This window comes from Mirounga leonina, unplaced genomic scaffold (assembly GCF_011800145.1).
Source record: "Mirounga leonina isolate KUSES-001 unplaced genomic scaffold, KU_Mleo_1.0 Mir_101609, whole genome shotgun sequence".
Taxonomy (NCBI): Eukaryota; Metazoa; Chordata; class Mammalia; order Carnivora; family Phocidae; genus Mirounga; species Mirounga leonina.
Window position 1 is genome coordinate 3,098,424 of NW_023270164.1, and position 124,232 is coordinate 3,222,655.

Genomic DNA, 124,232 nt, shown 5'->3' on the forward strand with positions numbered 1-124,232 from the left:
AGATGGTCCAACATCCAATTAATGAAAATCACAGAAAAATGGCACAAAGGAAATGGAGAGGAAGAGATTATTAAAGAACTGGTAATAAAATGCCCTGTAATTAAAGGACATGGGCTTTAAGTTTATTGGGCTTATCAAGTGCCTAGCAAAATTTATAAAAGATAGACCTACATCAAGGCATATCATAACTAGTTTTCAGAACCCTAAGGACAGAGATGATCCTACTTGCTTCCAGAGAGAATAAACTGTTCATATTCAAAAGGCCAGAGAATAGAATGACTTCAGACCTCTCAAAAATAGCCCAGTAGCTAGAAGGCAATGGGGAAATGCCTTCAAGATTCTAAAGGAAAATTATTCCTAAGCTAGAATTCTATTTAATTATCAGTGAAGTATCAGAATAGAATGAAAATATTTTTGTATAAGCAAAGTTCCCCCAAATTTACCTCTTTTATGTCCTTCCCTAGGAAACTACTAGAGGATGAGCTTCATCAACATAGGGAATAAATCAAGAAAAGGGAGATAAGGAAACTAGGAAACAGTGGATGCAACTGAAGAAGCCAAGAAATTCACAGGCAAAAGGGTGAGAGATCATAGGATAACAATTGTGCACCAAGGGTAGAGACCCAGCTGTACAAATTGGAGGTGATTGGAAGACTTTAGAGAGGGTTATTCAAGATGTTGAAATGTAGAGAACACTGGATTATCAAAAGTGTTAAGAGGAGATTTTGACAACTAATGGAGAGTTCAGGTTTGAGTTGGCAATAAGAATGTAGAAAATTAAGCAAGCAAACAAAGAGTGGCAATCATTAACTCCAGGTAAAATTAAAAGCTGTGCAAATATGGAAAAATAACCATAGTATTGTATGGGGCTCAGTTGTGAACAGTATTTATATAGTCAAAGAAAACACTTAATATTGAACTCACCATAATTATGTTATAACTGTATGAAGATGATAGATGATGAGTGCATGTGTGTGGTGGATACTGGAAGGGTGAAAGTGAGCTAAATCCTCATCTTGAGTAATGGAAAGTCAATAGAAAATGCCAAAAACTGAAAACAAAGAAGCAAAAAACAAGTTACTTAAAGATATCAAATTAATTAGCTAAAATAATTAAAAATTGTTGCTACTGGAAGAGGAAATGGGGAAATGATTTGACTTTTTATACTCTGTGCAAATATAGCTTTGATATAAATAAAAACTCAATTACAAGAAAGAAAGGGGACATCAATAAGAATAATAACAATAATTAAAGCACATCAAATTTGTTTAAATTTATGCCAAAAAACCAACTAATTATTTTAAAAGCTGGAAAATAAAGGGAAAGAACCAAGCATTTATCTTGCTTTTCTTATATGCACTGTATGTCAAAGTAAACAAATAGTTGATGAAGGAAAATTTCTGTTTTTAGAAGTATTCCAGCAATAAATGAATAAGGAACAACAGAGTTAGAATATGACCATTTTGTGACCCTAATGATATAATGAATCTGGAAAGTGACCATCAGTGTCTGCTAACTGCATGAAAAGCGAGAAAATCAGACATTATGAGCCTCATGATGGAAGTACACCACCCACCTATAAATTATTCTTATCAAAAATTCAAATCAAGCAAACTAAATTCTAGAGAAACTTGAACACTGACTGAGGATATAAAAGAATTGTTATTTAAGCATGTCAATGATATTGAGGTTTTTTTTAAGTGTTCTTATGTTTTAGTAGAGGGGTTCTTAAACATGAATGTACATCAGCATAAATGGGAGGCTAATTTAAAAACAGATTGCTTAGCCCCTACTCCCAGAGTTTCTGATCTGGTAGATCTTTGGTAGAGCCTGAGAATTTGCATTTCTGACTAGCTCCCAGGTGATGCCAAAGCTGCTGATATGGGGACCACCGTTTTAGACCTATATTCTGAGGTATTTACAGATGTAACTATATGATGTTTGAAATTTGTTTCAAAATTATCTGGGAGGGAGAGAAAGGGGTAGTAGAGGGTAATATATTAAAAAGATTAACCATGAGTTGGTAATTGTGAAAATTGGAAGATTAAAATATGGAGGTTTATTATAATTTTCTGTCTACTTTTGTATATGTTAGAAATTTTCTATTATAAAAGTTTTTTTAAAGGAAGGAAGGAAGGTAAAAAGACAACAAAATGAAATAAACTAAATAAAGCAAAATGTTTACAAGGATTTTCTCTGATACTTTCAGTTGTTTTTTTTACAGTGACCATGTATTACTTTTATATTCAGAAAAAGTATTAAAATTTATTCATGCTTTTAAATGTTACTAGTCTGATATATTATTACAATAAATAAAGGAGAGTTCAGCAAGGTTTCTGGACATATGGGCAACATACAAAAATCAGTTGCATTCTTACATACCAGCAATAAAGAGTCAGAAAGGGTAATTTCCAAAAAGGACTGTCAATATTACCAATGAAAAGCTCCTTGGAAGGGATAAATCTAACAGAAGTTGTGCAAAACTTCTATGCCCAAAATTTTAAAATTATTGAAAGACAATAAAGGTCTAAGTAATTGGAGAGAAAAATCATATCAACAGATAGGAACACTCAATATTTTAAAGTTATCTACTCCCCATATTAATCGATAAATTCTATGCAATTCCAATCAAGATTTCAACTGTATTTTCATGGGACTTGAGAAGCTGTTTTTAAAATTAATATGGAAGAACAAAGGACCAAGAATAGCCAGGATTATTTTGAAGAAAAGAACTAGAAAGAACTTGCTTTACCAGATATCAAAATTTATTAGAAAGCTATAGTATCTAGTAAACAGTATTGGTTCAGAGATAGATAAACAGACAAATGGAACTGAGTAGAAAGTTCAGAAATTGATCTGTGTGTTTACAGAAACTTTATATATGGTAGAGGTCATATTGCAGTTCAGGGGAAAAGGATAAATGGTTTAGTAAATGACATGGGGTAGTTGGTTAACAATGGAGAAAAAATTGAATCCATACCTCACATCATACACCGAAAATGATTTCAGTAGATTGTGATATTTAAAAATGAAAAAGCAAAAGTTTGAAACTTTTAGGAGGAAATTAACAGATAATCTTTTTAAGAAATTTCCTTTACGATGGGAGGTAGAAAAGCGTTTTTAAACAAGATATTAAAAGTATCAACCATGGGGAAGGGAGGGAAAACCAAATGGGAAATCATCAAAGAGGGAGAAAAACCATGAGAAATTCTTAACTATAGGAAACAAACTCAGAGTTGCTGGAGGGGAGGTGGTGGGGGGTTAGGGTAATTGGGTGATCGGCATTAAGGAGGGCACGTGATTTGATGAGCATTGGGTGTTATATGCAACTGATAAATTGTTGAATACTACATCTGAGACTAATGATGTACTATATGATGGCTAATTGAATTTAAATTTTAAAAAAGTATCAACCATAGTGGAAAAAACTGATAAATTTAAAGTTTAACTATATTAAAATTAAAAATGTTTATGCATCAAAAGATATCATAAAACATTGACAAGACAGACTGTGAGAAGATTTTTATAACACACATCACTAATAGGATTAGTTCTCATAATATATTAAGTTACTACAAATAAATAAAAGTCAAACAGCCCAATAAAAAATGGGCAAAAGATATGAACAAGCAATTCATACACTATGAAAACTCATTGACCAATGAATAAAGTAACAATGCAATAACCTAGGAGACATCAGATTGACAAAAAATAAAAGTTTGATAATACCATGGGTTGATAATGATATAAACCAATGCAACCTCTCAGTTAGTGCTGGTAGGGATTATAAATTGCCTCAACTATTTTGGTTTAAAATTTGGCAATATCTAGTAAGATGTATGATCTCATAACCCAGCAATTCTGATCTTAGGTATGCTCTTTAAAGAAACTCTCATACATAGAAATGAGTAGATGTTTATGCATGATTTTAGTAGGAAAAGGAGTAAAACAGCTCTAATATTCATCAGTGCAAACTGGATAAGTATATTGTGGTATAGCATGGTCATATAATATAATACTATACAGCAATTAAAATGAATGAATTGGAGCTACATGTATCACTAGAGATAGGTCTCAAGACCTATGATGATCCAAAAAGTAAGTTACAGAGGGTATGTACAGTATGATACAATTTGCATATAGTTTATCAACATGCAAATATATATACACATATATAAATTATATATATATAAAGATACAAATAGAAATAAAAAATGCCAAATTTAGGGTTGTAGTAACCTTTAGAGTAGGAAAAGACAATGTCCAATAAGGATATAGTCTTAAAATCAACCAACTAAAAATAATAGTAAGGGAATGATTATAACACCATTTTCAAAGTCTCATCACTGATTATTTTATATACATGAAGTATTCAGGGAGTTTTAATGAAATGATAAAGCCACCAACTGCTAGCCTGAGCAAATTGTAAAAAGCCATTACTAGCACCCTATCAAACTAAATAATGAGAGTTACTGTTCAATTATTGCTAGCAATAAGAAAGATGATTATTCCTCCTTCAGACAGCTTAGAGCAAAGCTGATTGCACCTTTTCTACCAAAGGCTATGTCCATCACTTGGCTTGTGATATTTTAAACATCTGTCAGGTCTTGAGCAATTTCTATATATCTCTTTGCAGCAGTCCCAACATTCAAATTAGCAACTAGATGTATGATTAACCAAGCAAGATAAGAAATCATCATGTGTGTTTAAGCTAAGCCCCATTTGTCCAAAGGGAAAGTAAAACCCAACCTACTAACAATAACAGAAATATTCCTATTTTTAAGAATCAACACTCCAGTGTGTGTGTGTGTGTGTATTCATACGCTCAGGCACATGCCACATGTATAAATCTCAAATGAATAAATATTTATACTCTTAAAAAAAAAGAAATATTCCTGTATCATAGTTTAGTTGTGCTGTCATTTATAGAGTTACATAATTTTCATATTGAAATTTCACAATAGGTCTTTGCTTTTAGAAATGAGAGAATATGGCAGTGTAGTGAAAATTATTTAATTGAACTATTTAAGTTCTGTTGTGACTTATATTATGATGAACCACTCTGCCAAAGAAGGGGAAAGAATACTACGTCCCATCTTGGCTTATAAAAAAAATAATGAAATACTAGATAAACAACAGTAGAAGAATGCAGCCATTAAAAATTATACTTTTAAAGGGCTTTTAATAAAAAATACAGCAATTCCATAGTTCTGTAAAAATCAAGAAACCCTATGCAAAGCCTTAAAAATTATGAAAGGAAATATATGAAAATATTATATTTCTCTAGATGTTGGGCTATAGTTTTCAAATTTTCTACCATCAGCACATATTGCTTTTCTAAATGGAAAAATATTTTTATTAAGAATTCAGTATTATAATGTATGTAAATGTTTAAAGGATATACTTTCGATTCTAATTGCTAAGTTATTAATATGAATGATTGACTACTGCAATATGAAACTTAATTTGCATGCCTTAGTAATCTTTGTTTAAATATGTTAAGTATTCTATTCCAATCAGAGTGATAGTTCTTCCATTTTCCAAAATTATCTCTTCAACAGATTTTTTTCTTCTCTGAACTGTGCTTTGTCCACATGTCAGATATACTCCTTAGTCATTTACCTGCACATTTATAACTGATTATAGTAATTCTCAATCTTTGCTGCTTATTGGAATCACCTTGGGAATTTTTAAAAATTCCAATGCTCATGCCACACCCCTGACACATTAAATCAGAATTTATGTGGGTGGAGTCCAGGTGTCAGCACTTTGTAAAGCTTTATGGTGATTCCAATGTGCAGCCAGTGAACTACAGTCTTATTACTCAAAATGTGGTCCGTAAACCAGAAACATCAGCATTACCTGAGAACTTATAAGAAGTACAGAATCTTAGACTCCACCCCAAACCTACTAATCAGAAGCTGCATTTTAACAAGATCCTTAGATTATTCACGTACATGTTAAAGATTGAGAAGTGCTGTTCTAGAGTCCTCAAGTGAATGATTGAGGTTAATAAGACCAAGGTCATGAGTATGAACCATAGCTGCAACCAGTAGTTTGACTATATTGGAAGTAGGTAGTCAGTCACTAGCATTTGCATTTAATATTTTCTGATTTTAAGATCATGTGTGTGGATAGTCTTTTGTGTCCACAAGTAGATGCATGCTTGTAAAGACCTCCCAAAGTTAAGGATGTTTCTGTTCTTGTTAGGAGTTCCTTATTACCCCAGGAAATCAGTCAGTTAATGATACTAATTACTTTCACACCATTTATGAACCTCATCACACAAGACTTTTCACAAACAGATTCTACTTACTTCAGTCACTTTCCTGTTGGACCCCAACTTTTACATATCCATGATGATTCATATTGCACAGGGGAAGCCTTCAATAAATATTAGCTAGATATTATTATTATTCCTGCCTTCAAATGAGCCATCTCCCCGACTAGTATGTCAATTCTCTCCTTCCTCACCTGGCAAATGTCAACTTAGCTTTCAAATACCAACTCACTATGGAGACTCACCCTAAGTATCCTTGGGTGAGGAGTCCCTCCTGCATGTGGCCTTCTGTGATAATAATCTGCTGTGAGACTGTAGTTCCTCCTACTCTGAATGCTCTTTCAGGAGAGGGACCACATGTCCTTGAACTCATAGGCCCTCCATAAATACATACATAATGAATCAATAATTGAAAGAGAGAACCATCTCCCCTCATGGAGATTTGCCAAGTGCATGGCAGAGGTTTTATTCAGGCAGAATAGAAAACCACTAAAAAGCATCTGGGTTTTAAAATGATAGGGTTATGAGATGTATTTTTTATGAAGCATTTACTGTTTAAAGGAAAAATTTTAAATAATGCATTCTTTAAAGCCCTAAACTATAGACTCTTATTTCATCTATATGGCTCCCAAGAAAATTTCATATTATGAGAATCGGACTTTTATCTGTTCCTTATGCATCAATTAATCTACCCATTCATTCAACAGTAAATCATTTTAAATATCTACTCTAAGGCATTATGTTTTAAGTGCCTACATGAGGGCATAACAACATGAATGTATCACTCCTTAGTAGGATTAAGTAGAAATAGTATCATCATATCATAATGCCTTACAGTAGGAGATAATGTATATTTTGCAATTAGGCAAAACAGCCTACACTTGCTGTAGAGGGCACAATGATCCCTTTTAATGGGTTCTTCTATGTCCCTGCCTCAACTTTGGTGTGCTTTCAACAGCTAGGCTAACACCTGCAGCTCTCCTTCAGGAGGAGGACTCCCCTCAGGCTACTGGAAATGCTTTGCAATAATTGTGGATGTGGAAGTATGAAAACACAGCTACTAAGCTTCAGGTTGAGATGACTCTAAAAAGTGTAATTTACACTCCAGAGCTCCCTCATGAAAATAGGTTGAAGCTACTCTTTATGTAATTCGACCTAAAATGGCGCCCTTACTTGGCATTTTCTCTTTTTCCTTTCTACTTGTTCCACTCTCATTATTGATGTCTTTCCCCAGCTCCTCTCATCCATACCACACCCTGTCACAGGAGCATATCCTTAATAAATCACTTGCATGCAAATCCTCTTCTCAGGGTCTGCTTCTGAGGATCATGACCTAAGGCGGTTTTTTATGCTGTATTTCTATAGAAATACACACACATGCACACAGAGTTTTACACACTCAGCACTCTTTAGCCTATATTTTATTTTGCCCTTATCAACTAGTTATTAATATTATTTATACATCTGTATTTCCCACTGTGTTAAAGGGTCCTTAAGAAAGGGAAATGTTTTAGTCCCTTTGTGTCCCCTGTTCTCTTTCCTCCCCACCACCACCACATCTCATAGACTACCCATACAGAATATAAGCTCGTTAATGTTGTTTGTGTTTTTTCAAACCACATAGGATACATACACATTTTATAGGTATGTACATTAATTAAGAATAGTCAAAGAACTTAAACCATATGTTATTAAAGGATTATTTTTCCAGGCAGGGAGAACATTTATTTAAATGTCTTATAACTTAAAAATAACCAAGTGAATTTTTCTTTAAAGTGAATTCATCATCAAAAGGGTTTTAAAGTAAGAAACAGTGAAAATAATTACACCACTACAGAATCTGTCCCTCGGACCATTTTGTGATTAATGCTACTAAAATTACTCAAATATAATCTGACACAGATTTTTCAAAAAGCCATAATTAGAAACAAAAGAGGAGATAAAAGGTTTCATCAAGTCTCTTTCTTTTGCCATCCAATCCAGTCCTACCCAATTCCTTTTCTGTTTCCCTAACATCCTTCAGCAAAACCCCATTTGGGACACTTACATGCAAAATTCTCACAGCAGGCAAATGAGCTTGGCAATCTGGTTGGCCTGCAAAATGCCCCTTCTTATCATTTTCCAGCAATGACAGTCCCCAGAACAAGGGCAGTGGCCCTTTCCAAGTCTGTTTGCTTTAACTCTGTTACCTGCAATGCCTTAGAATGTTCTTCCCATCAGGCACTTGTACATTGAATTTCAGAAGTCGTCTTAATTAGAGATAAAATTGATCTTCACCTTCAACGAATTTCCATGCAAATTAGGCTTGGTTAAACACGTAGCTTGAAAAAAAAAACAAACAAACAAGCAGTTGCAGAAATTCCAAAGACTTGAAGTATTTTTCATCACTTGTCACATGTGGTAAAGAAGTTATTTTTCCATAAGCTTCCCCACGCCTGAGTTATTGCCTCATGCTGACTCTTTACAAAAGTCCACAACTGTTTCAATGTGGCTGTTGCTATTTTGCTTCTTTAGTGATCTACTTCATTTACTGTTACGGTTGGCCTTTATTGCCAAAGATCCAGACAGTGTTGTTGGAGGAGAACACATCTTCTAGCATTAGAGCGTCTGAATAGAGGTGTGACATTCTAAGCAAATGCCAAAAATTATGGTGCCTCTGTGCCAGAGAAAAGTGTTTCTTGGTTTCTTTCAAGAATCATCTAAATCAGAGCTGGTTGGGAGAGCTTGTTAAAATTGCAAATTCCTAGGACCCACTGAATGAACCCACATTTCCGGATATAGAGCCCTCCTCTTTATCAAGCTCTTACCTGACCATCACTGATTGACCCAGGAGTGAGCCCATGACTAAACAGAGCCCATCAAGGCTCTTCCTTAGAATTTTAAATTTGGTGCCCTGCACTGGAAGGTCCATAAGGATCAGGAACTTTATTTTGTTCTCTGATGTATCTTTAACACCTCAAATCGTGTTAGTCACATAGTATGAGTTTATTAAATTGAATTAATAGAGTGAACATTGTGAATGGTGAGGCTACCATATTCCCCTATGTTTGAAAGAAGGGGATAGAGACAGAATAAGACTGTCCTAGAAATATTCAAGTCCATAATTCTAGTTGCCCCTGAGTCCTAGCTATCTACCTGTCCTTCCCTTGGTTTTGTGAGCCAGTAAGTTGCCTGAATTTATTGCCCAAATTTGCTTGATTTGGGTTTTTATCACCCGCAACCAAAAGTATTCTAATAAACATAGCCAGGATTTTAGAATCTCTTATTTGTAAATTATTTTATTATATTGTATCATACTTTGGCCTACACCAACTTCTGAAATAGGTTTTTAAAAACCTGAGATACAAAGAGGTTAAGGAGAGTTGCTTAAGTTACATGCTATTGTGTGGCAAAACCAGGACTAAAATTTATAATGATGCTTCCTTTTTGGTGAAAAAGAATACATAGATAAAACTTGGAAGAGATTGAGAGCTTTGAATTGTTTTTACCTCTCCTGTTTTCCAATTAGCTTAACATTATAGCATAACTGGCTCAGTAATGAGGGAGAGTTTCAGCCCCCAGGTACTTTCAGAAATCTCATTGTCCTAAAGATAGAATATCTGATAATTCTTGTCTACTCCTGGTAAAGGTTTCAACTGTCAATGGAGAGTGAGTAAAAGGGAACAGCTCCTTTTCATTTAATTCTAACCACAAAGAGTTGGGTGGTGATGATGGTGACGCAAAAGTGTTAGGGATTTGAAGAATATTACTTTGTTGTCTTAGAAATTGCCTGACGTAGACTCTGGATATGTCTGCATACATATTTGGGAAGCAAAGTTTTCAAAATTTTCACAGAAAAAAAAAAAAGACAAACAGAAATGAACTCTTCTACAGTTGTGCAGTAAGTGTGGGGGTGAAAGACTAAAAAGAGTTTGGGATGTTTTGTTTGGCCAGCATCCTTTACCCTTTGCTTTGGCATCAACGCCTTAATTTCCACTGGGAATCACTTCTCTTCCACTCCCAGAATATGTAGTTTGGTCCCACACATGAGCATATGACCAAAGTGTGGCCAATCAGATTTGTTCTGGAAAGGGCATGTGACCCAAATCAAGCCAAAGAGAGTCAAAATCTAAAGAGAAGCACTCTTTCCTATAGTTAACAAACTGAGGGTTGTTTGAGGGGAAGAAGGTGGGGGGATGGGGTACCTGGGTGATGGGCATTATGGAGGGCACTTGATGTAACGAGCACTGGGCATTATATGCAACTGATGAATCACTAAATTCTACCCCTGAAACTAATAATATACTATATATTAATTGATTTTAAATAAAAAATAAATTTTATTTTAAACAACTTTAAAAAATAAAGAGAGGCACTCTTTTTTATTAGGGTTGTTAACCTGTAGAACTGAAGTGTCTCCACTGTCTACTGGCAGCTATTTTGTCAGCACAAGGAAAGAGCCTGCCTAAGAAGGAATCCAATCTAGGAGGTAGGGTGGAGGGAGGGATGTGAGGACAGAGAGAGAGAAACAGAGAAATTAACCTCATTATTTTAGCACCTGGTCCTAGCCATGCCAGGATAATTAGGTTATGAGGCTGTAAGTTTCCTTTTGTTGAAACCAGGTAGAGAGGTTGAATTGGGTCCTGCCTAATACAGAAGCATCTAAAGAAACCAATGCAGTCTACATCTGAAAATAATGATGTACTATATGTTGGTTAATTGAATTTAAATTAAAAAAAAAAACCAATGCAGTCACACAGGGAATTTGCTGGGTAACAAAGATTTTTAAGACAAAAACAAGACGGAGGAAATAACCAAATATGTATAAGAAGGAGTATCATGAAGCCCTAAGAATGGCATTAGGAGGGGCGCCTGGGTGGCTCAGTTGGTTAAGCGACTGCCTTCGGCTCAGGTCATGATCCTGGAGTCCTGGGATCGAGTCCCGCATCGGGCTCCCTGCTCGGCGGAGAGTCTGCTTCTCCCTCTGACCCTCCCCTGTCTCATGTGCTCTCTCTCTCTCTCTCATTCTCTCTCTCAAATAAATAAATAAAATCTTTAAAAAAAATGGCATTAGGAAGACAGACTGTTTAGGCTCATTATGTAAATGTAAAAAAGAAGACATGATCCTTTTTTAAAAATTATTTTCTCAACAAGAAGATACATGAAATTATAGGAGTATCAGTTGGATCATAACAGATGATAGAAGGAAAGCCGAAACTATTCCACTTCTATGATGTTTCTATTATTTTTCCACTGAGGAAAATTATTTTCAAATTGAAAAGTTTAGAATAAGAAAGATCAGAAGAAAAGAAACTCTGGACACTTAACAGAGATTGAAGGTTATGCCAGGCTAAAAACAACTCTGGCTGATTTGAATAGAGAAGTGATTTATTAACAGGAAATTGGGCAGCTCATAGAAACTCTGGGAAGGGTGGAAAGCTGCACACAGAGACTAAGGGCCAGAGACATTGACCTAAATGACCCCACAGAATAGCCTATTGAGGATTCAGCTGCCACCATCACTGTACAGTGGATACTAAAGTTTGTGCCACAACTACCATGGTATTGGACATTATATGCTGCTACCAGAACCCTGTCTCTGCTGCCCTGGGAACTCTGTCTTGATGCAACTGTACTTCCCACCTGAGATGAATCTCATAGCCACAGATTTTTGTGCATTATTGGCTTCAAATCAAAGACTGAATTCACTGAGAAAAGTATCTGATTAGCAGAATGTACTTATATACTCACATTCTCAGTGCAAGGAATGCTGGGGAAAATCTGAATACGGTATTTTTAATTCTACAGGAGGAGGTAGATTTTGCCTCTCACTAAAACTCACAAAGTGTGAATTCCTCAGAGGAAGGAATTCAACCAGTGTGCAGCCAAGACAACTGGCAACACCCTCCACAGACCACATTTAGTTTGCTTTGAGGGGTTGGTTTTTAAGAGGATTATTGACAACTAGAATTCCTAGGAGAACCAGAAGCATTTGAAAACCAATTTTTAAGAATAATAATTGAGGGAATTGGCAAACTTTAGTCTGAAGAATCATCCATTTCCTTTAGCACTGTGTATCCTGAGATGAAAGCATCACTTTTTCCAGGAATACTATCTAGTCCAAACCCCACATGCACCACCCACCCAGCTCTTCCCTATTGATCTGTTGCTAGATTTTTTCTAGGAGATAAAGTTGGGATAATTGGAACCTATTCATTACTGACAAGGATATTTTAACAGATGCAAATTCCTCTCTTGGCCTAACTCTAGACTCACAATAAGGCTGCATTTCCAGGGAAATCTTGTAAAAAAGCCAGAGAATCATAGCTCCTGGCAGAGACTAATATATTTTGAAGTATGGGTATATGTGGAGCCTACAATAGCATCCTTTCTCCATTTACTCCTTAGTAATAAAATCGTAGTTTTATGTAGAGTAGCAATACATCTAACTAAAAGACTGTTCCAGGGCGCCTGGGTGGCTCAGTCGGTTAAGCGACTGCCTTCAGCTCAGGTCATGATCCCAGGGTCCTGGGATCGAGTCCCACATCGGGCTCCCTGCTCTGCGTGGAGCCTGCTTCTCCCTCTCCCACTCCCCCTGCTTGTGTTCCCTCTCTTGCTGTGTCTCTGTCAAATAAATAAATAAAATCTTTAAAAAAAATAAATAAATAAAAGACTGTTCCAGTCATCCTTAAATTAGGGCAATATGACTGACAATTAGAAGGAAGCAGAAATATTTTGTGGGATTTCAAAGAGGGCACTTTCAAAGGGCTAACTCAGTGTAGAAGAACAACCTTTTGTCCTCCCTCAATTCATTTCCTTGCTGCAAGCCTGGAATTTAGACTTTGTGGCTGGAACTGCAGCAGCCATCTTCAGCTGTGAAGTGTCTCAGAGAACGGAAGCCATGTACTTAAATATAGTAGAGCAGAAAGACAAAAGCAGCCCAGGTCCTTGGTGTCACTGTGATGTTATCTTATCAGTCCTGCCTCCATGCCCTGGGCTTTTTCTATTATGGTAAAAAAAACATGTAACATGAGACCTACTCTTTTAACTTTTAAGTGTATGGTACAATACTGTTAACTATAAGCACAATGTTGTATAACAGATCTCTAGAATACTTCCATCTTTCATGACTGAAACTATACCAACTGAACAACATCTCCCATCCCCCCCCCCCAGTTGAGCCCCTAGCAGTCACCATCTACTTTCTGCTTCAATGAGTTTGACTACTTCAGATACCTCACATAAGTGGAATCATATAGTATTTGTGCTTCTGTGACTGGCTTATTTCACTTAGCATGATTTCTTCAAGGTTCGTTCATACTGTAGCATATGACAGGATTTACTTATTTTTTATGGCTGAATAATATTCCACTGTATTTATATATGACATTTGCTTTATCCATTCATCCATGGGAGCACATTTAGGTTGTTTCCACCTCCTGGCTATTGTGAATAATGCTGCAATGAATGTTAAAGTACAAATATCTCATTGAGATCCTAATTTCAATTCTTTTGGATAAATACCCAGAAGTGGGATTCCTGGATCATATGGCAGTCTATTTTTAATTTTTTGAGAAATGCCATATTGTTCTTCACAGCAGTGGCACCATTTTGCATTCCCATCAGGAGTGTGCAAGGGCTCCAATTTCTCCATGCTTGTTATTTTTTGTGTTTTGAATCATGGCCATCCTAAGAGGTGTGAGGTAATATCTCATTGTGGTTTTAATTTACATTTCCCTGATTATTTGTAATGTTGAGCATCTTTTTATATACCTGTTGGCCATTTGTATGTCTTCTTTCGAGAAATGTCTATTCAAGTCCTTTGCCCATTTTTAAATCAGGTGTTTTGTTTTTGCTATTGAGTTGAAAATGTTCTTTATGAATTTTGAATATTAACCCATTATCTGACACAGGGTTTGCAAGTATTTTCTCCCAATCCATAGGTCATCTTTCCATTCTGTTTTTTGTTTGATTGTTTCCTTTGCTGCACAGAAACTTTTTAGTTTGATGTAGTCCCAAAGCTTTTGTTGCTAGTGCTTGGGTGTCATATTCAAGAAATCATTGCCAAATCCAACGTCAGAAGGTTTTTCTCCTAGGTTTGCTTATACTTGCAGGACTTACATTTAAGTCTTTAATCCATTTTGAGTTGATTTTTGTGTGTTTTGCAAGACAAGGGTCAAATTTCATTCTTTTACATGTGGATATTCAGTTTTCCCGAGACCATTTATTGAAGAGATGATCATTTCCCCATTGTATATTCTTGGCACCCTTGTCAAAGATCATTTTACTATATATGCGTGCATTTATTTCTGAGCTCTCTATTGGCGTATATGTCTGCCTTTATGCCAGACCATATTTATTATTTTTATTACTCTAGTCTTGTGATATGTTTTGAAATCAGTAAGTGTGAGACCTCTAACTTTGTTCTTCTTTCTGAAGATTGTTTTGGCTATTCAGGGCCCTTTGTGGTTCCATATGAACTTCAGGATTACTTTTTCTATTTCTGTAAAAAATGCCATTGGCATTTGATGGGATTTCATTAAATCTGTAGGTCACTTTGGGTACTATGGGCATTTTAACAATAATTGTCTTCTGATCCATGAACATGGGATGTCTTTCCATCTATTTGTGTCTTCTTTAATTTCTTTCAGCAGTGTTTTGTAGTTTTCAGTGTACAAATCTTTTGCCTTCTTGGGTAAGTTTCTTCCTATGTATTTTATTATTTTGCTGCTATTGTAAATATGGATGTTTTCTTCATTTCCCTTTTGGATTGTTCACTGTTAGTGTATAGAAATGCAACTAATTTTTGTACATTGATTTTTATTCTACAACTTTACTTAAGTCATTTATTAGTTCTAAGGGGGTTTTTTGTGGAAACTTCAGGGTTTTTACATGTAAAATCATGTTATTTGTGAACAGAGATAATTTTACCTTTTTTTTTTTCTGATTTGGATACTTTTTTTTTTTTTTTTGGATACCTTTTATTTCTTTTTCTTGTCTAATTGTTTTGGCTAGGACTTCCAATACAATGTTGAATAGAAGTGGCAAGAATGGGCATTCTTGCCTTATCTTGATATTAAAGGAAAAGATTTCAACTGTTCACTATTGAGTATAATATTTGCTGCAGTCTTTTTATATATAGCCTTTAATATGTTGAGGTAAATTTCTTCTACACCTAGTTTGTTGAGAGTTCCTTCTATCATGAAAAGGTGCTGCATTCTGTAAAATGCTTTTTCTTCAAATATTCAGATAATCATGGAATTTTTATCCTTTATTCTGTTAACCAGGTGTATCATATTATTGATTTGGGTATGTTGAACCATCCTTGCATCTCAGGGCTAAATCCCACTTGATCAAGGTGTATAATCTTTTTAATGCAATGTTGAATTCAGTTGCTAGTTTGTTTTGAGAAATTTTGCATCTATGCTCACTGGTTCATCTATTTTTCTTCTCTGGTAGTGGCTTTTTCTGGCTTTGTTTTCAGGGTAATGCTGGCCTCATAAAATGAGTTTGGAAATATTTTCACCTCTTCAAGTTTTTTAAGGAGTTTGAGAAAGATTGGCATCATTTGTTCTTTAAATGTTTGGCAGAATTCACCCATGAAGCCATCTGGTCCTGGGATTTTCTTTGGAGGTTTTTGATTACTGATTCAATTTCCTTACTAGTTGTAGACCTATTCAGATTTTCTATTTCTTTATAATTCCATTTTGATAGGCTGTATGTTTCTAGAAATTTATCTATTTCTTCCAGGTTATCCAATTTCTTGGCATATACTTGTTCTTAGAAGTCTCATAAACCATTTTATTTCTGTGGCATCAGCTGTAATGTCTTCTCTTTCATTCCTGATTTGAGTCCTCCTTCTTAATCTAAAGGTTCGCTAATTTAGTTTTCCTCTTAAAAAAACCAACTCTTTTGTTGTTTTTTCTATTCTTTTTCTATTCACTATTTCATTTATACCTGCTTTAATCTTTATCATTTCCTTCTTTCTGATATCCTTGGGCTTAGTTTGTTTTTCTTTCTCTAGTTCCTTGAGGTTTAAGTTAGGGCTTTTATTTGAGATTGATCCTTTTTAATGTGAGCATTTTTTGCTTTAAGCTTCCCTATTTGTACTGCTTTTGTTGTATTCCATAGTTTTAATGTTTTATGCTTTTATTTTCATTTGTCTCATAATACTTGCTAATTTATATTTTGTTTTCTTCTTTGAGCTATTGTTTGTTCAAGAGTGTGTTGTTTAATTTCCACATATTTGTGAATTTTCCAGTTTTCCTTAAGCTACTGATTTCTAATTTCATTCCATTGTGCTTAGAAAAGATACTTGGAATTATTTCAATTTTCTTAAATTTGTTAAGACTTGTTTTGTGACCAACATATGACCTATCTTGGAGATTGTTCCATCTGTGTTTGAGAACAATGTTTATTCTGTTGCTGTTGGGTGGAATGTTCTATATATGTCTGTTAGGTCCATTTTGTCTATAACGTTGTCAGTCCTGTGTTTCTTATTGATATTCTCCCTGGATGTTCTATCCATTATTGAAAATGAGATACTGAAATCTATTATTATTGTGTTGCTGTCAGTTTCTCCCTTCATTTCTGTCAATGTTTGCTTATATATTTATGTCCTTTCTTCTTGGATGCATATATAATTGCTATATCTTCCTGGTGAATTGGCCATTTTATCATTATATATTGTTCTTTGTTTCTCGTGACAATATTTTACTTGAAGTCTATGTTGTCTGGTATAAGTATGGCCACCCCTGCTCTCTTTTGATTACCATTTGCATGAAATATCTTTCTCCATCTTTTCACTTTCAGCCTGTGTCCTTAAATCTAAAATGAGTCTTGTAGACACCATGTAATTGAATCCTTAAAAAATCCATTCAGTCACTGTTTTTTTGATTGAAGACTTTAATCCAATTACTTTTTTTTAAAGATTTTATTTATTTATTTGACAGAGAAAGACACAGCGAGAGAGGGAACACAAGCAGGGAGAGTGGGAGAGGGAGAAGCAGGCTTCCCGTGGAGCAGAGAGCCCGATGCGGGGCTTGATCCCAGGACCCTGGGATCATGACCTGAGCTGAAGGCAGATGCTTAACAACTGAGCCACCCAGGTGCCCCGTAATTATTGATAGGCAATAACTTATTGCCATTTAGGAAACTATATTCTGACTTGTTTTGTCTCTCTCTTGTTCTCTTTATTTGTGTTTCATTGACTTCTTTCTATGGTAGCATGCTTTGACTCATTTCTCATATTCTTTTGTGTATCTCCTAAAGGTATTTTCTTTGTGGTTACCATGGGGCTTACAAAGAACTCCTTCTAACAATCTACTATAAGATGATAGCAACTCAACTTCAAACAAAATACAACTTTATACTCTTACTTCACCCCCCCAACACTTTGTTATTGATGTAACAAATTACACTTTATTTTGCATATCCATTAATATATTTTATAGTTATTTTTTATACTTCGGTTTTTAACTTTTATACCAGAATTAAAAGTGATTCACACATAGCCACTTTAGTATTACACTATTCCATACTTGTTTATATATTTACCTTTAACAGTGAGCTTATTTTCCTATGCTTTTATGTTACTGTTTAGCATCTTTTCATTTCAACAGGAAGGTCTCCCTTTAATATTTCTTGTAAGGCAATTCTACTGGTAATGAGCTCTCTCAGCTTTTATCTGGAAAATTTGTTTAATTTTAAATGATTGTGTGGCAAAAAGGAATATTTTGCTGGATACAGTATTCTCGTTTGGCAGTTTATTCTTCTAAGACTTTGAACATATCATTGCACTCCCTTTTGGCCTGCAAGGTTTCTGCTGAGAAATCCACTAATATTCTTATAGGGTTCCCTTGTATGTGATGAGTCACTTTTCTCTTGCTGCTTTCAAAACTTTGCCTTTGACTTTTGATAACTTCATTATAATGTGTCTCAGTTTGAAATTCTTTAGTTCCATCTTATTTGGCATCTGTTGGGCTTCTTGAATCTGGAAGTTCATTTTCTTCCCCAGATTTGTGAAGTTTTCAGTCACTATATCTTGAAATAAGCTTTCAGCCCTTTTCTCTCTCTTCTCCTCCTGGGACCCTAATAAAGCACAGATTGGTCTTTTGATATCCCATAATTTCTTTAGGTTTTCTTTACTCTTTTTCTATCCCTTTTCTTTTTGCTCATTTGGATAATTTCAAATGACCTTTGCTTCAAGTTTGCAAGTTCTTTCATATGTTTGTTCATGTCTGATGTTGAATCTAAGGAACATCTCAATTCAGTTATTGCATTCTTCAGATCTAAAATTTCTGTTGACTTCTTTTTCATATTTTCTATCTCTTTGTTGAAATTCTCACTTTGATCATTCATAATTTTCCCAAGATCCTTGAGCCTCTTTATGAATGCTTTGCCATGTAATTCATATACCTTTGTTTCTTTAGGGTCAGTTCCTGGAGATTTACTTTATTCCTTTGATTGGGTCATTTTTCCTTGTTTATGTTTCTTGTAACTTTGTGTTGGTATTTGCACATTTGAAAAAACAGTCAACTCTCCCAGTCCTTACAGACTGACTTCATACAAGGAAATATCTTCCCCAATCAGCTTAGCTAGAGATCTGGGGGCCTTTCAAGTCTTTTCTTGTAAATGTGTGTTCTTTGGCCTTGTACCTGTAGATTCCTAGTTAGAGAGATTTGTTGGATTTTTTTTTTTTCAGGAGTTTGTAATCTCTTGCTCCCTCTGGTGTGTGTCTGTTATACTGTAGGTCCTCTGAAGCAGCAGCATGTTGCCCAGCTCTTTGTTCTCTGTAGCCCCCAGGCATCTAGAGTATGCCAGTTCCTGTGTCTTTTCTGAGACCAGTGAGACAGAAACTAGTCCCTCAAGCAGCCCTCCTCAAAAGCCAGAATGTCAGATGCATACTCCACTCCCCTCCCTTGGAGGGAGAGGCCACCAAACTATATCAGCCTTTGTCTGCTGTGCCATGGGCCTTCTGGAACAGCAGCATGTCACACAGCTCTTTTTTGTTCATGGTGGCCCTGCAGCATCTGGAGTATGCTGGTCCCATCCACACTCTGAGATAGGCAAGATAAAAGCCAGTCCCTCAGGAAGCCCCCTGAAAATCCAGAATGGTGGAGACATGTTCCAGTCTCCTCTTCCCCCACTAAAAGAGAGGCTGCTGAGTTATATCACCTCTGTCTATTGTACTGTGGTTCCCCTAGAGCTCTAGCATGCTGTACAGCTCTTTTTTGTTCTCAGCAACTTCCAGGCACCTAGACTATGCCGGGTCCCATCAGTGCTCCAAGACAGGTGAAGCAGAAGCCAGTCACTTGGGCAGCATCCTAAAAGTCAGAACATTGGATATTTGGCTTAGTCTTCACTTTCCCTTCCTAGGTTAAAGCCAGGATCTAGGAGTTTATTCCAGATTACATGGCACTGTGCCAGGGAGAGGGGCTATGGCAAGAAAGTACCACAAATGTTCCTATGGACTTCAGTGTGATTGGTTTCATGCTTGGCCTCGGGTGCAGAAACCTCTTCACTGGCCTTCAGATTTCTCACAGAGGGAATTGGTTCATATATTGTTGTGGAATCTATTTCCCTGGGAAGAAGGAAGGTCTGGGGCTTCTATTCTGGCATCTTGCTGACATCACTCTCTGTACCTTTGACTTTTTTTTAATAGGTGAGAGAAATTGTTGTGCTTAATTTTTAATATATTTTTCTTTTTAAGCAGCTAAATCTAATCCTAATGGATGCAGATAGATGCCTGCTTTAGGTGGTAGGTAATATTATATGAAGTCTTAAAACTTTATATAGGATGATATAAATCTAAGATTCAAGGCATTTTTCTTCTCCCAAATATTTTATGAAAAGGAAGAAGTTTAGAAGAATAATGAAAATACATAAAAGTGTAGTTCTCAGGAAAGCAAATCTTCTTTTTGTTTTTACCCATAGGAAAACAATGGCTCTCATGCTGTTTTGGTTAATTAGGAAGAATAGGATAGATATCCAGATGTTAATCCCTTAGCCAATCTCATACTCCAGATCTTTTTTTTTTTTTTTTGGTCTAGATACTTAGTCTGCATCACAAACCAGAGTGAGCTTGTACTAAATAAATGGCTTCATTTTATTTATATTTAACCATTTGGTAAATAAAATAAAGCCATTATAAGAGATAATAGACCTCAGATTTAAAAATAAATATTGAGACTAGATAAATATCTCTGCTTTTTCTTGACATTTATCTGGCAGCAGGAACCTTAATAGGTTCCAAATAGACTGTCATGATGTTCTATTCCATTGACTTATTTCCAGGCTCCCTTTTATAGAAGGCCAGTCTTTTGGATGCTTTTGCACTCATCATTTATATATACTTACCTACTTATCTCTTCTGAATCCACTATTCCTCTATATCTGAATTCCAATTTTGTATGTACCATGCAAAACTCAAAATCCAAACGTATAATGCCCTTGACAAAAAAGAGGTTAAATGTCACTATCTGAATAAAAATCAATTTTACTGAGTAGTGGTGACCTGGAGATTCAGTTAAGTGAAGTTCTAATTGCCTGCATGTTAAATAGATAATACTGACAACTTTCTGGAACATCTTAATTGAAAGAGAAAATATAGAGACTGAATATACTTTTTTTCTTTTTAAACTAAGTTTGTGCTATACAACTCCTAGCCAATAATAAACTAATTTCTCTGTCAATCCTTTCAGAAGCAGTTCAAATAACCACAGCAACCAAAGACATCTTGCAGGGTTGGGTTTTGTTTTTTTTTTTCAAAGTTGTGAGAGTTTGGTAAAGTAAGGAGAAATTGTGGAAAGTTTCCATTGTACTTAAAAGATTGAAAACCACTGAGTCAAACATCCCCCTCATTTAGTGCCTGCTTATCCTCCTTTGCAGATCTGCTCACCTACATGGCTTTATGTCACATGTTTTTACTTTCCTGCCTACTCTTAGCACTGCAGAACCAGACAGCCTTGAAAAAGATTAATTTTATTCTGTCTTATGCATCAGCAACAAAATTTGTCAACTTGAATCTTTATTACCAGCAATCACATCAAAGCTGAAAAAACGCAGCATGATTTCTTTTTCTACCTTAGAAGTTGAATTTGTCATGGTAAAAAAAAAAAAAAAGAAAGAAAGAAATCTTTAGGCCTGCAAATGTAACGTGTTTGATTTAGGAATCATTGAGAAAGAATAAGCAAAACAAACAACCGCCCCCCCCCCACCCCAACTCTTTTCTAAAGAAAATCAGCTTAGGAAAAGAGGAAGATACAAGAGGTTAGGTGGTAATCAGGCAACAGGAATACACTTCTTGAAGCAACTACATGTAGAATAATGATGGTTTTGGACAAATGCTAACATTTATTCAGAGCGAGACATCAAGATAAACCCTTTATAGGCATTATCCTAACCATCCTATGAGACAGATTCTCTTATTGTTACCAATTTATAGATGAAAAAACTGAGGCTAAGGAAAGTTAAATAACTTTCTCAAAGTCACACAGTTAGATTTGGTGGAGCAGGAATTTGACATCAGGTCTCATTTCAACACCTCCACTCACTCATTGCTCAAGAGCTCTTCTCAATCAGCTCTTGGTCTTACTCATCCCCTCAAACCTGACTTCTACAACCTCTCCAAACCTTTTTCTTGCTTCCCTCCCTGCCTACCCATCTTCTCTAAACAAATCACAGCACATTATTTTTTTAAAGATTTATTTATTTTAGGGGGAGAGGGAGGGAGGAAGGGAGAGAGAAAGTGCACACGAGCAGTGGGGAGGGGCAAAGGGAGAGGGGGAGAGAGTCATAAGCCAACTCTGCACTCGGTGTGGAGCCCCATGGGGCTCGATATCACAACCCTGAGATCACGACCTGAACCAAAACCAAGGGTCAGACGCTTAACTGACTGCACCACCCAGGCACCCCCACAAACTACTTTATCAAAAACCCAAATTAGTCCAGACCTCTTTCTTTGTAAGTGACAGACACCCACTTGAGCAAAAAAAAAGAATGTACTGGGTCCCATAACTGAACAGTTCTTCAGGTAAAGCCAGGCGTGGGTGTACCAACAATGTCATCAGGTCATGTTTTTTTATCTGTGACTCAGTTCTGCTTTCCTCTCTGTGCTTTACACCTGCTTTCTCCTTGCATTCACAGGATGGCCACCAGCAGCTGTAGATTTAATCCTACTTTAGCAATCCCAGCTTTCCCGATGGTTCTAACCTCTCAGAATTGCTTCTCCATGGGCAGGCCTGGGATATATGCTCACCTTGGGGACACAGGAATGGTTCAGCTCCCTTCAAATTACATGTTATGGGTTGTTTCTCCAAGGAAATTCAAGATATTATTGATAGGAGAAAGGAACAGAAGCTGGGTTGACAAGCACAACAGACTTTGCTCTGAAGTCTAGGTGCATGCCTTTTCCCATGTTCTCACTATATTAACCGATTTCCAAAGCTTGCCTCCATCAGCCTCCTTTAATCACACTTACTGAATTTTGACTGCATCTTTGGGACTTAAATACTGAAATTATATATATACACACACACCATATATATATTTCCCCATAATAAGACTGAAAGTCATACTCAAACGTTTTCAAACTGCATTAGCCATTGTCCTTCTTCTCATACCTATTCTACCACCTATATCCTTTGACTTGGTGTACAGCACCTCCACTGGCCCAATTGCCCAGAGCAGAAACCAGCCATAATCTTTGATTTTTCTTTCTTACTCCCACATCCAGTCAGTCATCAAACCCTGTAAATCCTACCTGCTTAATATCTCCTGACTCCTTCTAAGTCTCTCCATGCTTCCTGCCACTGACCTAACTCAGATTTCCTCATTTCTTGATTCTACTTACCATCCTGATAAATCTTCTGCCTCTCAAATATATCCTCCAATTTTCTAGAAAAATGATCTTTCCAAAGCACAGATATGATCCCATCACTCTTCTTTCCCACCATTCAGTGACTCCCTATTGTATGACTGCAATGGGCCTAAATTTCCCCATTGTTAAAGGAAAGGATTAAATTGATGATTTCTTGGATCTTTCCAGCTTCATGATTCTGTTAATCCTTGTCAACCTAAAGCAGTTAGCTTTCTTTGGTTATCTGGTAATGGATTTTTCTACCTTTTGGACTATGGGCTGGGACGTCAGTTCTTTCTGGATATCACTCCTTATTATATCTCATGGGAATGCTGAGCCAAGATATATTGAGAAATCACTTCATATTGAGGACAGTTGGAAAAGTGTGAGCATGAGCATTCCAAAGTCATAATCAGGATCAATTATTTGAGACATATCTGATCTTCTAACTACTACCCAATCTTTTGCATTCATGCAAATGTCTACAAATTGTATCAGAGAAAAACTCTACCTTATATTTCTCACATTGAAACTTCTTCCAACAATGAGAACTATAGATGTAGAAATAGAAATATTGCTTTATCATAAGACAAAAAGAATATTAATTAATGCATTATTCATTACTAGGTCATTATTTGACATCTGTTGAACTATACCACAGGGATTCTCAATCACTCTTCCCCTCCTAATCCTGAATATTGGAGAAAACCTTAAAAATGACTACATGTAGGAAACTGTTAACATTTTTAAATTGAAGAATTTACTCTAACCAAAGGAACATCCCCATCTTCACTTGCCAATTTAAGGTAACTTTACACAGATTCATTAGTGTAAAATAGAAGCATATCTATTTTAGTATTTTGCCCCACACAGCAGTAATTTATTATAGTGCATTCGAGTCATACATCCATACACACACATTATAGTACCCAAAGGTATAATTGACATATATTATTCTCATATCCAGTAAGGTAGGGTGTACATTACTTGTTCTTGGCCAATGTGACTGATCATACCGGGCTGTCCCTCCTTCAGAAAGAGTGATGGGTGACAGTTTACTTACTTCTTTTGCCTAGTTTCTAATCTGCCATTACATTGTGTGCTGGCAATCATGTTTGACATGTAATGGCTAAAAATTGCTTAAAATGGATAATGTTGGATATAGAGAAAAAGAGACAAGAAAGAAAATCAAATCTTATGTCAAAAATGCACATATTTAGGGCTGCTTATACAGAGAAGCACTATCAAGAAATTGATCATGAAAGTAGACTACAAAGCTCAGCCATGAGTTAGGGATTGGTGGAAGTTTTTGACAGTAAGAAGGGTATCACCGACATTGATAAATATATATTGAGAAAAGACTGTGTGCCAGGCATTAATCTAGGTGCTTGGGATAAAGCAGGGAACCATGGAGACAAAAATGTCTGTCCTCGTGGGGATTACATCCTAGGAAAAGGAGACAAGAAACAACATAAATCAGTAAAAATATATAGTGAGTAGATACTAATGGTTGGCAGGGGAAGGTTATAATTTAAATAAGTTATGGAAGACTTCATTGAGAGGTGAAGGGGCAAGTATATCTTTTGAAGAGTATTCCAGGAAGAGAAAACTGCAAAGAAAAGAGAGACAGAATGAGTGAGAGAAAGAGAGGGAGAGAGCATGAGAGGAGGGAGGGTCAGAGGGAGAAGCAGACTCCCTGCTGAGCAGGGAGCCCAGACGCAGGACTCGATCCTGGGACTGAACCGAAGGCAGTTGCTTAACCAGTGACCACTCAGGTGCCCCCAAAGATTATTTTCCAAGTTAAGGCTCTGACTAGCATGTCTGAGGAGTATCAAGGCAGCCAGTGTGGCTGGAATTGAAGGAACAAGGGGAAAAAGAATAAGAGGGGGGTTAGAGAAGTAAGAAGGGCGAGATGGCAGTGGGCCTTTTGGGCTGTCCTATGGGCTCTGGATTTTACCTTGAGGGACAGGTGCAACACTGACATAAATCAGAAGATAGGATCTGACTTCTTCAGGCTGCTATTTTGAGAAGGGTCTTCAGGGGACAAAAGAGCAGAAGCAGGAGAGGTCTCCAAAGTTTAGGTAACTAAGCTAAAAAAACCAGAGCAGCATTTCCAAAGAGAATGTACTATAAGGACTAGACATAGCTCTGATTGAGTCAACTAAACCATTTCTAGGATGAGCCCTTGGAGCAAAACTTCAGAAAACTTTCTGAAAGTATTTTTAAGATCGTTTATCCCATAAAATGTACTAACCCTTAAGTGTTGAGGTTTGACAGTTATAAAATTACTGAGTTTTTTTTTTTTTTCCCCCATATTCACCCTGAGAGAGCAATGATTTGCATCAGAGAAACCCTTTAATATTTTCTTCCTGGATAGTTTTGCATAATTTTTATGTGGCTTCCTTGATGAACCCACTAAAACTATTTTCCATCCATAGTTTTGCATAATCTGCATAATAAGGAAATCCTGAGGAAGAACTAGGAACTGGGCAATTCAGCAAGATCACAGAAACCATGTGTTGGGAGCTGCTTGTCAGCAAATGCTGCTAGAGATTCTGTAAAGATCAGGACAAATCTTGCAGATAAGGGCAAAATAACTGCCTTTGGCAAGATTTTGTATAGGCTGCAAATTTCTTTGTGGGGTCATTGCTACTTCTAAAGAATCCATCTAGAATTATTATTTTGGAACACAATTTTCTGTGTGCCTCCATACTTCCTGTCTCCCTGTGCAGAGTTCCCCAAAATATTCCTCTTCCTATTTTTTGCCCTGTTGAGGGGGCAGTACAGATTATAGGGGACTTTATGGCATTGGATGATGGGAAGCTAGCAAGCTATTCTACTTACCTTTGCTGCACAACAAATTACCCTAAAACTTAGTAGCTTAAAACAACTACTTTCTTTTGCTCATAATTTTGTGGGTCAGGAATTCTGGAAGGGATTGGGATGGTGGTTCTCATAGAACTTCTGTCATCTGAGGGCTCAGTTGGACTGTATATCCGAGGTGGCTCATTCAAATGGCTGTCAGCTGATGCTGTCAGCTGGGCTGTCAACACAAGCACCTGTAAGTGGCCTCTTCATGTTGTCTGCACTTCCTCACAATATGGCCGCCTCAGCATAGTCAGATTCTTACAAGGTGGTTCAAGGCTCCAACTAGGAGTGGTCCAGCATGTAACATGGAAGCTGCACCATTTTTTTTTTAAATATTTGGATGCCATGCAGTATAATTTCACTCACATTCTACTGGTTATGTTAGTTATAAGTGCACTCGGATTCAAGAAGAGGAGACACATACCCTACCATCTGATGAGAGGAATGTCAGTGTCCGATTGTAGAGGAACACGTGGCATAGGAGATGTCATTAGGGCCGTATTTGGAAAAAGAAATCTCCTACACCTGGTTAGTTAGTAAAAACAGATTGTGTGACGTCACTGTAAAGTGTATAGGTCACCAGCCTGTGGAGACAAAGAAAGGAAGCGGAAACTGCAGAATGTTTACATTCTTGCATTCATAAGAGCAAAAGGATCCAAGAAAACAGTGAGGGTTTCATCAAGTCAGGGTAAACTTTCAACAACGTCTTTATTCTGCATTCTACACTCCAGGTTCCCTTGCTGTGATGCTCTCATAGTAAGTCATTCATCATTTCACAAACCTTTATTGAATGCCCAATACATGTGCCAGGGACTATTCTAGGCTCTTGGTGCCTACCAGTAAATAAATGTAACAAAAAGCCCTACCCTCATGGAGAATGTATTCTGGTGGAGTCATGATATTAAAATAAGCAATACTGCTTGTGAATTAAGTAAATGGCAATGGGAGGCAAGGCCTCATGTGGTCTAAAGAGCTAGCTCCACCCTGAAGGATGCTCTGGACTGAAGTTTTGCCAGGTGATTGTGCAACAGACCAAGTGGTAGGGTCTTCGGGAAAGACATTTATAGGGAAAAGGGTTAATTTGTCCTATGAGTTTAAGAGGGCTTCTGGATACCGCTAACTTCTTGCTTCTCCCAAATCATGCTGTTTCACATCCATCTGGTGACCTCTGTTCTACTTGTTGGCATCACTGTCCAAAACCCCTAGAAGCCCCAATAATTCACCCCACCCTGTATACACACCCTTTGTCATATACTTTACAGTTCCATAAAGACACCCTGCATTTTTCATGTGATTTACCAATACATTAAGGCAGGTAAAAATGTGTCAGCTTTAAGACCAGACCTAAAGAAGTCTTGCACGTTTTCACCTGGGCTCTTACCTCTCTGCCACTGCCATGCGGGCATGCTGGGATTGGCTGGAGGATGAGAGACATGTGAACTAGAGCCCAGTTGCACCAATCTCCCCAAGCAACAGCCAGCCCACCCCCAGACACATGAATGAGCCCAGCCAAGATCCCAGATGCATGAGCAGTAAACTTATTGTTACAGGCTACAAAATTTTGTGGTTGCTTGCTATGCAGCATTTTGGGGCAACAGAGGGGGTGACACAACTGGGAAAGGGCAGAGCGCCTTCTCTTGAGACCTGCTCACTGGTTTTTTTGTTTTTGAAGTCTGTGAGCACAAGGCCCTGTCATTGCTGCTGGTGCTACCCTCGTGCTGGGATTTGTGAAAGGATAATCGAAGTCAAAATTAACAGAGTTGCCTCTAGATTCATGACAAGGGGGAGGTGTGGAGCAACGAAGTGGAATAAAGCTTCATTCCTGCCTGTGAAAGTTTGCATTTTAGGTCTCCTTGTTGGAAGGGACAAAAGTCACTCCTAATGTTTACCACGATTGAGGCATGAGGAAAAAGGCCCAAGGAGAAGCGAACTATTCCAGTTGCTTCTTTGATACCCTTAACCCATCAAGCTCCCTGCCTAAAAGTGAACTTAGCTTTTTTATAATTCAAAATAAACCTGTTTTGGCAGTGTTATAGGAGGATGGAGGCCACAGCATCTACTCTGTGGATGTGTTAGTCCTGGCAGTAATCCTGGCAAACAGAGCTCCTTTTCCAGAATGCATCGACAGAGGGGCAGGCTATTTAATCTCTGCTTCCAAATCATTGTGACAATTACCACTTTTGAGGAAAAAACTGCCTCCAAACAAAACTGGCCCTTCAAGTAAGTGGAGCATTTGTTCTCCCCACCAAGTGTCAGAAACTTTTCCAAGAGCCACTTATTCTTTTGTGTCTCGCAGTCCCTATCAAAATGCAAATACCCCTGGGAGAGGTGACCTCTTTGGCCTTCACTTGTCAACACTTTGGGAATGGAAGAATTATTTTAAAACAGCTGAATGAAAGAAAGGCAACTTGTTTGTGTAATTGTTCATTTTCTGTCTTTCCCAGTGGACTGCACGCTCCAAGAGGTCTAGGACCGTGTCTACTTTGTTTATCCATCTATTTCCAGAGTCCAGGACACATAGGAGACCCTCAATAACGCCTGCAGAAGGAAAGCAGAAGGGAAGAAACAGGAGGAGGAAGGAAGGGAGGAAAGAGGTTAACTAAGGAACCGCAGAAAAGGGTAAAAATGCCGAAAATTCTCACGCAGCATTTGCCCTTATATTAACTAGTAAATGACGTCACCATATTTACTAGGCTCTTACTATGCATGCATGGGAGGGAGGGGTCTCTAGAGTAGGAGAAAGACAGAACCCCCCACCCTCTTACCTTAACCTGGTGTATGTAGTTCTTTGAATTTTTACTCCTGTGTACTCCAAGAAAAGCAACACGACAACCAAGGCCAAGAAAATTTCCCTATGGGGCCTTCCACCGATTCCATGCTTGACACGTGATGTACTCAAAGCCCTCAGCCTTTGGGACTGAAATATTCAGAATGAGAATTCCAAAGTGACCAAGATGACAAAACAAGTTTCAGGAGGGCGCTCCGTTTTTTCCTAGTTTCCCACCTCCCACCCCCAGTTCAGTGGCTTCTCAACCTTTAATGTGCACGTGAATCACCTGGGGATCTTGTTAAATATGCTGATTTGATTCGATAGGTTTGGGGCGAAGTCTGAGCTGCTGCGTTTTTAACACGCTCCCAGGTGATGCTGATCTGCCGACTCGAGGACCACACTTTGAGTGTACTAGGGACTCGAGGTCTTCACCTCCAGCGCCAGGTGTGTGTGTGCCCAGCCTCAGCTTTCCGGATCGGTGTCCCGCACGTCCCCGGCCTTCCGCCGGGAAGGGAGGAGCCGGGGGCGGAGCGGGAGGAGTGGCGCGGGCCCCGAGTGGGTCCTGCCGGAGATCACCTCGGCCCCTTGGAGAGGCGGCCGAGCTGCGGCGGCGCAGGAGGGGGCGGGTTCGGTGAGGGCGCGGCCTCTCGGAGGGGGGCGTACGACGCGCATCCCCCGCGCCGGCCCGGGCCACTCGCGAGCTTCGCGGCAGCCCGGTGCCCCACTTGGCAATCCGCTCCCTGCTTCTTCCTCGCGCCCGCCTCCTCTAGTCACCTCCCGTCTCAGCCTCCCTGCTCCATCCCCGCCGCATCAACCGCCAGCCGAGCGCCTCCGAGAGCGAGAGGTGGTGCGCGGCGCTGCAGGGCGCGCCCTCCAGCGGACCCCGGCCCAGCACTGGGGGGCACGGGCAGCAGCATGGACACCAAGCGCTGCTTCGCCAACCGCTTCGATGACTACCAGGGCAGTCTGCTGGCGGGCCAGTGCGAGGAGGCGGTGGCGCCCTTGGTCACCGCCACCATCGAGCGCATCCTTCAGGAGCTGCCCCCGCTCGGGGGCGGCGCCGAGGCCCGGGGGGCGGCGGCCGCGGCCAGCAGCTGCCAAGGCGGGCTGTACGGCGGCGTGGCCGGGGTGGCCTACATGCTCTACCACGTCTCGCAGAGCCCGCTCTTTGCCGGGGCCCGGGAGCGCTACCTGCGCTCGGCCAAGCGCCTCATAGACGCGTGCGCCCGCGCCGAGGAGTGGGGCGAGCCGGACGCCGACACCCGCGCTGCCTTCTTGCTCGGGGGAGCGGGCGTGTACGCCGTGGCCACGCTCGTGTACCACGCCCTGGGCCGGTCCGACTACGTGCAGCCGCTCGGCAAGTTCCGGGCTCTGTGCGCCGTCTGCGCGCCGGTCTCCTTCCTAGAGTGCGGCTCGGACGAGCTGTTCGTGGGCCGCGCGGGCTACCTGTGCGCCGCGCTGGTGCTCAAGCAGAAACTCGCCCAGGAGGTAAGAGGCAGCCCCGGCCGCGGGGGGGCGCTCGCCGCCTGCCCGGCCCTTCCCCGGACTCCCGGCTGCGGGAGCAGCGCCCCCGACTCTTCTCTTTCTCTTTGTTACTCTGTCTGGCGCTGTCGTTTCCTCAGTCTCCAGAGGTTCACCTCTTGTTTTTGTCCGTCTTCCCTCCTCTCTTTTTCAGTCTCTCATTTGTTGGGATTCCGCGTCTTTGCGCTTTGTTTTTGTTTTACACCGAACGTGGCATCTCCCCAGATGCCTCTTTGCCCAACAGCTTCCTGGAGGCCCTTTCAAGTGAGGGAGAAAAAAAAAAAAACTCCTCGAAAATGAAAGGGATTTCCCTTCCTTTGACCTTCCTGTCAAAAAGCTGAAGCACCCTCGAATGTTAAGAGTATTGGAAGTTTGGGGGGCTGGTTAGACTATCATTGTTTCCATCGCTAACGTGGAGGTAAATGGCTTTGGCGACTGCCCCCCCATCCCCGCGCGTGCGCGCGCGGGCGCGCGCGCCTCGGTCTGTAATCCAGAATTACTGCCCAGCTGCGGGTCTGATGTGCTGACTGTGGTTGCTTACTATTCAGTTCATCTCAGGGCTCTTTTAAAATGCCTATCTGATGGGGGTGTCCTCTTTTAAATGCATAAATGTAGACGGAAGTTTACCCCATTGGAATCGAATGTGCATTTTTCATTCTAAAACGCGTAGATAGGATTGTCTAGACGACAGCGTTCTGAATAGGGCAGGTTTTCTTAATGAATAGCTTTCCAGTGGCTCCTTGAAGTGAATTGGATTTCACAACTACATATGGGTTTGCTTTTTTTTTTTTTTTTTTCTGGATTCACTTTGAATACAGCATGTGACTATTAGAAGAGAATGTGCCAGTTCCTGTGGAGTAGGGGGAAAAAAAATCCTCCAAAGGATCATAGTAACTAGAACTGAAAGCGAGGCATTTTCATTCATAACCCAGTGGAGCCAAATATTGTTCTAGGGAGGAAGTGACACATTGAACATGACTTTATTTGGGTGAAAGAGGCGTTTGAAGAAAAATTAAAGGTACACAGTATTTTTAAAGTGTAATTAACTTAGATAACTTCTAAGATAACAGAGGCAGACTTGATTTTTTTTTATTTATAGAAGGTGGGTTGATCCAAGTGAGAAAAACATCACTAAAGACTGTGCACTATGCTAGAACAGCAGCAAAGATCTGTGTGACAAAGTTGTCTTGAAATAGTTCACTCTGCTTCTGAGTCACTGTTATCTGCTAGCAGTTCCCCAAGGGCCCTTCCAGTTGTATAAAACCTTTTAGAAGGCCACGGGGCTATTTACATATCATTTGCATTACATTTGCATCTGCTCCTCAGACCTTGCTGTCTGGTGGTAGGCAATTTTCAAATTCGGGTTTTTTTTTTCCCCCTGCTTTCCCTTTTTGTGCCTTGGGGCCTTCTCTCCAGAATGGAGTGGCAAAGAGTGGGAGACCCATCAGGTCATACAGGTGGAAACAGACCTCAAGGACTCGTTGCCCCAAAACTGGTGGCCCAGGGCCAGTCTGCAACACTGATCCAAAAAGACATTTATTAAGACCTCTCTCCCAAAAAAAAAAAAAAAAAAAGACCTCTCTGCCGCCCTCCTGCCAAACCAAATCTGTCTTTTAATACTAATCAATTTGAGGTGCTTTGGCCCCTACTCCCAGGAGACAGAACAAGTTCTGAGGGTTAAACCACCCCCCCCCCAAAAAAAACAGCTCTTAACCTGAGCAAATAAGCCAGTCTCAGTGCCAGCCTCAGCTGCAGTAATCTGAGAAATTCAGGCTTGAAAAGTGCAGGGCAGGGGCTAAGCACGCCTGGCTGGAAGCCCTTATGAGGGGAAAATAAGTCTTCTGCGCCATCCCCACTCCTGCATCCTAGCCAGCATATGGCTTTGCCCTCAGTAGATGATCCATAAATGTTGATTAAATTGAGTTGCCAACTTCTGTCATTTCTCTATAAATATAATCTGTTATTGTGTCCTGGGTTTCTTTCCTTCCAATGTCATTTATGTTCACTTTCCTCTGGCAATTCCCTCAGTTATCACCCTACTCTAGATCCTCCCCACACTACTTGGCACAGCTTTGGCACCTAATAAATCAATGAATGAATGAATTCCCATTTACTGGGATTAGTGCAATATACTCAGCTGGATTCTCTCAAGCCATTACACTTATCTCTTAGAAACCAATCTTAAAAGCACTTCATTATGCCATTTCCCCACTCAGCATCCTGCAGAGGCGCCCTATTACCTTTCCTCCAGTGATTTCTCATCTTTCTCAGAGCTCAGAGCCTTAATATGGCCGAGAAGGCCCCACATGATTTGGCCCCCCCTGCATACCTATTCCACTTTTGCTCACTCTGCTTCAACCACACTGGCCTTCTTGCTGTTTTAGGCATTTATTGTCTCGGGGTATTTGTACTCGCTGTTCCCTTTGCTTGGAGTACTCTTCCCCTAGCTATTTTTATAGCTAGCTCTTTGACCTTGTATAGGTCGCTACCTCTTCAGTGAAGCCTTCCCTGTTCACCCTCTATGAAACTGCAACCTTGTCCCCTGACTTGATGCCCTTTACTTGTTCCATTTTACTTGTTTATGTCTTTTCCAATTAGAAGGTAAGCTCTATATGTGTAGAGAGTTTTTATTTTATTGCTATATGCCCATCATTAAGATGGTACCTGGGACATATTCAGGTTCTCACCTTTTCTTTTGGGATTATTGCAAATATTGTTTATGGCTTGCTTTGCCACTCATTTTGAATGGTAACCCATTTATCAATATTTTCCTTTATGGTGGTGCTTTTGGTGTCATACTGGTAGGAATATGCCCTATTGGTAGGACCTCTTTCCTGTCACCAGGGTCTCAGTAAATATGTGTTGCCGGAATAAATGAATACGACTTTCTTGGAAATTTTGCCTCAGATCAAGCTTAACCTTTAGACTGGTGCTTGTTAAACTTAACGTTCACGGGAATCACCTGCAGATCTTGTCAATAGAATATGGACTGATTCAGCAGGCCTGGCATTGGGCCTGAGATTCTGCATTTCTCACAAGTTCCCAGGTGATGCTGCTGGTCCAGGGATCACGCTTTGAAGAGCAAGGCAATGCCATGCTGCATAGGTTTTGGCATACCAGTCCTGTCTGTTGAGCTATGTATGCTATAAGACACCATTCTCTGAAGCCGGATATATTTTTTTTATAAGGCTGTAGTTGAGAATACTGATTATCCTATCATGCTTTCATTATAAGGACCCACAAGGGGAATTTCTCTCAGTACTTAGAGTACAGAAATAGTTGTGCTCTTCCTGGAAATTTATATATTTTTTTAATCTTCAGAATATGTCACATAACTGACATGTTTCTCTCTTGAGGCTGGCTATTAGGAAGCCTATGGCCAGAATTGCCCACATAAGCTGGTGTAAAGTGCCTTATATACTTCTCCATACTAGCGTTTAATTTGGGGTTTAGATTTTTTCTTCCTTAGTCTACCCTTTTTTGACTTGTCTTCCTTCCATCTGATTTTATTGTTTGCATTGATAAGAATCAGAGATGAGAAAATACGTGTGTCAATGTACGTAGAGAGACAGCGACAGGAAGAGGCACTCTAACCAGGTAAGATATTTTTGTTCAATTTGGCTCTCCTGGAAATACTCAAGGGAAGTAGTTTTGATGGTTTGTTAAGCAGATATCCTTGAGCAATGGGGCACTGAAGCCCTATGAAATCACACCATAAAAACTTATATTGGGTCCATTCTGCTTTCTAGATGGGTGAAGATGTAGCAGGGAAAGGAATTTAGAAAGAAATGGTGGAGGGATAAAGGGACCACAGTTAAAATAATAACTTTGCCGCTGGATGACCTTGGACAAATAATTTAACATGTCGGAACCTCAATTTCCTCACTTGTGAAATGGATGAATGATAGCTTCCTTTTCACTTACTTCTGTCGTTTATTCCTTCATTCCATGAATGTCAGGTTTTTACATGTGCCAGGCCCCTTGCTAGATGCCAGGACTTAGTAGTGAACAGAAGTCAATATAATTATGTTGTGGCAAGTGCTCTGAAGGAAGTAAACAGGAAATACCTGGGGACGGGGCAGGATAGGGGAGGGGAGGGGTGCTGCTTGGCAGACAGTAGCGAGGAAGACTTCTCTGTGGAGGTGATGTCCTGGTTCATCACTGAAGCCTGAGCACGAAGCTGCTGCTTTAAGAGCAGGCATTCCAGGCAGAGGAGACAGCAAGTTTGAAGCCCCCCGAGTTGGGAATCTGCTTGGAGATTTCAAAGAAATGGAAGGCTGCCTGCGTAATGGGTGCAGAGTGAGCTAGGGCTAGAGGGATGGGAGAGCCCCCAACCGGGTAGGAGCCTTGAGCCAGCTTAAACCAGATCCTGCAGAGCCAGGTCAGTCAGGAGCTGGGGCTTGTTTCAGGTTTAAATGGCCATGTCTTCATCTTACTTACTTTTAAAAAAGATCACCGGGTTTTCTGCATGGACAGCAGATGGAAGGGGCACTAGTTTCAGGGGACCTAAATCCCTTTTGTGCCAAGGACTCCTTTGTAAATCTGGTGACGCCATCGATACCTCTTAGAATATCATTTTTAGGGGCATAAAATCAAACACTTAGGATTACAAAGGAAGCCAGTTATATCGACATTCAGTTACCAAAACGTTTAAAAAATTGTGATGCAGTAGCATTTGTGTTTCTTTATTAACACGTTAAATAACAAGATTTTGCAGCAAGCCTAAGGATTATGGTACCTTTGAAAGAGTGATGAGGGTCAATGATATTTCAAGCTGTCTTCAACAACTGCCGTGTGATAGGAATCTAGCTGTGATTTCTATAGGTGGCAAAGTCACAAGTACTTGGGTGGTTTGTGGTCTGCATTTGTAATGAAAGGAAATGCTAAATTGTTCAAATGAGATTTGAGGAAATACAGATGTGATTTTATTTCCCCAGCCAAAGGGGACTGGTCTGGAAGTTGCTGTGGTGACTCACTTTAGATAAAGTGCCTAGTATAGTGCTTGGCACACAGTAGCCGCTTAATGGAATCAATGCTGTTCCCTTTTGTGTCTACTAACAGAAAATCAAAGTGATTCTGAACATCATATAGAAAATCGTACCGAATACAAGGAATCTATCTTCCTGCCGTAATTATATGTATCTATTGCTAGATTGTTAATTGGGTCTTGGGCTCATTCCTAAGGCAGGTGGTTGGCAGCTGTGTAAGTGGGGATGCTTTTAGCTGCAAATCATAGAATGTCCAATAAAAAGTGCTCTGAATAATGGGAGCATTTATTACCTCACTTTCTAAGGGGTGTAGAGCTAGGCCATTACAGATTGGTCCAGCAACTCGAGAAAGTCATCAGAACCCAAGCCCTTTCCAACCTTTTTCTCCGCAATTCTCAGTGTAGGAGCGTCCTACTCTCTAGGGTTGCAGGATGGCTATTGTCATTCCAAGCATTATGTTCCCATACAACTAAAGTAGAAAGGAAGGGTCTGAGGCGTTTTTCTTGCATCTTTAAAAAAAATCATATAAAACATTTTATACTTGAAGAATTTCCCTTCTGCCTTATTGTCCAGCACGTAGTCACTGGCCACTTCTGGTTTCAGGGGAGGCTGGGAAGACTAGTGTCCTTCATTTTTAACCTGGATCATTGAATGCACGTTCTGACAAGAAAAGAGGAAGGAGAAGGAGAAGCTGTTGAGTGGATACCAAAATGTCTGCCTCCTGACGCCCCTTGGCAAGGTCTGTCTTATGACCTCCCACTTCCTTGGCTGTTGTGAATAATGTTGTCATGAACATGGGGATGCATACATCTCTTTGAGATCCTGTTTTCATTTCCTTTGGATAAATACCTATAAGTGGAATTGCTGGATTGTAGTAGGGTAGTTCTGTTTTTACTTTTTTGAGGAACCCCCAGACTATCAATTTACATTTCCAGCAACATTGCACAAGGGTTTCCTTTTGTCCACACCCTCACCAACACTTGTTATTTCTTGTCTTTCTGATGATAGCCTTCTAACAGGGGTGATGTAAGATCCTATAGTGGTTTTGATTTGCATTTCCCTGGTGGTTAATGATGTTAAGCACCTTTTCATGTACCCGTTGGCCATGGGTATGTCTTCTTTGGAAAAATGTCTATACAGTTCCTCTACCCATTTTTAAATCAAGCTGTTTGTTTTGCTATTGCATTGTATGGAGTTGTTTATATATTTTGGATATTAGCTTCTTATTCATAATATATTTTGCAGATATTTTCTTCTATTCCATAGGTTGCCTTTTCATTTTGTTCATAGTTCCCGTTGCTGTGCAGAAGCTTTTTAGTTTGATGTAGTCCCATTTACTAACTTCTACTTTTGTTGCTTGTGCTTTTGGTGTCCTATCCAGAAAATCATTGCTAAGACCAATGTAAAGGAGCGTTTTCTTTGTTTTCTTCATGTTTCACAGTTTCAGGTCTTATGTTTAAGTCTAATCCATTTTGAGTTAATTTTTGTGAGTGGTGTAAGATAGGAGTTCAATTTCACTTTTCTGCATGGGGTTATTCAGTTTTTCTAGCACCACTTACTGAAGAAACTATCTTGTCTCCATTGAGTAGTCTTGGCTCCCATGTCAGATACTAGTTGACCATATATGTGTGGATTTATTTCTGGGCTTTTGATTTTCTTTCATTGGTCTATGTTTTTATGCTAGTACCATACTGTTTTGATTACTATAGCTTTGTAATATAGTTCAAAATCAGGAAGTGTGATGCCTCGAACTGTGTTGTTCTTCCTTAGGATTGCTTTGGCTATTCAGGGTCTTTTGTGGTTTCATGTCTTTTAGTATTTTTTCTAGTACTATGTGGACTAGGCATGGTGAGTGTGAGCACCCCTGTGTCTTGCTCCTGATCTTAGAGGAAAAGCATTCAACCTTTTATCATTGAGTATGATGTTAGCTGTGGTCTTCTCTTAAGTGGCCTTGATCATGTTGAGGTATGTTCTTTCTATACCCAATTTGTTGAGAGTTTTTATCATAATTGGGTGCTGAATTTTGTCAAATACTTTTTCTGCATGTCTCAAGATAATCCTATGATTTTTTTTTTGTCTTTCCTTCTATTAATGTGCTGTATCACATTTATTAGCATATGTTGAATCATTCTTGCATCACAGAGATGAATCCCATTTGGTCATGTTGTATGATCCTTTAATGTGTTGTTGAATTTGGTTTGCTAGTATTTGTTGCAAATGTTTGCATCTTTAGTCATTAGGGGTATTGGCCTGTAGTGCCTTTATCTGGCTTTGGTGTCAGGGTAATGCTGGCCTCATAAAATGAGTTGGAAGTATTCCCTCCTTTTCAATTTTTTGGAGGAATTTGAGAGGATTGACATTCTTTTTTAATTGCTTGGTAGAATTCTTCAGAACCAGTTGGTCCTGGTCTGTCTTTGATGGGAGATTTTTGATTACTGATTCCATCTCCTTACTCCTTATTGGTCTGTTTAGATTTTCTACTTCATTTTAAAGATTTTATTTATTTGACAGAGCACAAGTAGGGGGAGCAGCAGGCAGAGGGAGAGAGAGAAGCAGACTCCCTGCTAAGCAGGCACATCTCCTTGCAGGTTTAAGAACTCTCTTAACAATCTGTGAATGAATGTATGGATTCCTTTTTTTCTTCCTGATAAATATAATTTTGCACTATATATACAAGGGGTTGTGTGGTTTTTTTTTGGTTGTTTTTTTTTTTAGAATTTCTTTAAAGGCCCAAATAGTCCAAGTTCCAGCAGTTTTAAATTAGTTCATAATAATAGAAGAGACATTTTATTACATTTCCAGATCAGATAGAAAACATGATCTTGATGTTCAAGGAACCACTCCCATTTTAGGATCATTTAATTAAATTTACTTGTGTGACATAAAGTAGTGCTGCCCCCATTCTAAATTAATTTAAATGGAAAATGCTTAGACCTTTTCCTTTTTCTTTTTTACGATACAGTGATTTAACAAACCTCAGTAATGCACATTTCCTTAGAATTTATTTATACCTTTTCATCTAATAAATACATTCCACTAAAACCTAAGCTTATTGTTTGCATTGTAATTATTTGGCGAGAACATGGCTTGTAATTTTTCTTATTATGGGATAAATTGGGGGAAAATGTGCATAGTAAAAATTCTTTTAAATGGATTGAATTTTTTTGCCAATAATTTAACCTCCCAGTGTTCTATAAGAGGTTGTTTTAATGGAATTTCACTGTATTTATTGACCTCTGAATGTGGAAATGATAGGTTGTATTAATTTTTTATTAACTTGGCTGTTTTCATTTTTGTCGGTTAATTTAATGAGTGATGTTTGTCATGTGACTGGCCCCTACAAAACGCACAGTAGATTTCCTCCGTGTGGTAGGGAGGTCCTTTAATATCCCCACATGGTGATGGTCTCTTGGTAAACTGGCCAACAATCTGTGGTGTGGTCAAGTAAGTGTTTTTCTTCATGATTGACTTTCGCTGATTGATCTCTGACCTATATTCATTAAGTACAATGCCTTGGATGTTTGGTTTGTCCCAAAGAAAAACATGTTTCCATGAATTATTTATATATAAGTACCACTTACCTTTGCCTAATTATTTTCTTTATGGATTGAGCTACTAGGGAAATGCACCAAGTTAACAGACTCATTACTTTTGGGGTGCTAGCCACTTGGACAAGTTAAATTTTCAAGAAGTCATTTGATCCATTTTTTCGCAAGCTGAACAAGGAAGTGTTTTGTTTAAGATCAGGTTTTCTTTTCTGAATAGCTTTACCCATCCAACAACCCAGACAAACGAATGACTTTGACACATTGAAGTGTGAGTGTTGCTACCTGGCCCATAAAGAAGCTGTTTCTCAGATGAGAGGCAGTCTTACAGACTTGATGGGTGAGAACATCATCTAAATTAGAGGTGGCAAAACAAATATTGGTCATAGCACTATGTGCAGTTAGCTGTCACTGTGCCCATCTGCTGGCTCCATTGCTTTGCATGGAATGGATTTCCCGTGCTCAGTGGTGTGTTGAAATCTGGTGTCCATGGCAACCAAAACATCACCAATCTCAAAGCACTCACTGTGGGGACCAGCTGAATCTCCACTTATACGATGACTTTAGGAGGGAGCCACATTCCTAACAGACTATACAGCTATCTAAGGCTGAAGAGATCCAGTGCTCAACCAGAAAGGAAGTATTATCCTCATGCACATTTCAATAACATAACCTTACTATTTGAAATTTTCTTTCCTTGTGAGGCAAAGAGAATTGCACGTGCATCACAGATTGCAACTGTTGAAATAGGTTGGACTCTCAATGAAGGCATTAAACATTGTGTTTAAGAGCAGAACTTCCAGAATCCGATAGCTCTGGGATTGGATCCTGGCTCCAGCACAATCGTTGGTTGACCTTAGCCAGGTTTCATAGCATCTTTGAGGCTGAATTTCCTCATGTGCGAAATGCAGTACAAGCAGCACTCACCTTGTAGGTGTGTTAAGAAGATGCAGTGAGAATGGGCACGTAATGTGCTTAGCAGAGGGTCTGTTAGGCACAGAGTAAAGACTCTAAGTCAGCCATTATTAGTGTTTTAAGTATGATTGTTGTTAATGTGAAGCAAGACTCTGTGCTGGCTAAATAATATAGGTATGGTTTTTGGACATTCAGCCAGTCTGTCTAATGTTCCCTGTGGTGGCATTCAGAGCTGCTCTGCCCCCGAACACAACAGCAGAGCTTTGAGATCTTCACACACAGGCCATAAGGGCTGGAGGGAAACCTCCTCTGCTATGCCACCCAGGAGATGAAGCTGAGCAGCTCAGAGAGATTGTGTGTCAGAGTAAATCGAGGGGCTGGTCATCAGCCCTGAAAGACGAACCTATGCGTGCTGCCCTCTGCACTTTGCTTTCTCTGGGAAAAGGGCTGTTCTTTTCTCTTCTGAAAATTTCAGGCCCTTTGCAGACTTATTCTAGGAATTGGCTTTCCTGTGTCTCTGACTTGTGCTCCTCAGAGTAAATGGCCTAATTGGCTTTCAGCGACTGGAAATTGCTATGCAAGTGATGGTGGAATGTTTCTTGGTCTGTTCCCCCAGAATCTGAGTGGCAGATTGAGCAAACTCTTAAGTTGTCATCTTTGCTTCTAAAGATCATTTGCTTGCATGGCACTAATTCAGAATTTGAGCCGAATTTCTTTCTTTCTTTTTTTTTTTTTAAAGATTTTATTTATTTATTTGACAGAGAAAGACACAGCGAGAGAGGGAACACAAACGGGGAGTGGGAGAGGGAGAAGCAGACTCCCTGCTGAGCAGGGAGCCCGATGCGGGACTCGATCCAGGGACTCCAGGATCATGACCTGAGCCGAAGGCAGTCGCTCAACCAACTGAGCCACCCAGGCGCCCTGAGCCGAATTTCAATAGTTGTATCTCTGGTGAAGTGACAACGTCAAATGAGTTTTCCTCAGCAAATGTTCCAGATCATGTATATTTGGTAGCTTGTTTCAGAAAAGGATTAATACAATTAAGGATTCTTTCAAGTGTTTCTTAAGCTTCTGGGCCCAGAACTTATGTTTTTTCTTGCATTAATGCACTTTTCTATTTGCGTTTCAAGACTATGTCATATAGGCTCACTGTCAATTCTACAAACTTAAATCAACATTTTACTCTTTAGCTCCTAACTCCTGTTTATATTCATTTATATCATGATCTTAAATATTTACATTGCTCTAATAATAAAAGTATAATTGTGACTTCCTCCTATCACTAATCATTGAGTGGTTATGTATATTCATTAGTTCTGCCTACAGTCTTCAATACCACACTAACTGGCTCTAGGTCTTGGCCTTCATCTTTATGGGGGTCTGTTCTATTTGTCTCTGATCTGTGGCCTTAGGTCAGTATTTCTCACATGTGAGCACACATTAGAATCCCTTAAAGGGCTTGTTATAACTCACATGGCTGGGCTCCATCCCTAGAGTTTCTGATTCTGTAGGTCTGGAGTGGGGCCTGAGACTTTGCACTATTAACAACTTCCGGATGCTGCTGCTCATTTGGAGACTACATTTTTAGAACCACTGCCTTAGACTATTCCCTTAACCTTGAGCAAACATCTCAGAAATGGTGAGAACTAGGTGAAGGCATAGGGTGATAGTACCACAAACTCGTTATTACCAGCGGAAAATAACTCAAAGGACAGGACTTACTGTATGACAGGCACTGTGATAAGCATATTATATGACCTATTATATGACTCAGAGGTTCAGTAACTTCCCTGTCATCACACAGCTGGTAAAGTTGTTTAACCCTATACAACTGCTTCACTTCTAGAGCTTTAAGTCAGGTCAGACTTCTGCATGTTTTTCTACTAATGTTTACACTGCTAAGAGGAGAGTGAGTTGTACCTAAGACATTGGGAAGAATAGACACTATGAAGCTGAAGGTGTCACTGAAGTGTAACTTAAAATTGAATAAAAATGGCAGTACAGGAGAGTGTTCTACAATTGTCACAAACTTCCAGAAGCCATGGCTTCCTGGAACACTAGAAACATTCAGGATGGGAGGTTCTCAAAACCCATGCTAGTGTGGGGACTTGAGTCAGGTCTGAAAACAGAAGAACTAGTTGCAAGTTTGATAGAATGATTAGACATCTAGATCCTTTCCCAAACCCACGCAACTAGATGATGGTCTTAGGCTAGTTCTCCAAAAGCTGACTCTGGGCTGTAGATTGATGTGGAAGTGCTTCATTAAGAAAGTGCTTCGGGCACCTGGGTGGCTCAGTTGGTTAAGCGACTGCCTTCGGCTCAGGTCATGATCCTGGAGTCCCGGGATCGAGTCCCGCATCGGGCTCCCTGCTTGGCAGGAAGTCTGCTTCTCCCTCTGACCCTCCCCCCTCTCATGCTCTCTGTCTCTCATTCTCTCTCTCTCAAATAAATAAATAAAATCTTTAAAAAAAAAAAAAAAAAGAAAGTGCTTCTAGGGACGCCTGGGTGGCTCAGTTGGTTAAGCAACTGCCTTTGGCTCAGGTCATGATCCTGGAGTCCCCGGATCGAGTCCCACATCGGGCTCCCTGCTCAGCGGGGAGTCTGCTTCTCCCTCTGACCCTCCCCCCTCTCATGCTCTCTCTCATTCTCTCTCTCAAACAAATAAATAAAAATAAAAAAAATAAAAAAAATAAAGTGCTTCTAAGGGGCGCCTGCATGGCTCAGTCGGTGAAGCATCTGCCTTTGGCTCAGGTCATGATCCCAGGGTCCTGGATGGAGCCCCGCATCGGGCTCCCTACTCAGCGGGGAGTCTGCTTCTCTCTCTCTCTCTCTCTCTCTCTCTCTGCCCCTCCCCCCTGCTCATTCTCGCTCTCTCTCTCGAAGAAATTATTTTTTTAAAGAAAGTGCTTCTAGGAGAAACCAGTATGGGAGGAGTGGGGGCAAGAGCAAAGTGCAGGAAGCCAAGCAAAGGTGAGATTTAGGCTGAGTCCCAGCTCTGTCTCATCCTGTTAGGGGACCTCTGGAGTGTAAATTATATCACAGGGTTTGTCCTGACTAGGGGCACACTCTCGCACCAGTGATTCACTATAGCTGGGGGTATGGGCTATCATCTTCACAGGTATGTCCACTCTGTTGGCATGTGTCCACTGTGGCTCTTGCAGCCTAAAAGTTGGGCCCTGGAAGAAGGCTGCAGGCAAGGGTTGTTAGAAGTAAAACATATGGACATGGTTGGGGGGAAGTGGATTCACAGACTCAGTGGAGAGGATCAAGGGGATCGGGTAGGAACACCCGGTTTGTGTTTGGGGGCCCTCCAGACCTTAGTAGAAGCCTTGATAATCACTTTCTTGACAGACTGAATTAGAGAAGCTCTGAGCTTTGAGGCCCAGGTCACAGTCAAGGGCAGAGATGAGGTACTTCACAGAAAATAGCAACATTACATGTTGAATGGTGAGACCCCCACCACCACCATATTACACGCCTAGCCTCTCAACTCAGCCCCCAGCACACTAGCAGTCACACTCACCCACCAAGAGTGGGCAGGCTGAAGGACGGTCTTTGGTTGTCATATAGATTCAACAAAAATAACCACAAATACTGACATTTGTAGGTGTATCCCCTCCCAATGACAAAGCAGTTACACTGCCTTGTCACCCTATAGTCAGTGCCACCAATTGGCTAGCACTCTTCCCCACCCCAGGTTCCCAATGAGCTTTTTAGGTTGAGACTCTTAAATAGGACCTGTCAGAAGACATTTGAAGAAAGCATCTGATGTGAAAGACAGTGATCACAACATATAGGAAAGCCAAACTTGGGGTAAACAGTTAATATTGGGAGCAGGAGAAAACTTCCTGAGTGCCCAAATCTATAATTAATATTGCCAGAAGGAAAGAGATCACATGTATGAAATAAAGGCAGGATGTTATTGAAAGCAATATTCAGAGGACAGAAAGAACTCTTCGGAATTAAAAATACCATGGCAGAAGTAAAAATAATTCAGTAGAAGGATTAGAATATTAAATCGAGGAAATGTCCCTGAAAGTTCAGCCAACAGACAATGAGATTGATAAAAAGAGAATAGACTAATTAGAAAAAGTCCAACCTCCGTCTAGTAGTCAGTCCCAATAAACAAGAACAAAGTAAATGAAAAGGAAAGATGACAAAAAGGACTCAAAAGTATTTTTCACAGGTGCAAGACTTGAGTTGTCAGATTTCAGGGGCCCACCAACATGTTGGATGGAAAAAGAATAAAGAGATTGTAAAGGCTTCCAAGGAGAAAAGCAAAACTGGTTCCATAGAAGGATTAGCATTGGGCTTTGAATAGCAATTTAGGAAGCTACAAGACAATGGACTGAGGCCTCCAAAATTCACAGAGAAAATTACTTATCAACCAGAATTCTATAGCAACCAAAATGATCAAGTGTAAGAGTAAGAAAGAAATAACCTTGCAAAGTCTGAAAAGAAAAATCAAAACATTTTTTTTCTTTCAAAACATTCTTTTTTCTTTCAAAAGTGTTAGACAGAAATAATCTAGCCTCACAAGACATGTGTTAAAAGAACTTAGAGGCCAGAGGTTGTAAATAAACCAGCCACCATCTGGAACACGGCAACAACTTTATAACTGGTAAAAAAATATATAGATAGATAGATATCTATATATATAAAATATTGGTCCATTGTAAAGGGGGACTGAACCAAGAAATAGGAAAATGCGGGAATCTCAAAATCTGGAGCCACGGTGCAGGTGAAATGATAGGAAACTTCCAGAGTGATGGTAAAGACAGCCCCAAATGACAGCTGGGTATCCAGCCTTGAAGGCAGCCAGTGAGTACTGAAGCAGAGCTACAGCTGGGATGTTGCCAAGAGGAAAAAAAAAAAAAATAGAAAGCTTACCTGATGTGTTTGGATATACCTAGGGGAGTTTTGTAGGTCAGTTGGAAAGTTTGGGCGTGCATTTATTACAGACAGAAAACCAAACAACATAAAAACAAGCAATTATTAACTCTGAGGTGGGATAAACTAGGAGAAAGGAAATGGTAATCATTGTACCCCGTTTCACTGAGTATTGATTTAACCAAATACTGTTTTGGTAAAAGATGTAATATAACTAGGGTGTTTGAGAAAGGGAATGTATGTATGGAGAGGTAATAAGAGCTGAGTCTTCATCTTCCATGTTAGGAGATTAATAGCACCTAAAATGGAAAAGCCAGGTTATAGCTGTATAAGAAGAAATATGAAGATAAGTAGCAAAAATACAGACAAGTGTTTTACGTTTTTGTCTCAGAGGAACAGAATGTGGATGGAGAGGGGTGCGGGGCAGGAGTCTGATATTTTTTTTTTTTAAAGATTTTATTTATTTATTTGACAGAGAGAGACACAGCGAGAGAGGGAACACAAGCAGGGGGAGTGGAGGAGGGAGAAGCAGGCTTCCCGCTGAGCAGGGAGCCCGATGCGGGGCTCGATCCCAGGACCCTGGGATCATGACCTGAGCCGAAGGCAGACGCTTAACGACTGAGCCACCCAGGCGCCCCAGGAGTCTGATATTTTAAGGAACTCTTCCTTTTTTAAGCTACACACATGTATTTTTTTGAGAAATATGAATACCAACAAAATAACTTTTTTTAAATTAAACTTTCTTGTGCTTTTTAGCTGTGACTTCTCCATATTCTGTTCTATTCTTCACATTTATGCTGTTCCTGCTCAGTGATTCAAAAATGTTCTGAGAGAATATTTATGGAATGTTACCTAGTAATGAAATAATGTGGTCATTTATAGGTAAAGTTTGTCAACAAATTCTTCCTCATCAAAAACACGGCTTGAGGGGCACCTGGGTGGCTCAGTCGTTAAGCGTCTGCCTTCGGCTCAGGTCATGATCCCAGGGTCCTGGGATCGAGCCCCACATGGGGCTCCCTGCTCGGCGGGAAGCCTGCTTCTCTCTCTCTCCCACTCCCCCTGCTTGTGTTCCCTCTCTTGCTGTGTCTCTCTCTGTCAAATAAATAAATAAAATCTTTAAAAAAAAATACGGCTTGATATATCCTTTATATCCTTAGAAGTCATACTAAATTAGGATGTAATGATATTTTATTAGTTTGAATGGTCGAACAGCTTTGTGTCAATTAAAATCTTCATCTGGTTCAATTTCATGTGCCTTCCTTGTTAAAGTATCGAGGAAAATGAGGATCAGAGCTACATTTAAGCTTCTACCCCAGAAGGAGAGGAGAGAACCTAGTTAAAATAATTAAAAGTGAAAAGATGATTACAGTACAGTAAAGACTGGCTGAACCACTTACCTAAAGCAGAGCAGGAATAACATTTTTTTCATGGCAGTGGCTCTAAGATGCTCCAAGATCCTAAAATGCTTCCGAGTTATTGCAACCAATGGTAACTAATAATTACATAGAACATTAAGTCTGCTCAGTACTTTTCACATAAACTGTCCCATTTAATCCTCACAGTATCTCTTCAAGTTAGATATTATTACTACTTCCATTTTCAGAATAGAAAATAGAAAACATTGCAGAGAGGTTAAGTAACTTTCCCAAGGATATTAGGGTTGATAAGTAGGGTAAAGATAACATTTCCAAGCACAATACTTTTGATAGGAACTAACCAGTTGGAAAGAGACAGATATAATTAGAGTTTACCTATGGGACTTACAGCTCCCAGTTGATAAGGGACTGAATCTAGTCTAGAACTCATGTTCTTCTCCAAGGTCGTGATCTTTCTGCTGCCCTGGGCTGCTGGTACTATTAGTGTAAACAAAATTCCCCATTCACTAAATATACCGATAAATGTTAACCAAATGGCAGATAATAGTTGCAGTTTATGGAGAGAACCCTTGAGGGAGTTGGCAGAGCCTCGAAATCTGTCCTGGAGATTCGGGACTGAATTAGTTGCTCACTCTCACCACCACCCCCCCCAATTCCTCACAGCAGCTTGAAAACTCAAAGAGAGGTGGTGTCTGGAACGCTTTCATGTACAGGTGAGAAGTGCCCAAATAGAGCATTGTCAACTGGTAGTGTGATGCTCAAGACCAGCACGGATGTTAATGAGTGAGGATCTAAGTAGATGGCAACTTGTGAGATAAATAATCCTTAGCAGAAAGTTTCTAATACCACATTTGTTATTTTTGTGAGTTGCTTTTGTTATTTTTCTCACAAACCTTTTTTTCTTAATCGATCCCTTTCCCCCCGGCATCTCTGCTTGCCCTTCTGGGTATACCGTTCACTGCACATTTCATGTTTGTTTTCATCCTACACGTTTCCGAGGGAACCTTTCCTGCAGCATACCTGGGGCAACTGTGAGCCGCTAATCTCCGCTCCCTTCTCACTACTACTGAGCTGAATAATAAGCACATGCCTGGCAAACAGAAGATTCTTAATACTTACTGAAGGAAGGAAGGAAGGAATACAGATGAAACGCTTTTAATTTTATGAAAGTAAATAACCCCTTTATTTGAGGCTCCAGAAGGAGCAACTCACGTTGTAAAAGCAGCTCTTACCTTAATTCGTTGTAGCTTTTATGGGTCTGACAGCAGAGCCACTTAGGATTAAGTATTTGATGGACAGGATCCTTGGTTAGTCATGAATATTGGCATATTTTCAGTCACAATCAGCTTTGTGACAGCCAAAGGATGGTAAAATTCTACCACTTTCACATTACAAAATGAGAAATTGACCCAGCTTGTGACAGGTCAAAATGATCCACTTAGGCATTTCTGGGCTGACACACAGAACTCTCTGATTATTTTTTTTTTTCATTTTTTTTTTGTCAGAACTCTCTGATTATTAACATTAAAGATAGCTTTTAGGAAACTGTAATTTTGGACTTGTGTAATACCTGACATCTAAAAAGCTTTCTATTTTGTTTTTTAAAAATAATCTGTTACTTTTATATTCATGTGGGTGATAAAACCTGTATGTTTTCCAACCTTTATCTCCCTCTTTAAAATTTGCATTCGTGCTTTATAAACACTGACAGATGTAGACACTTAATCAGCCATTAGAATGCCTTTTTTTGTTGTTTTGAAGGACTTAAGCTTTTCCTGTAAAGAATAACTTAGCGAAGAAAACTGTCAGTTTAATCACATGTTAAAATACCGTCCCTCAAACAGTTGTCAAATATTTATGAACCATGTATGTATAGGAGGAGAAGAGTCAAAGGCAGTTTTCAGTAAGGCAGTTTTACTACAGCTAAGGAATGAATACTTCATCAAATCCTTCCCATGCAAATAAACAGATATGTGAGGAGATAATTAAATCTAAGAAATGAGAAGGAAATATGAATCTGAATTTTTATACGGCATACTATGACAATATTTCTCTTCGTGTTAGCGTGAGCTTTTGATGAACAAGGTGGCACCTGGTATGGCACAGCTGTTTCTGATTTCTGCCCTTGCACCTTGACCTACATGTAAATAACTCCCCATCAGCATTTGCAGGAGGGAACAGTCCCCAGTTCTTCCTCTTGGTGCCGGGGACTTCTTAGAGATTCTAAGTAAAACGACTGTGTCAAATGGTTTTTAACATTTAGCCTTGAAGCTTAAAGCATTGTGTTTTCCATCAGGCAAGCTGTGTTCCTGTCCAAATGTGAATCAAAGACAGAACAATACTGCTTTGATTTCTGTTACTGCCTGGCATTTTGTTTTTTCTAGATTTCAGGCCAAACGTGGTACCTTCTGAGTAGTCCCTTGTTCTGAAGTTCCGTTCCCTCGCAGTTAATGCTGTGATGCTTTCAGTGTGTTCACAGTCCCCTCTGGATTTTGATTGCCAGGGATTTCTTTGTTTTTGGCTTTCTGCAGTTTCACCATCGTGTGTTTAGGAGTAGATTTCACTGTAATCCCCCTACTTGTTTCTGTTGTGCTGCTTTATTTGTGGATTCTTGTCTTTAATCTGTTCTGGAAAATTCTCAGCTGTTGTCCCTTCAAATATCACCTGTTCTCTATTTTTTAACAACTTTATTGATAGAATTCACATACCATACTATTCACACATGTGAAGTACACAATTCAGTGGTTTTAATGTGTTCTCAGGGTTGTGCAACTGTCACCATGATCGATTTTAGAAGATTTTTATCACCCCAAAAGGAAACCCTGAAGCCAATTAGCACTCCTCCATTATCCCCAATTCCTCCTCCTACCCCCACTGCCCTAGGCAACCCCTAGTCAACTTTTTGGTCTTTATGGACTTGCCTATTCTGAACATTTCATACAAATGGAATAGTAGAATATGTGGCCTTTTGTGACTGGCTTCTTTCACTTAGAAAAATGTTTTCAAGGTCCATCCAGGTTCTGGCATATATTACTCCTTCATTCCTTCTTACTGCCAAATAATTTTCCACTGTATGGCTACATCACATTGTATTTATCCTGTCTTCAGCTGATGGACATTCGAGTTATTTCCAGTTACTGACTATTTGTGAATAATGCTTTTGTGAACATTCTTGTACAGTTTTTTTGTGGACGTATGTTTTCATTTCTCTTGGGTATATACCTAGGAATCAGATTCCTCAGTGAAATGGTAACTTTATGTTTAACGTTTTAAAAAACTGACAGCCTGTTTTTCCAAAGCAGTTGCACAATATTCCATTACATCAGCAATGTAAGAGGGTTCTAGGTTTTCTACCATCTTGTTAACACTTGTTATTATCAGACTTTTTGAATATAGCCATGTTAAGAGGGTGTGAAGTGGTATAGAATTGTGGCTTTGATATGTATTTTCCTGATGACTATAATTTTGAACATCTTTTCATGTGCTTATTGGCCATTTGCACATCTTTGGAGAAATGTCTTTTCCACCCTTTGCCCATTTTTAATTATTTGGTTTTTTATTACTGAATTGCAAAAGTTGTTTGCATATTTTGAACACAAGGCCCTTATCAGAAATAGGAATTGCAAATATGTTCTCCCATTGTGTGGGTTGTGTTTTAACTATATCAATGAAGCACAAAAGTTTTAATTTTTATTTTATTTTATTTTATTTTTTTAAAGATTTTATTTATTTATTTGAGAGAGAGAGAATGAGAGAGAGCACATGAGAGTGGGGAGGGTCAGAGGGAGAAGCAGACTCCCCGCCCAGCAGGGAGCCCGATGCGGGACTTGATCCAGGGACTCCAGGATCATGACCTGAGCCAAAGGCAGTCACTTAACCAACTGAGCCACCCAGGCGCCCAAAAAGTTTTAATTTTATAAAGCCCAATTTATCTACTTTTTCCTTTGTCACTTGTGCTTTTGGTCTTATATCTAAGAAGACTAACTTGAGTTCATGATGTTCCCCATTTTTTATATCAGGGCTTCTCTACCTTGGCTGCACATTAGAATCACCTGGGGAACTTTAAAACTGCCTGAAGCTCAGGTGGTGCTCTAGAACAATTAAATCAGAATCTCCTGGAGTAGGACCTAGGCATCAATAGTTTTATAGTTCCACAGGTAATTCCAGTGTACAGCCAAGGTAGAGAACCAGGGCTCTGTATTCCTCTGGGATCCGAATGGACACACATTACCTTTTGTATCACTTCCTTTTGCTTATCCTCTCTTTCACATTTGCCATTCCCTTGTTTCTCTGTGCTGCATTCTAGGTAACCTCTTCAAATCTATCTTCCAGTTCACCAATTCTCTCTTGAGCATTGTTTCACCTGCTGTTTAACCAGCCTCTCCATTGAGTTTTATGTCTGTCAATTGTATTTTTCTTTTCTGTAAGCTCCAGGTGAACCTTTCTCAGCTTTCATATTGCTTGTTAAGTTTCGTGATTTTTACCTTTTTTTGGGAACATTTAATGCATTTGTTAGGGATACAGTATCTGTTCATTTAAATATTGGACATCCTTGGTGGTCTTTCTTGTTTGTTGTTTCGGCATATTGTCACTCATGGTGGCTTGTTTCCTTGGGTCTTTGGTCTTTCACCATGCACGCACATTTGGTTGATTTTAATATGTGGTGTCTAAATAGAGGATGCCCCCTTACAGAGATTTGTGTTTGCTCCATCTGGGATTCAGGAATACTGTTGGCCTGGAACCACTTTGGCCTTTTTCCTGGGTCCCCAGCTTAATCCAGGAGATACCAACATTAGCCCTCAGGATAGCCTTCCCTTGCTTATCACATATACTTCAGCTCAAATTTTTTGTTTTGCTTTACTTTTTTTAGGGGAACTTGGGGCTTCCCTTACTGTATTTGAGTCTAACTATGTATTGGCAAGTAAGCCTTGTGAAGGATATGCAGAATTTAATCAATTGTAAGATTTTTGTCCTTTATAAGATGCATTTTGCTTATGTACCAATGAGAAAGAGAAAACCCTGTCCATTAAACGGACACAGTACTTTTTATCAGGATTTTATACTTCTTGAAAGAGCTCTCTTTAGAGCTATTTAAACATTGGCCTTTATCATAGATCACTCTTGTGTATACCTAAAAGGAAAATACAAGCAAAATAAATTTGTTATGATATTCATAAAACTTTCTCACATTCACAGTTACGATTCTGAGACACATTCTAATTTCAGAGATGTTGAAATGTAGAACATAGGTGCATCTTAGAATCGATAAAATTACAGTTCCTTTGTTAAAGGGAAAGGACTTTCTGTTTGTCTAGACCAGTGCTACTCAAACTGTAGCTTGCAGGCCAGTACCATTCTGCACGTTTGTTACTGGTCTAAAAGTATGTAAGTACAGAAACAGAGAGTAAGCACTTCAGAACTTTTTTAGGAATTACACCAAATAACTTTTGTCAGTTGGATCTAATAATAAAAAAAAAAAATGGGACTTGTATTTAATATGTGCTGTCATTTAATTTTTCTTACAGTGTATCAGTACATTATTTTAGAAATAAAAGAAACGGAATTGGTCCTTTACCAGTGATAGTTTGACTAGCATTGATCTTAGTGGTTCTCAAAGTTTAGCTTCCAGCAGAATCACCTGCAGAGCTTGTTAAAAGGTCACTGTGAGGGGCGCCTGGGTGGCTCAGCCATTAAGCGTCTGCCTTCAGCTCAGTTCGTGATCCCAGTGTCCTGGGATCGAGCCCCACATCGGGCTCTCTGCTCGGCGGGAAGCCTGCTTCTCCCTCTCCCACTCCCCCTGCTTATGTTCCCTCTCTCGCTGTCTCTCTCTCTCTGTCAAATAAATAAATAAAATCTTAAAAAAAAAAAAAAAGGTCACTGTGGGTAGGTGTGGGGTGGGATGTGAGAACTGGCATTCCTAAGAAGTTCCCAGGTGATGCTGATGCTGCTGTTCTAGGAACCACACTTCCAGAACCACTGGCTTAGCCCACCACATTGCTAGAAGCAGGAATCTTATTTCCAAGAACTTCCAGATTGGTTTGTAGGACAAGGAATCCCGACGCTCTCTTGGGAAGTTCCTGCTTCCGGTGATCACTCTTCATGAATTTAAAGTAAGTTCTCTAAACTTCAGTTTCATCTCCTTTCCTTGGTGCACTGTTGAGAACACCACTGACTTTTAGGCCTGGCACAATCAATGTAGGCTGCAGGGTACATGTGATCTTATTAGATTAGATGTTCACACTCTTAGAAGAGCAAAATGTGCATTTTACTTTTTAAGCAAACTGGTTCCATGATTTGGGTGTAAATAAGCTCCCACTTCTCTTTGATAATGCCATGGACAATCTGTTCAAGCATTCTAGGGTCTGACCAAGTAGCACAAATGCCCAAGATAACCCTTTGCAGTGGCATGGTGGCATAAACCAGACAGCATACCAGACTTCTGAGACATTTGTGTTGCTTTGTTGAAGTGACAGGAGGAAGCACCTTTATGAAAAGTGTGTCTTGCACATCCACAGCGTAGTTCCCGACAACAAGTGTTATCATTGTCTTTTTTTTTAAGATTTTATTTATTTATTTGATAGATATAGCACAAGGAGGCAGAGCGGCAGGCAGAGGGAGAGGGAGAAGCAGGCTCTCTGCTGAGCAGGGAGCCTGATGTGGGCCTTGATCCCAGGACCCCGGGATCATGACCTGAGCCGAAGGCAGATGCTTAACCGACTGAGCTACCCAGGCACCCCGTTATCATTGTCATCTTGAAGAATATATATTAACCTTTAGAGACCTTGATAAATGACCTTTTAGGGGGGAAATTAATATCTTTGGACCAGTTGAATATATTAATCATCGGTGCCACGGGCAGAGTAAATTTTCTTCCTGCTGCCATGGCAAATGCTGTAAATCATTGCAGTGTCCACAGGCAACGTTTATGGCCCTCTGAATATTAGACTATGCCTGCCATTTGCTGAGGTGGGAATAATTTACACCTCCCGATTTCTGGTGGTGTAGCATGCTAGCCATTTCATAGAGTTTTAAACCAGTGCTTCTCCACATTTGATGCATCGGAATCACCTGGATAACCTATTAAAGACCTAGGATGGGGCCTGAGATTCTGCATTTCTGAGAAGTTCCTGGGTGATGCCACTGTTCCTGGTGTGAGGACCACACATGGAGTGGCAAGATGCTAAACACTTTTGAACCACCTGCTTTCAGAAGGGTACCCCTTCTTTCTTTTTTTTTTTTTTTTTTTTTAAATTTATTTATTTGAGACAGAGAGATACAGAGAGAGAGAGAGAGAGTAGGAGCAGTGGGGAGAGGCAGAGGGAGAGGGAGAAGCAGACTCCCCGCTGAGCAGGGAGCCCGATGCGGGGCTCGATCCCAGGACCTGGAGATCATGACCTGAGCCGAAGGCAGACGCTTAACGACTGAGCCACCCAGGCTCCCCCCCCTTCTTTCAAACTAGCACGTAGGGTGCTGGCATAGCTCTTCACCTGGAACCTTGGCCTGCTGACCCAAAGCAGTCATTGCCTGCATCCCTTGGTTTACTTGAGAACATTCTTCTTACCCTGTGGACAGTATTTTCATCAGAAACCACTCCTTTTATGTCTGTGTCCTTTAAGATCTTTTTACTTTGCTCATTAAAAATGTCAATTTTATTCTCGTCGGAAAATGCTGTTGCGGGAAGAGTTGTGATGAATGTCATGTTGAAGATAATCACATAGCATCGTATCAGAGGGGGAAAAAAAACCCAAATCCCAAGGAGAGACCTATGATGCAGGCTCTGTGCTATGCCACTTAATAATGTCCTCAGAAGGCCATAGCTTTCACTTTGCAAACCCAACTTGTGGTCAGTGGTGCATGAGGGTGAGTGCTGCCTTAATAAAATAGTTTCATTGCTTGTTTTGGTCCTGGGCGAAATAGGAGTGATGAGAGATATTATTAGAGCCTGCATGCAGCCATTGCTCACTGTGAGGCCCTCATATGCTTCTGTTCCCAAGGAGCAATGTACGGTATTCTAACAGGGGTTTTTCAAACAATGAAATCTACTCAGATCTGAGTGTGAAAGCTGGATTCCTTTCCTACCTGAATGTATCAGTTAGCGATGCTTTTAGCTATAAGTGGTAGAAAACCTGACCCACAGTGGCTTAAACCCATAGGGTTATTATTTTAACGTGCAAAGAAGTCTGCACTTAGGTGTCTGCCTTTCCCACCTGAGGGTTGCAGAATCTGTGTGGAAGCTTCAGATACAATGTCTGTGTTCAAGGCAGAAAGAAGAGGGAAGGCCAGACTATGTCTGGACTTACCAGGGAAGCAGTATCTGTCCGCGAAATCTCCAGCAAATTTCTCCTTCTGTCTTTTGACCCAAACTGTTGCATTGTACAGAGAGGAGCCTGGGAAAGCTTGCATTTACCTGGACTACCTTGAAAACTGTTGGGGTTCTGTCAGGGAGAAAGAGATATTGGGTAGACAACTAATTGTATGCCAACCTAAAGTAACTACAAGTAAAATTTTTCAGCTTTCCATGACTTAAACTTTGTTCTTTTCTTAGCAGAATACAATATTCCTTACTAGGAAATAAAATATATGCTAGGGGGAGGCTTGGTAGAGGGAAGAAGCAGAAGTCAAACGACCTTTCAGCATCCAAACTTTATTCCTTCCGGTGAGATACATATATACATTGGGTTTTGAAGGCACAAATTACAGCTAAAATCGAAAGGAATGGTAAATGGACATTGTGCACACAAAGTAGCTTGGAGATTCAACAACAAAATTTCCAAAGGCAGAAATATGGCGGCACCCCTTATCCTACAGTTTTATTAGAAAGTTCAAGTATTAAACAGCTTGTGTTGTCAGCTTAATGAATCCCTAATGATTCCGAAAGAAAACCTTGTACTATTAATTATAATTAGAATGCCTCTTGGGACACTTCAAGATTCACTTCTTGATAGGGAGCAATCAATAAAGTCTCTTGATAAAGAATGAAACAACATGGAATGTGAAAATCAAAGGGGTATTTCCCTTTTAAAAATGTTCTTTGGACATTTATTCTTAAATAATATGTTTCCAACAATGTTAGTGTATGTTTGCTGTTGATTTTTAGACATTTTGCATCGAGTTAATTAGACCTGTGTAAGATTATGATTTTCCACACTGTTGAGCTGGGTAACTGCTTTTGCCCCCTCTTCTTTTTCGTTTAACCTTATTAAAATAATTTAGTTGCTAGGAGTTAACTCTTCTTTTGAAGATGAAGAAAAATGCAATTTTGAGGAGAGAGGGTGACGTATTTCTCTGAATTAAAAACACAGGGCGTATGGTCAAGATCAGGCTTTTCAGCTTGGCTTTGTAACATTTTGAAGGTGATTGCCTTGTTTAATCCCCTTTCTCTGTGCTTTCTGGCTCTGAATTCACTCATACATTTTTATCTGTAGCCTGGTCACTGGATGAAAGGGAATGATGATTTCTGTGTTGTGCAGATTTTAGAATTTGGAGGAGAACAGTGAGATAAAAGACAACTTTTAATTTCATTTCATTCATCTAGAGGAAATAGAAGTGTTTCACAGGTTCCCATAGAAAGTCTGGCAGGAGGTGGTGATTGGGAAAAGATACGGGTGGGCCTCCTTTGAGCTCTCTTGAATCAGGAGATTAGTTCTTACAGAGAATTCCCTTTCCAAAAGAGTGTAAAATAGCTCGTGTCCAGGTATAAAGGATGGGCAGGGTCCTGGTAGGATTGTGTGGCAGAGATATGACAACATAGAATTTCAGAGGTTTTTGTGTATTCCTCCGAGTGAGTGAACGGGACTCATGGTCCCTGGGAGATGTGAACATTGGAGTGCTGGGCTCTAACTTCACATTGGTTCCTCTGCCCTTTGGACATACTTGTAAGTGTTACAGACTCTTTTGTGTTTGCACAGAACTTGGAAACTGCTTCCATCACTGCACTTGGCACTTTGGGTTCTGAGCTCTGCCAGGGCTGAGCGCTCCTTGTGGGCCGACCCAAGAACTCAGTCTCCAGAGGGCAGGGAGTATGTCCTGTCTTGTTTTCCATCATCCTTGGTACCAAATAAATGGATGCATGCATGCAGAACCCCACTGCGATTCTTAGTTTGTATGTCATTTTATGATCCACATTTTCACTGGAACGTTGTACCTGCTTTCACTGTACTTATTCAGCTCGTTTTGAGAGACTTCTTGGTATGACTTTGAGGGGTACTTGAAATATCTTGACCTTTTCTTTTCAAAGTACATTGATTAGAGAAGATACCTTGTGCAGCAGTAAAGCAAAAAAAAAAAAAAAGAAAGGAGTTGAAGAGAATGTAAAGAGCATTGAGGTTAACAGGCACAGACTTATTCAGATTTTGAATTAGCCTTACATGTTGCTGCCTAAGAAACAAACAATAAAATGGGCAGCTCTGTTGTTCATAGGAGATGAAAATATTCTCTCAGCTCCATGCAGGAAAGCTGTGATCTTGAAACGCTGTCAGCCTCCCCTCTGGGCAGCCTGCCTACACTTCACCCAGGCACTGAGTTCTTTCTCAGCTGTTCTGGCGTCTGTGCCCTTCCTGCTGTTCCCCACTTTGCCAAAGGCCAGCCTCCCTGAGCCATGTAAGAATCTGCCCTTCGTTGTACTTGAGCAGAGATTGTTTCCCACATTTCAATTGCTCTCCTTCTCGTGAGCCAGAGAGAGAGAGAAGCAGCGTGACAGCTGTTGGACTCTCAAGCCAAAATGTAAGGGCTGTTACGAAGTTAAGCATCCCATCCTGGAAGTGCGTGGCCTCCCTCCAAGTCCTTCTGGCTTTAAAGTGGTAGTCAGGTCTGCCTTTGTCCAAAGAGCTACTGTGAGAGTTTCTGCAGTGCTTCGAGCTCTGGAGCTCCTGTGTGGAGTCACCTGGAGAATTTTTTCAGAGATGCTCAATCTTGGGCACATGTGTCAGCTATTGCTGCAAAACAACACTACCTCACAACTTAGTGGTTTATGTTTCGTTTGTTATTGCTCACCAGTCTATCTGATGGTTCTGCAGATCTGGGCCAGGCTTGGCTGATCTTGGCTGGGCTTGCTCATATTTCTGCAGTTAGCTGAAAGGTCAGCCAGGGCCGGCTGGCGGAGGATGGCCTCACCTATATGCTTTTCAGCTGGCCAGCTGTTGGCTGGAGTGATAGGGGTCACTGAATTCCAAGAGTGGGAATAGAAGCGTGCAAGGCCTCTTGAGGCTTAGGTTCAGAAGTGGTGCTTCATCATTTCTGCTGCATGTTGACTAAAGCAAGTCACATGACCAGTCCAGTTTAGAAGAATAGAGCATTGGACTCCACCTCTTGCTGAGAGGAACTACAAGGTAAAATTTCAAGGGCATGGATGCAGATGGGGAAAGGCTTGGTGGCAGGCTTTGCAGTCTGTCACAGTGTGTGATATCAGAGACATCATGATGTAGTGTGTTGGGCATGCATGTGTGGATATATCTTCTCAGGGTTCTAGATTTCTGGGAAGCGTGGGAAGATGTGTGTGTGCCAGAGAAGGTACGGACAGGTGCTGAGTTTTCCACACCCCCACATCCCCTTTTCCCTCAACATGTCTCATTAAGGTGCCACAAATAATCCGAAATACCTTTCTTCACCTCACAGGTATCATACCATCTCTTCCTCTGCCCTTCCATATGGCCAGTGCTAGGTATTAAATGTGTATAACTGCAAGGTTTGGCCAGAATGATTCGGTGGTGTTCAGTGATGTGCTTTTGCTGTTTGTTCACATGAAAAGCAAAAAATGGATGGTGATTATTAATCCCAATTATTAAGCTATTATATGGTTGCTTTGGACATAATTCTTGACCTTAGATTGAAATACAATGACTCAACACCTGAGATTTTCCTTCTCGGAGCAATACAAATTTTCATCTTACTTACCAACTATGAAGTTCCATGGTGCGTCTATTTTTATGTATTTACCTTACCCTTAACTTCATCTTAGTTATCTTACTCTAATTTTTATTTCTGGTTAACCTCATGGTGGCCTACAAGGCCCTCTATGATGGGCATCCTCCCTTCCTGGCCTCGCCTCTCTGACCTCCTCTCCTACCTGTCTCCCCTTGGCTCTCACTGCTCCAGGCACACTAGCCTCCTGACTGTACCTCAAACACACGGGCACACTGCCATGTCAGGGTCTTTGCATGAGCTGTGCCCTCGTCTAGAAAGCTCTTCCTTCACATATCACTTTGGCTAATATCCTTAACTCCTCCAGGTCTCTGATCAAACGACACCTTTTCATTGAGACCTACAGTGCCCCTCCTGTTTAATACAGTACGCTCCGTCCCTTCACCACATCCCAGTCTTCCTTCCCTGCTCTACATTTTCTTCTTAGCATCGATCCCCTTCTAGTGTGCTAGATAATTTAGTCATTTATAGTATTAATTGCATATAGTCTGAACTTCCTCCTCCTGTGTGTTGGGGGTCCCCAAGACCACCCGAGGACTGATGATTCAGTAGGAAAACTCAAAGACCTCAGGATATAGTCATAGCCATGGCTATGGTTTATTGCAGCCAAAGGACACAAAGCAAAATCATCAAAGAGAAAAGGGGCCTGGAGTGAAGTCTGGGGTCCAGAGATCCTCTCCCAGTGGAGTCCAAAAGTACGTGCTTAATTCCCCTAGCAGGGCGTTGTGACAACACGTGTGAAATGTTGCCCATCAGGGAAGCCCATTAGAGACTCAGTGCCCCAGGTTTTGATCATATAGGGGGCTGGTCATGTAGGCATCCTCTGCCTGGCATGTACCCAAATTCTAACCTCCCAGAAGGAAAGCAAGTGTTCACAAATAAGCACAGTTTAGGCGTAGCGAGCCACTCTTACTAGTCCTGGGAGTGGTTGTCTGGAAATCTAAGTTCTCAAACGCCAGCTGAGGGCCAACCTCGGAAGCAGACCTTTCTAAGGATGGCAGTCTCAGGCCTGCTGTGACAAATCTTTTCTCACACCATGCAAGAATATAAGCTCCTTGAGGACAGAGATCTTTGTTTTGTTCTGTGATATACCTATCCCCTGGAACAGTGTTTGACACATAGTAAGTGCTTGATAAGTATTTATTGAATGAAGAACTGGAACCCACACCCTTGAATGGACTTTCTCTGTGGCAGAAATACCATGTCAAGGAAACAGAATCTCCTGATTTACACCTGTGAGGCTTCGCCCGAACCAGCAGGCTCCTATACTCCATGTCCAGGGGGCTTGAAACAAGCTGAGCTTCCACACCCTGATCTGATTCTCTGTTTCACATGTAAGTCCATCTCGTCCACAAAGGGCCATTCTTATGATGGACTCATGCAGCATGGGAGCTGGAAAAGACCTTCTCCCTCATGAGTCCACTTGTCCAGGGGCAACGTGTGCAGAGGGACCCTGGTCTCTTGATCCTGTTTTTCCTCTTTACCACATCTGGTTTTTTGCCATCCCACAGTGCCCAGCACAGTGCTAAGGAAATGTTATATTTTCTTTAAACATTATTAGCTTATTTGGACTGAAAAGTGGCCTGGGTGGACTAATTGACTTGTGTCTGGTGGTGATATTTATGCAAGCAATGTCAGTTTTTTCTATCAATGTTTATCTTTAAAGGCAAATGTGCCATGTTAAAGGACTTTTCCCCCCACACCATACACGTGCCCTTGTTTTTCTGTTTCCAGATCCTGAAACCATTTTTCACTGTGACCGTGTGAGCTCTTTAGTTGACCTCTTATCACTGACTCTTCAGGTAAAAACCTTATTTTTCATTGCCCGCTCCCCCAGTAATAGAAGGATTAAGCTAATTTCAAAACTACTTGTATCAGGATTTCATCCCACCTGGAAAGTCTATCCATTTCATCAGAGCCTTGCTTGTCACATTCTGAAGTTTGACAAATGGATGGAATGAATCATGTGTTGCAATTCGACAAGAAGTGCCCAGCCCACATTCTATGTCCCTACTTAGGTTTGGTCTCAGCTCCAAAATACTGAATTGAACTTATCAGGAGGAAAAGTGAAAGGTTTTCAAAAGGAGTATCATAGGACCATCTTAGAATATAAATGTTATGTAGCATTTGCTATCAAAATTTAGTCTTAATATTTTTGCAAGAATGTGTTGAAATATCATTCCTATCAAGAGAATATCCTCAGTTGGCATCTTAATAACAGTCCTAATGAATGCTGAGTCACTTCTGTACAGGGAAAATATTCTTCTGAACGGAAGGGGAATTATGAATCTATTTTTAGCACGAATAAAAAATAATTGCACATCAAGATTCCTGGACTGATCAGATGAATTAATATTTCTGGCTAAGAAATGATAAATTCTGAGGGAGATAAACTGTCAAGGAGCATTCACCAGCAACTTTAACAAATGACTTGGTCTTGACAGAAACATTTTAAATACAGCTTCTAGCTGTTTAAAGTATTTAGTCATTTTGACAAGATTGGGTTAGCCTTTCCTGAAACTTTAAAAAATCTGACATGAAAAAAATGGAATCATATGCCATGATATTACAGTACTTGCCTAGTGCTCTTGAAGGCAGTGACTTTGTTACTTTGTAGAAGTGGTAAGGACCTAAGAGAAGTTCTGTGTCAAGGTCTTCTTTCTATAGATGAGAAAACTGAGGGCCAGAGAGGTGCGCTGATTTGATGAAGGCCACATAGTAAACTAATAGCAGAGCACAGAACAGAACTCAGGTCCTTTCAATTTCAGCTCACTGGACCATTCTGATCCAGTTTTGTTTTGTGTTTTGTTTTATTTTTTTTTTAAGATTTTATTTATTTATTTGACAGAGTTAGTGAGAGCAGGAACACAAGCAGGGGGAGTGGGAGAGGGAGAAGCAGGCTTCCCGCTGAGCAGGGAGCCCGATGTGGGGCTTGATCCCAGGACACTGGGATCATGACCTGAGCCAAAGGCAGACGCTTAATGACTGAGCCACCCAGGCGCCCCTGTTTTATTTTTTTTTTAAGATTTTACTTATCCATTTGAGATAGAGGGAGAGCGAGAGAGCACAAGTGGGGCGCAGGCAGAGGGAGAAGGAGAAGCAGGCTCCCTGCTCAGCAGGGAGCCCTACCTGGGGCTCGATTCTCCATCCCAGGACCTTGGATCACGATCTGAACTGAAGGTAGATGCTTAACCCGCTTAACCAACTGAGCCACCCAGGCGCCCTATTCTGATCCAGTTTTATGTTCTAAGGCAGGGGTTCTCACAGTCCAGCAGGCGTCAGAATCATCTGGAGGGCTTGTTCATATACACATTGCTGGCCCCTACTGCAGTTTGTTTCTGTAGGTCTGGGATAGGGACAGGGAATTGGCATTTTTATTAAGTTCCCAGGTGATGCTTGATGGTCCTGATCCAGTGACCATACTTGCAGAACCACTGGGTTAAGGGGTAGAGGGAATGTCAGGAAGCCAAGAATAAATGTGGAATTTTCTTGAGGGAAAGAGGAAAGACTGATTTTAGCTAGTCCTGAGTATCTTTGTACTCAGAGAATAGAAGGTCTATTAGTTATTTTACTTTTCCTATTGCACTTGAAATTATTGTTAAGTGAGATTTCTACTGGGGCGCCTGGGTGGCTCAGTTGGTTAAGCGACTGCCTTCGGCTCAGGTCATGATCCTGGAGTCCCGGGATCAAGTCCCGCATCGGGCTCCCTGCTTGGCAGGGAGTCTGCTTCTCCCTCTCCCACTCCCCGTTTGTGTTCCCTCTCTCGCTGTGTCTTTCTCTGTCAAATAAATAAATAAAATCTTTAAAAAAAAAAAAAAGTGAGATTTCTACTGTTTGCACAAATACTGGGTAAATTTCTTACCTGACTCAGAATTATGACCCATTGGGTGCCTGGATAATGGGTTAAAGGGACCATAGCAAACCAAGGCCAAGGAAGAGAAAATCCTTGAGAGCTACCTTAAAATATGGAATGATGGCTAGTTGTAAATACCTCTTCAGAATCTAAACCCCCACCAGGAAATCATCAAATTGCCTTTATTCATCTTGAATATTCACATTAACATAGGAAAAAGGAGAACCAGAAGTGATGATTGAAAACAAACAAACAAAAATCAGGTAATTGAGTTGACAAAGGGAATTAAACTTAAAGCAGGAATTGGATTAAATTGCCAGAAATGTGCTTTCGGTTTTCCTTGGTGCTACAGAATGAGAAGACTCTCTAATATTAAGGTTAAATCTAAAAACTAAATTATTTCAATAGATTCTAAGCACATCTTTTCATTAACATAGTTTCTTATATCCTGTTTTTATCCTTTTGTCCGTATACATTAGCTAGATTAAAATGGATGCTTTATAATACATTGAGACAAAATCAAAATTTGTGGTAGCATCCTTCCCTCCCATCTCCTTCCAGAAAACTGCCTGCTAAGAAGAAATCCATATTTGTCTGCTCAGAGTCCCTCTTTGTTGTCCTTTTCACCTTCCTAGAGTGGGTAAAAATTATTCTTTGCTGACCTAGAGGCTAAATCAAGGTTTTGGGAGAAGGGGAGAGAAAAGAGAAGAGGAAAAAAAGAACCCAAGTGGATTCTGGGGCCAGATAAATCATTTGTGTGTAAAAGGTTCTGAATCAGCTGTGAGGGACAAAAGGATTGGAGAATGGGGAAGGGGTTTGAGGAAGTGTTACTGCGGGTTATGAATAGATTTATTGTACTTTGAAAGACAAGAAAAGAAAGGAGCTGCTTTCTGATGATCTGAAATTGCCAAAAGAGACATTGCTCCAGGATTGGACCACATGGGTCCTTGGATTTATTAAGTTTACCCAAAATACCTAAGACTCAGTCTCTGCTTTAATAAAATTTGTTTGCAAGATGCAATCAAGGGAATCCATGGAAAATTAGGTTTCCAAGGAAACATGCCTGGATGGGATAAGAGGAACACTATACCTATCTATCAATTAACAAATATTTACGGTCACATGAAAGCTCTTGCTGTTGGCAAGATGGGAAACTTTCCCTGCTGCTCTAGCAGAACTAGCATAAGAGGTGAGGCTATGGAGGTCCAGAAGAGCACTTGAGACTACAAGCTTCAGAAAGGGGAAAATCTACTTTGGCTTCCAAAAGAAGGTTTTGGTAAAAATTCTGACTCAGCATTCCATTCTCGGGAAACTGAGTGTATCAGTTACCTACTGCTGCCTAACACTGCCTCAAGAAACTCAGTAGTTCAGAATAACGATCATTTATTTTGGTCAAACATCTGAAATTTGGGTAGGGTTCATCCCAGGAGAGATGGCTTCTTTCTTGTCCTTCTGTTATCAGCCGGGAGGGCTCAACTTGGGGCCAGGGGAACGATTTTCAAGATGGCTCACTCACAGGGGTAGCAAGTTGGTGCTGGTTGTCTACTGGGAGCTCATCTGGGGTTGGGAGCATTGGTTCCTTTCCACATTGGCCTTCCCATGGACTGCTTGGGCTTTCTTACAGTGTGGTGGCTGGATTAAGTGAGCATCCTGAGAATATGGCAGAAGTGCATGGCTCTTCATGTCCTAGCCTTGGATGTCATATAGTGTCGCTTCTAAAGTGCTCTGTTGGCCAGAGCAGTCACAATGGACATTGAGGCTCAAGGGGCAGGGGAATGCAAAGGAAAAGTACGTGGATGGGCTATTGTGGACATTTTTTTGGATAATGTAACCTGCCACATAGGTTAACATAAGTTAACCTAAGGCATGTCCTAAGCTTTGAATTAGTGTCTCTATTTCTCACCTTGTTCCTTTTATCCCTGTAGACAGAATGCTTGGCCCTTACTAATAGTCTAATCTCAGAAACAGCCCCATTTTTTGCTTGCATCTTTAAGAAGCCAGTTTGGGCCATTTTCAAACATTTTGGGCCACAGACCTGGAAAGGAGAGAATAAAAAAGAATTCAACAAGAAAAGCAGAAGCTTCTAGTGTTCATCAGTGGCTTTTCCAGCCAGCAGTGGCCATCCTCACACTCTAAGGGATTCATCAATTTCAGAACTTCACCTGTAGTAGCCACTATGTTAATTGTAAGTACTCCCTGTCTTAGCTCCGTTTCCCCTAAAGTACACTCTGAGACAAGGTTTTGGGAGCACCTAGTTTACGTGGGAGGTGACCCGGGGAAGCACAGTGAGGGAGTAGAAAGTGAGGTAAAGAAGGGAAGAAAGCCAACGGAGTATGATGATGATGATGAACAGGTTACTTCTGGGTGGCTGGGGCACAATCCCATGAGGACCTTTCATTGCTGGTGTCGAAACACAACCCAGAGTTGTCCCCCAGGAGGACTGAAGAATGTGGTGTCTTTATCTGCCGGTTCCTGTCCCTTATTGGTTGAGGACATTAACTCTAACACCTCCAGCCTACCCCATGTCCAGACCAAACACACTCCTAAAGCCAGGGAGAGGCGTCAGGCAGAGCGCGCCAATCTTTACGTGATCTCCCAGATGATCCTGCTGCTTCAGTCCAAGACAGAGAAGCAGAGTGCTGAATGCCAATTAGCTTTTTACCTCTTACCACACAGCACCCCCATGCCTTGTCCATCTGTTCCATGGCTGTGGCCATTTCTTTTCTGTCTCCCATCCCAAACCATGGTTTGAGGTGCCTTTGCTTACCAGTCTTACCATGGTTTGTATTCTGTTCCATCCTTCTCATGGATATAGACCTAGTCATCATTTTAACCACAAGGATAGGGCCTGTGGTCCCCTTCTGATGTGGGAAATGAGAGAGTTCCCTGAATGCACAGGGTCAAGGTAACAGTAGTTATAGAGGGTGCAAGAATTGAAGGGAAAGACTGCTATAGGCCAGTGTTCCTACAATGGTACCTGCAGACCACCAGCATCACCGGCCTGCTTGATGTAAATCCATACCAGATGGCAATACACTGAGGAGCCTCAGGGCATAGGCTTTGGATCCAGAGTGCCTGAGTTTGGCTCTCAGAGCTACTCACTTGTGTGTTCCCAGGCAAGTTACCTGAGCCTTCTGTGTCTCGTTTTCCTCATCTGTAAAGTGTGTCATGTGATTATGCTGTGGATTAGCTGAGATAGGACATGAAATGCATTTAGAACGATGCATTTAGAATTACTAAGCATTCAGTAGTGTTGTTTTATTATTCTTGCCCATGTCTCAGACCTAGTGAATCATAATCTCTGAGGATGGAGCCTGGAAACCTGCATTTCTAACTAGCCCCTGAAGTTTGAACACCACTACTCCAGGCTGAGAGGCAGAGACAGAGAGAGATCAGGTGATGTCAAGGCAAGATTGATTAGCACAGTAACACCTCATTTCCCTAAGAACTTTGGGAAATGAGGAGTTTCCTGTGAGTTCTCCAGATCCAGATGGCTGACACTTTTGTTTTAAACATTCAATCTTTTTTTTTTTTTTTTAGAGAGGGGGATGGGGGCGGGGGGAAGGGGCAGAGGGAGAGAGAGAATCTTAAGCAGGCTCTGTGCCCAGTGTGGAACACAAGGCAGGGCTCAATCTCACGACCCTGAGATCATGACCTGAACCGAAATCAAGAGACGCTTAAATGAGCCACCCAGGTGCCCCTAAACACTTAATCTTAAAAGTTAAAACTTGATGTATTATTCATTCTGAAGTCTAAATTCTATTACATGCTTACACAGAGAATTCTGGAAATAGTAGTGTTGTAGCAATATTTTCGGGGTGACTCAACATCAGACAGCCAAGCAAATAGTAAATATTTATTGATTCCTCCGCTGTGTCCCTTCATGGTAGTAGGTGCTGGGGATACAATGACAAACAGGACCAAATCCCTGCCTTCAAGATGCTGTCTAGTGGAGGAGAGGGCAGGAAGTGGGGATGACACAGTAAGAGAAGTGATAGAACAGAAGGCTGTTTTGCACCTTATGGAGATGTCCTAATGAGGCTAATGAGGTGGGAAGGTATGTGGCCCTCATGCTGGGTCATTGGAGTGCTCAGGCCTGCTAGTTTATAGCTCCTGCATCCTTCCCTTGTTTTCAGTGGACAGCCTTTGCTCTGTCAATTTGTCTGCCTACAAACGACATTCCCATCCTCATGTAATGCACTGCCTCTAATCTGCTACAGGGTGGAAACCAGGTGCCTTGAACTTGCTGGAACATTCAAGGCCTTCTCTGAGAAACACCTTCTCTGACTTTCCCATCTAAAACAGCATGGCCCGTCCCCCTGCCCCCCCCCCCCCGCCACATACATTGTAGCCCCTTACCCTGCTTGATTTTTCTTCGTGGCATTTATCACAATCACAACCTCATGATGACCTATTACATGTATTTCTTTATGTTCCACGTTGTGTATTTTCATTAGAATCTAAGTGCCAAGAGGGCAAGGGCTCTGTTGGTTTAGTACACCTCTCTATTCACCTAACACATGGCCAGGCTCAGAGTAGACCTTCAATAAATACTTACTGAGTGAGCAGTAATAGCAAATAAGTTTCTTTTTCTTTATTTTTTATTGAGATACCTTGCATATGGTCAAGTGCACCTATCTGAAGTATTCACCTCAGTGACTAGTGTATATATGTGCACACATTATAAAGCCACCGGGACCACGATATAGAGCATTTCCAGCACCCACCCAGCAGGCCCCCTCAGGCTCCTCCCAGTCAGTCCCCCCTCCAAAAGAGAACTGCTCTACTGACTTCTCTCACCACTGATTGGTTTTGCTCATTCTTGAATTTCAGACAAACGTAATCGTGTCATTTGTGTGCTTATGTGTCCACCTTCTCAACATGATATGTCTGTAAGATTCATCCGTGCTGCTGAGTGTACCTGCAGTCCATGCTTTATTTCATCACTTGCAATAGTACCAGTATATTTATTGCGATGTGTTTAACCCGTTCTACTCACATGTGGGTTGTTTCCAGGTTTGGCTGATGGGGAAAATGAGTCTGGGGGATGGTCCTTGCAAAAAACTTTGAGTAAAGGCCATAGGCTTTATGGCAATTATTTTGGACAGTTTCCTCCTTACCCCATTTTCTCAGTCCTACATTTCTGGATCTGTCCCCTTTTGTCCTGCTACTTCAGGGTTCTGATTTATGCTGGACCTGTGCTGAATGTCTGGAACTAAATCACATTTATAAAACCCCTAGTTGGCCTGGTGGAGAAAAAAGCCACATTTCTGGTGGTTTATCCCAAGACATAGAAGCAGAATGCTGATTAGCTATCCCTTCTGATATGCTTCCCTTCTTTTCCTCTTTTGTCCTTGATTCTTCTTCACTTTCTGCTAATTCCCTCCACTAACTGGGGGCACCTTTGGCCTAATGTGTTTTATAGCAGTGTTTCTCAACCATGGCTGCACATTATAATCACTTGGGGAACTTTAAAAATAATACCCATGCCTGAGCTTTATTCCAAAGCAATTAAATCTGTATTTCAGCCAGTGGGGCCTGGGTATTAGTATTTTGGAAAAGCGCTCCAGACGATTTTAATAGGCAGCCAAGTTTAAGAACCATTGCAGGACACACCTTATCCTAGGAAATAGTGTAGATGTGTAGAATCAGCTATAACAACTAAGCCCTTTCCTCCCAGTCGAGCAGAATCAACTTGTTTCCACATAATTTACTAGATAGATAGGGCTCTTTTTAATGCTGTCCACTTTATAAATCTGAGGGAGCAATATATGAGAACTGCTTGAAAATGAGAGACCCAAAGAATGTGGCTTTTCTCCCACACCATATTAGTCACTTCATGGTGTCTAGAGCAGTATTAACTCAAGTTTGGCTCATGAATTATAGTTTAGATCCATCATTTAAAATCCAGGCTGTGGCATGAATGCCTTGACTACCACTGAGTGGGTGCTTCAGAAAGACTGTTATTGTGATGGCTTTTTTTAATGGGCACCATGTGTAAGCAGGATTAGTACCAATAAGTCCTAAGTGTCATGAGGTCAGGGTCTGTTTTTTTTTTCCTATTTATTTTATAACTATGCTCCATGCCCAGCAGGGAGCCCAATGAGGGACTTGAACTCACAACCCTGAGATCAAGACCTGAGCTGAGATCGAGACTCAGACGCCTAACCAACTGAGTCACCCAGGTGCCCTAGTTAGAGTCTATTTTTAAATCCTCTTTCCTGACAACACCCAACAGCATTTTGTCCACTGCAGCAAATATTTACCAAGTACTTTCTATTTATTTACTGCATTTACAACTCAATTAATCCTCACCATAACCGTAGTCTTACTGAATACTTACGTGCTATGCCCTTTTATAAGCTCTTCACATGTGTTCATTCTTTTACTCTTCTCAACAATGAGTTGGGTTTTTATTATCATCCCTATTTTATGGGTTAAGAAATGGAGGCACAAATTGGTTAAGTACTGTTTTAAGGAGTCAGAGATGGTAACTGGTAGAGCTAGGATTCAGGCAGTTTGGGTTCAAGAGACTGTTTTCTTTCTTTTTTTGGTTGTTCATTTAATAGATACTTATAAATTTTGTCTAAACATGGATTGAAGAAAAAAATTAAGAAGGACTCTTGGAAAGTCAGCTTGGGATTTAGAGAGGTTTTTGGGTTTTTTTTAGATTTTTTATTTTCTGACAGAGAGAGACACAGTGAGAGAGGGAACACAAGCAGGAGGAGTGGGAGAAGGAGAAGCAGGCTTCCCCAGGAGCCAGGAGCCCAATGTGGGGCTCGATCCCAGGACCCTGGGATCATGACCTGAGCCGAAGGCAGATGCTTAACAACTGAGCCACCCAGGTGCCCCGGGATTTAGAGAGGTTTAAACTTATTTTAATTCCAGTATAGTTAACATACAGTGTAATATTAGTTTCAGGTGTACAATATAGTGATTCAACACTTCTGTACATCACCCAGTGCTCATCACACCAAATGCACTCCTTAATCCCCATCACCTGTTTTACCCATCCCCCTGCCCACCTCCCCTCTAGTAACCATCAGTTTGTTCTCTATAGTTAAGAGTCTGTTTCTTGGTTTGCCTGTTGTGTTCTCTGTCTCTCTCTTTCTTTCTCTCTGCCCCCCCCTTGCTCATTTGTTTTCTTAAGTTCCACATATGAGTGAAATCATATGGTATTTGTCTTTCTCTGACTGACTTAGCATTATACTGTGACTTCATCCATGTCATTGCAAATGGCAAGATTTCATTCATTTTTATGGCTGAATAATATTCCATTGTATAAATATACCACTTCTTTATCCATTCATCAGTTGACGAACACTTGGGCTGCTTCCATAATTTGGCTATTGCAAATAATGCTGCTATAAATATGGGGGTGCATATATCCCTTTGAAATCAGTATTTTTGTATCCTTTGGGTAAATACCTAGTAGTGCAGTTGCTGGGTCATAGGGTCATTCTATTTTTAACTTTTTGAGCAATGTCCATGCTGTTTTCCAGAGTGGCTGCACCAGTTTGCATTCCCACCAGCAGTATATACGGGTTCCTTTTTCTCCATGTCCTCACCAACATTTGTTGTTTCTTGTATTGTTGATTTTAGCCATTCTGACAGGTGTGAGGTGATAGCTCCTTGTAGTTTTGATTTGTATTTCCCCGATGATGAGTCATGTTGAGCAAACAATCCTAAAATTTATACATAGCCACAAAAGACCCCAAATAGCCAAAGCAGTTTTGAAAAAGAAGAAGCTGGAGGTATCTCAATTGCAGACTTCAAGTTATATTACAAAGCTGTAGTAATCAAAAACAGTATGGCATTGGCACAAAAATAGACACAGAGGTCAGAAAAGGATAGAAAACCCAGGGACAAACTCACAATTACATGGTTAATTAATCTTCAATAAAACAGGAAACAATATCCAATGGGAAAAAGACAGTCTCTTCAAATGGTATTGGGAAAACCTGTCAGCTACATGCAAAAGAATGAAACTGTACCACCTTCTTACACCATACACAAAAATAGGCTCAAAATGGATGAAAGATCTAAATGTGAGACCTGAAACCATAAAAATCCTAGAAGAGAGCACAGGCAGAAATGTCTTGGACATCAGCTGTAGTAACATTTTTCTAGATAAGTCTCCTGAGGCGAGGGAAACAAAAGCAAAAATAAACTATTGTGACTACATCAAAATAGCTTCTGGATGATGAAGGAAAGAGTCAACAAAACTAAAAGACAACCTATGGAATGAGAGAAGATATTTGCAAAGGACACATCCAGTAAAGAGTTAGTATCCAAAATATATAAAGAACTGATACAACTCAACACCCAAAAAAACCAACAATCCAATTAAAAATTGGGCAGAAGACATGAACAGACATTTCTCCAGAGACTGTGTTCTTATGTATCCAGTGCTTCTCAAATTTTAACATGCATAGAAATCACCTAAGGATCTTGTTAAAAGGCAGATTCTGGCTCACTCTGTCTGGGGCAGTACCTAATATTCTGCAGGTCTTAGAAGCTCCCAGGTGGTGGTGATGCTCCAGGTTCATGGTCCACACTGTGAGGAGCGAGGACATACCCTATGAGATAACTTCTATTACTGTCTCCATTTTCAGGTGATTACTCTGGGGCTCGGAGAGGGTAATGGTTTCACCAGCTTCTCACAGCACATACACAGTGAAGCTATAGTTAGAATTCATGCAGTGGGGTCTCAAAGGTGATTGTTGAACCACTATGCTTGAGTACTTGGTAAGTGGTTTTGAATGAATAAGTAAACGGACATTGGGTGCTGGGTCCAACAGATCCCCACTGTAGAGTCAGAGGTTGGAATGTATTAAATAGAGCCCAGGCAATTTATCTTTCATTGGTACTTTTTAAACCTTGGAAATGAATCTATCAGCTTTTATCTTTTTACCATGTTTTCTTCTTATGGCCTAAACAGGTCATTTCACCCTTGCTATTAAGAGAGAACAAAGAGGAAACAGCTCAGCAAATTTCCATTGGGGATGTCTCTCTGTGGGTCTTTTTTACCATGGCCTTTGCTTTTGAAAAAGTGGCACAGACCTGGCATCCTGCTGATAGGAGCATTTCCTGTTAAACTGTCTAAACAGCAATATCCATTCAGAAATAATGCTGCTATTTAAGGTTTGGTCATCAGCATAGAGATTAATTTCCACTCTTTGGATGAAAGGAAAGATTTCCTTTCATAGCTGTAGCCCCCACACTCAGTACAGTTGTGTGGTGGATGAGATTCAGGCTCCCATCCCCAACTCTGTCCTAATACTATGGATTTTCTTCTTCATAAGTGGCCTCCCTGAGAACAAGGCCCATCAGAAAACAAAATAAGAATCAAATTTAATGTTCCTTGCAACAATTCAACCATTACAGGTTCCAGGAAGAACTCCCTATGCACTCCCACCACTCTGGATAATGTTTTCTAACCAGATAATGCATATATGTGACAAAGAGGTTTTGCCTGGAGGATAATTTATTTACTTATTAGATTATTTTAAGTGGCACTTGGCTCAGAGAACCAGAGGGAACAAAATGTATAATAAAAAATTTGTACCTCATAAAAATATGTGACTTCATGCAACAGGAATCAGAAGTGAAATCCTAATGTCTCTGCATTGTAATGGGGTCCAATGTTAAGAAAAGGGCTCTTGGCTGCATCTTATTGACTAGAATTCTGAAATCCTGCAGAAATATCAGTTGAGGTAGTGGCTTGTGTCATATTTATCACTGTTAGGGAGAAGAAGAAACCAGACCTGAAGGTTAGGTGCTGTATTCACTTCACTCATTCATTCCATTCAGTTACTCAGTAAAGGTGGTTGAGTGCTGCTGGGCTAGGTACTCTGGAGGTACCAAGGGGTGTGAAACATGATACCTGCCCTCAAGGAGTTCACAAAATCACTGGGGATACAATACAAAAAGGAAAGAGGTTAACAGAAGTGGTGTGTGACAAGGATTATAGAAATGGTGAGCTGTGTCTCACAGCAGTGTTTCCTCAGAGTGACCCTGGACAGTGCACCTGCATCATTTGAGAACTTGTTTGAGATACATATTCTTCAGCCCCACCCCAGAACCACTGAATCAGACACTCAGCGGTTGGGGCCAGGGATCTCCACTTCTAACAAGATCATAAGGTGACTTGTATGCACATTAATATTTTAGAAGCATTGTTTTTAATGCTCAACATCTCTAATCATCAGGGAAATGCAAATCAAAACCACACTGAGCTATCACCTCACACCTGTCAGAATGGCTAGAATCAAAAAGGCAAGAAACAACAAGTGTTGAGGATGAGGAAAATAAAGGAACCTTCCTGCAGTGTTGGTGGGAATGCAAATTGGTGCGGCCGCTGTGGAAAACAGTATGGAGGTTCCTTTAAAAAAATTAAAAATAGAACTACCATATGATCCAGTAATTCCGCTACTGGGTTTTTACACAAAGAAAGCCAAAATACTATTTGAAAAGCTACATGCACCCCTATGTTTATTGTAGTATTATTTACAATAGCCAAGCTATGGAAGCAACTAAAGTGTCCATCGCTAGACAAATGGATAAAGAAGATGTGGGGTGTGTTGTATGTATGTATAGTGGAACATTACTCAGCCATAAATAAGGATGAGATTTTGCCATTTGCAACAGCATGGATGGGTGTAGAGGGTATAATGCTGACTGAAATAAATCAGACTGAGAAAGACAAATACATATGATTTTGCTCATGTGGAATCTAAACAAAACAAATGAATAAACAAGCAGAAACAGAGCCGTAAGTACAGAGAACAAACTAACTGGTGGTTGCTAGATGGGAGGGGGTGGGGGCTGAGCAAAATGGGTGAAGGGGAGGGGGAGGCACAGGCTCCCAGTTACGGAAGGAATAAGTCATGGGGAAGAAAGGCACAGCATAAGAAGTATAGTAAATGATACTGTAAAATAGCATTGTATGGTGACAGATGGTAGCTACCCTTGTGGTGAGCATAGCATAATATATAGACTTGTCAAATCACTATGTTGTACGCCTGAAACTAATGTAACGTTGTCAAGTATATATCAATTAAAAATTTTAAAGCACTGTTTTAAAAGATCACTTCTATCAGAGGAAGAACACATTAAGGTCTTGTCCTCATGGGCCTCTAATTTAAAAGAAAAATGAAATTTCAATATGAATTATCAAATGTGATAAAGAGCATTAACAGCTGTGACTGTAGGCACAAAGAAGATGGAAGTAAAGAGAGAAAAATTTTGTCTGGTTGGCAGGTGGGGAGATCTCTGAATGTTCCCAGGAGGGGGCCTTGGAGGGTAGGAAATGTATCAGTGAGGAGTGCATTTGACTGTAACAGAAAACCTGATTGGCGGTGAATTGAAGAGGGGTTCTTTCTTACACAAGATGTAGTCCGGGGGGGTAGGTGGCCTCCAGTGCTGATTCAGGTATTCAAGGATGTCGGGGTTCTGGGTCAGTATCTCTGCAGCCCTCTCTCTCTCTTTTTTTTAAATTAAGGTATCATTGCCCTACAACATTGTATTAGTTTTAGACGTACAACATGAAGATCTAAATTTGTATATATTGCAAAATGATCACAGTTCCTCTCCATCATCATACATAGTTACAATTTTTTTTTTCTTGTGAGGACTAAGATTATTAGCAAAACTTTCAGTATGTACCACAGGATTATTAAGTATAGTCTCCATGCTGTATATTACATCTGCATGACATACTTTATAACTGGAAGTTTGTACATTTGACCGCCTTCACCTATTTTGCCCACCTCCCACCCCCCCACCTCTAATGACCACTATTCTGTCTCTCTACCTATGAGTTTGATTTTTTGTTGTTGTTTGGGGACGGGGGTTAAAGATTCTATATATAAGTAAGATCATACAGTATTTTCCTGTCTTATTTCACTTAATATATTACCTTAAAGGTCCATGTTGTTGCAAATGTGGAGTATGCCTCTTTTTTCCCCCCTTATGATCATAATATGGCTGTTGTAGCTCTGAGAATCACATCCTCATTCAACTGTATTCATATGCAAGAAGCAAAGGTTGGGGGGTGGGGAAGATGGGACAAAGAATTCTTCTGCTTTCTTTTTTTTTTTTTTTTTTTAAAGATTTTATTTATTTATTTGACAGAGAGAGACACAGCGAGAGAGGGAACACAAGCAGGGCAAGTGGGAGAGGGAGAAGCAGGCTCCCCGCAGAGCAGGGAGCCCGATGCGGGACTCGATCCCAGGACCCTGGAATCATGACCTGAGCCGAAGGCAGTCGCTTAACCAACTGAGCCACCCAGGCGCCCCTCTTCTGCTTTCTTATCAAGTAGGCAACTTTTCTAGGTGCCTCCCCGCAAACCTCCCCTTTGTCCCATTGACTAGAATTTGGGCATATGACCATCCACACCAGGGGCTGGTCTACTTCTATGGCTTCTAGGAATTCTAGCCCAAGATTCAAGTAGAATTGGACTGGACTTCTTTTTGCAGGGAACAAGTATTTTTAAGTGGCCAAGACTATGGCACAGTTGCTGGAATCAAGAATAAGGGCATTCCCAGGAGAGGGAAAGACATTAAGGCAGGGAGGGTGAAGTGTGTATGAAGAATGGTTACTAGATGAGTTTGACTGAAGCCCAGGGGTCTTACAAAGGAGTTTCAAGGCATTTATCTTTAATCTGGGGAACCCTTCATTTAATTGGAATCATATGTGGAAGCCTTATTCCGGAAGGAGAGAAAAGCATAGCTGTTTTGGTCAGAAGTAAGATGGGAGGCCTGGAGCTGGCCTGCTCAGCCTCTGGCCTACTCCAGCTGAGAGGGCCTCTTTTTTTTTTTTTTTTTTTCACTAAGATGTAATTGACGATACAGTACTATATAAGTAAGGTATACAGATAATGACTTGACTTACATATATTGTGAAATGATTACCAGAGAAAGTTTAGTTAGCATCCATCATCTCATGTAGATACCAAAAAAAAAAAAAAAAAAAAAGGAAAAATGTTTTTGTCCTTGCAATGACAACTTTTAGGATCTATCCTCTTAGCAACTTTCAAATATACCATACAGCAGTGTTAACTGCAGTGATCATGTTGTACTGAAAGGGCCTTCTTGAAGGTCAAACTGAAGAACAATGCACTGCTACTTTGAACCCTGCCACCCCCAAGGTTCTCGGGGGGCCCTCTGTCTCCTTGTAGGAGGCGGCCATGGGGCATTGGGCCTCAAGCTGGAACTTCATAGGTATCTTTGGACAACACAGCAACCCAGGCTGGGTATGTGTATTTGGTTTTAGGATATTGCTCTTTGCAAATGCCATATGTGGCCCTGCAGCTCTTAATCCTTTTCCTGACCCTGAGTTGCTAAAACTGAAGTTGAGGAGAATATCATGGGGAAACAACCAGAGGAAGGGGAGCCCTGTTCCTTGTAAGAAGTGGTGCTGCTCCTCGCCTCTTGCCCTTACCACCCTGTGTTAGTTCCCTAAGGCTGTTGTAACAAAGTACCATGAACTTGGTTTTACAAACAATAGAAATTTATTGCCTCATAGTTCTGGAGGGCAGAGTCCAAGATCAAGGTGTTGGCAGGGTTGCTTCCTTCTAAGGGCCGTGAGGTGGGATCTGTTCCATGTCTCTGCCCGAGCTTCTGGTGGTTTGCTGGCAGGCTTTGGCATCACTTGGCTTGTAGATCTGTACCTTCATCTTCACATGGTGTGCTCTGTGCCTTTACATTGTCCTCCCTGTGTGCACGCCTACGTCCAAACTTCCACTTTTTGTGAGGATCACAGTCCTATTGGATTAAGGCCCACCCCAGTGACCTCAACTTAATCATCAATTTCCAAATAAGGTCACATTCACAGGTACTGGAGATTAAGACTTCAACATGTCTTTTTGGAGGGATATACTTTGACCCATAACACATCCTGTATTGCAGACCTCCACTTCTCTTTCTCTGGGGCCTCCTCTCCCATTCTTGATCCCATTGGCGATGCCACAGTCCAGTCCTTTAATTCTTCTACCGGTGCAATTTATTAGGGAAGGTGGGTTATTGCAAGGGATGTTTCATCCTCACTCTTCTGTTTGAAGAGAAAATTGTGTAGACTAGTGTATGAAAAGAAATGCAGGGCTAAATTATATACCTATATTCAACCTTTTGCATGGGATCCTAAGTTCAAATAAAAAAAAGTGGAACCAAAAGACTGAATAATTATAATCATTACCACTATTATCATTTATACAGCACTTTCACACGGATTCTTATTTGGAAGTATGTTCCTTTCTTCCAGTGATCAAAACCCCTTTTTCCCATCCACTTTTACTCCATAATAAATTCTCCTCGAGGGTGTGTTCTGACAGGATTGTCTGCAGAAAACCCTTTGCTTAGAGATGTAACTGGATCTTCCTAAATTTAGTAGAGTTCATGCAACACTGAAGCCCAAGTAAGGGGAGATGGAGAGAGATAGTAAATGAGACACTGAAGAAATATAAAGTGGAATTAAAAAAATTTTTTTTGTAAGGGCATTGACAAAGGGGCTTAAAATTTGAGCTATTTTTCAATTATATGGTTCTATTTGGTGACATATATTATTATTAAACTTTGAAACTTGCTAATTAAATACTAATTGCTAGTGACAAAATCTGCCCTTGATGAAGAAAGCAAAAAGGAGAAGTTACTCTGCAGACTGTGGTCTCAGCATTTTCTTGCATTCAACCGTGTTGTCAGATGTTCTGACCATTTCCTCTTACTCAGTGGAAATGTCCTGTCATTCCATGTTCCCTGGAAATGGAAGACAGCTGAACAGAACCTCCATTCAGCCCTCCCTGTACTCAGACTCTCACTATGTCATCAAGTCTTCTCTCTCTTTTATCCCAGTCTGTCAACAAGCTCCCTTCATTCCTCTTCTTCAGAGTGCTTGAAGCATCACATTTGGCCATTGCTCACTGTCACTCCTACCTAGAATGCTTTTCCCTCTTTGTTTTCTGCTAAAATATATTCCTCCTAACTTCAAGACTTAGCCAAGGTGAGAGCTCTGGGGCACATACAAAAAGGCATAAAATGGGGATGCCTCCAGAAAGGCTGGTAAGCTGATCCTCAGGTGACACAGCTTGGTTTCCTTCTGTGTTTCTCTGTAGCCCTCTTACTCTGCCATGCCTGAAGTGCTCATCATTATTGACCAGTTGGAGTTTTCTGGAACTCTGCTCTCCTAAGACCCCCCTAACTGCTCCAGCGAAATACAGAGTGTGGGAGTCTCCAGAGAAAGATGGCCTAAAGACAAAAAAGCAGATGACTCTTGGGGTCTCAGACGTGGAACAACAACCAGGAACAACAGGGCACACATGTAGATCTGGGTACCACTTGGGCTGCTGGAGGACAGAACCCTTCCTAAAAAAGAGAAGGAGGCAGATATTTGGGGCTGTGATAGAGTCAGTGAAGTTCATCTCCCCACTTCCCATCAGGTCTAAGGAAATGGACACTAGCTCCAGAGACTATGTGGTTTCAGAGAAGCTAGGACACATTGATCTGGCCTGACCCATGCAGATCTTAATTGCTGGTGGCCCCACTTCCGGAACCAGAAATCCCAGCATTCCTGTGGCTGTCTTACTTTCCAGTGTCACAGGGAATTTGCAAATGGGGCAAAGACTGTAGGACTAACCATGAGACAGTGGCCAGGATGGACAGATTTAGCTATATTCCCAATACCTTTAGACCGGTGATAACAGCTGTTGGAAACTGATAAATGAGGTGTTGTATCCAGAGTAATCATTTGGATCCTCAGTTATTCTTTAACATTGAACCCCACATGCCTGACTTAAAGGAGTATCCTTACTAAAGCTGAGAGGCCCTTGCCATCGCATGAACTCTTCTAGTACATTCTTGGAATGACCCAAAGGGCTGGAGAAGTGGCGGCAGACTCTTAGCTCACAACTTCTTAACACTGATCCCCACAGATCACAGCCTTGTTTCTGTCACATCAATAGCTCCCCCATCTCATTTAAATCCAGATTAAAGAAAGCTTTTAATACAAGATTTCAACCTTTCTAAATTAGACCAAGCTGGTTTTGGATATCTCAGTAACACGCACCTTTGTATTTTTCCCTCCATTATTTTGCTTCTCAGACAGTCTCTGCAGCTCTGATGGGTGTTTGTGTAGCCCTCAGCCTCTTGTCCAGTTATACGTACTTGGAGATCATGCACTGTGTGTCTTTTATTAGTTCTGTAGACTCTATACAGAGCTTGACACAGTATTTGCAGAACATACACATACTGTTGCTTGACAAGTAAATTTAAGATATTTGGGGGCGCCTGGGTGGCTCAGTCGTTGGGTGTCTGCCTTCGGCTCAGGTCATGATTCCAGGGTCCTGGGATTGAGCCCCGCATCGGGCTCCCTGCTCGGCCGGGAGCCTGCTTCTCCCTCTCCCACTCCCCCTGCTTGTGTTCCCCTCTCTCGCTGTGTCTCTCTCTGTCAAATAAATAAAATCTTAAAAAAAAAATTTTTTAATTTAAGAGATTTGATTGGTTCTGAAGATCAGTTGTGTAGTCTTTCTCTAGCTATAGGCATTGAGTTCCATAAAACTCCTTTGCTGAAGGGAATTCTGGTTGAAGGTCATTTTTATGGTAGAATAAGTGTGGGTGGATCAGTAGCAGCCCATAACAAATATTTTCACATTCACTGAAATAAAACCTTACAAGCAGCTTTCTAAATAAAGAGAATACCAATAACATTTTATCACCTTAAATTAGTATTTGGTGATTTTTTTTCTATTTTCCTCAGCTCACTTGAGAATTATGTCTTTCTTCCCTCCAGTTTCAATAAAATGATTTGTTTCGATTTGTTGCGGAAGATATTCATTTGTTAAGACATTGGACTGTGTCTAGTCCTATGTCCAGAATTTCATTCTTTCCGATTTTATGACTTGAAATTGTTGACTTTGAACTCCAAGTGGTCCACCTCAGTGAACCACCATATGCCAGGGATGGGGAGGCACTCAGAAACTTGAGATGGGAGAAGTCATGTTGGTGTGGATCTAGCTCAACCCCTGTTCCTAAACCACCCCCCCCCAACACCAAACTGGTATCCCCTTGGCCCTGCACCCATAGCTTGGGCCAAAGTGATACTATCTGCTCCTCTCACACATGCCTGTCAGGTGCCCCCTGAGGATAATTTACAGGGTGGACGCATAGGCTGACTTCTCTTCTTCCTTTGTCTTTCCCAAGACGTCATTGCCAGAGCTTCTGCGCCTCTTTACCATCTGTTTTCCCTCCTGCTTCTCAGCTCCCTCTTCATTTGAGAAGCCCCCCTCAGCACTGCCCTCCCATTTGGTATTTCCTAGTATCACACTTCTTTGAGTAGTGGAGAGGTGTCAGAATTCTATGTGTGGGAGAGGAACTCCAGTTGGAGGGCAACTTGTGTAGTCCTAAAGGAGAGTTCCCAGGTTTTCTTTCATGTCAATAATTTAGCTCATTTTACACCTCACAGCTTGTAGACCTTGTGCAAGTCCTCACCCCACTTCTTAGGCCGAAAGTAGGAGAGGTTCCTTGTTGCCTCTCTGGCATTTCCCAAACGGAGTTGTGATATTGGAGATTATGCAAAAGGAGGGACCTTTGGTCATATATTTTCTTTGCAAACTCTGACCCACTCTTGGAGATTCATAATGCACTGAGAAATCCTATGTTGGGCGGGAAAAGCCTTTTTTAACCTAATATTTAGGTTATCTCAAATATTTAACCATAAGGGCCAGGACCCTTCCTTTCCCCCTTCTCCCAATCATCCGTTATCATGTGGTAAGACATAATTTTTTAAGTACATGGATAACACATGAATTGCGCACTTTTTTTTTTTGCAAGAGAGAATGAGAGAGAGCACGAGAAGGGGGAGGGTCAGAGGGAGAAGCAGACTCTCTGCTGAGCAGGAAGCCCGACGCGGGACTTGATCCCAGGATTCCAGGATCATGACCTGAGCTGAAGGCAGTCGTTTAACCAACAGAGCCACTCAGGTGCCCTGAATTGCACAGTTCTGCATGGCTTCCAAGCCTGCTACAAAGTGGACTGAGCTTCTTTGTTCAACCCGAACATTCTCTGTCTTTCACAACATGATGTGCTATTCCACTGGCATCCATTTTCTCAATCTGCTGGTAGTCCACCTCTGGGTCTTTGCTCCTGCTGTTTTACCTCCCTGGGTACTCTTACCTTTAGGCACAGCTTCTGTTCCAAATCCTGTGTAAAGCCTCCTCAGGCTTCTCCTTTCTCCAAATGCCAGTAACTTTGTCTTCAGTACTTCATCGATTAAAACAGAAATCTGTCCCCACGACAAAACTGTACATTCCCCTAAGGCATGACCATATCACATCAAACTGCAATATTTCCCCTTAGCTGCTCTTGAGGATATAAGAGATGCGCTGAAACACCTCGTCATTGATTGACAGATAACAAGAATATTCATTCGACCATAGAAGTGGTACCTTTTGATAGGCAGCTTTTTGTGGTTTTTGTTTTGTTTTGTTTGCATTGAGGGCACTTTCATTACTGAAGTACAGTGCAGCTGCTCGGCATTTACCCCCATAAAACTCCAACACACTTATTTCCATTGTATTTTAAGGAGAGAATAATTGTTGTGGAATTTTTTTTTCAATTTGACAGAAGTGATTGCTTTCAAATTCCATAATGGCTCCGTGCCTCAGAAACACTTTAATCCTCTTGGACCAGTCCCGGCATAGGTGTAACTCAAGGGTCTTGTCCCTTCGGCCTGTCTGCAGTAGAAGATGGGCCATGAAGATAATGCAGACATTATCTTTCGTATGTCCTCAGAGTTATGTAAATAACCGTACCTCCCTTCCTGACTAAGAAACTGTCATTAGTTTGCTTTTCAGGTCATTCTCTGTCTACTGAATGAAATTCAGTAGTCCTTGAAGAGTCAGCCTTCCACAGTCTAATCACTAGATCATTGTTTAAAAAAAAAAAGTTATCCTTTTAAATGCATTGATATTTTAAAGTAATAGGAAGGCTATTAGGCTTTCTTTTTGTTTTTCTGTACACCTTTTAGGGACTGTTCAATTATTCTATTGTATTAACTAGATTTTCATTTTAAAAAAGACTGCATGCATTTGGTACACACACACTCCCCCAAGTGTACGAGGTGGTATATCAAATGAGAGATCAGTTTTCCTCTCATCTCAGACTGACAGTCTCCAGTTTTCATCCTCATGCAAACAATTTTACCTGTTTCTTACGAATTTTCCCAGGAATATTCTAGACATGTCCACACACATGCATGTGCGAGCAGAGTATGCTACGAGCACTGTTGTGGACCCTACTTTTTGAATCTGACCATGTCTGTTGAAGAACTTCTTATGTAACATATACAGATCTACTTTGTACCTTTCGTGGCTGGATAGTATTTCACTGTCCAGGTGGTACCACACTTCATTTAACTATACCCTCTTAACGGGCATTCTGGTTGTTTCTAGTCTTTTGCCATTGCTTATAATGCTATCATGTATTAGACATACATCTTTGTACACCTATAGCTAAGACAATTATTTCCCCAATATTTTTTCCAGTTTTATTGAGATATAATTGACATGCATCACTGATAAGGATATACAGCATAATGGCTTGACTTACATATGTTGTGAAATGATTATCACAGTGTTTAGTTAGCATCCATCATCTCATATTGATACAATAAAAAGAAAAAGCAGAAAAAGGAAAAAATTTTTTTCTTTGTCATAAGAACTCTTAGGATTTATTCTCTTAACAACTGTCCAAAAATCCTACAGCAGTGTTAGCTATGGTCATTATGCTGCACATTACATCCCTAGTACCTACTTGTAACTCGAAGTTTGTACCTTTGGACTCCCTTCCTCCAGTCCCCCCTCCTCCCACCTCCCACCTCTGGTAACCAAAAATCTGATCTCTTTTTCTATGGAGTTTTGTTTTGTTTTGTTTTTAGATTCCACATACAAGTGCGATGACACAGTATTTGTCTTTGACTTATTCCCTTAGCATAATGCTCTCAAGGTCCACCCGTGTTGTCACAAATGGCAGGATTCCACTCTTTTTTATGGCTGAATAATATTCCATTGTCTATACCAGATACCACAACTTCTTTATCCATTCATCAGTGGACTCTCAGATTGTGTTGTTTCCATGTGCGCAGTTTTTGATCAGTGTTGCCAAATTGCCTTACAAAGAGGCAGCACCTGGTTACCCCCCAGTAGTGTGTTAGAGTGCTTATTGCCCCACCAGTTAACTGTGCTATGAATTTTACTTACCTATTTCTGCCACTCGGCTAGATTAAAAATGGTATCTCATTTTAATTTGCATTTTTCTAGTTTGAAGATAATTTTTGCCGAAGTTTGAAGTCTTTTGCATATCATTATATGCAGATTCCTTTTTTATGTCCTTTTCTATTTTTCCTTCGAATTGTTGCTCTTTCTTGGTTTGTAAAATTTAAAACACTAATATTGTTTGTCATATATTTGACAACATATATAAAATCATTCTTGTGTGTTTTCTTCTACAACTTGTATGATTGCTTTTTATTTTTTTTTTTTTTAATTTTATTATGTTATGTTAGTCACCATACAATACATCATTAGTTTTTGATGTGGTGATCCACGATCCATTGTTTTCGTATAACACCCAGTATGATTGCTTTTTAAATGTTTAAATATTTTATCCATCTGGAAATTATTTTATTATAGAAAATGATTGCAAAAACAATACTACTTACATTATTACAAGTTCCAGGAGAACAGAGGCAGAGTTTTTTATTAGCTGTTGTATGCCTAGTATCGGACACATTTATTTAGTACCAGCTGTGGCCACAATATAATGGTTAGCATAGTTCTGGCAATTTTTTGTTGTTGTTCTTATCGACTTGCTCTCAAAAGATTCTATGACCTGAAGTTTGGGAGAGTAAGTGGTCATAACACACTTTATTGAGATTAGGCAACAGTAGCGGAGGTAATGGTGATTAAGGAGTCATTCTCAACCTTGTCTCCATTGCTTCCTCCTCACCGTGCTCAGGGCTTTCGGTACCTGTAACAAGTGTATCAGCCCACATATAGCACCTTCCTGGCACTCCCACGTGAGAATTCGTCCCCTTTGAACTGCCTCTGAATGGAGGAGCACCCACACTATTGTATACCAGTCAAACTGAGGGCACTGGGGAGAGGGGGATGTCCTAGAAGATTCTCTAGAAGATTTTCTTCCTAAGAAGAATCCTCTTAATAGCTACCAGGCAGTACCATGTGCAGATACACTTGGGTAGTTACAAATTGAACCTCACCTATACCATTAGTTTAGAGTCTATACTTGATAGCCAGCTAGGGCTTGGTAAATTTCAAAACACTGTTGCTATTATTTTAAAATACATAACAGACACCTTTAAATCTCATGGGCTTGCAACAACAAACATTTAGTTGTCCTCACTCATGGGGTAGCTCTGTGTGGGTTCAGGTTGGCTCCACGTGTGTCCTCATTCCCCTAGGGTTCTCAGTTACCTGAAGGGTGATCTCATGGCAAGTGCAGAAGTGCAAAAGGACAAGCCAAATCATGCCACCATATTGAGCTCACCAAAATCAAGTTGAAGGGACTTCCAAGTAGCTTCTACCTACTTATGATAGAACACAACATGGGGTAATGAAGATAATGGGCCTTGGAGCCTGACAACAATGGGATGGCAGATACTGTTAAATGGCCATTCAAAAACCCTTTATCTCTTTTCTCTAGGATGGGGGACCCTACTCTCCACAGTAGAGAATCATAATGCCAGATACTTTTCCAGCCTCGCTTATAGTGTAGGTAGCCATGTTACATGTTTCTGGCCAATGAGAGATCAGAAGGACTCTACTAGGTGCCCCTGGGAAATTACTTTCCTCTTTGAGTAAGCCATTTAAATGCCCCGGTATTCTCATCTGCAAGTTGGGGCTAGGTATAATTCACGGCATTGTATTAGTCAAATTTACTTTGTAACAAACAATCCCAAATCTCCGTGGCTTACAATAACAGATATTGATTTTTCTGGCTGATGGTCTGCAGGTCATCTGGAGGTGGAGTGGCTCTGCTCCAGGCTGCAGGTAGGGTTCAGCCCAACTCCATGTATTTCAGGACAAGACAAACTATGCAGGCATGTTTAAAGCTTCTACTATGGGGGCACCTGGCTGGCTCTGAAGAGCATGCAACTCCTGATCTCGGGGTCGTGAGTTCATGCCCCGGGTTGCAATTACTTTAAAAATCTTTAAAAAGAAAAATAAAGCTTCTATGTCACTAACATTCCTTTGACCAAAGCAGTTTGCATGGCAGAGCCCATCAGTAGGGCAGGGAAGTATGCTCCACCACAATGAGAAATCTTTCAGTTACATAACAAAGTTATGGATGTATAATCCTACTCCAGTAGAAGGAAGATTTAGAACAAGAATCCAACCTTCCCACTTCCTAGGGGTGTGAGCATAAGCAAATCACTAGTTGCCTCCTCTCAAGAGGGCATGGGGCTCTTTTCTCTGGGATGATGTGAAGATTAAAAATAAATTATGTGCCATAGGAGACCCTTAACTGAAGTTAGCCCTGCACCTCCACCACCAAACTCAGTTTACTAAGTGGGCTCCTCCCAGAAGCCAGGTGTGTGATTTAATGCTGACATTCCATGATGTGTGCATGAGAAGTCACCAAAACAGAAGGCTCCCTGAGAGAGGAGGCAGAGCGTTTAGTCACTAAGCAAGCATTCATGGAACACCTGAAATCATTATTGCAAGTCCATTGTCATGCTTTTGTGCTTCAATAAACTGTAACTGAGGGTTGTTTTTTTTTTGCGAGGTGGGGGGCAAATGACCCTTACTTCACTCTGACAAGAACGTATGAACACTGGTACTTCAGGGTTGATTTTGGCATAGGCTCCCTCTGCTGGAGGAAAACAGCATCTTTTTTTCTGAAGATGAAGTTCCTTTCCCTTTAATTGAAAGCAAATGTAGTAAACAATTTGCTGCATTGCTAGACTGGCTTTTCATATAGTGTTTCTGCTGCCATGTCCTAAATTTACCTGCCACAGAGCTGTAATACCAACTGGCACTTCTTGCCTTTTCAAAGCAGAGCCTTACAAAAAACACTGATTTTAAAGAGTTTGCCAGAAATGTGAATTGTTAAAGAAGCAGGTTCGTGTTTCCTGTGAGTAATGCCCTTGTTCCTTCAATTCTAACCTTCTCTGTTTTAGAACATCTGGGAGTATTATGGGAAGACTGTGCCGGGCCTATTTAGAGGTGCTTGCTAAAAGGAAATCAGCCTGAGTCACCAGGTTTGTTATGTAGGTAGACTATAATTTTCTATAGAAAAAGCGAGGATTGATGCAAAGCCAACACTTCCCCAGCCAGGGGTATAGCCCCCCTTTCTTGGGACATGCATGTTTTCAGGGCTATCAAAATGAGATTTTTATGTGAACTTATTTTCTAGAAAGCCATTATTGACTGCTTAATGTGTACAGAGTTTCACTTTATTTCTGGCTAGGCAGTGTGCCAAATATGTCTCCTTTGCCTTTGTCACCTCTTTATCTTTTTGGAGTCGCTTTTTTGGGATTTAAATAACTCAGTAGGGTATTCAGTGTGTTCTGAACTGGCTGATTCAGTGAAGCTTCTAGATGATGGTATCGAGGGTAATCTTCCCATAAATGCGGACTCCAATGTATGTGGGGTATCGTCGGCACATCCATTGCTGCCATAGCCAAAAACAGTGTTCTCTTACGGCTTTGAAACCCAAAGCGTGGTCAGGCGTGACATGGGGACAGATTGGTTAAAAATGCAAAATATCAAGCCTCATCCCAGACCTACGGAATCCGGCTCTGCACCTGCACCAGATCTCTAGGGAATTCTTGTGCATATTAAGATTTGAGAAGCAATGGTCCAGAGTGAGGGGAAATTGCAGAGTAATGCCAACCTTGAGGTATGCGAGATAGTGCTGTCACCCCAGAATCTGCCATAGCCAGAAACACCTTACTCCTGCCCTCCACTGAGGTCTGTGACTACCACCCATGGGCCCAGGGCCAGCTCCACCCATTAGCTCTATAATGCTGGGCAGTGAGCCCACAACCCCCGCCCCGCAGTCAGTGCTTACTATCCTTGTTGACTGGCGCTTGCAGGCTTCGACCTCATGGACTCTGACTTCCTGGACCTACCCATCTACCCTCCCCTGACTTAGCTGACTTTCATGGTCTATTTATCACTGGTCGTCTTTGGCCCAAACTCCTGCTTCCCAGCTGGGATGGAGCCAGGCCCAAGTGATGACACATGTTACCACTGAAACTGCATTAAAAGAACCTGTGGGTCTTCAGCAACTAAAGCCTTAAATTAGTCATAACTTCTTTAAAATCTCAGATGGTAGGAATTCAACTTGAAGTAGCTTAATTTTAAAAGTGGGGGCACCAATAGGGGTCAAATATCATGACATGATTTCGGGGATATTCCTGCTCGAAGTGCATAATTCAGATTGGATCATGAGGAACATTGTACACATCCAAATTGAGGGATAGCCAAGAAAATAAATTGCTTGTACTCTTGAAAAATGTCAAAGTCAAGAAAGACAAAGGCTGAGGATCTGTTTCAGATTAATGAAGTCCAAAGGACATGACAGCTCAATGCAAGGTGTGATTCTGGATTGGATCCTGTAACAGGAGGGAAAAAAAAATCTTTAGGGGGATTTATTGGGATGATTGGAAAAATTTAAATATGGACTGTAGATTACATAATAGCATTATATCAGTGTTCAATTTCCTGATTTTGATAATTATACTGTAGTTAGATAAGAGAATTTCCTCATTTAGAGGAAATATATACTCAAGTATTTGGGGGTAAAGGCAACTTTAAAATGCCCCCTACAAAACCAGAGAATGATAGAGCAAATGTGACAAAATGCTAACAAAACATGACTATGGGTAAATGGTACATGGGAAAATTTGTACTATTCTTATATATAACCTTTTGGAATACTGTACTAAAAATCTACAAAAATAAAAATAAAGGGGGAGTTTTACCAGCAGAATACTGGGGAACTTCACAGAATTAAAGGAAGAAGTGTAAGACTCAAGGCAACACTGGAGAACTGGGAGTGAAGGCTTGATGCCACCAGAACAAACTGATCTGGATAAACTTTTTTTTTTTAAGATTTTATTTTATTTATTTATTTGAGAGAGAGAGAGATCACAAGAGGGGGTAGGGTCAGAGGGAGAAACAGACTCCCTGCCAAGCAGGGAGCCCGATGCGGGACTCGATCCCAGGACTCTGGGATCATGACCTGAGCCGAAGGCAGTCGCTTAACCAACTGAGCCACCCAGGCTCCCTGGATAAACTTCTTTAACAGAGTAATAGAAACCTGGAAATTTAGAGCAAGAAAAGGGCTTTTTTTTTTCTTTTTTAAGATTGTATTTATTTATTTGACAGAGAGAGACAGAGAGAGACAGAGAGGGAACACAAGCCAGGGGAGTGGGAGAGGGAGAAGCAGGCTTCCCGCTGAGCAGGGAGCCCAATGTGGGGCTCGATCCCAGGACGCTGGGATCATGACCCGAGCCGAAGGCAGACGCTTAACGACTGAGCCACCCAGGTGCCCTAAGAAAAGGGTTTTTAAGGTCCTTTAATGTCTCCCATTTCACGGATGAGAAAACTGAGATCCAGACAGCAAAAGTGACTTGCCCAAAGACAGATAATTAATACAGTTTCCAACTGCAAATATTTAGAACTCTTTTCTCATTGGTTTATAAATGGCTCCCTAAAGTTTGTGGCTTTTCCTTATACTTTTAAATTAGAAGCAAGAATAAGATTAACAAAGGGGCACCTGGGTGGCTCAGTCCTTAAGTGTCTGCCTTCAGTTTGGGTCATGATCCCAGGGTCCTGGGATTGAGCCCCGAATGGGGCTCCCTGCTCAGTGGGGAGTCTGCTTCTCCCTCTCCCTCTGCTGCTCCCCCTGCTTGTGCTCTCTTGGTCTCTCAAATAAATAAATAAAAAGAATAAGATTAATATGAATACCCAACTTTTACATCAACATGGATGGGACTGGAGGAGATTATGCTAAGTGAAATAAGTCAAGCAGAGAAAGTCAATTATATGGTTTCACTTATTTGTGGAACATAAGGAATAGCATGGAGGACATTAGGAGAAGGAAGGGAAAAATGAAGGGGGGGAAATCGGAGGGAGAGATGAACCATGAGAGACTATGGACTCTGAGAAACAAACTGAGGGTTCTAGAGGGGAGGGGGGTGGGGGAATGTGTTAGCCTGGTGGTGGGTATTAAGGAGGGCACGTACTGCATGGAGCACTGGGTGTTATACGAAAACAATGAATCGTGGATCACTATATCAAAAACTAACGATGTATGGTGATTATCATAACATAATAAAATTTAAAATAAACCTAAAAAAAAGATTAACATGAATGATGTGCTGTAACATGAATATATGTTCTATGAACAAATATCTAAACAAGATCCCCCCACATGATTAACATATCTCCCCCCCCATTTTGCTATTAAATGTATTTATAAGTACTTAAACATAAAAAGCAGTGGTAATAGTCTTTTAACACAATTTTATTCATATGTGAAAATCATCAGAAGATTCGAGTTTCTGTATTTATCATGTGGGTGAGTACATTCTGTCCTTTTCCATGGCATTATTCTCACCTTATAGAATACATCATCTTCTGGTTGCAAAGTAGCACTAATCTAGACTCGATTCTTGGAAATGTCCCTGTGATTTGGAGAGACCATGATTGCAATCCATTTAGAAAGGGTAATCTCAGGCATAGAGGGACACCTAAAAGCCATCCAGTCCCACCCATTCCTTCTAAAGGTTGCCTGCAGTTGGTCACTCAGAATCTCTCCCTTCACCTCCCGCACCTGTTTTGCACTAGGGACTGGATATAAAATGGAATAGTATCTATTTACATATATTGAAATAATTATCTTTGACATCACTTCTGAAATAGCGGAATATTTAGAGAAAATGAGCTCCTTTAATCATCTGTCCTATAATCCTGTATTATCTGTATAGAAGAGGCATTTGTGTAGTGGTTGGATAATGAGTCTGGGAGCCGATAAACCTGCCTTGACCAATTACCTCCATGACAGCTTTTGAAATAGAATGCAAATCCTAGCTGAAGAATCCTGCATGGTGGAGTGCAAAATTGAAATATATATATATATATATATACATACATACACAGTGGCTTAGTGTGTGGTGAGAAGCAATGAATTTTAAAAAATTAACTATGTTTTCCATCACCTGTGTTCAGACACGATCACAAATGGCTAACATAAATTTTTCCAGAGAATATGGATTCCTAAAGTTCACTATGGTGACAGACACTGTCTGTTGCCTACCAAATATCCATTTTCCACATCATCCTTACTAACGGAAGCCTAATCTTATTTGACATAGCAGTGTTCTCAGATAATTACTTGACTTTCCAAACTCTCTGTCAGGGTGGCTGTGCCACATACTACTAGCTAATGACATGTCAGTGTAAGTTGACTTGGGAGTTCTGGGAAAACTTTTGCTTTCCTGATTTAAAAAAAAAAAAAAGAATGGATATGACTGGTACTACCCTTCCCCATTTCTTCCTGCCTGGGATATAAACATGGTGTCTGGAGTTACAGCAGCCTTTTTCTGCTTATGGGCCAACGTGGGGGAAGGAAGAGAGAATTGTGACATTCTGGCTGATGTCAAAAACCACTAAACAGTATCAGCAGTACGCTACTTCCAGACCTTGTTATATGAGAAAAAATAACTTCTTACTTGATTAAGCCACTGGAAGTCAGATTTTCTAATAATTTCACTTAAATGCATCTCTGATACAAGTATAGTAGATCCTCTGGGCAAGTCTGGCTAGCTCCAGATATGCCCAGTTCTCTGTGAAACAGTCCTGCTCCCTCTCTGGCTGGACTTCTGCACCCATGTTGATGCAATTGGGGTAAATCCACCTGACTGAGGCCAAGCCAGTCAGATTCCCTCTCAGGAAGTTGAAATTGGGTTTCAGTGGTTCTGAATGATCCTGCAGTGTGGCTAAATTTGAAGGACATTATAAAACTTAGAAGCCAGTATGTGTTATAGTGTAAGGGGAAGTCACCTTCAGCCATAGAGAGGTAGGAAAAATGGGTCTGTGGAAAGTGAAAGAAAGAGGCGGAGTCCAGTGTCATCAAGAGAGAGAACACTACCTGGGGCCTGGTACATTTCTGGGTCCAAGTATTAGTCCCTTCGTAGGTTTGGCTGCCCTTAGATTCCAGGAGCTCTCCAGCTTCCTTTCAGAGAGCCAGGCAGCCCTGTGTGATTAGCAGGGTGGTGCCCTGAATAAGAGCACCTGACTAAAATGGAAAAGGAAGTGAAATCCAGCCTCTGTATTTTGGTCACTAAGCCTTGGCCTGGGGCTGCATCATCCCAGAGGTAATGTGCCTCTCTATGCAATTCATTTGCCCAGAAGGGGCAGATTTCACACAAGATTTAGGAAGGCCCTTCTTCAGGATACCTAGTAAGGTTAGTGTCTTATAACCAAAGGATCTTGACATTCAGACAAAATGTATTAACAGTGAAACCATCTGTTCTAGTATTTGACAGATATGTTGTTCAATACCCTGACTTATTCTGCTTTTAAAAATTAAAGCATGGGGCGCCTGGGTGGCTCAGTTGTTAAGCGTCTGCCTTTGGCTCAGGTCATGATCCCAGGGTCCTGGGATCGAGCCCCGCGTCGGGCTCCCTGCTCTGCGGGAAGCCTGCTTCTCCCTCTCCCACTCCCCCTGCTTGTGCTCTCTGTCTGTCTCTCTCCGTCAAATAAATAAATAAAATCTTTTAAAAAAAAAAGCATAGTTTACGTATAGCAATATGTACAAATCCTAAGCGCATAGTTCAACGATTTCACTGTATGACTCAAATACTCACTACCCAGATTAAGAAAAGGAACATTTCCATCATCTCAGAAAGTTCCTTTATCCCGCTCAGTACCACTTGCCCCCATCCCCCCCCAACAAAGGACACAAGCAAGTAACCACCCTTCTGTATCACTGTAATTTGTTTTGCCTTCTTCTTGAACTTCATATAAATGGAGTCATACAGCAAGTAGTCTTCTGCTCAACATGTTCATGAGATCCAGCCGTGTGGTTGCATGTATCAGTGATTCATTCTCTTTTTATTGTTGAGTAGCATTCCATAGTGTAAACATACCACAGTTTATTCATTCATTCTCCCCTTGATGGACATTTAGGATGTTTCCAAGTCTTATGAATAAGCTTATGAATAAACTCTTATGAATAAAGCTGCTGTGGACATTCTTATACAAGTGGACCTAGGTACTTATTTCCCTTGGACACTGATGTACTGTAGCAGAAGTCCAAATTATACATCTTTCACAGTAAACATCTATATATTTATATAGATATATAGATCTCACATGCATGCACCTGGATAAATTTTGTCTCGAGTTGTTCCTTTATGGTGTAATTGAGAGACCTTATTTTGTAAGTACCTCTTCATAATTAATTATATATTTAATGTACCTACCCACTTTACATATGAGACATGGGGCTACTCAGTATTGTGGGGATGCATGCTTTTGTTTATTCAAAACTTGCTAAACGGTCAGTAGTATTTTGTGTTGCAACTTACAAAGCAAACTTATAGTGAGGGTACCTGGCATTAAGCTTGTAATTGAAAGTCTAGTCTGTGACCAGGTATAAATACAGCAAAGCTATGGGAACCACATAAGATTAAGCTGAGTTCTTTGTTCCAACCACCCGTGCAATTTGCAATATTAAATAGTGCCGGATTTGCAATGCAAAGCCCTATTAAGCAGTGCCTGTATCCCAGCATTGTGAGTGAGGCTTTTTACAAAATAGGAGTGTCCAGTCTACCCCACCTCCCATAAAATCTTGGTCTACAGTGGGGCCTCGGTTTTTAAACCCTTTCATGTAATTATAAGTTATAGCAGCTGGCCAGCTGAAAATTTCTTTCCTGTGTCCATCGTCACGATTCTGGTGATTACCCTCAGCTGAACATCGGTGCCTGTGAATGGATTTCATCTCCTGTTAAACTTTCCCCAGGCAACATGAGATGAGGCATACAATTTACTTTTTATGAAGACAGCCACATTAAAATAATAACAAATGATGGAAAGTGGCTGAATAAGACATATTTGGGGTAATAAAATATGGAGCACAATATGAATTTATTCAGACTAGGCTGTAATCTCCACTGATGGCAGGGATTTGTCTCTCTTGTTCACTGATGGTCTTCTGGTGAGCCATAGGAGGGCTCAATAAATATTTACAGAATAAACCCTGTATAATACAAGGGCCTTATTTACTAACTTAAAAGGTTATAAATCCTGCTTTGCTTAGTACTGGCTATATATCCCAGTTGCTCACCGCAGCCTCGCTAAGGAACAGGAAGAAGCCTCCCTAGCTCCATTCATTTGACAGCAACCCACTTGGAATTTGTGGAAGCTCAAATCTAATGAAGATTTGGGGACCTTCTTGTCCTTAACAGAGTAAAGGTGTCAATTTACTTCATTCTTCTGTCTTCAGCCACAGAGCCAACTCCTCCTCCTTCTCCTTCCTTTAGGGGTAAAGTGAAAATCAAAACTAGCCACAATGACACTTTTGTTCATCATAGCTGCCTGATCCCTACCCAGGGATGGTGGTGGCTGCTCCCATCACATATTCATGCCCAGGTCACCCCCAGATCTCCTTTTTCAGTGTGTTGGTTATGTAGAAAGCGATTCTATCTGAATTTTATAATCCAGCTCTCCTAAGATCCCTTGCCAAAACTTTCTGAATAGAAGCCAGAAAACAGTAAACCACAATCATTTTCCCTTTCAAACACCTGAAGACGCAACGTCGACTAACAAAACTACTTTGGACATGATTACACAGAGGGTTCTCTGCAATAGCTATGTGAATATGAAGGGAGGAAGGAAAGTTATGCACATACTTATAAAGCATATAAATCATGAACCAGAAAGGTCATGGGAAGTTTCTTGGTCAGCAGTGTTGTTTCATAGATGAAAACCATGAAGCCAAAGCGGTTAAATCACTTGCCCAGGGTCATATAATGACAAAGCCTGAAATTCTGAATTTCTCAGCCATGGTCACCCACTCCACCCCACCCCCACCCCAGCAGCTTTAGGTTTCATTTTGCACACAGGAAAGGTACCACTCATGGCCAAACTCACACTCTATCACACTGGTTCCTTTAACCCCAAAGAACAGATTTACTAAAATGTATTTTAAGATATGGGGTGGGGGGGCGCCTGGGTGGCTCAGTCATTAAGCGCCTGCCTTCGGCTCAGGTCATGATCCCAGGGTCCTAGGATCGAGCCCCGCATTGGGCTCCCTGCTCAGCAGGAAGCCTGCTTCTTCCTCTCCCACTCCCCCTGCTTGTGTTCCCTCTCTCCCTGTCTCTCTCTCTGACAAATAAATAAATAAAATCTTAAAAAAAAAAAAAGATATGGGGTGGGGGAAGATCTAAGCAGTTTTATAGAAACTCTGCCTTCCCTCCCGTTTCTGACCTTCAGGGCAGCCATCAATCCTATAGGCCCACGTCCAAAAGCTTGGCAAAAGAAACCCTTTCAGCTTGTTCTGTCAAAAGTATCTCAGTGAAAGAGTTATTGAGCCTTAAAATGTCACAAATTGTTCAGATACTCTTCTTCCATGGCCATTTTCATGACTAGCTCTCTAAAGTGACAACGTAGGCAGCACATAACATAATCACTTAAGTTGAGGTGACACTGGTTCCTGGAAAAGCAGGTAATTGCTTCACAGCACTTGTTGCTGAGGCTCCCATGGGCTGCCTCTCTGTCTTCCCAAATTGACTTTGAGGATTTGAGGATCTACTGTCATGGTGACATATTGGAGAGCGTCCATTTTCCCTGACCTACAGCAGGATAAGTGGAAGGAGAAGGGGTATCATCCAGGGCAATGGCAGCAAAGGTGACAGTTTGCTTCCCAGGCTTTGTCTCTGGGCTCTAGGATAGCACTTAAAAAAAATCAATCACAACTTTGTGAGTGCTGTCAGGGCTGGAAACTGCATTTGAATTTGGAATTTGTGGAAGCTCAAATCTAATGAAGATTTGGGGACCTTCTTGTCCTTAACAGAGTAAGACAGAGTAAGACAACCTTACTTTAAAGAGCTGTGGAGCTAGAGGTTTCCGTGGAAGCAGAGGTACGTGTGGGCAAAAATTGCTTTACAGGGAAATGAATGCTAGCCATCCTGTTAGGTTGGCACTTTATGGCTACCCAGTTGATGTGAGTTTGGCAGTAAGTAACCCAATGAACAGTGACTTTTAAAAAGGGAATAATTGTTCTCTTTTAACTAGAGTCTGGAGATAGGTAGTCCTGGTTGGAGGACACATGCTCAATGATATCCACAAACCCCAGGATCTTTTTTTCTTCTCCATCATTCTTTGAATGTTGGCCTTTGATCCATGTGCTCATTGCCTCAGGAGGCAAAATGGTTGCTACAGCTCCAGGCCTCACATAAACATCCAAGGCACCAAAAAGAGGAAAGGCAGCTAACAGCCAAGTCTATCCACTTTATTTCCATTTATCATGAAATAATAAGCTTTCTAAGAAGCTCCTGCCCCAGAAGATTTCCCCATTGATCAAAATGAGGCTACATAGCCAAGCCTAGCTTCAAGGAAGGCTGAGAACGGACTATCTGGCAAGAGACAAAAGGATGGATGTGATTGGCTGAGGCTATTTACTATTTATAACCTGGAGCTAAACACGATTGTCACCCTAATAAAATTGAGATCTAGTTATCAAGTAATAAGGGGAGAGTGGATGTTGAGTAGCTAACTAATGGTGGAAGCCACAAATATGTAATCAGAATTGGCCTTTCCAAATAGGAAAGACCTTTACTATATACCTGATTGTACTCAACCACTTGTCTCTGTATTTTTGTATTATCTAGCACAGTGTTGTACACCCAGCAAGCACTTGCAGAAAATGTCTGTCGAACCACAGTTTGAGAACACTGCCATGACTCATTCATTAAGCACTGGCTTAGAGGAGGGTCTGATGTGAAATGTCAATTATGCATCCGGCCCTAATAACAGAGCCATTCACTTTAGAGGCATCGGGAGGCCAGAGACTATTCAAGTAGCCAGTGCCGAGAGGCTGAAACAATTTCTAGTTCTTTAAACTTTCTACTTAGGAAGAAAGTACATAAGAGAATATGCGTCTTGATAACGGCCGGGACAGAGGACAGGTTAAAAACATGCATTATGATCTCATTGCAAAGGACCTTTGGCCTAGCCTGTAGGAAATGAAACCGCTGAAACAGACCATCACATCCACATCCCAGAATTAGAGCCCAAATGAGTATAGACAGATTTATAAATAGTTGTCCTAAAGTGTTGAATCACAAAATAACAAAATATCATTGCTGAAAGACACATTAAAGACCAGCTTAACTCCTTGTTTTTTCAAAAGAGGAAACCAAGGTCCAGAGGGTTTACGCGATTGGTCTAAAGTTACATAGTTAGTGACAGAGACTTGTCTAGAAACCAGATAAACCTGAGAACTGTTTTACAGAAGCAACGAAACGTGGCTTGGGGTAAGTGGGACAGTGAAAGGCTCAAAGTGTGGTGATGAGAAAAGTAAATACACAGACATGAAGGGCTATCCATTACCAGTTTATAAATTAGAAGTTACAACAACTGAGGTTGCCAACTGCCACAAGCTCGTCCTTGGGTGGAACATGGGGGTGAGAGGTGAGCAACAGCAGGGTTACCTTATGAGAGAGATCCTAAGCGATCCTGATCCCAAGGTCAATGGTGCTGAATGGTGGGAGTTGAGTCACTAATTGAACTTCGGATAGCTTACATGTATTGTAAGCTGTATGCCAGGAATTGTGCTAAGTGTCTTATGCGGAATCCTCACAGCAATGCAGTGAGATGGGTAGGTCTTATTGTTGCTGCTTTTTACAAGTGAGTAAACTGAGGCTTAGAAAATATAGCAGCGCCCCCCCCCCCCGCCATATCCACAGGGCATATGTTTTAAGGCCCCCAGTGGATGCCTGAAACCACGGACAGTACTGAACCCTATGTATACTCTGTGTTTCCCTATACATACATACCTGTAATAAAGTTTAATTTATAAATTAGGCACACAAAGAGATTAATAACAAAACTAACAATAAAATAGAACAATTACATCAAAATAGTGCAATAAAAGTTATGTGAATGTGATCTCTCTCAAAATTTCATATTGTCCTGTACTCACCCTTCTTGTGCTGATGGGAGATAAGATGCCTACGTGATGAGCTGAAGTGAGGTGAATGACGCAGGCCTTGTGACTTAGCGATAGGCCACTATTGACTTCTGATGATTCATCAGGAGGAGGATCACTTCTTTGGGACTATGGTTGGCTGAGGGTAACTGAAACCACGGGAAGCAAAACCTCAGATATGGGGAGAGTGCTGTATAAGTAACTTTGCCTAAACCCACAATGCTAGAAAGTGATGAACCTAAGTCCAGAACTCGGGTCTGTCTGACCTCAAAGCCCCTATTTTTTATCATCATGCTATGCTCCTTCTTTCATTCAAGAGCCAGACTCCTCCTATCTCTTAGAGAACAAGAGTACGGAGCCCCGAGGAAACTTATGGGTCACCTAGTACAGTGCTATTCAATGTGTTGTTCTCAGACCAGCAGCAGGCCCACCACCTGAGAGCTTGCTACCAACAGACGATCTCAGGCCCCATTCCACAGCTACTGAATCAGAATCTCTGAGGGGAAGGCTCAGGAGGCTGTGTTTTAGCTAGCTCACTAGGTGATTTTTAAGGCACACTAAATTTTAAAAAGCCCTGACTTCGTGGGTAGATTTTAGTCCAGTTTCTTTATGTTAAAGGTGAGGAGGTGCACCTGGGTGGCTCAGTCGGTTAAGCATCTGACTCTTGATTTCTGCTCAGGTCATGATTTCAGGGTCATGAGATCGAGTCCTGCTTTGGGCTCCATGCTGGGCGTGGTGCCTGCTTAAGATTCTCTTCTCCCTGAAAGGGGAACCCTCTTACGCTGTTGGTGGGAATGCAAAGTGGTGCAGCCACTCTGGAAAACAGTATGGACTTTCCTCAAAAAGTTAAGAATAGAACTACCCTATGACCCAGCAATTGCACTACTAGGTATTTATCCAAAGGATACAAACATAGTGATTTGAAGGTGCACCTGCACCCCAATGTTTATAGCAGCTATGTCCACAATTGCCAAAATATTGAAAGAGCCCAGATGTCCATTGACAGATGAATGGATAAAGAAGAGGTGGTATATATACACAATGGAGTATTAGCCATCAAAAAGAATGAAATCTAGCCATTTGCAATGACATGGATGGGACTAGAGGGCATTATGCTAAGCGAAATAAGTTAGTTGGAGAAAGACAAATACCATATGATTTCACTCGTATGTGTAATTTAAGAAACAAAACAGATGAATATAGGGGAAGGGAAGGAAAAAATAAGATGAAAACATAGGGAGACAAACCATAAGAGACTCTTAATCATAGGCAACAAAACTGAGGGTTGCTGGAGGGGGTATGGGGTAACTGGGTGATGGGCATTAAGGAGAGCACTTGATGTAATGAGCACTGGGTGTTGTATGCAACTGATCAATCAGTAAATTCTGCCTCTGAAACTAATAATACAGTATATGTTAATTTAAAAAAAAGATTATTTCTCCCTTTCCCTCTGCCCCTCCCCCCCTAAAAAAAAAGATGAGGCAACAGTTCTGATGACTGAACCATGGTCACTGTGGCAGAGTTGGATCTCAAGCCCAGACCTCCAGAATCCTAGTCCAATGTATTGTCTGCTGTGTTCTATGGTTTCTCCATGACTGTCCTACAATATGTGCATTGGTGCCTGTGTTGGAAACACTGGATGAGGTTCAGTGGACCTCTAACCTGACCCAGCGTATCCATTCATGTGACATATCTGGTTTCTCCCTCCACTCCCCCATGATTCACACCAAGGGTGTTTCTTTTTACCTGGGAGTATCTTTTGTTTGGGAGGTCTTTTGTTCTTCCTTCCTTTAGCTCTTCTCTTCTTCATCATGATCGATCATCATCAGCATCATATTATTATTATTATTTGCTTTTAAAAACTCTGTTTGCATTTATTCAATATTTCATAGCAGTGTCTCAAGCCCCTCTGTCCCCAAACTTCGGAATCACCTGGGGAGATTTAAAAATCCTGATGCCTGGGTCCCATGCCCAGATAGTCTCATTTAATTGGTTTGGGGTGTGGCCGGGGCATCACAATTTTTAAAAGCTCCCCAGGTGATTGCAGTGTGCCGGCAACCATTGGCAAGTGCTTTTTTAGGGGTCTCCCCAGGACCTGAGGAGGTAGGTGGGGCAAGTCCTTCTGATCCCCTTTCCATAAATAAGGAAGCTCAGTCTCTGAGACATTTAGTGTCTTACAGAAAACAATGACATCATCTAGTGGCCCTTGGTGCAGACTGGGTTACCAGGTACTTGTAATAAATCTTTAAAGCCAGCAGTCAGTCTGCAAGAATGGGGTAAAACCTGTTTTTCTTTTCTGGTTTCCAGTGTTTTCTAGGCTTGTGTTTCCTGACATGAGAAGGGAAAAGAAACAACTTTGAATGGTATCTGGGACCAAATGTTTATAACTGAAATTCCCCGCTGAATGCCTTTAATAACTGGAAGATAATCATTAACTAGAGCATCCCCCCCCCCTCCCATTCCTCATCACCCAGCATAATAATGGTCAGGAAACATCAGGAAAACCAGATGGAAGGGACTTGCTCATTCTGCACCAGCACATGTGCCCCCCGTTTGGAGACTAATTAAGAAAATAACAAACCTGGCTACATTGGCTAAGAGAACTCTCCACTGGGGTTTGTAAATTTGGACACGTTTTTCCTACACACAGCATATTGGAAGAGAATTTACCATTTGTTGCTTGCTTCTCTTCTCTGGGTATTCTGATCATTTAAATTATGGTGTGCAGTGTTCTTGCCAGGTGCTCTCTCTTACTTCCTTGAATGTCTTTGGGAACTTACTACAGTTCCTTCAGTATATTTCTCACCCTTCCCAGGAGAAATCCTCGGCTGCAACCAGCCTCTGTGTTCCCATAATCCCTTGCTACCTCAGGTGCATTCCCTGGACCAGCAGCAGCAGCATCACCTGGGAGCTTGTTAGAAATGTAGAATCCTGGTCCCTTCCCAGACCGACTGACTCAGAATCTGCATTTTAGCAAGAGCACCAGGTAATTTGCACATTGGGTCTGAGAGGCATTGCCCTAATACCCAGAGTTTTCCCCATCCCACAGCTTAAAATGCCCACCCTTCCAGCTACTTTTATTTATCCACTTCCTACTTGTCCTTCAAAGCTTAACTCTGATCCCTCTCCATCTATGAGGCCCCCAATATTTACTCCCTCCACGTTACCCCTATAGGTCATGACTTTTGAATTTAAACAAATGTTGAGTGTTTCATTGTTTAAATGGTTCGGGTATTATTAGTCTAATTATTAAGATTACATCTTCCCCCAGAGTGCCTTGCACAGGCTTTGCAAAAGATGGGAATTGTTTGATTCATCAAGATCTGTTTCCTGCTTGAAAGCTGTCCCTTAGCCCTGTCATGTCTCTTTAAGATTCTTCTGCCTCAAAGGAGTTTCCCTCAGTTTTTGTCTTCTCAACACCTGAGGTAAATCTCCACCCCCTGCAGAGATTTTCTGAAGGCCTGGCTCTTCTCTGTAACCTAGTAGGTTCCAACCAAACCACAACCTGCAAAAGGCATAAAAAGTAAAAAAACAAAACAAACAAACAAACAAAAAACCTAACCACTTGTGAATATTGAATATTGGTACAAAAAAAGTTTCCCTAGGGGCGCCTGGGTGGCTTAGTCGGCTAAGCGGCTGCCTTCGGCTCAGGTCATGATCCCAGGATCCTGGGATCGAACCCCGCATCGGGCTCCCCGCTCAGCGGGAAGCCTGCTTCTCCCTCTCCCTCTGCCTGCCACTCTGCCTATTTGTGCTGTCTCTCTCTGTGTCAAATAAATAAATAAAATCTTAAAAAAAAAAAAAGTTTCCCTAACTTTTTAGTTTGAGATTATTTGGACAGAGAATTTTTAAAAATAAGTTTACTTTGGGGGATGGGATATTTTTTTTCCTGCTTCAGCATGGTGCGCACAGGAAACTTAGGATTGTCTCTGGCTCTCTCCAGGGATGTGCCATGCAGTGTTATCTCTTTTACCGGTCCTAGACCCTGAGGCAAAAGACACATCTTTGAGGCTTCCATCTCCCCAATTCCAGGAGGGAGCAGAGGGCACACATCCTAGCTTACCTATAAATCCCCAAACCTATCCAGTGGATTATAGGATCTCTCCTAAGGCTCGGCACAAGGGGTGTAGGAAGGAGAGCAGGGACTCCACACTGACTTTCAACTTCCTGGTTTCCTTTCTGTGTCAGCTTTTCATACCTTGAACAGCTTTTAGTTCCATCCTGACTCTCTGTGTCCTTCAAGTGTATTCTTTATGGCATCAATTTGAAGTTCGAAAATACCCAGGTTCTGACAATTCAAAAGCCTTTTCCTCAAAGCTATTGTCCATGGGCATCAAGTCATTTTGATGTTCATTGGTAGTCAAATGGCTTGTTTCTTTTCTCCGAACAGAAGCCTGTGCGGGCACATATGGTGGTAGACAAAGAATTGAGGTCAAATAAATTGCTGGAGGAAACGCCTCCATTAATATCAGATTCTTACTATGTGTTTGGTGTGACATAGGCGTGGCTTTCTGCATTCCACGTAGATGAGCAGTCACACACGTAGGACATTTTGGACTATTGCTTGATCATGTTGGCCGTGGTTGGTCTATAGCTAGCAAAGGCTGCCACTTCAGAGGGCCTGTGGGCGGGACACTTGCCTGGGAAAGGGGTCTGTGGCGAAGGAAGGTTTGTGTGGCTTGGGTCACATCATCCGTTTCCTTAATGAAACTCCTTGGCATGGAGATGGTTCAGTTACCACACAACCCTCGGGTAGGGCCAAGAAGCATAGCATGGGCTTTATCTCTCAGCTCTTCAAACCCAGAGCCCACCATAGACACCTCTGTTTGAGGATCGGTGAAGGGAATCAGTTAAACTAACAAAACTTTAAATCAAGCCACCACGGCCTTGCTTTGCATTCTTGCATTATCATAATTTATTTTAAGTCAGTGTAGAAAACAGTTTAAAGAACCAGATCCATCCAAGATACCAACACACACATAGGCCTTAGGTGCTACAAATACAGGAGAGGGAATTTGGGTTTGTTTTGGTAGAGGCCTGATGGGCAGGAAGCCCCTCTCTGCCATCCTGTCACTTTTTCCCCCCACTGGAAATGCCACTTCCTCGTTCCCTGGGCCAGGGGACGGCGCAACGCCTGAGAAAGCAGACACATGAGGGAAGGATGAGCCCCTCCCACCGCATCTCTTCTTTCTGTGCTATTTGCTCAGGGGGAAAGAAACAGCACTCTCTTCCTCAGTGTTCCTCCTCCACACACTTTTGATAAGCGCTGTTTTCACTTTGTATCTGCTGATCGATAAACCCAAGGGTCGGTCTTGTCTGTTCTCAGAGATAAAGAACTGCATGCATAACTGGTCTTTATCTAGCCAAACTAGCACGGTTTTTCTTTGTTTTTCACAGTGTTCCCGAGAGATAAGAGGAAACCACGCAGACATGATGCATGACTGGGGAGGTTTTGAAATACTTTATAAACTCGTGCTCTATTCTAGGCTGTGGGTTAGGGATGGAAAGAAAGGAAGAGGGCACCACATGTAATCTAAGTTGATTTTTTTCCTTCATTTAAAACAAGCAGGTGAACACACACACACACACAAATACACACACACAGAGAACATGAATAAATGCTCAACCGAGGAAAAAATAAACTGATTTTCATTTAGTAGCATAGAAGTAAAATAGGGAGAATTTTAGTAATTCAAATGAATACATACCCCAGTGATCTTTTCCTATCACAAAAACTGTTTCTTGTCATATGGATTCAGAACCAATATTGGCAGACAGGACCTAAGTTCATCTGAAGAGCCAGATATATTGCCAGGAAAATGTGGGCTGGGACCAGGTCAGGGTCCTACGAAATCCATGCCATTCGAGTCTCTTAGCATGTTTCTGAGGGCAAGCCAGGCTGGAGGGGTTGATATGGGACTGGGGATGGAAGCTATTCTGTAGAGTGAGACTCAATGTAAGATCAGTTGGCACTGATAAAGGCACAAAGGAAAAGGTGTTTTTAATAGCAAATAAAAATTTGGGGTAGCAATTTGAGTAGATGCAGGGTAGGAAATCATTTAGGAGAAATTTGCTGTTCAGCTCTGCAAAGACCCAAGGTTGAGCCTTATAATGATGGCAGGAATGTCTGGGAAGATAAGAGTCTTCAGGAATTTTAGGCAGAAAGGAGGAGTACAGCCAAGAGACAGAGATAGGTTGCTAAAAGAAGGAAAATTTAAGTTGAAAGCCACGACATCATTGTTTCTGAGCAACCAGATAGAAAACGAGATAGTAAAGTCTTAGTGAAGCTGAACAGTGCTTCCTTGTCTGTGTTACATACTCTGCATTACTTTCTTTCCACCCTTAGGCTCATGAACTTAAATTGTTCTATGGTAGACTTCTGGCTACATCTCATCTCCAGTGCTGGATAGTAAGTTCCCTGTAAGGAAAAAAATATGTCCTGGGTTTTCTAGAATTTCTCCCATAATACCAAGTTTAGGGCCTCACTGGAATAGTAACTCAGGAAGTGTTAATTGGCAGAATTAATTAATGAACAACCTCCTCTTTATGTAATTAATTTCCCAAATTAAATGTTAGATTTGAGGAGGCCAAAATCTGGATTATATTTTGCCTTTCTTGTGTTGTGTGTATCAGAGGAGCAAAACCCTGGGAAGGAAGGAAGGAAGGAAGGAAGGAAGGGAGGGAGGGAGGGAGGGAGGGAGGGAGGGAAGGAGGGAGGGAGGGAGAGAGAGAGAGAGAGAGAGAAAGAAAGAAAGAAAGAAAGAAAGAAAGAAAGAAAGAAAGAAAGAAAGAAAGAAAGAAAGAAAGAAAAAAGGAAAGAAAAAAGGAAAGGGAAAGAAAGGGTGGGAGGGAGAGAAAAAGAAAAAAAAATCATTAGTACTTTATTTCAGAAGGAATTGGTGAGTATAATGGTAGATATCAGGCAGAAAAACTTGATGTGTGAGGAGAGAGGCCAAAATCCAATGGACTTTTCTTTGATCTTAGATTCATTCAATCTAAGGCTGAACTTCAGGTGATTTTTGGAGGGGCAGGTGGGGGGCGGGCAGTGGCCATGGTTATTCTGACTGGTACTTTTCTGGACCAGGTCTGCGTTTTTGGAAGTTTGGCTTCATGAGAGCAGAGGTCTTGTCAATCTTTTCATTGTCATACCTCCAACATCTAGAACAGCTTTCCTGTTATATAGTAGGGGCTTAAGAAATAATTGTGGAAGGAAGGGAGAGAGGGAGAGCTCTGCTTTTCATGCCAGTAAAAACCTGGCACTTATTTATTCCCAAAGGCCCCCTCAGGTTCTGTGTTAGGTACTGAGGATACCAAAAAGGTGAGATGCCATAGTCTTGTGGCATCTTGATTGTCTAGTAGAGAGAGACAGAGACAGAGGCATAACACCCCAGGTGGTAAGTGCTCCCCCAAAGAGTCATGGTGAGGTAGAAGGAGTGGGCCAGAGGGAGCTGGGAGCATCTCATCTGCCCTGAGGAACCTCTCACACCTAAGCAGAATCCTAATAAACTCAACACTGCTTTGTAGGCTTGAGGACTTTTTCATCTCTAGGGTCCTAAGAATGGACTGTGGGTAGATTGAGTAAAATATGGAAGACTGCAAGTCATTGCATTTTAGCCATTCTCTATTCAGAGTCATTTTGATATTGAAAGTGATTTTGTCTTGGTACTTACTGGACTTTGGTTTCGTTCTGGGAGTGCAGAGGCTACCGTGAGTCTGTCATGCAGCTGTGCTTTATTAGCACAGTCTAAATGACACAGACCGAAGGCCCATTGTCTGGGCCAGACCTGCGCCACACACTGGGAGTGACAGCTTTATTAAGCATGATCCGTTAGGCCCAGTCTTTGTTCTCTGTGCAATTTCTTGTTCCCGTGACAAGGATTAATGATATAACCGTGGTAAAGTGGTCTTTGCATTTTATAGAAGCCTAGGGCAATAAAAATGTGTATTTCCCATCAACACAGCAAATTTTCTGAAGAGGGTGGATAAACTTGACAAAAAAAAAGTGAATCAGTTGTTTAAAAACAAAAAGTTACTACTGGCTAAGCTTATTTACATAAGAGGAAAAGGATTTGGGGAATATGCTGATGGACCTTAAGGAGAAAATCCAGTGTCTGTGGAAAAAAAAAGAAGATCCTGATTTGACTTCTGCTTCTTGATTTCCTTACTCAGGTACTGACCCCAGCACAGATCAAATCAATTTGCCAGGCGATTCTGGACTCTGGGAAGCAGTATGCCATGAAAAAAAGGAAACCGTTCCCCCTGATGTATTCTTACTATGGAACTGAATACTTGGGTGAGTGAAAGTGTTAGCAAAGTCCTCTTAATACCCGCACTGACTAAAAACTAGAAGATTTTGATTTTGGGTCATCACTATTCATTTAACTAGAAATACTTTAAAATGCCATTTAAAAACGAATATTAATAGATACTACAAATCACAATTTAATGTTTGTTCTCATAGTCTGACAGAAACGTAGCTATTTTGATGATTGCTTTCCCTAAAGACTAAAATCCTTATTCTAGATTGTGAGTTCATTGGCTGAATTTCACCAAAAGTTTTTGAACGGTTTATACACTCATTGCCAACGGTGCCTCTGTACAGGGAAACAGGATGAAGCCACTGAGATTTTCAAGTGTTTAAATATTAGTGGATTAATAACAGACTACTGGGATGCCTGGGTGGCTCAGTCGGTTAAGCGGCTACCTTCGGCTCAGGTCATGATCCCAGGGTCCTGGGATCGAGCCCCGCATCGGGCTCCCTGATTGGTGGGAAGCCTGCTTCTCCCTCTCCCACTCCCCCTGCTTGTGTTTCCTCTCACTGTTTTTCTCTCTGTCAAATAAATAAATAAAATCTTAAATAATAATAATAATAATAACAGACTACTAAGTCATAATGGCTACTTGAGACATGAGGCCTGTAGAGTGAAAATTGGTTACTCCCCTTTTGAGTCTTTCAGTGGCTCCCCATCACTCCTGAGCATGACTTACAGGGCCCTTTGTAGATCACCTACTCCTTTCTCCAAACTCAAGCTCCGTCTCTCCCCCTTTTCTGGTTCTGTCCTGTATAATCTCCTACAAGCAAAGTGCTCTCAAATCTTCAAAATCTTTGTCCCTGTTCCTTTTGCCCAGAATGCCTGGCCTTCCCCAACCCTTTCAACTATCTGTAATACACCTAGACTTCAAGGCTGATCAAACATCATCAGAGCTATTGAGAAACTGCGCTTTTGGAAAAAGGTTTTATTAAATCTTCTCTGGATGGGGCGCCTGGGTGGCTCAGTCATTAAGCGTCTGCCTTCGGCTCAGGTCATGGTCCCAGGGTCCTGGGATCGAGCCCCGCATCGGGCTCCCTGCTCGGCGGGAAGCCTGCTTCTCCCTCTCCCACTCCCCCTGCTTGTGTTCCCTCCCTCGCTGTGTCTTTCTCTGTCAAATAAATAAAATCTTAAAAAAAAAAAAATCTTCTCTGGAGAAACATTCACATGTTTCAGGTTTTACCCTGAAGCAAAATTGGTTCATATCAGGTCACCCTGCCATGCTTTTATTGGAGCCTTTATCAATTCACGCTGTAATTAGTGGTTTGCCTGTCCAGCTGCCTCAGTGGGCTTTGTGCACCTTCAGGATGAGGACTTTTGCTCACTTATCTTTGTGATCCCCGGACATTTACCAACAGCCTGTACCTAATGAGGGTACCCAACTTCAGCAATGAGCTTATAGACTAGTAGTTCTCTGAGAGATTTCTCAAAGAACCTTTAAGTTCCTATCTTTCTCTAGAATCAGACCTTGAGACAAGGATTTGGGTATAAATGGCTTATTTGGAAGGTGATCCTAGAAAGTGTTGATAAAGGACTGAGGAAGTGAGACAGGGTAGAGAAAGAGGTTAATAGAGGATGTAATGGTGAACAGCTGTGGATAACTGAGGCTTTGTTCCACTGGGGACCCTGAAGACTGTCTAGAACGTCCCTCAGAATTGCCCCACCCCAATGGTGAGGAAGCTGGGGTATTCATCCACCAGCTCCTTGCTTCCTGGGTCGAGGGCTGTTCCCAGACCTGTTAATTCCCTAGGACCTCAGTCCTGTCCCTGTGGGCTGGGCATACCCCTGTGGCCAGAGAAAGCCTCAGGCAGAAGGATAAATGCTTGAGGTAGAAGCTGGGGAGGAGAGGTGCCCCAGAATGGTGAGTGTGGGCGAGGTGATGGGCAGGGCACTGGCAGTGTCTGCTAGAGTTTCTTAATAGAACTATTCCTTTCATTTTCCATCTTTTTAGAGAAATTAACATTCTAGTCATTCACATGTATAGCACAAACCAGATTGCTATCTAATGCATAAATATTTTCCTGGAAAGCTTTTTTACCTAATTAAAATCCAGTAAAAGAAAGGTACCTTCAAGTATTATGACTAAATTTTAGGAAGAATTTTTTTTAAGATTTTATTTTTTAGAGGGGGGTGGGGAGGAGCAGAGGGAGAGAGAATCTCAGTCAGACTTCCCGCTGAGTGCAGAGCCCAACGCAGGACTCGATCTCACGACGCAGAGATCACGACCTGAGCTGAAACGAAGAGTTGGACGCCTAACTGACTGAGCTGCCCAGGGGCCCCAGAAGAATCATTTTTGACTGGCTAAAAACTAAGGCCATTTGGGGGGAGTTCCAAGGGCCTGAGTGCAAAGAGAAAGCTTTACCGTTATGGAGTTGAATTTACTGTGTCTGCTTTCAAGTAATACTGCCATTCATTTTTTTATACCGTGATTATCTTTTCACTAAATTAAGTGGGCTGTCCTCCCAATTGTGTGAATTAAGTATGCTTTGTTTCTTGATACAGGAGCAGCTCATGGCTTGTCGTCCATTCTCCAGATGCTTCTGTCTTACCACGAGCACCTCAAGCCCTCAGATCAGGAGCTGGTATGGCAGAGTGTGGACTTCCTCATGGAGCAGGAACAGAACTGCAACTGGCCACCCGAGCTTGGCGAGGCCATCGAGAGAGAGAACGAGCTGGTACACTGGTGCCATGGCGCCCCAGGTCTCACCCACACTATTATCTGAAAATGTTGCCTTTCACTGGGCTTAGCCAAAGAGAGGTGTCTTTTCTGAGGAGTGAGGGTATTTCTCATCTTATGTCATTACTACATGAGCTAAAAAAGTCAACATGAAACTTGTCAAACCAAAAAAAAGTCTTAATCTGTAAAGGATCTCTAGAAATGATCCTGTAATTTTAACAATATATGATCCATATCTATTTGTGTATAAATTAAACTAGGACTGTCCAATAAAATATAATATGAATGACATGAAATTAAATTTTTAGTAGCCCCATTAAAAATGTAAACAGAAACAGGTGAAATGAATCTTAATAATAGATATTTTATACCCCAAGTATTTTTTCAACATGCAACCAATTTAAAACTTGAGCTGTTTCAGTTTTTTTTTTCATATTAAGGTGTTTGAAAGCCAGTGTATATTTTGTACTAACACCCCATCTCAATTCACAGTAGCCACATGGCAGGGGCTCAATATCTGCATCGAACAGTATAAATCTGGAGGCTGGTAATTCAAAATGTGGTCCCTGGACCAGTGGCAGGAGCAACATCGGAGCTGGTTAGAAATGCAGAACCTCAGGCTCCACCCCAGACGCACTGAATCAGAATCTGCATGTTAACGAGATCCCTCCGTATTTTTATGCACATTAAATTTTGAGATGCACTATTCCATAATTCTTCAAATGAGGATTTCCATCATCACCTAATAAAAAGTCTAGAGAACTGAGAAGCCATCTGCGGTGAACTCTCTGGAATTGAGCCTAGAAATTTATCAGACTCCATCTTTTCTTTCTTTCTTTTTTTTTTTAAATCCCATTACCCTGTTAATTAGGCTTTCTGAGAAGGAGCAATTTGAAAGAAGTTAAATTCAAATAAATCAATTTCAGTTGATTGGCCAGGGGAGAGATTTAAAATACCAAAATAACACAAAAATTTTGGATTAGGTGAATTTAATTTTCTTTTTTTTTTTTAAGATTTTTATTTATTTATTTATTTGAGAGAGAGAGCCAGCTAGAGGAGGGGCAGAGGGAGAAGCAGGCTCCCCACTGAGCAGGGACCCTGACGCAGGGCTCAATCCCAGGACCTTGGGATCATGACCTGAGCCGAAGGCAGATGCTTAACTGAGAGCTACCCAGGCGCCCCAGGAGTGGATTTAATTTTCAAGTCTATGCTTCAGTGCCATGAGCACAGCTTTAAAATATATTCGATTTCTCTTTAGTCTGTTACCTGATTTTTATTACTTCCTTTCCGCTCCTTACCTAATTAACCTGTAATCCAACTGAGATTTCATTTTTTCTTTGGTACAGTTTAAGTTGAAGAATAACAAGTTTTAGCTCATTGGCCATGTTTTCTGCACCTGCCACGTTTACCTAAGGAAGGGACTTCAAAGGCTCCTGTGTGTGCTTGTCCCGGCGCCAGCGCATTGTGCATTATGTCCAGGCTCATTCCCGCTGGTGATGATTTGAGCCCATTTCTTCTGGCTTTGAACTTTTTGGAGAAGAACAAGTTATTTACCATTCTGGAAATGATATCCCTTCATGTTACGCTCAGCACTCTCCTATCCCATTTCCCTTTAATCATTCTCAGTGATGGTCTCTGGCTATCCTCCAAGCACCCCCAGAATCCTTGAATTTTGAAGGTGTCCCAAATTAAATACAGAATATTTTAAAGGGACTCAAAGTGCTAGTAACAGCCTTGCAAAGATGGGAAGATAATCCATTAAAAGGAGTGACTGGGTCAGTTAATTGATGGGGGTGTCTTTGTAAATCATGCACTGTAACAGTATAGCGTATGATTTATCACCTTGGGGACTTCATTTGTCCTCATATATCATTCACGTTCTGTATCTTGGTAAGATTAAACATAGGTTGCAGAGCAAACTCATTAAAACCCTGTATTCACTGAACTACCAAAAATAAACCAGTTCACAAATGAATAAAGAACCAACTGGGGCCCATTATGTATGCCAACCCGCACTCCCACCTCAAGGGTATTGGTCCTCCTTTTATGTGATGTGCTAAAAACAACCTAAGAGTGATTATAAATCTGATAAGTACAGGTTAAAGACCATCAAGTCGGCAACACTAAACTTCCCCAAAATTCTAAAAAAGATGACTTAGAAAAATCATTTTCACTTGTTTGAGGAAAACATTTTTTGAGAGCAGATTTATGAACAGTGCGGATGGTTTGGGGCAGCAGACTGATTCTGTGAATAAAAACCTGCAAGAGATAATCCAAATGTGGAACTTCATCAACAATACCTTATCTCCCCCTACAGTTGTTTCCTATCGACTGTCCTTAACCCACCTCTACAGGTTCTAATTAGTTATCATTTAGGCAGTGTGGAAATAGTTCTTGCCTCGAAGTGAATAACTTTGGGTTCTAATCGTAGCCCCAATGCTATCCACTAAATGACCTTGAGAAAACCACTGTGTGCCCTTCGTGGCTTTGTTTCTTCATCTGTGAAATGAGTATGTGGTGATGGAGCGGTGAAAGTCAGTCTTTTGATCACCCCAGATCCCCTTTGTCCTGTGGACTCTTGCCCTTCCTGAGGGATATGTCCCAAAAGATCTGCAGACACCCACATTTAGAAATAGCCAGTGTGGCATCTAGTTTTTCTCACTAAATACAACGCCATACAGCAGGCAGATGCATATGACCTCTTCATAGCCTTAATGATTCTGAAATACAGGATGAGAGTCATTTACAAAATCATTAAAACAAATGCTGTGTCTAAAATAAACTCTAGATTGCATTATGTTACATCATTACTGTGGTAACACGGACAGTGCATTTCCTTTCCTCACGCAGAGGAGGAAACACAGGTGTGGCTAGTTTTTAAAATCATTTCACAAGGGCTCCTGGGTATGTGACTTTGAATAGAAAACAAGGGCTTGACCAGTGCAGGTGTCATTGGTCCCCAGGCTTTGTCACGCGCCGTACAATGTGTGCCTCAGTGAAATGACAGACCGCAGAACGGACCTGTGGGGTGATGCTCCAGTCTGTTCAAACTTTCCGTGCCGAGTCTGTCACGAGGCTCTGCTAGATTGCGTGCTTTCACAGGTTTAGCTTCCCAAACCATATTTCTTAAGTAATGATTTCTTTTCCCAGTGTTCAGTAAACACGTATATCATTGGTGACTTAGGTTTCTGGTAAGTGCCCAATAATCAGTGTTCCAGTGACAAAATGACACGGCTCCTATCAAAAGCAAAGAAACCCAACATTCCTTCCTTTTCGATTAAGCAACCTTATTGCGGGTTTCAGTAGGTCAGGTTAGAAGACAAGAGGTTTAGAAGTCTTTCAAGGTCCCTTCCATGGACCATTCTGTGATTCAGGCTGCAGGAAGAGGTCCTTTGTCTCTGGCCGGAAGCAGAGGATCGATAGCTATATTAAGCTGCCTTGGGCTAATAGCCTGGCACAGCAACTGGACCATATCAGCCCTTCTTGCTTCCACATCTCGTCTCTGCCTCGGTGTCGGCCTGTGCTGGGGTGAGAAATGAGACATTATAAAGTCAGCAGATGTTTTGGGGGCCCTTGCCAGGTCAAACAGCATGCCGTAGACGAGGGGAGCAAAAGTGAACGAGATAGAGTTCCCGCCCATGAGTAGTTGGTAAGGTCCTAGGGGAGGCAGACATATAAACAAAATTTTAATATGATATCGTCTAAGTGCTAAGGTTTGTATAGGGAATGATGGGAACTCAGAAGAGGGATTCCAGGTGCCCCTCCAGGTTTGGGGAGGGCTTCCTGGAGGCAGTGATGTCTGAGGTGAATTGGCCAGGCCAAGAAAGTTGGGAAGATTATTCCAAGAAAAGTCAGTCAGAGGCTTGGAACCACATAGTGAAGGAAGGGGAACTGTGGGGGGTTTAGTTTTACTGAAGCGAAAATCTTCAAGTAGGTAATGGAGGAGACTTTGGCAGAACAGAGTAAGAGCTGAGTCACAGAGGGCTTTTTGTGTCTCAAATGGAGACTAGCTTCACCTGGCTTCTGAGTGGGTGCCAAGAGTCATAGATTACACCACAGGGTTGGTCCATCCTGAGGCAGGGGAGCTGACCTTTGGTTTCCCTGTGTCAGAGCCAGTCGTTGGCTGAAATCTCCTGGGGAGGTGGGCATATAGCATAACCTTTCATTTGGGTGAGTGCAAATCTCTCAAGAAGAGGGCAGCTGTGAGCTTTATGAGCAGCCAATTCATAGCATCTGGGAAATGGGGCACCTGCAGGTAAGGTAAAGGCAATCCAGCAGAGCACCAAGGGCTCCCAGTTCACCCGGCTAATTCTTCCTCATCTTTCGTAGTCAGGCTAGATGGTATCACTCCCCCTAGTGGGCCTTTCCTACCTCTAGGTGTGGGTTAGGAGCCATCCTGTGTGTTCCATGACAGCTCTCTTTCCCCTCAGATAACCTAATTAATGCCTCCAGTTAGATTGTAAACACTGTGAAGGGAGAGGCTTTTTAAAACCTTAGCACCTACTACTGTACCTGATATATAGTAGGTGCTCAGTTACTGTCTAAACAACCACCAAATCCTTTGAGCCTTTTATTAGCCTCTTTGCCATCTTTCTGCCGACATGACCAGCTCATAGCTACCCCATTGTGCTTCTTTAGTTCTCTCTTGACACCACTGTGGGACATTTTGTCTATAATACTAACCGCATCATTAAAAGTAAAACCCAACCAATCCACAACAAAATCCCTCCCATTGGTTCCCTATTGCCCACAGAATATAGTCCATGCTGCTTAACTGGACTTGTAAAACCATCCATAAGGTGAACCCAATCTACCCTTCCATCTCCCTGTCCTATTGGTTAGAACACTGCACCACTGGTCTTCATGTGGATTGTTTGCCCTGGCTGCAAATCTTTGCCCTTATTGATCCTGATGCCTAGAATGCTCTCTGTAACTCATGTTGGGCTTGGAGTTTCCTATGCATCCTGCAAAATCCTGAAGAAAGCCCTACTTCTATCCTGGGCCTCACCCAACTGTCTCCCTCAGGGAACTTCCACTTTTTTGATCCCTCTAGGGTTATTGACAGCGTCATTCATTTTATGCTCCAACAGCATCAGGAACTCCATGTCCTATGATGTATATCAGTCACATGTACAAATTTTTTCTCCCTTTCTAGACAGTACCTTCCTGAAGGTCAGGAATCTTGTTTAGCATTTATTTCGTATAACCTAAGGCCAAGACTGGCTACATAATTTGGGGGGCCCAGCACAAAGTGAAAAGGCAGCCTTCTTTATTTTTTTTTAAAGATTTTATTTATTTTTTTTTTTAGAGAGCGAGCGAGCGAGAAACAGCATGAGAGGGGAGAGGGTCAGAGGGAGAAGCAGGCTCCCCGCCGAGCCGGGAGCCCGATGTGGGACTCGATCCCAGGACCCCGGGATCATGACCTGAGCCGAAGGCAGACGCTTAACCATCTGAGCCACCCAGGCACCCAAGGCAGCCTTCTTTAAAAAATTGATTATTAATTTCAAGATGGTAACAGCAGAGTATTAAACCCAGCATGAGGTCCTTCTGGAGACCCTTGGAGACTGTACAGGTCACATGCCCATGAAGCAAGCCCTGCCTAGGGCCACGTATACAGTAACCAACGATCACTTACGACAGAATGGATACAGTGAATGAATAAATGTGTAAATAAGTTCAATTCTTTTAATATCTTCTTTTAGCTTGTGGAAGACACTTTGTTCCTAGAAGTGAAGAAGGACAATAGGCTATGGGTGACCATTGTCAGTGGTTGACTGGAAAGCCTTGGCTGAGAACCTGTTGTTATGTGTTAATCATAGGAAGTGTTAGAGGATCAATTCTAAAAGAGACTAAAATCATGACTCATACAAATATAAAATAAACGTGGGTCAACAATTTTATTTAGCTCATTAATTAATGAGGGAACCGGAAAGGTGTTACAGCTGGTTTCAAAGGAAAATTCCAGGAGCAGGCATATTTATGGGCCATTAGGAGAGCTGACATGAATTTGCTTAATAGATGCAAAACTGGCTGCTTCCACAAAGGCCAAGGGAAGTCAAAACAATCTCTCCCAGACAGTATGTGATTTTCTAGGAATAGGAATTATTTACATTACTCTCAGTTGTCTACAAGGTAATTTCTGTCTCCAAAGAGTTGTAAAATAGCCTGGTCAAAAGACAGTGAAAGGCAGAGATAACCCTGATGGACGAGCTAGTCGCGTAACCTGCTAAATTCCAATCTTTCCCACTTCATGTAGGAGAGAGTTAGAGGCCATGCAGGAGAGAGAGGGATCTTGTGTTACTAATCTCCTCTCCGAATATGAGCACCTGGAACTTGGGGGAAATCATTTCCATTAATAGCTGTCGCTTTTCTTGTTTCTGTTCCTGCCTGTGTAATTGAGATTGCCTCTGTTGAGGAGTTTGGAAGGAAACTGTCTTCCTTTAGAACAATCGAGTAGGGAAGGACTCACTTCACAGCTGGAGTAGAAGTCTTGGCCAGGTCGTTTGGGATCATTGTTGTTTCTGGAAGGACTCCCAGTTTTGCCTTAAGAAAAGGTGTATAGTTATAAGCACTTTAACATTACAAATTCTGAACCTCTGTGGGGGAATGGGCAGGCCGTATAAACACTTGCTAAGTGTTCAAATAGCCAGATATGCCTAATGCTTACCAGAGTATGCATCGTTAAATATTAACCCATTTGTAAATTATGGATTGTATCACTCTTTGTACTTGTTGCTCTTTCTCCAGGGGCCAATATCACAATACAATTCAAACAACTAAATCTCACAGGTAACATAAGACAGGAAGATTCTATAGCGCTGCTCCTAGAACGTGGTTCCCAGAAGGGCACTTGGTAGAAATGCCGAATCTCAGGCCTTACCTCAGACCTACCAGATTAGAATGGGTGTTCTACACCGGTGATGTGTGAGCCTTTTACAGTTGGAGAAGTTCTGCTCCATAGCATAAAGCCCCAAAGTCACCTCTGATGTCTTTGATGTTTTCACAGGAATTGCCTATCTGTTTGCCAAAGCTTATCTGGTTTCCAAAAAACCGCAGTACCTGGACACGTGTATCCGGTGTGGGGAACTTACGTGGCAGAAGGGCCTGCTGAAGAAGGGGCCGGGGATTTGCCACGGTGTCGCCGGCAGTGCTTATGTCTTCTTGCTGCTATACCGCCTCACCGGAAACTCGAAATACATCTACCGAGCCCAAAGGTCAGCTGATCTGGGCGTGGTTTTTTTTTTTTTTCCCTAAACGTTCATCGAATCCATGTTCTGAATAGGTAATAGAGTCACATAGTTTGAAAAGTGAAAAAAGAGATGCATCACATCAACTGTGCACTCTAGCAATTTGCTTCTCTTTCCAGGTGACAGTGTTACCAGTTTCTTAGTTATCTTCTCAGATACTGTGTATATAAAGTTTCATCCCTCTTTGTTTTATACAAGTGGTAGCACCTTGCTCTCTTAGCAATCACCCTAAATCAGTACATAAGCAACTCTTAATTTTTACTGTTGCATGGTATTACATTGCATGAATGAACCAGAGTTTAGTTACTAGGTCCCATGTAGAGGGATATGGGCATTATTTCCAATATTTTGCATTACGAGTAATGCTATCATGAATAACCTTATATATATGTATTGTTTGCACATGTATGGGTATATCTGAAAGATAAAGCCCTAGAAGTGGAATTGCTGGGCCAAAGGGTATGTATATTTGAGATTATTTTTTAATTGTGGTAAGAACATTTCACATGACATCTGTCCTCTTAACATATTTTCTTTAAAGATTTATTTATTTATTTGAGAGAGAGAGAGAGAGACAGCATGAGCAGGAGGGCCAGAGGGAGAGGGAGAGAGAATCTCAAGCACACTCTGCACTGAGTGTGGAGCCCCATGAGGGGCTCAATCCCACAACCCCGAGATCATGACCTGAGCTGAAACCAAGAGTCCAACGTTTAACTGACTGCGCCACCCAGGCACCCCCTCTTAACATACTTTTAAGTGTTAGCTGTAGGGAGTGTTGTACAGCAGATCTCTAGAACTCATTCACCTTGCATAGCTGAAACTTTATACCCACTGAGCAACAACTTTCCATTTTCCCCTCTGTCCCCAGTGCCTGGCTACCACCATTCTATTCTTGGCTTCTACGAGTTTGGCTGTTGTAGATACCTCATATAAGTGTTACCACGCAGTATTTGTTTTTTGTAACCGGCTTATTTCACTTAGCATAGTGTCCTCATTTATCATTTAGAACAGTGTCTGACACATAATAACTGCAATGTAAGTAAGTGTTCACTGTTATTATTACTAAAAATTAGAGTTCTATCACTCCAGACATTTCTCTATGCATAAATGCATATTTATATATCTATGTATATATAACTATGTAATATATATTAATAAGATCCTACTATTATGTATATATAATAGTACTATACATGCCATTTACAGCTTATAATTTAAAAAAAATTTTATTTATTTGACAGAGAGAGAAACAGCGAGAGAGGGAACACAAGCAGGGGGAGTGGGAGAGAGATAAGCAGGCTTCCCGCTGAGCAGGGAGCCCAATGTGGGGCTCGATCCCAGGACCCCGGGATCATGACCTGAGCCGAAGGCAGACGCTTAACGACTGAGCCACCCAGGCGGTCCATACAGCTTATAATTTTAAATGAACAATTTTTAAGGGACATCCTTCATTTCAGTTTGTATAGATCTATCTCATTGTTTAAATGACTGTATGGTTATTCATTATAGATGTACCATGATTAATTTCACCAATCTTTAAGTAATGGACACTTGGTACCTGTGTGATCTTTACAAATAACAAGCAAAATTGTCCCAGATAGCCAGTACATACATTTCTGTGCGCCTGTGCAAGCATTTCTTGTCACAGAAATTTTAGAATTGAAGTCATTAGACCCATGGGTATTTCTAGCCTGTCTTTATCGTTTGCCCATTTTTATCCTCTTGTGATGCTTATCTTGAGGATTGTAACTCTTTGTTACAATATATGCTGTAAATATTCTCCTACTTTGCCATTTCTCTTTCAACTTAGCTTTAGGTCTTTTGCCAGACCAAAATTTTAAGTATTTTTCTTGTTAAACTTTCAAGATTTCTGGATTTTGTGTTATACTTAAAAAGACCTTTCCTGCTCGAAGATTACAAAAATATCAGTTTACATTGACTTTTAGTACCTTTGTGATTTTAACTTTTAAAAAATAAATTTTTTACCTCCTTCACCCATTTCTCCCACCCATTTAAAAGTTATCTTAACTTTCAAATCTTTGACTAATCTAGAACTTACTTTTTTTAATGGTGTTATCTGGGTATCTTTGTGTTTTTTATTTTTTATTTTTTTAAGATTTTATTTATTTATTTGAGAGAGAGAGAATGAGAGAGAGCGAGTACATGAGAGGGGGAGGGTCAGAGGGAGAAGCAGACTCCCTGCCAAGCAGGGAGCCCGATGCGGGACTCGATCCAGGGACTCCAGGATCATGACCTGAGCCGAAAGCAGTTGCTTAACCAACTGAGCCACCCAGGTGCCCCTTGCATGTTTCTAGTTACTTTTATTCCTAGGTATTTTATGTTTCCAGGTTTGTGAGTAGAATCTTTTCCTGCACTGTATTTTCAGGTCATTTATTACTGGTATTTACGAAAGCTTTTTAAAACGTGCATATGGGCGCCTGGGTGGCTCAGTCATTAAGCGTCTGCCTTTGGCTCAGGTCATGATCCCAGGGTCCTGGGATCGAGCCCCGCATGGGGCTCCATGCTCTGCGGGAAGCCTGCTTCTCCCTCTACCACTTCCCCTGCTTGTATTCCCTCTTTTGCGGTCTCTCTCTCTGTCAAATAAATAAATAAAAATATTTAAAAAAATAAAACGTGCATATTATTGCAGTTTAGCAATCTAAGATGCACTTCTTTCATATAAATCTGCATTGTATCTTATAAACATCTTAGTTTTGATAGATGTAATGATATATCTGGCCACCTTTCTGAAGTCCATTACTGTTTCTATTAGATTTTCATTAGAGTTCATTGGGTTTAGAAAGACATATTTGCAAATAATTATAATTTTGTTACTTCCTTCCTCATTTGTATTCTCCCCCCTCCTCCCCCATTGCATGGGTCAGAATCTCCATAAAAATGTTCATTAATACGAGCAATAGTAATGATGATTTTATTAGGAATGCTTTTGTGTTTCACCCTGACCTTTGAAATTTGCTTCTTACGATGTATATCATGTCAGATCATGACACTCCTCTGTTCAGGAAAATCCAGTGGCTTCCCATATGACTCAGGAAAAGCCAAAGTCTGTCCTTTGCACAAAAGGTGCTACAGGATCTTGCCTCCCATTACCTCTGTGAGATCATCATCTGCTCTTTTCCACCTAGTTCTTTCTACCACAGTGGCTTCCTTTTGGTTCTTTGAAGGTGCCAGGTGCAACCTACCTCACTGTTTTGTTTCCCCCCACCCCACCTGTAATGCTCACTTTCTACATGTATCTCCTAGGCCCCTGACTTCATTCAGACCTTCACTCTAAAGTCATTTTCTCAGAAAGGTCTTCCCAAGCCAACTTAGCTAATATTCAGTGTAAAAAACACAAAAACATAAAATACCTTTTATGACATTTGCCGGTAGACACTGAAGGAAAAATACTAATATATGTCAGTCCTCCATTTGAAGCTTCATTGTTCAGGAATTCTGTTAACATATTTTGATTCATGGCTCCCTAATCTGTTTGGTTGCAGCCTGACCCTTTATTTCCCAAACGTACAAAAAGAAAATCCTTTTGGATTCTGTCTAGACTAATGTGATATCACCTTTAGGATTGGTTTCATCAGAGATTGTCAGGCCCTAGAAAGCCTAGTCAAAAGAGCCAGAACAACCCCTCTATTTTTCTGGCAGACCAGTCCTAGATTACACACTCTCTTAGTTATGAGGTTCTGGGATCCAGGGCCCTTCAGACAGGTTCCATTTCTCACTTCCAGGTAGAGCCTGAAAATGTGCAGGTCATATCTGAATATATGGGGGGCATTGCATTTAATTGCTTTAGTGTACTGAAATTTTCACTTCATTATAATTCAAAGTTAAATATTCTATGGCCCAAACTGGGGAAACTTCCCTAATTTTGGCAGTTCCTAAAACAGTAATGTCAGACAATATGTACCTTCTTGTAATAAACATTACTTAGTCACTGGTTGAAATTTATAGTTGCAGAAAAATGCTTGATAATGGTTTCAGTTTCTTCTATCATTATTTAATTATTCAGGGTTTCTACCTCTTCTTGAAATAATTTTGGTAGTGAATATATTTCTATAAAAACATTTAGTTCATATGGATTTTCAAATGTTTGATGTAAAGCTTTAACAGTGTAGTTCCATGATATTTTCAATTTCCCATGTCTGTGATTATATGCCTTTTTGCATTCCTAATGCTTTTCCTTTTTGGTCAGATACCAACATTTTGTCTATGTCATTCATCCTTTCAAGGAACTGGCTTTTGGTTTTGTTTATTGATTCTTTTTGTGTTTCTTTTGCTTCTTAATTCATAGAAACTTTCTGCCTTTTGATTTTCTAGTATTCCTTTCCTTTGTTATTGTCTACAGTTAAAAAAAATATTTCATTAGAATACCTTACATCTTTCTCATAATAACAGTAATAAAATTCTCAGATGGATGAATTTTCCAGAGTTCAATTCTTGTCATAATCAATATGTTTTGATATGTAATGTTCTCAGTGTCTGTAATTCTTTTTAGTTCTAGAATTACCATTCTGACTTCTATTTCGACAGAATTTTTTAGAAAAATAAATTCGTTGGCTTGAAATTTGCATCACTGGGTAGATTTTGGGAGCAGTCATTTTCACTTTATTTATTTATTTATTTATTTATTTTTAATTCAAATTCAATTGGTCATTTTCACTTGAAAGTGATAACTATACTGGTCAGAACACAATGAAACTGCTACTCTCATATGTTGCTGGTACTCTTATAAAATGCTATATATCATTTAGAAATTATTTTGAAAAGCACAAAAAATGTTTATCATATTACTTTTAAGTAAAATGTAGGATATTAATATTATACAGACTATAATTTCAATAATGTGCTAAATAAATCAAAGTTTGGGGGGAAAAGGTCAGGAGGAGAAAGAGCAAAATTAACTATGGGTTTCTTTTCAAGAATAGTAGAATGGTAGTCTCTGTTTTATAAACATTCCACTATGTTTATGTGAAAAACGATATTTACCATTTATCAAATGCTTGCCATAAGCTCAGAGCCTAACATACGGTATCTTTAATCTTTACAGGTAATCTTACACAACTCTGCAACTTCACCATTTTAAAGTCAGATTAAGAAATTTGCCAAAGGTCATATAACATGAAATTATCAGAATTGGGGATCTCAACTCCAAAGCCCTTCCTCTTTCTGCTCTACCAGAGCTTCTTAATCTAGGGCTTGTGAATTTACTTGAGAAAAGTATTATATCTCAAACTGAAATGGAGCATTACCTTCAATTCTGACTGTAGGTAATAAGCCACAGGAGAAGTAGCAGTAGTCGTGACTCTCACCAGTAGAAGTCATAGATATTCTCACGTCGTATTGCTCTTGTTGCAGATATTATGAAATATATTTGACTCTCATAACTACTTAGAAATGTCAGCAGTTATTAGACCCACTACTCGATCTTGTTCTTTAATGTGTTAATAAGGAATCCATATATTATTATTTCACAAATTGGGTTTTACAACTTTTGCTAACTGCGCCTTGATATAATTAATTTCCTTGGGAATCCTGTGTATTTTATTTTCTGTATTTGAAGACTTTTTTTTCTGGGAGGAGTCCAGATCGTGAAATGATCCGTGGCACTGTAAAGTTTATGACTCCTTGAAGCTATACTTTGAAGTTTCATTGCATAATGACAAATTTTGAATTAACTCTTTAAGAGTCATCATCATTATACTGTTTAAAATTTTTAACTCCATTTAAAAATTGTTGCATATTCAGGAAAACAGTTGATAAAAAAATTGTACCAAACAGAATTGCAGTATGTTTCCTGCTGACTTATTTTAAGCTGCTGTTGATAATTCCAAGAGCCCTAAAAAGATCAAATAAGTAATTACTCTTCATAGGACCCCCCCCCCCACACACACACATAGTAGCAATAATCTAAATTTATGGCAGTATCAGTTCTCAGGCCTTACCAACCTGTGAGTTCCTCTGAATTGGTAATTGTGTCAGCAGGTCCGAAAAGAGATAACACAGATCACAGCACTTTCAAAGCTGTAAACTACTACAGTGTTACTCACTATCAACAATTTGAATAGGATTTGTGGCAAATACACGTAGAAGAAAAAGGATCTTTCATCGAGAATCTAGAGGCTAGTGATGTATTTTTAAGGCAGATGTCCTAAAAATAATCTATCTTAGAGCTGAGTTTGCTATTTGATGTCATGATTATAAAATGTTGCTTGCCTTTTCCCATTCATCTTATTCCTATGTTTGCCCAAAGCACAGGTTGTATAAAATCTTGCCCATTTATTTTCACAGTCTCTGCTCTCTGTCACATATAAATGAAACCTAGCTCAGAAATGATATGCCTGCAGAATCACAGCATATTTACTCTTTCAAAGGAACAGTCATACCTCAGCTTGCTTCTATTCCAGATAAAGAAAAATATGGTTATTTATCTGTCTCTTTTACTTTTAATTATTGGATGACAGAAGGAATGAAATCCACAGAAAATACCAAACTGCTTTGCTTTGCAAACTCTGACAATAGTGAATTTGCTTGTCAACACAATTTGTTGTGAAACATACACAATTATATAACAGATCCTCTTTTCTTTTTTTTTTTTAAACAGAGAAAAAGGTTTTCTTAAAATATTATATAGTTCTGCAAAGAAAATGGTGCTAGAACTTTACCTTAGCAGAGAGGAGGAAGAAGCAACTGAAGGCCAATAATATGGAAACACTCCCGTGTTCATATGTTATTTTCTTCTCTTAGGTTTGCTGAGTTTTTATTTACGGAGGAATTCAAGGCCGGCTCTCGGGTCCTTGAAAGTATATACAGCTTGTATGAAGGCTTCTCCGGGACGGTGTGCTTTCTGATCGATCTGCTGCAGCCCAATCAGGCCGAGTTCCCTCTCTTCAGCGTCTTTGTCTAGAAGGCTCCATCTCCCACTGTGGCCCTGCAGAAGGTCACTGAGATTTCCCAAGCCTACCCGAGGCAGTTTCCACATAAGCCACATTCAATGGTTATCACAACCAGGAGCCTTAACATTGCCGCCAGAAGGAGGGATGGGCGGGCGAAGGCAGGTGAAGGCAACATGGTACCAGACTTGGGGGAGAACAGTTTGAGAACCTGCAGAATTAAGACCCCACAACTCTTCTAAAAACCATAGAGACTTAAAATTTCAGGGAATAGGTATGAAACCAGAGATCAGAGGAAAAAGGGAAAGAGAAATGATCCATTTTTCAGTGATGGCATAGAAAACAAAACTGAAATGTGGACTATGTAAATAAAATGCCAGTACCTTTGCAATTGGAAAGAGAATTTGGCCATTTATGGGTGCCCTCCACCCATAAATTCAGAAATAAACACAATCAAAAACTAAAGTAATTGCCCAGCTGAAAATTGCTAGGAGGAATGAAATGTCAGGTTGCTGAAGGACAAAAAAAGGAAACTCTTGGTTGTCTTAGGCCTTTACTTATTGAAATTCACGGTTTTTACTGAATGGATAAATTTGCATATGAATCTCTATTGTTAATCATTAATCTGGGCACTTTAAAGGAAACATATCATAACCTTTTTTTTTTAAAGATTTCATTTTTAAGTAATTTCTATGCCCAACGTGGGGCTCAAACTCACAACCCCAGGCACCCCTAAACATATCTTAACTTAGTTTAAGTCCTGAAATTCAAAGTTCCTTTAGGCCTTACATCTCTTTTCCTGGTTCCTTTTTCTTTCCTAAAGCTCAATTAGAATAGGAAAATTCATAGGTTAGCAAATACTATAGCAAGTGTTGCTGTCAAGTGTTTTTCTCAATTTGAAGCGTGAGCTGTGTCTTCTCTATTGTTAATATAAAATGCTTATGTAATCCCTATGAAGCTATTAGCTGAACTGTAGAATACACTCGTGGTAAAAATCACTCATCACAAAGATCAGGGTAGCCACTACAAAGATATGTCATTTCTGCCTTTGCGGGAATACTGTGTTTCCTGGGACAGGCAGACCCTGGCTGAGAATGGGACCTAGCGATGGTGAAAAGAACATTGCTAAAGTTTATGCTGTTAGATTAAGAGATGAGTGAACTCCTTGGCTGATCACCTTAGTCTCCAAGACACAGGCTCCACTAGAAACTGTCTACAATACCCACTGAGCCAAGTTGTTATATTAAATTCTACCCTGCTATATACACATAGAAGTTGTAAAACTACTTCAGGTAAATAGGGGTTTGCAGAACACGGTAGGAACATCTGTCAGGTCAGAATGCGAGCTTACCCGTTTCCTAGAATTTGGTCACTAGTGATTTCATATATCGGAGTGAGGAGGGACCTGCATGCCGTACAAGATTTAAGAATTATTCAAATAGTCATTAAATATTTGCATATATGTGATAGATGTAAAAATATATATATATATTCTACATCTATCTCCATGTAAACCCAAACACTTATTAAGTTCAGTAATTCCTAACTTCTTGATTTATAGATAAACTGGGAGGAGTTGGGAATACTCTGTTGCCTCAAAATATGTGTGTGTGTTTGTGTGTCTGTTGGCATGTATGTGTGTGTGCCATGTGCTGTGTGTGTGTGCACATGTGTGCACACTTATTTTCCTGGGAAGAGGTTCTCTAGCATTCATAAGATTCTTAAAGGATCTGTGGCCAAAAAAAGGTAAAAACTACCTTTGTATATTTTATGACTTTATGTTTGCACTCATCAGAACAAGTTAGGACAAAATGGTTTTGAAAACATGCACCTTTTTCATTTATTGTTCCATTTTCGTATCCTCAGATACAAATATATGAAATTGGCTTCAATTGTTCATTTTGAAAATACTCAGGTTAGAGCAACACCACATAAATAACAGCTTCGGATGACTCTCAAAGTTGGTCTCTAGAAGTTCTTTCATGAATAGTCTAGGTCCTCTCAGAAAGCCTTAAAGCGAAATGCCTTCTATGGAGCAGTCTCCTTTTGAAATGATAGTGATACCTGCTTTTCAGCATCTTGTTTCAATTTCATTTCCTTTGGCCTCTATAGGCTGAAAGAAATAAGCATCCAGTATACAGGGCTTTATGGAATACATGCTTTTGTCATCATCCATCAACGCTTCAAGATGATTTAGGTCATTGATCCAAAGTCTCACAGCTAGGAAGGGGCAGAATGAAGATTCAAATCCAGAGTTTCGCTTCACAAGTATATTTATTCAGTACTCTAGACTAGAATCTGGGGATACAGCAGTGAACCAAAGTACCCCTGGAAGGTACCTTCTGTTTCTGTTTGCTTATCCTTTCACCATTCATTCTTGAAACCTGAAACCTAACACCCTAAGAAGTGATAATCTAGTTCAACATATCAGTTTCATTTCTAGGAACTTCAGAACAACTGGACTCATTCATGCTCGCCCACCCTTTTAAGGTCTAGCAGGGTAACCATGACATTGTGCTGACCCTTCTGAAAAGGCAACGCTTTTGTGTGTCAAATGCAAGCAAAGGCCATGTCTGAGTGTGTCTTTATGAATTGACACCTTGGTAAATTAGAAACAAGGGTAAGCTTGTCAAAAGTTAAAAGTTTTCATTTTCCTGAAAGAGTAGAATTGTAGCTTTTGGAAGATCCTCTTCTATCTTGTTTTCCCAAGAAGGGGGAAAAGGCCCTTAAGTGTTGCAGTAGAAAGCATGGCATGTCACTTCTTTTTTTTTTTTTTTTTTTTAATTTAGAAACTGTAGATCTATTTCTCTTTGTTGGAGAACAACACTTTTTATATTGGGGTTTTTTTTTGGTTTTTTTTTTTGGCGTGTCACTTCTTATTTAATTAACCAACTTGTTCCCTTCTAAGCAGTAACATCCTTTTCTGAATAAGTGCTTAGGCAGGTTGCCTCGTGAAGGTGATGGGGGCATTTTCACCACCACTAGTGTAATTTTAATATTACTCTATGTGGCATGAATAGTTATAAACCCCGAAGGTAACTGGAAATATTTGAGGACAGATTGAAAGAATCTCTCCACAATGGGGAGACTGCCGTATACT

The 124,232-nt window shown here is 40.8% G+C and overlaps 2 protein-coding genes across 3 annotated transcripts; both read left to right on the forward strand.

Annotated features, from left to right (window-relative positions):
• Positions 1-29,670: 29,670 nt before the first annotated feature.
• Positions 29,671-59,848, forward strand: LOC118008607 (lanC-like protein 3). The gene is made up of 2 exons (XM_035002208.1): positions 29,671-30,243; positions 59,644-59,848. Exons 1-2 carry the CDS (start codon positions 29,671-29,673, stop codon positions 59,674-59,676), a joined length of 606 nt encoding a protein of 201 aa, XP_034858099.1. The 3' UTR covers positions 59,677-59,848.
• On the forward strand, positions 33,801-121,644 carry LANCL3 (LanC like 3). Of its 2 annotated transcripts, none has more exons than XM_035002940.1 (5): positions 33,801-33,873; positions 104,164-104,287; positions 106,806-107,003; positions 113,987-114,194; positions 120,987-121,644. In XM_035002940.1, the coding sequence occupies exons 2-5, from the start codon at positions 104,230-104,232 to the stop codon at positions 121,144-121,146; spliced, it is 624 nt and encodes a 207-aa protein (XP_034858831.1). In that variant the 5' UTR covers positions 33,801-33,873; positions 104,164-104,229; the 3' UTR covers positions 121,147-121,644. The 2 variants fall into 2 exon arrangements, with proteins under 2 accessions (XP_034858831.1, XP_034858835.1); XM_035002944.1 differs by lacking the exon at positions 33,801-33,873 and adding an exon at positions 84,368-84,890.
• The last annotated feature ends 2,588 nt before the right edge of the window (positions 121,645-124,232 follow it).

Bases quoted from the DNA above. Each gene is read 5' to 3' on its own strand.
- LOC118008607 (XM_035002208.1), top strand. From the start codon at position 29,671: ATGGACACCAAGCGCTGCTTCGCCAACCGCTTCGATGACTACCAGGGC. The intron at 30,244-59,643 runs GTAAGAGGCAGC...TTCTGTTTCCAG, and splicing joins AGCAGAAACTCGCCCAGGAG to ATCCTGAAACCATTTTTCAC.
- LANCL3 (XM_035002940.1), top strand. From the start codon at position 104,230: ATGAAAAAAAGGAAACCGTTCCCCCTGATGTATTCTTACTATGGAACT. The intron at 107,004-113,986 runs GTCTCACCCACA...ATGTTTTCACAG, and splicing joins CTGGTGCCATGGCGCCCCAG to GAATTGCCTATCTGTTTGCC. The intron at 114,195-120,986 runs GTCAGCTGATCT...TTCTTCTCTTAG, and splicing joins TACATCTACCGAGCCCAAAG to GTTTGCTGAGTTTTTATTTA.